This window comes from Mustela erminea, chromosome 7 (genome assembly GCF_009829155.1).
Source record: "Mustela erminea isolate mMusErm1 chromosome 7, mMusErm1.Pri, whole genome shotgun sequence".
NCBI lineage: Eukaryota > Metazoa > Chordata > Mammalia > Carnivora > Mustelidae > Mustela > Mustela erminea.
In genome coordinates this window covers 98,186,939-98,331,117 of record NC_045620.1, presented here as the reverse complement: position 1 = coordinate 98,331,117, position 144,179 = coordinate 98,186,939, and positions in this window count along the sequence as shown.

Genomic DNA, 144,179 nt, shown 5'->3' with positions numbered 1-144,179 from the left:
GGTTCAAAGACATTCACATTGTACTCATGTATGATAATAATTTTTTTTTTATTTTCTTAAATTCCAGTTATTAACATACAGTGTTATTAGTTTCAGGCATATAATACAATGATCCAACAATTATTTACATTACTCAGTGATCATGATAAATTTACTCTTTAATCCCTGTCACCTGTTTCACCCATCCCCCTACTCACTTCCCCTATGGTAACCATCAGTTTGTTCTCTATAGGATCTGCTTTTTGCCATTTGCTATGAAATGGGTGGAGCTAGAGTGTATTATACTAAGTGAAACAAGTCAGAGAAAGACAAATATCATATGATTTCACTCACATGTAGAATTTAAGAAACAAAACAGGTGGACATAAAGGAAGGAGAAAAAAGAGAAAGAGGCAAACTATGAGAGACTCAGAACTATAGATAACAAACTGCTGGAGGGGAGGCAGACAGGGGATGGGCTAAATAGGTGATGGTTATTAAGGACACTTGTGATGAGCACTGTGGGTTACACGAATCACTAAATTCTACTCATGAAACATTATATGTTAATTAACTAGAATTTAAATAAAAGCTTGAAGCAAAAGAAGAGCTATATTAAAAAAATTTAAAACATGCCATTATCTTTTTTTTAAAAAAGTCTATTTTTGTTTTGTCTCTTTTTTCTTTGTCCATTTGTTTTGTTTCTGAAATTCTACATATGAGTTAAATCATATCATACATGTCTTTCTCTGACTTACTTATTTCACTTAGCATTATACTCTCTAGTTCCATCCATGTAGTGGCAAATGGCAAGATTTCTTCTTTTTTGTGGCAGAGTAAGTTTCCATTGTATTATGTATTTATATATATAATATATAATATAACATATAATGAATATATTACATATATTTTATTAATATATAATGTTAATTATATATTATGCATTAAATATATTTATTATATGTTATATAATATATAATATATATAGTAGTGTGTCTATATATAGACACACTATAGACATATATAGAGAGAGAGTGTATATGTGTGTATATAGACCTATATACATAGTGTATATATATATATGTGTGTGTGTGTGTGTGTATAGATAGATATAGATATAGATGTAGATATATCTTCTTTATCCATTCATGAGTTGATGGACACTTGGGCTGCTTCCATTCTTTGGCTATTGAAATAATGCTGCAATAAACATAGGGATGCATATATCTTTTTAATTATTTGTATTTGAATTATTTGTTATGTATTTTGGGGGTAAATTCACAGCAGTGGAATTGCCATACCAGATGATAGTTCTATTTTTAATATTTTGAAGAACCTGCATACTGTTTTCCATAGTAGCTAGACCAGTTTGCATTCCCACCAAATGTGCATGAGGGTTTTTTCTTCATCTCCTCACCAACACTTGTTTCTTGGGTGTTGAATTAAGCCATTCTGACAGGTGTGAAGTGATACCTCATTGTAAAGGCTTTGATTTACATTTCCCTGATACGAGTGGTGTGGATCATCTTTTCATGTATCTGTTGCCCATCTTTATGACTTCATTGGAGAAATGTCTGTTCATGTTTTCTGTCCATTTTTAAAAAAAAATTTTATTAGAGAGAGTGCCAGAGAGAGCACAAATGGGGGCTGTAGGGAGCAGAGGGAGAGGGAGAAGCAGACTCCCCACCAAGCAGGGATCCTGATACGGGGCTCGATCCCAGGATGCTGAAACCACAACCGTAGCTGAATGTAGGCACCTAACCAGCTGAGCCATGCAGGTGCCCCTTCTGCCCAGTTTTTTAAATTGGATTATCTGTTTTTTGGATATTGGGTTGTATGTTTTTTACATATTTTGGGTACTAACCCTATATCAGAGATGTCATTTGCTAATATCTCCTCCCTGTCAATAGATTGTCTTCTAGTTTTGTTCATTATTTCATTTGTTGTGCAGAACTTTTTTATTTTAATGTGGTCCCAATAGTTTATTTTTGCTTTTGTTTAACTTGACTCAGGAATCATATCTAAAAAAGTATTGCTATGGCCTATGTTGGATAAATTACTGCCTGCTCTCTTCTAGGATTTCTATGGTTTCAGGTTTTACACATAGGTCTTTAATAGATTTTGAGTTAATTTTTGTGTATGCTGTAACCCTTGGTCCAGTTTCATTCTTTTGCATGTTGTTGTCCCATTTTCCCAACACCATTTGTCGAAGAGGCTGGTTTTTTCCCCTAATTGTATATTTTGCCTTCTTTGTCATAGATTAAATTACCATATAAACGTGGGTTTATTTCTGCAAATCTCTACTTTGTTCTGTTGATCTGTGGGTCTGTTTTTGTGCTGGTACCATACCATTTTGATTACTACTGCTTCATAGTATATTTGAAACTGGGAATGTGATACCTCTAGTCTTATTCTTCTTTTTCAAGATGGATTTGAGTATTTGGGGTCATCCGTGACTCCACACAAATTTTAAGATTCTTTGTTTTATTTCTGTGAAAAATGTTGCTGCTATTTTGATAGAGATAACATTAAATTTGTAGATTATTTTGGATATATGGACATTCTCACAATATTTGTTCTTCCAATAGGATAATAAGTTTTAATAATTCAAAATATTTTCCCTTAGTTAAAAAAAAAGATGCAAACTTTCCATCCCACATAATATGATGGCTGAATATATACATATAAACAAGATAATCTCTGATTTCTAGAAATTAGATAGGTTTCCTTAACATTAAAATACTCCTTTCCCACATGTTCATTGTTGTTTAATACCTGCTAACTTATTAAATTGTTCATTCCATAGTATACCAGGTTGCTAAAAACATCAGTTCCTCTGGAAGAGTGAAATGAGTGTGACCTATATCCCTTCTAAGTTGAGAATAATATAAGATGGTTATATTATAACCCATATAAGATGGTTTTTTGAAAGCATATCTCAAAGGGTAAGGAGGAAAGAGAGAGAAGGGATTTATTGCCGGACTACAAAGAAATGGAGAACATTCAGAGTAACAACAACAACAACAATAAAAACTAAATAAGCAGAAAAGGTACAGTAGGTCACCTGAGTGAAAAGAGCTCGAACTGTGTGGAATACAGTGTAGAGACTCCAATTCCAGGGTCCAGGAACCAGTAAATGATATGAGTGAATGCCAGACTAAGAGTCAAAGATGGAACTGCAAAAAGCTGCTAGTTGTCAGGTAGAATCTAGTTAAATGAAAGAACGTATTTGAATTAGACTTTTTAAACAAAGGGACACATTTGACTAAGATAGCCTGTATTCCAACATTGGCATTTAAATCTAGAGAGATATTTTAAATCGAGCTTTTGCAAATCAGAGCCCTGATGGAGGAGATTTGTCAAGATTGCCTGGTTCAGGAAAAGCTGCTTAAAAATTGGTTAAAAGTGGTGCTTCCCAAACTTGTATGCATGAGAACCACCTGGGGAGCTATTTTAAAAGTGGTTCTTAACCTTTGCTGCACATTATTATCATCCATGGACTGTTTAAAAAATCTCATGCCCAGCTCACACTCAAGACCAATTAAATCAGACTCTCTTGGGGTGGGACCCAGATATCACTATTTTTAAATCTCTACAGGTTATGCCATAGTACAGCCCAAGATGATATCTAGTATTTTCAAAGAGAATCCCTAGAGATTCTGATTTAGAAAAACTGTAGGAAGGCCAAGGACCTTGTCTTTTAACAAGTATAATAGATGTTTTTCATACAGATGGGTGTAGAGATCCACTTTTAGAAATCTGGTTTTAAAAACAGTATGATTTCAGGGGAGATTCTTAGAAACAAATAATCCTACACAGACTGTTTAAACCTATCCATCCCAGTAGTCCTGATGCAAGTCTTAAAGAGTTAAGGCATACAATTCAAGAAAGAAAGCATCATATATCAGCAGAAAAAAAGTTCATACTGCAAATTCTTAAAAAGCAGTCTTCTCTGCCTAGTATGAGTACCTATACCTGGTGAGCTTATGCTCTCAAGTACAGTTTAAAAATACACCATACCTAGTTTTCCCCTTTTCTAAGAAACATGTTACATCAGTATGATACATTTCTTAAAATGTTATTAAGTAAAGTCATAGTATTTAGGTTTTATTTATTTTTGGCTACTCTCCTTTTTTTGTCCTAGGACCCCATCCAGGACATCACATTGCAGTTAGTCATAACATCTCCTTAGACTCCTCTTGGCTAATAAAATTTCTCAGATTTTCCTTGTTTTTGATGAGTTTTAGGGAATAGTGGTGAGTGCATACCCCCACGGACAATAATTTTATCAGCTAAAGTATATTGCTTATGTACAGTTCCATCTGCTTTTATTCTCAGGCTCCTTCACTTCCAAAGTCACTTATTAATAAGTAAGTCATCACCTATTCCTGTAACCCTTTAGTGATGTTTCATACCCTGGTAACATATTTAGATTCTTCAGTTGCACTCTGCTGTAGATTATGGCATCCTCCAAATTCTTAACTCCTCTCAAACTCCAAAACTTATTTTGTCAAATACTTTATCTGTATTAATTGGCATTACCATATGATTTTTCTCCTTTAGCTTGTTAATATGGTAGATTACTGGGGCACCAGGGTGGCTCAGTGGGTTAAAGCCTCTGCTTTCAGCTCAGGTCATGATCCCAGGGTCCTGGGATCGAGCCCTGCATCCGGCTCTCTGCTCAGTGGGGAGCCTGCTTCCCCATGTCTCTCTCTGCCTGCCTTTCTGCCTCCTTGCGATCTCTCTCTTTCTCTGTCAAATAAATAAATAAAATATTAAAAAATATATGGTAGATTACTATAAATAATTGATTTTCAAAAGTTGAACTATTACATATATGGAATAAGTCCCACTGGGGCTGTGATGTGTATTATTTTTATACATAGGTGGATTTAGTTTGCTAATTTTTTAGAAATATTTGTATTTGTGGCCATGAAAGGTAGTGATCTTCCTTTCTTGTAATCTATTTATCTAATGGTTTGAGTGTAGAGTAATGCTGACCTCATAGACTAGACTATGAAGTATTCCCTCTGTTCATACTTTCTTGAAACTGTTGTAGAAAATTGATAACAGGCCTCTAATATATGCATTAATGCCAGAAATCTCCCTCTAAGCACTGAATTTGCTATATTCCACGAATTTTGATTGGTTGTATTTTCATATTCATTTCATTTAAACTTAGTTTAAATTTCAGTTGAGACTTCTTTAGCCCGTTTGTTATTCAGATGTTCATTGTTTAAGTTCCAAAAGTTTTTTAAGTTTTTCAGCAGCTTCCTATTATTATATCTAGTTTAATGACATTGTGGTCTGAGGACATATTTGTAGATTTCTATTCTTTTAAATCTATGAAAATATGTTTTATGATTAGGATGTGGTCTATTTTGGTGAATGTTCTATGTAAGCTTGAAAATATGTATTTGGCTATTGCTAGACACAATATTCTATAAATGTCAACTGGGTTGAGTTGATCAATAGTACTGTTTAGGTCAACTAAACTCTCCCTGATTTTTTGCTCTTTTGATCTATATGTTGTTGAAAGAAGAGTGTTGAATTTTCTAATTATAATATTGGATTTGTATTTTTCTTTTTGTTCTATCACTTTTTGTCTCTTATTCTGACACCTTGGTTTTAGATGCAAACATATTAATAATTGCTGTCTCCTAGAAAAATTACCGTTACCATTATATTTGGTCTCTTTTACTCATAGTTACTTTTCTTTTCTGAAGTCTGCTTTGTTTTTAATTTAGCCACCCCCACTGTTTTTTAATTATTAATATTTTGATAAGTATAATATGTTCTATCTTTCACCTTTCTTTATACTATATATGTCTATAGCTAGTTTTTTTGGTTTACAAGATATAGTTTGTTGTTGTTTTAATTCACTCTGAAAATCTCTTTTAATTGGTACATTTAGACAATTCAGAAGTTAAAAGTGATTATTCATATATATGAACTATATCTACCATGTTTGTAACTGTTTTCTTTTATTCACTGACTTGTTCTTTCTTTCTTTTTTTTTTTATCCTTTCTTTCCCACCTCCTCTGGTTTTAATTGAGAATTGTGTTTGATCCCATTTACTCTCATTTTATTGGTATATTGATTATGTCTTATTTATTTATTTATTTTAGTGATTAATCTGGACTTTGCAACATACATTTACAACTGACCTAACTCCACAAGTAACACTATTCTATCTCAAAATTACTGTAGATATTTTATAACAGAGTGTTCACAATTTTTCTTACCCATCACTTACAGCATTACTTTCATTTATTTCATCTATCCGTATGCTAAAATCACCTAATACATTGTAATTTCTGTTGCTTTGAATTAATATGTATTTGATCAATTCAGAATAAGAAAAATAAAAAGGTTTCATTTTACATTTATTCTTTCTTTGATGTTCTTTTCTTTATGTATAGATGGTGTTTTTTACTTACATAATTTTACTTCTCTTTAAAGAACTTCTTTTAACATTTCCAGGATGAGTCTGCTGGCAATGAATTAATTCAATTTTCATCTGACTGAAAAAGTTAGTTTCTCTTTCACTTGAAGGTTAATTTCATTAAATATAGAATTCTAGATTGATGAGTTTCTTTTTCTTTTGATATTTCACCCCATTCTTGCTTGTATGGTTTCTGCAGAGATGACAGCTCTAATTCTAATCCTTATTCACCCATATATCAGATGTCCCCTTTGTGAGCTTCTCTCAAGATTTGCTCTTTGTCTTGGGAATTCTGCATTGTATCTGTGAATGTGAAGGCCATATATACATACATACATACATGTATGTATGTATTTATCCTGTTTTGTGTTCTCTGTGCTTTTAGGACCTAGAGTTTTGTATTCATCATTAATTGGAAAATTCTTTGCCGTTATTACTTCAGATATTTCTCCATTCTCTCTTGTCTCTTTTTTTCCCTTTGTCTATTTCTTTTGTTTCTAAAATTCCACATATAAGACAAATCATATGGTGCTTATCTTTCTCTAATTGACTTATTTCATTTAGTATTATACTCTAGCTCCATCTGTGTGGTGGCAAATGACAAGATTCTATCTTGGCTCTTCCTAAGAGAATCTTGTGATATTTTTAGAAATAAAACACTAAAAAAGATATAGAATGCTCTAAAACAGTCTTGAATTTCTCACTCTCATGGTGATTCATATTCAGCCTCCAAAAATTTGCAGAAATTACTCATTATGTATTCCTACCAGTTGTAGCTCCTGTATTTTTTTTCATCCAGGTAAGATTATCTCAGCTGTAATTATTGTGTGTTTCTCTGTCTCTCCAGATTTTGGGGTGGTAGTTTTCATTGCAATTTCAGTCTCTGTTAAGGCTAAGGAATGTATCGATTTTCATTTTGCTTAGCTTTTTAAATTATTATTATTATAGAGACAGGAGTGATGACTTCCTACTCTTTTTCATGTCAGTCCTAAAGGCAGATATTCCATATATATATTAATTTTATAGGTAAAAATAGTGGTATTTAATAAGTTCCATGAAAGAGATATGTTACCATTTAGAAAATCTGATAAATTTCTATGTTATAAAAACGAAATTTAAAAACAAAAACCTGCTCTCAAATTGTTTAAAGGTAACTGGTATTATCCAAGGATAGATTAGCCTGTTATAGATCACCTTTCTCCTAAAACTGTTTTTTGTTTGTTTGTTTGTTTGTTTGCTTGTTTTTTTTTAATTAATTTTTTATTTTTTATAAACATATATTTTTATCCCCAGGGGTACAGGTCTGTGAATCACCAGGTTTACACACTTCACAGCACTCACCAAAGCACATACCCTCCCCAATGTCCACAATACCACCCCCTTCTCCCAAACCCCCTCCCCCCAGCAACCCTCAGTTTGTTTTGTGAGATTAAGAGTCACTTATGGTTTGTCTCCCTCCCAATCCCATCTTGTTTCATTTATTCTTCTCCTACCCACTTAAGCCCCCATGTTGCATCACCACTTCCTCATATCAGGGAGATCATATGATAGTTGTCTTTCTCTGCTTGACTTATTTCGCTAAGCATGATACGCTCTAGTTCCATCCATGTTGTCGCAAATGGCAAGATTTCATTTCTTTTGATGGCTGCATAGTATTCCACTGTGTATATATACCACATCTTCTTGATCCATTCATCTGCTGATGGACATTTAGGTTCTTTCCATAGTTTGGCTATTGTGGACATTGCTGCTATAAACATTCAGGTGCATGTGCCGCTTTGGATCACTACGTTTGTATCCTTAGGGTAAATACCCAATAGTGCAATTGCTGGGTCATAGGGCAGTTCTATTTTCAACATTTTGAGGAACCTCCATGCTGTTTTCCAGAGTGGCTGCACCAGCTTGCATTCCCACCAACAGTGTAGGAGGGTTCCCCTTTCTCCGCATCCTCGCCAGCATCTGTCATTTCCTGACTTGATGATTTTAGCCATTCTGACTGGTGTGAGGTGATATCTCATTGTGGTTTTGATCTGTATTTCCCTGATGCCGAGTGATATGGAGCACTTTTTCATGTGTCTGTTGGCCATCTGGATGTCTTCTTTGCAGAAATGTCTGTTCATGTCCTCTGCCCATTTCTTGATTGGATTATTTGTTCTTTGGGTGTTGAGTTTGCTAAGTTCTTTATAGATTCTGGACACTAGTCCTTTATCTGATATGTCGTTTGCAAATATCTTCTCCCATTCTGTCAGTTGTCTTTTGATTTTGTTAACTGTTTCCTTTGCTGTGCAAAAGCTTTTGATCTTGATGAAATCCCAATAGTTCATTTTTGCCCTTGCTTCCCTTGCCTTTTGCGTTGTTCCTAGGAAGATGTTGCTGTGGCTGAGGTCAAAGAGGTTGCTGCCTATGTTCTCCTCAAGGAATTTGATGGATTCCTTTCGCACATTGAGGTCCTTCATCCATTTTGAGTCTATTTTTTTGTGTGTGGTGTAAGGAAATGGTCCAATTTCATTTTTCTGCATGTGGCTGTCCAATTTTCCCAGCACCATTTATTGAAGAGGTTGTCTTTTTTCCATTGGATATTCTTTCCTGCTTTGTCGAAGATTAGTTGATCATAGAGTTGAGGGTCTATTTCTGAGCTCTCTATTCTGTTCCATTGATCTAGGTGTATGTTTTTGTGCCAGTACCATGCTGTCTTGATGACGACAGCTTTGTAATAGAGCTGGAAGTCCGGAATTGTGATGCCACCAACGTTGGCTTTCTTTTTCAATATCCCTTTGGCTATTCGAGGTCTTTTCTGGTTCCATATAAATTTTAGCATTATTTGTTCCATTTCTTTGAAAAAGATGGATGGTACTTTGATAGGAATTGCATTAAATGTGTAGATTGCTTTAGGTAGCATAGACATTTTCACAATATTTATTCTTCCAATCCAGGATCATGGAACATTTTTCCATTTCTTTGTGTCTTCCTCAATTTCTTTCATGAGAACTTTATAGTTTTCTGAGTATAGATTCTGTGTCTCTTTGGTTAGGTTTATTCCTAGGTATCTTATGGTTTTGGGTGCAATTGTAAATGGGATTGACTCCTTAATTTCTCTTTCTTCTGTCTTGCTGTTGGTGTAGAGAAATGCAACTGATTTCTGTGCATTGATTTTATATCCTGACACTTTACTGAATTCCTGTATAAGTTCTAGCAGTTTTGGAGTGGAGTCTTTTGGGTTTTCCACATATAGTATCATATCATCTGCGAAGAGTGATAATTTGACTTCTTCTTTGCCGATTTGGATGCCTTTAATTTCCTTTTGTTGTCTGATTGCTGAGGCTAGGACCTCTAGTACTATGTTGAATAGCAGTGGTGATAATGGACATCCCTGCCGTGTTCCTGACCTTAGCGGAAAAGCTTTCAGTTTTTCTCCATTGAGAATGATATTTGTGGTGGGTTTTTCATAGATGGCTTTGATGATATTGAGGTATGTGCCCTCTATCCCTACCCTTTGAAGAGTTTTGATCAGGAAGGGATGCTGTACTTTGTCAAATGCTTTTTCAGCATCTATTGAGAATATCATATGGTTCTTGTTCTTTCTTTTATTGATGTGTTGTATCACATTGACTGATTTGCGGATGTTGAACCAACCTTGCAGCCCTGGAATAAATCCCACTTGGTCGTGGTGAATAATCCTTTTAATGTACTATTGAATCCTATTGGCTTGTATTTTGTTGAGTATTTTCGCATCTGTGTTCATCAAGGATATCGGTCTATAGCTCTCTTTTTTGGTGGGATCCTTGTCTGGTTTTAGGATCAAGGTGATGCTGGCCTCATAAAATGAGTTTGGAAGTTTTCCTTCCATTTCTATTTTTTGGAACAGTTTCAGGAGAATAGGAATTAGTTCTTCTTTAAATGTTTGGTAGAATTCCCCCGGGAAGCCGTCTGGCCCTGGGCTTTTGTTTGTTTGGAGATTTTTAAGGACTGTTTCAATCTCCTTACTGGTTATGGGTCTGTTCAGGCTTTCTATTTCTTCCTGGTTCAGTTGTGGTAGTTTATATGTTTCTAGGAATGCATCCATTTCTTCCAGATTGTCAAATTTATTGGCGTAGAGTTGCTCATAGTATGTTCTTATAATAGTTTGTATTTCTTTGGTGTTAGTTGTGATCTCTCCTCTTTCATTCATGATTTTATTTATTTGGGTCCTTTCTCTTTTCTTTTTGATAAGTCGGGCCAGGGGTTTATCAATTTTATTAATTCTTTCAAAGAACCAGCTCCTAGTTTCGTTGATTTGTTCTATTGTTTTTTTGGTTTCTATTTCATTGATTTCTGCTCTGATCTTTGTGATTTCTCTTCTCCTGCTGGGCTTAGGGTTTCTTTCTTGTTCTTTCTCCAGCTCCTTTAGGTATAGGGTTAGGTTGTGTACCTGAGACCTTTCTTGTTTCTTGAGAAAGGCTTGAACCGCTATATATTTTCCTCTCAGGACTGCCTTTGTTGTGTCCCACAGATTTTGAACCGTTGTATTTTCATTATCATTTGTTTCCATGATTTTTTTGAATTCTTCTTTAATTTCCTGGTTGACCCATTCATTCTTTAGAAGGATGCTGTTTAGTCTCCATGTATTTGGGTTCTTTCCAAACTTCCTTTTGTGGTTGAGTTCTAGCTTTAGAGCATTGTGGTCTGAAAATATGCAGGGAATGTCCCAATCTTTTGATACCGGTTGAGTCCTGCTTTAGGACCGAGGATGTGATCTATTCTGGAGAATGTTCCATGTGCACTAGAGAAGAATGTGTATTCTGTTGCTTTGGGATGAAATATTCTGAATATATCTGTGATGTCCATCTGGTCCAGTTTGTCGTTTAAGGCCTTTATTTCCTTGCTGATCTTTTGCTGGGATGATCTGTCCATTTCAGTGAGGGGAGTGTTAAAGTCCCCTACTATTATTGTATTATTGTTGATGTGTTTCTTTGATTTTGTTATTAATTGGTTTATATAGTTGGCTGCTCCCACGTTGGGGGCATAGATATTTAAAATTGTTAAATCTTCTTGTTGGACAGACCCTTTGAGTATGATCTAGTATCCTTCCTCATCTCTTATTATAGTCTTTGGCTTAAAATCTAATTGATCTGATATAAGGATTGCCACTCCTACTTTCTTCTGATGTCCATTAGCATGGTAAATTCTTTTCCACCCCCTCACTTTAAATCTGGAGGTGTCTTCGGGCTTAAAATGAGTTTCTTGGAGGCAATATATAGATGGGTTTTGTTTTTTTATCCATTCTGATACCCTGTGTCATTTGACAGGGGCATTTAGCCCATTAACATTCAGACTAACTATTGAGAGATATGAATTTAGTGCCATTGTATTGCCTGTAAGGTGACTGTTACTGTATATGGTCTCTGTTCCTTTCTGATCTACCACTTGTAGGCTCTCTCTTTGCTTAGAGGACCCCTTTCAATATTTCCTGTAGAGCTGGTTTGGTATTTGCAATTTTTTTCAGTTTTTGTTTGTCCTGGAAGCTTTTAATCTCTCCTTCTATTTTTAATGATAGCCTAGCTGGATATAGTATTCTTGGCTGCATGTTTTTCTCTTTTAGTGCTCTGAAAATATCATGCCAGCTCTTTCTGGCCTACCAGGTCTCTGTGGATATGTCAGCTGCCAATCTAATATTTTTACCATTGTATGTTACAGACTTCTTTTCCCGGGCTGCTTTCAGGATTTTCTCTTTGTCACTGAGACTTGTAAATGTTACTATTAGGTGACGGGGTGTGGGCCTATTCTTATTGATTTTGAGGGGCGTTCTCTGAACCTCCTGAAATTTGATGCTCGTTCCCTTTGCCATATTGGGGAAATTCTCCCCAATAATTCTCTCCAGTATACCTTCTGCTCCCCTCTCTCTTTCTTCTTCTTCTGGAATCCCAATTATTCTAATGTTGTTTCGTCTTATGGTGTCACTTATCTCTCGAATTCTCCCCTCGTGGTCCAGTAGCTGTTTGTCCCTCTTTTGCTCAGCTTCTTTATTCTCTGTCATTTGGTCTTCTATATCACTAATTCTTTCTTCTGCCTCATTTATCCTAGCAGTGAGAGCCTCCATTTTTGATTGCACCTCATTAATAGCTTTTTTGATTTCAACTTGGTTAGATTTTAGTTCTTTTATTTCTCCAGAAAGGGCTTTTATATCTCTCGAGAGGGTTTCTCTAATATCTTCCATGCCTTTTTTGAGCCCGGCTAGAACCTTGAGAAATGTCATTCTGAACTCTAGATCTGACATATTACCAATGTCTGTACTGATTAGGTCCCTAGCTTTCGGTACTGCCTCTTGTTCTTTTTTTTGTGTTGAATTTTTCCGTCTTGTCATTTTGTCCAGATAAGAGTATATGAAGGGGCAAGTAAAATACTAAAAGGGTGGCTACAACCCCAGGAAAAAATGCTTTAACCAAATTAGAAGAGATCCAAAATCGTGAGGGGGGAGAAAGGGGATAAAAAGAGGTTCAAAAAGGAAGAAGGAAAAAAAAAGAAAAAAGAAAAAAAAAAAGAAAAGAAAAGAATTAAAAAAAAAAGAAAACCAATAAGAAAAATACAAAAAAGAAAAAATATATATATTAGATAAACTAGTAAAAAATTGTTAAAAAAGAAAAAGGTAACAGTCAAAAAAAAAAATTTTACCCGAAGGCAAGGAAAAAAAAACAAAAAGTGAAAAAGAAAAAAATTAAATTAACTGCAAGACTAAAAAAAAAATCACAGGGAAAAAGCCATGTGTTCCGTGCTTGGCTTTCTCCTCCTCTGGAATTCTGCTGCTCTCCTTGGTATTGAAACCGCACTCCTTGGTAGGTGAACTTGGTCTCGGCTGGATTTCTTGTTGATCTTCTGGGGGAGGGGCCTGTTGTAGTGATTCTCAAGTGTCTTTGCCCCAGGCGGAATTACACCGCCCTTACCCGGGGCCGGGGTGAGTAATCCGCCCAGGTTTGCTTTCAGGAGCTTTTGTTCCCTGAGCGCTTTCCGTAGAGTTCCGGAGGACGGGGAATACAACTGGCGGCCTCCTGGTCTCCGGCCTGGAGGAGCCGAGAGCCCAGGGCCCCACTCCTCAGTGCACCCTCAGAGAACAGCGCCCAGTTACTCCCGTCTGCCTGACCTCCGGCCGCGCTCCGAGCTCACGGAGCCTGCGATCAGTTCAAGGTAACACCGAGCTGTGAGCTTACTGTCGGCTCTGTCTCTGTAGCCAGCTTTCCCGTTCCAATACCCGCAAGGTCTGCGACACTCAGAAAGCCCCGATCCTTCTGTGACCCTGCGGGACCTGAGGCCACGCTGACCCCACGTGGGCTTCGCCCCGGTTTAGCCTCTGGAGCGATGTCCCTCAGCAGAACAGACTTTTAAAAGTCCTGATTTTGTGCGTGGTTGCTCCGCCGTTTGCCGGGAGCCGGCCCCTGCCCCCCCCGGGGTCTATCTTCCCGTCGCTTTGGATTCACTTCTCCGCCGGTCCTACCTTTCAGAAAGTGGTTGTTTTTCTGTTTCCAGAATTGCTGTTCTTCTTCTCTTCGATCTGCCGATGGATTTTCAGGTATTTGCAATCTTTAGATAAGCTATCTAGCTGATCTCCGGCTAGCTGAAGCAGTCTCAGCCTGCTACTTCTCTGCCATCTTGACTCCTCCTCCTTGTTTGCTTGTTTTAATTGTTTGAAGGCATAATGAGGTATAGAGGTAATGAAATTTAGGTGCTAAAATCTCAGAGAAAGAAGAAGGTTTACACAGGTGAGGCAGACTTTTGGGAATGCATTTCACATCGAAAGATTCGTCCATTATTAAATTGGTAGTTAGAGGCTACCAATAGTAAGAAGTAAGAAGGTAAGCAGATCTTTCAGGGATGATGGAAAATGTTAAAGGCCAGAGCCTCCTGCATAGCAGACACCCTAGTAAACATCTGGACTGTCAAATGAGACATCACAGGAATATAAAATTATAATAAGGATGAAGAGATACACTTAAATATAAGGATGTGGAAGTGTTAGAAGATTATGAAATATATCATGGAAACACTGTCCAAATATGAATCTAGTCAGTCTATACTAATATCAAGCAAGACATTTTTAGGTTAAAATCATCACTAAAGATGAAGAACAATTCATAAAGATATAATTTTTTAAATATAAAAGATACAAAAATACTAAATTAAACACAATAATATACCATTCAAATATATAAAGGAAAACTGACAAAATTAAAAGATAAATCGACAAATCAATGTTAATAAGGACAGATTTGAAACTTTTTCTTTAGTAACTGATCCATAAAAATTTGAAAAAGTAAAATAAAGATATTAAAACACTAATAAAGTACACCTAAATTAAATGGATGTAATACTGCATGCAATAACTTCAAAGTAAACTTTTTTTTTCAAGAGAGCATCTATCACTTGGAAAATTGGCCATTTCCTGGACTATAAGGGAATTCTTAGAAAATTTTAAAGGATTGAAATAATACAAAATATTAGCAAAAGATAACTATAAAATCCCCACATGATTGAAAATAAAATTGTCTAAATGTCACATAGATCAAACAAAAACTCATAATTTGAATTAGGTAATCTTTTTTCTTGATGTATGCATTTATCACTGTACTCTTAGAACTTTTGTTGCTGTATCCCATTAAGTTTTGGTTTCCATTGTGCTTCCATTTTTGTCTCAAGATTTTTTTTTCTCCTTTTGGTTTATCCTGTGATACATTGGTTGTTTTGGAGGATGGTGTTTTAACTTCCATGTAATTGTGAATTTTCCGGTTCTCCTCTTACTGTTGGTTTCTGATTTCACTCCATTGTGCTCAGTAATGATACTTCATGTAATTTCTGTCTTCTGAATTCTTGAGAAATATTTTGATGCCTAATATATGCTCTATCCTAGGAAGTTCTGTGTACACTTATATGTATGTATTCTGCTACTGTTCCATAATATGTTGTATGTATGTCTTTTATAACCATTTGATCTACAGTGTTGTTTACATCCACTGTTGCCTTTTTGATTCTCTGTCTGGATGATCTTTCCCTTGTTGAGAGTGGAGCATTATAGTTTCCAAATAGTAATTGTATTGTTGTTCATTTCTTCTTTTTTATTTCTCTTAGTATTTATTCTATATATTTATGTCCTCTGATGTTGATGTATAACCATTTGCAGTTTTTATCTTCTTGATAGATTGGCTGTTATATCATTATATAATGGCCTTCTCTGTTTCTTTTGACCTTTTTAACTTACAGTCTATTTTGTCTGATAGAAGCATAGCTAACCCTGTTTTATTTTTGTTACTATTTGATTGATTTATCTTTACCCTTTCCTGCACCATCACTCTAGAAGTGTTTTTAAAGCTAAATGAGTTTCTTGGATGGGGCATATTGTTGAATCCTCTTGTTGCTTCCCATTCAGCTACACTATGTCTTCTTATTGGAGAGTTTAATTCATTTCCATTTAAAGTTACTATTAATAGTTAAGGATTTACTTTTACCATTTCTTCATTGTCTTTTCTGACTTTTTTTGTTTCTTGATTCCTCTCTTGCTGCTTTCCTTTGCAATGTGATGAATTTTTGTAGTGTTATGTTTTGACCCCCTTATCATAATCTTTTTTTTTTCTGTCTACTACTCGTTTTTCCTTTGTGAAAGGAGGCTTACATAAAATGTATTTATAACATGCTATTTTAGGCTGGATACAAATTAATTTCAGTAGGATTGTGATACTTTATACTTTTAACTACCCCTACTCACATTTTAGGTTCTTGATGTTATAATTTACATTTTTTTAATGTAATATAACCAATAAAAAGTTATTCCAGTGATGGTGATTTTTAATATGATTCTTTACTTTTAAGCTAGAGTTGTAAGCGAATGCACCACCATTACAATATTGGAGAATCTAACATGGATTCTATATTTACTATTACCACTGAGTTTTACACATTCCTATATTTTGTGTTATTAACTAGAATCCTTTTATTTCTGTTTGCAAAATTCTTCTTATTATTTCTTGCCAGGAAGTCCTAGTTTTGGTGAACTCCCTCATTTTTTTGTGTGTATTTATCTGTTTGCAGATTTTAAAACTTTACTTATGGACAGCTTTACTGTGCATAATATTCTTGATTAAAATGTTGTTCTTGGTGGTGGTGTTTTTGGTTTTGGTTTTTGGTTTTGGTTTTTGTTCAGTATTACCTATATATTATCCTACCTTTTCCTGGCCTACAAAGTTTCTGTTGAGAAATTCACTATTATGGAGTTGTCCTTGTATGTGATGAGTTGCTCTTTTCTTACTGGTTTCAAAATTCTCTTTGTCAAAAAAAAAATTCTCTTTGTCTTTGACTTTTGAGAATTTAATTATAATGTGTCTCAATGCAACACTTTGAAGGTTTACCTGATGAGGTCCTTTGCTTCTCATGAACCAGCATATCTACAGGTCATTCCACATTTGAGAAAGTTTCAGCTTTTTCAATCCATTTATCTTTCTCTTCTCTTTCTGTGATGGTCATGATGTATATATTGTTCCTTTGAATGTGTCTCATTAGTCCATTATGCTTTTTTACTCTATATATTCTTTTTCTTTCTTTCTTTTTTGCTACTCTGACTGGATAATTTTATATGACATATCCTCTAATTTACTGGTTCTTTCTTCTGGTTGGTTCAGTCTGATTTTAAAGTCTTCTATATAATTTTTCACTCTGATTTTGAAGTATTCTGTAGAATTCTTCAGTCAGTCATTGTATTCTTCAGTTCTAAGATTTTTTTTTTTTCTTGTTAGTTTCACAGTCTCTGTTGAACTTCTTATTTGGCCCATGAACTCACCTTCTTTAGAGGATTATGCTGAATCACTTTTTAGACAATTTTTAGATGTTCATTTCTTTGGGGTCACTTACTAGAGCTTCATTATTTTCTTTTGGTAATATCATCTTTACCTAATTGTTCATGATCCTTATGTCTTTGTCAATGATATGTGTGCATTTGAATAAAAATTTTCCTTTTCCAGACTTTAAGATTTCTCTTTGGAAGACAGTCTTTCATTATTCACTTCAGCTTGGGGTTCAGAACAGGTTAACTGTTAGCATCCTTGAGGAGGTGGGACTTTCTATCGGGGTTTCCATTGGGGTGAGGTCACTGCCTGTGCTCTGAGGTGGGAATGGGTGTGACACTGGCTGAACTCTGTGGTTTGGTGGGTGTGCTGACTGGGATACATGTTCATTGGGACTATAGGGTATACTCCCTGATCAGATACAGCTTCTGGCTGTGCTCTGTGGTTATGTGAAACTACTGGCTGGGCTTTGCTATTACTTCTGGTTGGATGAGGTCATTGGTTGACTGGTTGGACTGGCAGAGCTATGGGCTTGGCTCTATAATCATTCATGGTTTGATAGAATCTCTGCATATGATTCTTGACCAAATGGTGATTCTGGCTGGACTCCCAAGTTTAGACAGGACTATAGGCAGGACTTTGCAGACTATACTTTGTGATCAGGCAGGTACTCAAGAAAGTGTCTTAAGTTCTACTTGTACACAGTCTGGGCTTCATGATCAGATAGACCACTGTTGCGCTCTGCTATTGGGAAAGGTCACTGGCTGGGTTTTGAGGTTGGGAGGATTCCCAGCTGTATCCTATAGTTGGGTAGGGCTAGAGACTAAGCACTGTGGGGTAACAGGCTTTGCTCCATGATCTGACTAGGTCATTGGTTGGTTCCCTTCTTGGGTGAGACTGTAGACTACATTCAACAATTGGGCAAGACCATAGTTGGACTCTATAGTGTGGTAGGGCTGTGGGCTAGGTTCCTTAGCTGGGTGGTTTTGTTGGCTGGATTCTAAGGCTTTCCAGTGTCACTGTAATGCCCCCTGCTTATGTGGGGCCAGAGGCTACATTTAACAGATAGGATTCCTGGCTTAGCTTTCTGTACAAGTATGACTGTAGAATGTCATCTGTGCCTGTCTATATTCTGATCAGGCATTTTGGTTGGAGGTCTGGAGGCTATAATCAACAACTGGGCAGGGCTTTAAATTTTCTTCCTGTCAAGGCAGGGCTCTAGGACATACTCATAGATAGTATGGCTTACTGGCTGGTGATTAAAATCAAGCAAAAGTAACACACCAGACTCCCTGGTGGTATAAGATCACCAGACTGGTTTTGCAGAGCCACTGGCTGGGTCCTCTGCTTGGGTGCCACTACAATCAAGGCTAAAAGATAGGCCACACAGCTACCTGGATTCACTGTTCAGGCTTCTGGTTGGGCAGTATGTGGCAGTATGTGGGCTATGTGTGACAGGAGTTGGGCTTGAAATTTGGTCCCCTGCCTGGGTGGGGCCATAGAATGCTCTCCATGGTCTACACAGCTTTCTTGCTGGTGAACCTACAGCAGACAGAACTGCCCATTAAACTTTACAACCAGCAAGTCTACTAGCTTGACTCTGAAAATGGTTAGAGCCTTTGGCTGACATCTCCATTGGGTGCAACTGTGTAGAGGAAAGCAGTCTGCCAAAATCTGAGTTCTATGGCTATAAGGTCCACTCCCCTTCTCCATCTCTATCTGATCCCAGTTGTTAAGCCCAGCAGATTTCCAATGTGATCCCTATGAGATAAGACCAAGTGAGCCTCTTAGGAAGTACCTTAAATTCTGGAGAATCTAGATGTACATTTTGTGGACATCTTATTCCATTTTATTTCACACTGGAGAAACTTTTAGGGTGATTCTCTTCTGGCCTAGGGGTATCAGAGTATAGGCACTCCTCTCAGCCTTCCACTTAGGTCCTTTTCAGTCTCTGTGGTCTAGGGAGGTTTTTGGCCTCATCCCCTGTTCCTAGGATTTTCTCACTGGTGTTTTTTTCTATGGATGGTACTAACCAGTCTTTCTGGGAGCAGGGCTGAAGTGGGATGACCTAGGCTGCTATCATGATAATATCTCAGCTGCTTTTTTTTTTTTTAAAGATTTTATTTATTTATTTGACAGAGAGAAATTACAATTACACTGAGAGGGAGGCAGAGAGAGAGAGAGAAGGAAGCAGGCTCCCTGCTGAGCAGAGAGCCCGATGCGGGACTCGATCCCAGGACCCTGAGATCATGACCTGAGCCGAAGGCAGCGGCCCAACCCACTGAGCCACCCAGGCGCCCCTCTCAGCTGCTTTTTAATATTACTCCTAAACTGTGTGATGCTTATGTAGTGCCCCTCCCCCCACTAGGCTTGCCTTCCAGGACAGTATTAACACTCTACTCTCAACAACCAGAGAACTGTGTATCTAGGAATTGTGAAAAGTCACAAGAGGCACTAGAATTTAATAGGGAGAAACCCTGTCCCTAAAAAAACCAAAAACCAAAAACCACAAACAACAACAACAAAAAACCCTACAGTCTTTGCTCTACTTTAGAGCATGATGTCATAGTGTAAAGAAAATTGTAAAGAAATCTTTGTTCTAGACACAAATCTTCTGTTAAGAACATATATACTTTTAAATTATATTGTGCCTTATATTTTATTTAATTCTTAGGAAAAACACATTTAATAATATATGTTGACTTATTGTCACTATACTGTATGTAGATGGGGGTTATTGTATATAGAGGAATAAATTTGGTGCCTAAGCCAAAGAATTGGTATGTAATCGATCTGGGAACTAGATTTTGAACTTCAGTTTTAAGGATCTTTTCAAAATTTTCTGAATCTTGGAGGAAGTGAAAGGTAGGGTCTAAGGAAAAGTAGCAGGAAAAGCCTTAAGAATTCTTAATCACAAAATTCCATGTTTGTTATCATAATTAGTAAGATAAATTTCCAACACAGAAACATTGAGGACAATATTTTGCCTATAAAATACTTAAGATCACCTGGTAAAGCAAGTAAAAATATCTCTTGGAGGTAAATAAAGCTATATGGGTTTTGTTTTGTTTTGTTGTTTTTTAAACAAAACAAAAACAAATAAATGCTGATGGAGATAAAACAAATTTCTCAGGATCTTCTTGCAGGTAAATATGGGAACCAGAATATGAGTCAGGTTATTCTAGGTATTAAACTTTAAAAAACTATACTGTCATATTTTTATTGTCCTCTAATTCCCGGGTTTAGTTTCCCCATCTGTAAAATGAAAGAATAATTTGGGTGACAGTTCTTGTTTGACATGTGACTGGGAGATATCACTGACATTTATTTCCCAGAAGCCACAGAAATTCTGTTTTAAGGGCCTTCCTAGGCTCTGGCTGTCTATGATTGAGTTGGTTTTTAATATAATACCTGAAATAGCAAACTGAGGGTTGCTGGGGGAAGGAGGGTAGGGAGAAGGTGGTTGGGTTATGGACCTTGGGGAAAGTATGTGCTATGGTGAGTTCTGTGAAGTGTAAACCTGGCGATTCACAGACCTGTACCCCTGGGGCTAATAATATATTATATGTTAATTAAAAAATTTAAAAACTAAAAAAATATATAATACCTGAAATATAATATCTGAAAACAGTATATATTCACAAAACATTTGTAAACTGGAAAATATGAAATATATTGAAATATCCACTAATAATGTTACAGTCATATTTTATAAAATTTCTTAGGTTTCAAGTTTTAAGGGATTGTGGGTACATTTCTGAATAATTTTTAGTTAAGTTCTTCTCTACTACAGACATGTTAGAACTGTTTCTTGTTCCACAAAACATCATTATACTCCCATTTAAAGAGCTAGTCGTGTTTCTTTTCTTGCTTGTTTGTTTGTTTGTTTTGTCCTTCTCTTCATTTTTCCTTTCAACCAGCAGGCCATGTGTGAATAAGAAGCTTAGAAGTCCTGAGGCTGCAAGCATCCTCAGATCTCTAGAAGTTGATGTAAGGTTTACAAATGACATTTAGCTACCTAGGCCAGGTAGGTGACATGAAAGCTAATGTCTCCCACTCTAAGATCATCTCCCTGTAACAATTTGCATCCCTGTTAAAGTCTAATGGAGTAGTTGGCATCTCCTCTTTGAAAGGGTCAACAGAATCTGAGCAATCCTGAACACAAAGATCTGCCAATAGGCAGTTAACTGGTACTGAGCATCACATGGGTCTTCCCAAATGACATTGAAGTGATTTCGTGGGAGTTTTCTCCTCTTTTACAGGTAACCAGATGGTGCATTATATATCTAGTAAACCCATTTCCACACTACATTAGGAATGTATCAAAGCAAACCAAATAGCTTGTGAACCAAAATGAAGAAATCTTGGGGAGATTTCATGGCTGTTCCTTGCTTTCTGTCTCACATAATGATATATATTAACTTGTCAGTATTTCCTTGCACTCATATTAAATTTATACTATATATATATATATTGCTCATTTTCTATCTCAAAAAACAATAACAAAATTCTTTCATCTCAGCAAAGCAATAACTACTGCCTCACTGGATATAGCACTGAATCAAACTATATCAGTACATTTTGGGGTTTTTAATTTTGGGTACCTTACTCTAGAAAAAAACATTGAAAATGCTAAAGTGCCACAGATTTAAATGTAATATTATTTATAGTAGTGTGTTTTCTACTGAAGAAATCTCATCTCCCATTCAGAGCAAAATTGACATAATTTCAGATATTGATTAAATACATTGCGAAGTTTGTCATTTACTTATGTCAGAGCCCTTACAAATAGCACCAATTTAACTTGACTAATTCTTTTGAGAGGGCCAATAGGAAGAAATCTACGGAACAAACATCTTAGTTGTTTTAATCTTTTATTAACATAAAATGTATTATTAACCCTAGGGGTACAGGTCTGTGAATCGCCAGGTTTACACACTTCACAGCATTCACTATAGCACATACCCTCCCCAGTGTCTATAACCCAACCACAGTCTCCCTACCTCCCTCCTCCCAGCAACCCTAAGTTTGTTTTGTGAGATTAAGAGTCTCTTAGGGTTTGTCTCCCTCCCAATCCCATCTTGTTTCATTTCTTCCTTCCCTATTCCCCTAACCCCCCACATTCAGCTAATACCTTGAGAATCGTCATTCTGAACTCTAGATCTGACATGTTACTAATGTTTGAATTGATTAGGTCCCTAGCCTTCGGTATTGCCTCTTGTTCTTTTGTTCGTGGTGAGTTTTTCCACCTTGTCATTTTATCCAGATAAGAATATATGAATGAGAGAATAAAATACTAAAAGGGTGGCAAAGACCCCAGAAAAATGTGTATTAACCAAATCAGAAGAGACCCCAAATTGTGGGGAGAAGGAAGGGGGTAAAAATTAGTCTGGGGGCACCTGGGTGGCTCAGTGGGTTAAAGCCTCTGCCTTCGGCTCAGGTCATGATCCCAGAGTCCTGGGATTGAGCCCCACATCAGGCTCTCTGCTCAGCAGGAGCCTGCACCCCCCCTGCCTGCCTCTCTGCCTACTTGTGATTTCTGTCTGTCAAATAAATAAAATCTTAAAAAAAAGTCCAAAAAATTTTTTTAAATTAAAATAGATAGATAGATAGATAGATAGATAGATAGATAGATATTAGACTGGTGAATAGAACAGAGCCACCCACTTGATTTTGGGTGTATTTTGGTCTCTTAGAAGAAACTACATCCCAAAATTTTAAAGAAAGAAAAACATATATATATATATATATATATATATATATATATATATATATATATACACACACACACACACACACACACACACACACACACACACAAAAATAAGACTAAACATGATGAAGGGATGGAATGTGACTATAAAGATGAAATTTAAAAAAAATTTTAAAGGGGTGCCTGGGTGGTTCAGTGGGTTAAAGCCTCTGCCTTCGGCTCAGGTCATGATCCCAGGGTCCTGGGATGGAGCCCCACATCGAGCCCCACATCGAGCTCTTTGCTTGACAGGGAGCCTGCTTCCTCCTCCCTCTCTGCCTGTTTCTCTGCCTATTTGTGATCTCTATCTGTCAAATAAATAAATAAAATCACTTTAAAAAAATTCTAAAAAAGGAGTTTGATTAGGTAAGTTGGTTGGGAAAAGAAAGAAAAAGGAAGTGGAGAGAATTTGCTCAGGCTGGAGACTAGAACAAAGCCCTGTGCTAGGTTTAGGGTATATTTTGATCTATTAGGAGAAGATGTATCCCAAATTTTTTTAGAAGAAAAAACCCTATATGTATGCAAAAAATAAAGTTAGATACAATGAAGGATAAAATATGACTATAATAATGAAGGTTTGAAAGATTTTTTTTTTAAAAGAAAGATATTGTTAAGATAAACTTTCAGAAAGTGGTCGATTTTCTGTTTGTACAATTGCTTCTCTTCTTTTCGATATCCTGTTGGATTTGCAGGTGTTCAGAATGTTTTGATAACTACCTAACTGAACTCCTGAGACCTGATGTCATCTCAGCCTGTTACTTCTCTGCCATCTTCCCTTTCCTATTTTTCCTCTTAGTTACTTGCTTGTATGAGAAGAGTGTCTTTGTGATCTCTCCCCTCCCTTTTGGAAAATTTTTTCTTTTTACAGATTTTGGTATCAATTGATAGTTTGTGTAGTTGCTAATGAAACAAGGTTACCATAAGATGGTATTTACCACAAGAGAAGTCACTAGAAACAGAGGAAGGGCGATGTGTTGTAGGCTCCCACTTCTCTCCTTCTTGGGCTTGACAACCGTCTCTCATGCCTCTCACTCTGCTTTACTCCTGCCAGCTTCATTTAGGAGTTCTCAGGTAATTACTCAAGTAAAATTATAATGAGTTCGATGAAAACATTGGGACTCTATGCTGGGTGTAGGAATAATGGCCCATGAGTCAAATCTAGCCCACTGTCTATTTTTGTATGACTTATGAGTAAGAATTGATTTTGCAAATGAACATCAGTAATTGATTTGATAATAGGAGTGCTGATTTTTAAGCCCAGTTGTGTAAAATGTCATCCCCTAAAAGAGAATTCCATTCTCATTTGTAAACCTATATTACCAAAAAATAAATAAAATTACTCAGGTGTTATTACATTTTTAATTCATTTAATACAAATTTTGTGTTTTGGGATGCCTGGCTGGCTCAGTTGGTTGAGTGGCAGCCTTTGGCTCAGGTCATGATTCCAGGGTCCAGGGATTGAGTTCTGCATTGGGCTCCTTGCTACATGGGGAGTCTGCTTCTTCCTTTTCTTGCAGCACCTGCTGCTTGTGCTCTCTGTCTCTTTCCTTCCTTTTCTCTCTGACAAATAAATAAAATCTTTTTAAAAAATTATGTTATAACTATGTTATAACCAACTACATAATATCCTCAGTTTTTCTTGTTGGCCTCAAAAACCCAAAATATTTACTATCTGGCCCTTTATAGAAAAAGTTAGTTGACTGCTGCTCTGAAGGTCAGACAAAAGTCTCTGTTTACCTTGCAGATGCACTATGTCAGACATTTTCTCCTCATGACTTTGCAAGATTTATCCTGGGCAAGTCACAGAATTTCTGTAGTCATTCAGATAATAAGCAGTCCTCTGGTTACTTTCAACCCAAGAATAGACTCATTTAGTATTTAAAATATTTCTTTCATAGAATAGCAGGAACTCAGAGCTTCATTTCAGGTTTAAATTTCTCTGACTTCTCCCTCAACTTAGGCCAGCATCAGGTTGAAAATTGAAAATTGACATTTGGGGATGGCTTATGATTACATCTTTTTCTGTTTCCCTACCTAGGAAGTCCTATTTCCATCCTCCCTGACTCACTAAATTCCCTGGCTCCTGTAAGTTTGAGAAAGGAAAGACAGAGATAATTACAGAAAATGTCATGTGAGACTGGCGTTCTTGGAACTACCTTTGTTTCCCCTATTTTTGGCCACTACTTAAAGCTGAATATGTCTCTTCTACTCCTTTCGTAGATGTCTTGGTGATCTGTTCCTGAACGCCTGCAGCTGGAACTACCTAGAAGTGGCCAAAGTTTATTTTGGTTTGCCATATGTTAGCTTCCCTCAGCCTTCAACTAACTAGTCTCACTGCTTATAGGAAACCCTCGTGGGATTTTAAAACTACCTTTAACTAACTGATACTTCTACCATATCTGGTCTGCTAGGAACATAAGACTATGGCCTGCTTTCAGTAAAAGCAGTTATTTTCCCCCAAACGGTCTTACAGCCTGCCTCCACAAACTTCTACTTGTATATCATTTTCTCTTTTTCTTTTATTTATTTGTTTAATGCTTAAATCAAATAGTATTCCACTCCAGGAAAGCATTATGTTCTCTAAAAGATCTCCTTGTAGCTCTTCTCACTGAGGGTGGTGATAGGAAAGAAAACAAATATCCACCTTTTCCATGAGAAGAGGGTATCTCACTGAATTCTAAGGATGGCTTCCCTCAAAAAATCCTCTTCCCCAATTTCTTAAATCTTAATAATTTTATGCCCTCAAGTTGGGAATTAGGCTGATTGTTATTAATATGATCTTAACGTAACTGCTTTCCAAAGCCTACATAGGCAACTATCACCTTAGGTCTATAAAAATACTTGCTCCTTTTTTGTGTCTGTGGAACTTACCTGAAACTGACAAAAAAGAAAATTACATTTTTAACATCTAGTTGCATTAGAACTGAATGATACTACACACTAGCAGTTCATATTTAAAAAGGAATTCTAATAAAAGACAAGAAAGAAATGGACTATTAATGATAGAAGTTGAAGCTTCAGATCATAAAATGGTTTCAATCAGTATGACATTTCTTATGTTTTTCCTTTCCCCATTTCCATCAAATATATTGAAAAATCAATTGCTTCATTTCTTACTCATTCAATTTGTAGATGCATAGATCTTTAAGGCAAAGAAAAATCTGGTGACAGAGATCTAAATGCAAACCTATAGTATGAGATAGCTGACATCCTGCAGCATTGCCAAATAAAATATAGAAGACTTAGTTTACTTTTAATTTCAGGTAAACAAAATCTAAATTTTTGGCTTTAAGGATGTTCCTTTCAGTATTTGGGACATAATTATACTAAAAAAAAACCCCACATTTTTCTGAAATTCAAATTTAATTGGGCATTCTGTATTTGTATTTGTTATATCTGGTAATCCTGCTTACATACTTATGTGCTAAATACTCCCCCACCCCCCGTGTTTGGGTTTCAGAGAAGTTAAAAAATTATAAATGTACCATCCTGTTTATAATCCTGCAAATCTGTAGAATCTCCATCCCTGAAAACCTTTAAGAGAAAATCCTCATCACATGGTTCATTAACAGCATAATTCCATTCTTAAATCAGTATAACCAATTAAGACAGTTTTTGCCATAATCTTATACAACTATTTGAGGGATTTGGGAATAAAGAGGATATATGCAGGATTCTGTTTTTTCCAAGTTAAATGACCTCATAAACCAGAATGAGTTACAGTGGTGAAGAAATTAAATGTATGGTCAATTGTTAATGGGAGAGACCCATTACTGGTTTCTTGAGCAGTCTCAAATAAGTGGGATCTGACCATGAAATAGTTTTATTATTCACTTTGTAATCACTGATTTTGGTGGTCCTCTCTGCTGGGGCTCTGAGGACACAGGGGAGAAAACAGGTTATACTTGCAGTTAACTCTAGGATGTTAGATACTTTGTATTTGGTTGTGGACCCCAGCACAAATTCTAGGCAGTAAGGCCAAGTCACTCAACATATGGGTACATATTAACTTTTGTTTTTTATTCCCCTCCATGCATCCTCTCTTTATATATATTTTCCTTTTTTATCTCATTTAACTAGGGAGTATGCTTAATTGTATCAGAGAAGGGTTAAAAGCAGAAGTAATAGGCTACCAACCAGGCTTTCATTTTAAAAAGTCTTTAGCAACAAAAGAAAGAATATGACAGAAGACAGAAAGATAATAACTTAAGAAAAATAAAATTAAGAGGGCAGGGTTATTCTGGGATTACAAAAGACTATGCCAAGCTGAGGTCACGATCTACTAGTCCAGAGCCTTGAGGCACTGATAGATCTTCCATTTATCTTACTGGTTTTTCTTCCTTACCTTGCTCTAACTGGCCTCTAACAGGCTCTGGAGCTCAGCACAGCTCAGGAAAGTTAAAAACCAGGTCCTCCTTCCTCCTGACTTTGTTCCTCCACTAACATCATTAACACCCATGACCCAGTCCCCTCCTCTCAAGACACCCTCTGGATCTCAATTTGGTTTTGCTATTAAATTTTCCAGTTGGAAAGATAATGAGTTGACTAGAACATAAAAGTTCCAGTATTTCATGGAATGTTACTTCACTTTCATCACCTATGAGTATCACGTTTTTGGACATGTGAAGTTGAGAAACCCCTGTACTTTTGGGAAGGATTTGCCCAGGAACCAGCTTACTTTAGCTTTTAGCCATGGACTGCATATTTTCTTACAGCAGGCAATTCCTAGGGAAGAACGCTTTTTTACAGCATATTTAAAGCACATTTTGAGCTTTTAACCACTTACTAGATTCTTTCTCTATGTAAACTATATATTAAAGTGAAAGGAGGAACTATTATGATTATCCAGTGGTAGAGGGGGAGGAGGCTGCAATTTGTCTGTAGAATCTTCATCTTATGTACATTCACCCCTACCTTTTTATGGTAGTCTCTGAGGGGTTTTCAGTGTGTTGTCCAAAAGGCTCTCTTGAAACTGTATGATTCTGCTTACTTTATTTTTTTTCTGGCTATAGTAAGTAATTCTGCTTACTTTTTATAGCAAATTCTCGTAGTACACTTTTTCAAATTAGAATGTGACATGTACATCTGATGATGTGTAATTAATTGTTCATTCATTCTTATGACTCTTTTAGCCCATTTTTAGTCACATAATTTTCTAACCATCTGATTGCCTTTATCAGCATAAACCTGGATGGATCTGTGGATGAAGGGATCAAGATTAGATAAAGATATGAAATCTTAATATTATAAATGAGGACATATTTTCTCTTAAAGGTTTTCAGGGATGGAGCATTTGCACTCACCTTTCCTCTTTTCTTTCTTCTTTGTATTTCTCTATTGCACATGGTATTTTCTCATGAAGGAAATTTTAAAGTCTGTGTTCTCTGTTTTCTTGTTAGGGATTTCCTTTCCAAGTGTAAATTTGTTGTTGAGCCCATATTTACATATAACTACATTTTTTGAATATTTCTTTCTTAGAAATATTCTAAGTATATATATATAAGAAATATTCTAGTATATATATCCAGTATTTCTTAGGATAGTATAAGAACTCTTCTGGCACGAACTCTGTGTATGTATTGGGATAAAGGGAGAGGACTCAAAATTGGGATATGATGCAAGTGAAGTACCTTTTCAATGTGCTTAATGCCCCTTTTAAGTGAATTTCTTTTTGTAAAACCTCTGTGAGATCCACATTTTTTCTTTTTTTTTTTTTAAGATTTTATTTATTTATTTGAGAGAGAGACAGTGAGAGAGAATATGAGCGAGGAGAAGGTCAGAGAGAGAAGCAGACTCCCCATGGAGCTGGGAGCCCGATGCAGGACTCGATCCCGGGACTCCGGGATCATGACCTGAGCCGAAGGCAGTCGTCCAACCAACTGAGCCACCCAGGCGTCCCGATCCACATTTTTTCAATATGTTCTGTCTCATCTCAGTATCCAACATTCAGTAGGTATTTGGTATTTGAGGTTTAACTGTTCATACTCAAAAAAGTAGTTCTGGTAAGTTACATTGGTCCAAAAGAATTAGTTTAATATTTGATCTTTAGAAGTATTCCTGTTTTAAAAGATCACAGAGATAAATTCTAAAGGAAAAAAGCACCTAAAGTAAGAATTTCAGCGGCTGGTGTTTGATAACTGGGGACAAGAGAAGATATTTAGAAGTCCATGAACTGTCTGATATCCTAAGTATCCTTAAATATCAAAAAAACTGTTTAGGTCTAGTTGTACTATACAGTGACAGAATTCTTCATTTCTGTGAGATATTTTTGCCTTGGTTATAGTTTTCCTTTTGCTTACATTTTGTACAATCACAAAATTGTTTAGACTGCCTAAAAAAAAACACTATATGGATTTTTGTGTTTATCATTTCCTTGTTTTAATTTGTAGTGGTAAATACCTATGTAAGCATCCGTAAAAATGTAACTTGACTTTGCATATTTTTGAAATTTATGCAAAGAGATTCACATTGTACCTATCCTTTCATATGTTTTTCTGTTCAATATTGTACAGTTATTCACATTTTCATAGCTGCAGATTATTTACTTTCATTGCAGAAGTAGTCCATTGAATAAATACGTCACAATTTAATTATTGATGGATGTGAGTTCCTATTTTATAGCTGTTAGGGGAATGTGGTTATGTTATTCATACACACACACATGCATGTGTATTTTTTTTCCAGTTATATACTTAGAGGTGAAATGGCTGGTATATTGGTTTTTTATTGCTGTTTAACCAGTTATCACAAATTTGACAGCTTAAATCAGCATAAATTCAGTAACCCACAGTTCTGTGGGTCAGAAGTCTGGGCATACTCAGCTAAATTTTCTGCTCAGAGTCTCACAAAGCCAATATTAAGGTATTTGTTGGTCTACACTCTTATCTGGAGTGTCTTAACAAGAATTCATTTCCTGTTGTTTTTGTTGTTACCCCAGGTTTTTGGCCAAAGTCAGTTGCTAGTGGTTGTAGGACTAAGTTCTCTAAGGTTTTTGCTGGCTGTCAGCCAGGAGTCTCTCTCAGGTCCTGGAGACCACTTGTACTGTTCTTTGTCATGGACTTTGTCCATTTTGGCAGCGAAGTACATCCCCTGTGCTAAATTACTGTCATGCCACAAATCTCTCTTTCTATTTTGCCCCAACTGGAAAAAAATCTCCGAATTCTAAGGGACCATGTGATTTCATATGTTTCACTCAGACAGTCTCCCTGTCTCAAGAGCAACTAATGAGTAACCTTAAATGCATTTCTAAAATCCTTTTTGCTGTGTAATTTAACATAATCATGGAAGTAAAACCAGGGAGAAAACGTTGTAAGGACCATGAAAATTCTCTCTACAGCTGGACTATAGAGCTTCTGTTATCTTTCAGATTTGCTTGATAATTTCAACTTGTTTTCTTATATGAATTAAACAATGTATACATCCACTAGTAGTGTATGAGATTTTCTACTGCTGTCATCAGTACTTGATACGATTATACTTTTTAATGATTGCCAATTTGGCAGTACATCTTATTTAATATTTCTGGCATTTCCTCAGTCTTTATTTTTATTTAAAATGGTTCCAGATTCCCAGAAAAGTTGGGAGACCAAGACAAAGATCTTTTTTGCTCTTGTTATTTATATGATGGCCCATCATATCCAAATACTTTAATTTTTCCTATAATGAGGAACATTTTTTACATTAAATAATGATCCAAATGAGAAAACCAACAATGATATATTACTGGCATGTAATCCATAGACTGTACATAAATTTTACATTGTCCCAATAATGTCCTTCACAGTAAAAATACCCCATGAAGGCTCCATGCTCAATGGGGAGTCTGCTTAAGATTCTCTCTCTGCCTTTTCCCTAGCTCATGCCTGTGCTCTCTCTGTCTCTAATAAATAAATAAAATCTATATTAAAAAAAAAAAAAGAAAAAAAAGCTGATCCAGGATTGAAAGTTACATTTACTCTTGCATTTATTTACTGTCCCTTAATTTGAAACTGTTTCAGTCTTTTTTTTTTAATTGAACTATAATGAATATACAGTGTTATATTCCTTTTAGGTTTACAATATTATGATTCAGCAATTCTGTACATTACTCAGTGCTCATCAAGATAAGTGTGCTCTTAATCCTCTTTATCTATTTTACCTATCCCAACACCCACCTCTCCTCTGGCAACCACTAGTTTGTCCTCTGCATTTGAGTGGTTTTTTGTCTTTTTTTCTTTGTTCATTTTTGTTTCTAAAATTCCATATATGAGTGAAGCATACAGAATTTGTCTTTCTCTGTCTTATTGTACTTAACACTATACCTTCTAGGAACACACATAATGCTGCAAAAGGCAATATCTCCTTCATTTTTACAGTTGAGTAATATCCTTGTGTGTGTGTGTGTGTGTGTGTGTGTGTGTGTGTGTATCACATCTTCTTTACCATTCATCTATGGGTATATGCTTTTCTATTATTATAATATCATATGGAGTATTTTTGTTGCCCTAAAACTCCTGTTTTCCGTCTGTTCATTCCTTTCTACCCTTAACCACTGATCTTTTTGCTATATCCACAAGTTTGCCTTTTCTGGAAAGTCATATGGTTGTAATCACACAGTATACAGGTAGCCTTTAAAGATTGGCTTTTTTCACTTGGTGGTATACATTTAAGGTTCATTCATGTCTCCTTGTAGCTTCATACCTTATTTATTTTTAGTGTTCAATTATATTACATTGTCTGGATATCACAATTTATTTATCCATTCATCTACTGGAGGATATCTTGGTTGCTAAAAAGTTTGGGTAATTAAGAATAAAGCTGCTGTAAACATCTATGTGCAAGTTTCAGCATAGGTAAAAATTTTCAACTCTTTTGAGTAAATACAGAGAATACTCATTTGTCTTCTCTCTCCACATAGGTGCACAGGAAGTTTAGAGTTGGCTGGAGTTGGGCATTTCCCTCTTCCCAAGTCACTTAGGCTCTGATAATACCTCAGATGGTTAGGCTCTGGTCAATTAGTTTCCCCCTGAGGGCAGGCCTTATTAAGGACAGTGTTCTGGCATATTTCAAAATGACTCTTTTTCTTCTTTTCCTGAAGAAAGTGTGAAGGACTGTTTCTCTGATGTTTTATTCTAGGAACCTGATAGAGCTCCTGGAGATTAAGTCTTAAGGTATTTTAGGGACCCTCTATGCCTGGGTCCTTGTGGGATTTTAATTCTCAGATTCATCTACACAAGCCTCTAATAGCAGTTCATCAATTCCAGCTCAGGTTTTCCTACCCTAGCACTCGGTCTTCCTGCAGTTTCTGCTTTGAGTCTGTGCTCCAGGAATCAGTTACTTACTCCATGAGTTTGTTTCCTCTCCAGTCTTGGGGGCAGTGGTTCTATGCCCACCCCTCTTTTACAGATCCAAGCAGAGTAGGTTAGTTTCCAGTCTATTAAGTTTTTACTTATTCTTAAATACAGAGTGGTGACTTCTAAGGTCCTTATATGTGGAACCAGAAATCTTTTATTTTTTAGCCTCAAAGTATGTTGAATTTTATCAACAGACAATTTTTTCTTATATAGTTGGAGTTTATCATGTTATATATACCCTTTTATCCTTTTGTATGGTAGATTACACTGACTCATTTTCTAGTAATGAGTCAAACTATATAGTAAACTCTTATATATGAAAATTTTTTTTCTATTTAGCTATTACTTGATTCAGTTACATTTTTGCTTAAGAATATACAACTATATTTATGATTATGTAAATTAGACTATTTTCCTTTCTTCTACCATTTTTAAATAATGTTTTCTAGTATACACTGGCTGTATAAAACAAGTTTTAAAATACATGCTTCTTTTTATTTACTGGAAAATTTATGGCAGATATCAAATTAATTTTTATATGAATGTTAAATACAACACGCTAATGGTGCCATCTAAACTTAAGTTTTTAAATTCTCTTAAGACAATTTTTGAAAAAGTTCATTTTCTAGAAATTTGTCCATATCATACTTTAAAACTCAAATATTATTGACATAAAGTAATTCAAACTAACTTTGTTTTATTTTAATATCTCCATTATATGCATACTTCATTTCATTCCTTACATTGAATAATTGTGTTTTATCTCTTTTTCTCTTGATCCATCAAAAAACAGACATCTATTAATTGAATAGCTTTTCCAAAGGATCAATTTCTGATTTTGTTGTTCTTTTTCATCACATTAGATGTGTTTTCTCTATTAATTTATTCTCTTTCATGTATATATAATTTGCTTAACTCATTGATTTTTTTAAACTTTCCTTCTCTTTCACAATTCATGAAAACAAGGTAATTGTACCCTTACTGTGGCAGAAAGAGAATGATTCCAGAAGTTTCATTCTCAATGTTTTTTTGTTCATCTAAGAACATGTATACTTCCCCATATTTTTTTCTATTGATAGTAATATTCATACTTAAAATGTTCAGTTCTAGCTGTTCTGGCAAAGTCATGTAGCCATCCTCAGTCAACATATAAAACAATTATATCAAACCCCAAGTTTTCCCCCATTCCTCTTCATGTTCATGACCTACCTCACTCCTAACCTCTGGCAACCACTAATCTATGTTGTGTCCCTAGAATTTTGCCATTTTATAACAACATATAAATGTGTCTTTTGAGTCTGGTTTCTTTCATTTAGCTTAATACCTGTGAGATTCATCCACGTTGTTGTAAATATCAATAGTCTGTTCCCTTTTTTTGCTTAGCAGTATGCCATTTTATGGTTGGATTCAGTTTTTGTTATTGTTTGTTTTAGAGAGAGAGGGAGAGAGAGCATGTGCAAGAGCAGGGTGGGAGAGAGGAGTAAAGGGAAAGGAAGAGAGAAAATCTTCAGCAGGCTCCACGCCCAGCCTACAGCCCAGTGCAGGGCTCCATCTTACCAACTTGACTGAGATCATGACATGAGCAGAAATCAAAAGTCAGTTGCTTACCTGATTGAGCCACCCAGGTGCCCCACATTCAATTTTTATTTCACTATACATTTCTCAAATGTTGAATAACATTTTAATTCTTTCAGGTTTAAGGTTTATGAATAATGTTTTTGTACAAATTCATGTTAGAAGGTTTTTTTTGAAATACATCTAATTTTTTATTTCGTTTTGGTAAACGCCTATGATTGGAATTCCAGTGTTGTATGTAAAGTGTACATTTCACTTGGTGTTGGCTAATTTTTTCTTTAATGTTGGCTGAAAGAGTACTCATTCTGAGAGACATGTAGTGATATTTTCTGTATCTTCTTGAGTAATCCATATTCAGTGTTGTTGCTATCTAGCAAGTTCAGAACATGTTTCTTCCATGAATCATCACAAGATCAGTTTAGTTAGACTGATGATGTGCTGAAAGTCTGATTTACAAAATAAATAATCTTGTCAAACCTACAATGACTTATTAATTTGATAATTTAAAGATTCTTTTTGGTAGCTAGCATTTTGAAAATCCATGATGATTTTGGTTTATTGTTACTTTATAAGCAAATTTAGCTACTAACCAGTTGCAAAAGAAGCAACTATATATACACATAAATCAAAATTTCAACTATTTTAATTGTCCTTCCACCTTATTTTATCTGTACACTTTAAACAACCAGTGAATTCATTGTGTTTTTATGAAACAATCACTACATACATATGATTACATACATACATCATTACATACATTACATACATATGAAACAATCAATACATACACTTTAGTATTCTTTTTTTATGGCAATAGAACTATAGAGTATTATTTTCACCTGTCTTTATGGGGACATCTTTATTTTTTGTTTTTTATTTTATTTAATTTTTTATAAGTGAATAGGTGACATGGAGGTGGGAGCTACTCTTTATTTTTTTGTAAAGATTTTATTTATTTATTTGACAGACAGAGATCACAAGTAGGCAGAGAGGCAGGCAGGGCAGTGGGGGGCAGGGAGCAGGCTCCCTGCTAAGCAGAAAGCCCCATGTGGGGCTCGATCCCAGGACCCTGGGATCATGACTTGAGCTGAAGGCAGAGGCTTTAACCCACTGAGCCACCCAGGTGCCCCAATTTTTATATTTTTAATTAAAATTTTATTTTAATTCCAGTATAGCTAACATATAGTGTTATTAATTTCAGATATACAGTATAGGGATTCAACACTTGCATATATCACCCAGTGCTCATCACAGTGAGTGTACTCCTTAATCCCCATCACCTATTTCACACATCCCGTTCCCCCACCTCCATTCTGGTAACCATAATTTTGTTCTCTATAATTAAGAATCTGTTTCCTGGTTTCTCTCTCTCTCTCAACCCTTTTTATTTTTATTTCTTTAATTTCACATATGAATGAAATCATATTGTATTTGTGTTTCTCTGACTGACTTAATTTAACTTAGCATTATACCCTCTAGCTCCATTCATGCTGTTCCAAACAGCAAGATCTGAGTTTTTTATGATACAATAATATTTTTTAGTATTTATAATACTATACAATATTTACTATATTATTTAATATTTAATACAATATTATATAAATGTATACAACCCTTCTTCTTGATCCATTCATCAATCAGTGGATACTTGTGCTGTTTCCATAAGTTGGTTATTGTAGATAATGCTTCTATAAACATAGAGGTGCATGCATCATTCTGAAATAGTGTTTTTGTATTCTTTGGGTAAATGCACAATGGTGTGATTTGCTGGATCATAGGGTAGGTCTATTTTTAACTTTTTGGGGGAACTGCCATACTGTTTTCCAGAGTAGCTGCACCAGTTTGCATTTGCACCACATCCTTGCCAGTGCTGTTGTTTCTTGTTTAGAGTTTAGCCATTCTGATAGGTGTAAGGTGATTTCTCACCATAGTTTTGATTTGCATTTCCCTGATGATCAGTAATATATTAGGTATCATTTCACCTGTTTATTGGCCATCTGTGTATCTTCTTTGGAAAATTTTTTGTTCATGTCTTCTGTCCAATTTTAATTGGATTGTTTTTTGGGTGTTGAACTGGGTAAGTTCTCTATATATTTTGAATACTAACCTTTTATCAGATATGTCATTTCCAAATGTCTTCTCCCATTCCATAGGTTGCCTTTTACTTTTGTTCATTGTTTACTTCACTGTGCATACCCTTTTATTTTGATAAAGTCTAAGAAATTTATTAATGCTTTTGTTTCCCTTGCCTCAGGAGACATGGAAAAACATTGCTACAGCCAATATCAAGGAGTTTGCTGCCTATATTCTTCCCTGGTATTTTTATGGTTTCAGATCTCATATTTATGACTTAGGTCCATTTTGAATTTATTTTTGAGTATGTGTTATGGAAGTGGTCCAGTTTCATTCTTTTGAATGTTGCTGTCCATTTTTCCCAACACTACAAAAGACTTTTCCCATGGAAATTTTTCCTGTTTTATTGAAAATTAATTGGCCAGGTACTTGTGGGTTCATTTCTGGGTTTTCTATTTTGTTCTAGTTATCTGTGTATCTATTTTTGTCCTGGTACCTTATTGTTTTGATGACTACAGCTTTGTCATATAACTTGAAGTTCAACATTGTGATGCCTCCATCTTTGCTTCTCTTTTTCAAGGTTGCTTTGACTATTTGGCATCTTTTGTAGTTTCATATAAATTTTAGGATTGTTTTTTCTATCTCTGTGAAAACTGCTTTTGGTATTTTGATAGAGATTGCATTAAACATATAGATTGCTTTGAGTAATACTGACATTTTTACAGTATTTGTTCTTCCAATCCATGAGTATGGAATATTTTCCATTTCTTTGTGTCCTCTTCAATTTCTTGTTCTTTAATGTTCTTAAAATATTATCTTACATATTATTTTTAATAATTACTATTAAAAAACTATTGTTTAACTTTGACTTATTTTGTCTGCTCAGGTCTAGATACAGCTAGCTGTGTTTGAGAGAAAATTCTAATTGTTGTTTAAATAAAACTTTTTTTCTCTCACACAGACCAAAAATAAGTGGGAACTTGATCATCATGGACTAAGACTCCTTTCAGTCTCAACTCAACAGTTGAGTAGGTCCTTCTAACTTAAAAGTTATCTCATGAGTGATCCATCATTTCTGCCAGAGCTCTAAATGTGATAAAAAGTGGAAACACTTTTAAAGAACTTTCCTAGAATAACCCTGCTTATATCTCATTGATTAGCTAGTCACATGGCCTCTCCCAACTATATGGGAGGCTGGAAAATTCATTATCATTATTTGTTTCAGTTGGGGAATTGTTGCCACAGTAATAAATGAGTTATATTAGTAAAAAGTGGGGACAGTCACCAGCTAGTTGGAGTCTAGCTGTGTTTGAACCATTCCAATCAGATCTGGTTTTTAAAAAGTGAGGTTGGAGAGAATCTGTAGTGAAAAGAATGAAGAGGCAGTTGTAATGCTCTCCACAGTAGATTATCAGTGTATTGATTATTTAATTGGCTTTGAAAATGGAGAATTTTCCTTTTAGTTCAATAATTATATTGAGCATCTATTGTTGCCATTTATAGTACTAAACATAAAGCACATACTTCTAGCATTAAGAAGCTCATAGTGTTCTTGGAGAAATAAAGAAACTAATAATTTCAATAGCAGAAAAGTCAAGAGATATGTCAAATGGATCTAGAGAAAGAGAACAATCTGTCATAGCACTAAGGATTTTCAGTCTTGTTGAGACCTTACTACCTAGTCACTGTTAAGTGAGAGAGAAAATTGACAAAATAAAATCACCTTGGGCAGGTGAGGTTTGATGGTAATGAGTTTGAGATATTTCTACACTTCAATTGTATCTCGCATATACAGACAGCCAAAAAATGTTTGGTGTGTAAATGAGTGAGAATGAATAGAGATGCTTATTATACAATATTTTAATGTTTGGTACATATTATAAAATTCTGAATATTCATAAGGTTCAGATTAAATGTTGATGAGGAGACCTTAGCAGCTATAATCTATTATGTCTTTATTAATCATTTTTCTTAATGGTATTTCTTAAAAATACCATTTATATTAGCTTCATGTTTACAACACAGTGATTCAACATCTGTATACAGTGACAACTGATCACTACAGTAAGCTGTTAACCATCTGACACCATACAAAGTTGACATATTATTGACTATATTCTTCATATTCTTCATCCCATTGACTTATTTGTTTAATAACTGGAAGTTTGTATCTCTTGATTCCCTAACCCATTTTCCTCCCCTCTAATACCTTTCCCCTCTGGCAAGCATGAGTCAATTTTCTGTATTTTCTCTAAGTTTTTTTTTTTATTTTGTTTGTTTGTTTTGATTTTTAGATTACTTATAAGTAAAATTATGCAGTATTTGTCTTTGTCTTGCTGACTTATTCCACTTAGCATAATACCCTCAGGTTTCATCCATGTTGTCACAAATGGCAAGATCTTATTATTTCTTTTGGCTGAGTAGTATTCCATTGTATATTGTATGCCACATCTGCTTTATCCATTCATCTGTTGATGGACGCTTAGGTTGCTTTCATATATTAGCTATTGTAAATAATGCTTCAGTGAACAATGGGAAGTATGTGTGTTTGTGTTTATGGATATGCATATATCTATATATCTATATCTATAACTATATATATCTCCTTGAAAACATGTATATATGTTTAATTAGAGTTTTTATTTTCTTCAGATACATAACCAGAAATAGAATTATAGAATTGCTGGATCATATGGTAATTCTATTTCTTTTTTCACAATTTTTTTAGGAACTTCCATACTGTTTTCCATAGTGGTTTTACCAGTTTACATTCTTACCAACACTGTATGAGTGTTCCAGTTTCTCCACATCTTTGCCAACACTTGTTATTTCTTGTCTCTTTTATACTAACCAATTTACTGTTGATGAACTCCTTTAGCTTTTGCTTATCTAGAAAGCTCTTTATCTTTTCTTCTATTTTGAAAAATAACCTTGCTGGGTAGAATATCTTGGTTAGAAGTTGTCTGTTATTTCATTTCAGTACTTTCTACTCCCATCTGGGGATACCCACATGGAGTTTCCTTTGTATGTAACAAGTTGTTTTTCTCTTGTTGCTTTTTAAGGTTCTCCCTTTATCTTTAATTTTTGACCTTGTAATCATAATGTGTCTTGATGTGGATCTCTTTGGATTTTTTGTATTTAATGTCATGGGATTCCTGGTCAGGGATATTTATTTCCATTTCCAGATTAGGGAATTTTCAGCCATTATTTCTTCAAATAAATTTTCTCCCCCTTTCTTTTCCTCTTCTCCTTTCGTGAACTCTATAATGCAGATGTTATTCTGCTTGATGTTGTCCTATAGATCTCCTAAAATAGCTTCAACTTTTTTTTTCCTTTTTTTTCTTTTTTGTGTTTTGTCTGGGTGAGTTCCATTGCTTTGTCTTCTGTCTTGTTGACCCATTCTTCTGCTTTATCCAGTCTGCTGTTGAATCCTTCTACTGTATTTTTCAGTTTCCTATATTCTTCAACACTCTGACTTCTGTTTCTTATTGTCTTACATTCTCTGTATTTTTTGATATTCTCACTGTGTTCATCTGGTCTTCTCCTGAGTTCAGTGAACATCTTAAGAACTATTAGTTTGAACTCTTTATCAGGTGCATTATTTTTCTCCATTTCATTAAAGTCTTCTTCTGAGGTTTTGTCTTGTTTTTTAATTTGGAAAATATTTATCATTTTATCCTCATTTTGTCTGATTTTCTTCTGGCTGTGGTGTGGCTCTGGTTCATTGGGTCAGCTCTAGTATTGGGGGGAATGGTTGGGATGTTTACCTTGCCAGCTGTGACACAGTTGTGTCTTGGAGTGTGGAATGCTTACCTATCCATCTGTGGTGTGACTGTAGCATCAGAATGTTCACATTATATTCCTTTAACTTAGCTAGCCATCACTCTCTCTGAAGGAAAAGCCTGAAATATTGGGATATTTGAACAGATCAAAAATCAATTAATAAATAGTCCAAGCAGAAACAAACAATTAACAAATAGTTCAAACAAAAACAAATAAAAGCAAATAAAAAAACAAATAAAATAATAAACAAATACAAAAACAAAAAAAAACAAGAACAAATAAAAAACAAAAAAAGGAGTGTTGATTAATGGCATGTCAATGTAAGAATGTTATATTATTACTTATTAATATAACCTAATCACGTAAGTTATATTATTATTATTTTAATGAGAATAATAAGTTGTTTTAATTATATCCTGGCAGCTTCACCAAATTAGACATTTGCATGTTTCAGAATTTATTTGTAGTAGATGTATAAGTACACCATTCCAGAAATATTCTGTTTTGTGGCTTTTTTGGTAATAACTCAAGACTGATGTTCAGCAATATATAATTCTTCACAGTTTTGCCAATCAAAGAGTGAATACAGGAACAGAAGCATGGAGAATCTGAAAAAGCACAAGGTTTGGATTCAGACAGAACAGGTATGGTTTGTTTATATGACCATTACATTATTTAATTTCTTGGAGTATAATTTTTATAATATGTAAAAACAGTTGATAGTAGGTAATATAGCAGTTTTGTGAGACAATGTAAGACATATACTGATACAGTATCAGATACATTATAAGAACTCAATGTATATTTACCTGTGTATGTTTTTTATTTTGGTTATCCTCTGGATAACTTAATAACACCTTTGTTCTCAGATGTTTCAAAATCTGAAGGGAATGCAGCTAGATCATGGACTACACATTTTAGAATGAGAGTAATAAAACTATTCTACTTTATTCTACTATTTTACTTTTTTCTACTATTCAATACCCAGAGAGGTTGATTGAGAAAAATAAGATCAGCCCTAGGGCAGTATTGTTTTACCCTCCATCATGCTGACTTTTAATAGGATAGGACCAGGAGAAAATAAGAATTAGTATAAAGATCTGAAGTTCAATACTGCATGAGGTTACACTGACACGTATTCTTTGGTAAATGATCTTGAAAGTTTCACTCCACAACAGCAAAGTACCAACTGTCTATGGAATACGTTAGACAGGTGCTTGCACTTTCTTTGTGATTATTTAGAAGTGCCAAGTGGCAAGATTTGGGCAGGTAGAGAGAAAAAAGGATAAAGTACTAAATAAAGTGCTGCAATCAAGTTTGCAGGAGCTGATGCACTACTGGTCTTATGAATACAGCATTTGTTTAAGCAAAAACGTGCTAATTAGAGTAAGCAAACTTTTCAGTAGGAATGCACCATTTCCATATATTGAATCTGAAGAACTGATAGGGATACAATGCTGCTAGCAAAACCCTTATGACCAGTTGAATACACAAATTTACGGCAGTGCTATTGGAAATGGGTGCAGTATAGTTATAGAAAAGGACTGTGAGAGAGGCAATAAATAGTTGGAGAGGCAAAGGAAAGCAAAGTTGCATGGAAATAGCTTATCAGGTGGGATTATGAAACATGATGTGGTTAGCATGTATGCTATGAAAGGCAAAAAGTGATCAGAGAGTCAGAGACTAATGAGTATCTTAGATCATGTGATATCAAAAAAATAAAAATGAAATGAGAGAGTCAAGTAAGAAGGGCACTTTCATAAAGAGCTGATTATAGAGGCCTGGAAAAGAAAAGGTTGTTAAAATCTAAAGTTTTCAACCCTTAGCAGAATCACATGCTATACAGCCATTGTTAATTCTACAGATGCAAAAATCAGCATGGATAGTATATTTTTACTACTTGGAAATACAGTAAGGAGTTCAAAAGTTTAATATATGTTTTATGGAATTGTTTCTTTTTATATTAGGATTTTTTAAAAGCAAAATATTGGTATTGATTTGTCGAATTTGGGATATAAACATAGAATTAAGTTGGCATCCTAACTTCAGTTTTCAGAGGTTATAGCAGTCTTCAATCAGAGTAGGTAATACCAAGAAATAGAATTCCTTAATAAAGTAATGAAAGCTCCCTAAAGTTGAACATAATATGATGGTGAGGAATCTAGGGGTCTAGGAACATTAGGTATAATGACAGAAAGGTAGTACATGATGTAAGTCAATCATTAGGTAATATGAGAGGAGCCACTGACACTGTGCCCAGGGAGGGGATCAGGCACTAGACAGGTTAGCAGGGAAGAACCATATTATTGTAGGGAATAACCAGAAATCCACTCTTGATATTTTTGGATCTGGAATTCTGGTGTAGTTAACCTCATATCAGTATAATAAAATCACCAAGCTTAAGGGAGCCTCTGGTTTCAGCATTAGAAAAACTAATATGGGCATATTTAATATTAAATCCCATCATATTTGAACTAAATGGACTAAGAAAGGCTACGATATCCTAAAGTTTTCTGCCATATTAAGAAATAGGTTGGAAAGCATATTGAAAATGAGAAGTATTAATGAATCCAGCTGACAGTGGTAGGGGAAATATGAAGATATTGGAGACTGACACAGATAATTATAAAGGCCAATAAGTTTATATGGCTTTCTTTGACAACTATAATCATAGCCTCACAGTCTAATATTATATTCCCTCTTGTTTGAAGCGGCCCAGTTGGTTGCAGTCTGACTCTTGATTTCATCTGCAGTCATGATCTCAGGGTCCTGAGATCAAGCTCTGTATCACATATGGTTCCATGCCCCTCTTGGGATTTTCTCTTTCTCTCTCCCTTAGCCCCTCCCCCTCCCTCTCTCTTACTAATTAAAATAAAATAAAATAAAATATCTTAAAAAAAAAGAAGAAAGTAATTAGGTTGCTTGATTGATTAGGGTTCTCATTTCTCAGCACAACATGTTCTTGCCCAAATTCCAATCTTTTCCTCTGATTGACTTTTCTATGTAATTTGATACATCATCAGTTGTCTATGACAACTGGCCCCAACATGTTTTTCTCTTTTACTCTCTTCTCTTACTAGGAAAATTGTCTCATAATTATAAATAGCCCAGGGGCGCCTGGGTGGCTCAGTGGTTTAAGCCTCTGCCTTCGGCTCAGATCATGATCTCAGGGTCCTGGGATTGAGCCCTGCATCAGGCTCTCTGCTCGGTGGGGAGCCTTCTTTCCCCTCTCTCTCTCTACCTGGTCTCTGTCTACCTGTGATCTCTTTGTCAAATAAATAAATAAAATCTTTTTAAAAAAATTAAATAGCCCAAAGGAACTTTTCCTGAAACTCTAAATATGACAAGATAAAACTGTTGATTTCTCTTCCATATTGGTTCCTCTTCCAGACTCTTCTCTATGCAGTCTGTCCTCACTATTCCATACTTGTGATTTTTCTTACCCACTACGATTTATTTGTAATCCCAAAATCAATACCTGTGGCATTTTTGCAATCATTTTCCCACATGCACAGAATGGGAAAATATTTGAATCACCTAGTACACATGTTCCCAGCTGAGGTTTAAAAAAAAAAAAAAAAAGACAATCCTCTGCCTTCTTTTTCTTTTTTTAATAGTTTTTTTTTAAATTTTTATTCATTTGACAGACAGAGATTACAAGTAGGCAGAGAGGCAGGCAGAGAGAGAGAGAGAGAGAAGAGGAAGCAGGCTCCCTGCTGAGCAGAAAGCCCGATGCAGGGCTCAATCCCAGGACCCTGAGATCATGACCAGAGCCGAAGGCGGAGGCTCTATCCACTGAGCCACCCAGGCGCCCCTGCCTTCTTTTTCTTGTTTTAGCTTTTATAATCTAAACAAGTATGATTTTCATGATCTATTTAGTGTAACATTTTTTAATATTTTTCTTCTGTTTTTTAGTGATTTTGCTACTTGAAATAGTCCCCAAGCATAGTGTTGTCTAGTGTTCCCAAGCACAAGAAGGTGGTGATGTGCCTTACAGAGAAAATATTTCTTATATATCCTTGTTCAGGTGTGCATTACAGTGTTGTTGGCTCTGAGTTCAGGGTCGATGAATCAAAAATGTATATTAAAAAATGTGTCTTTAAACAGAAATTACACACAAAATAAGGTTATATACTTTTTGGCCAATGAAAACATTGTGATCAGAAACTGAAAGGAACCTAATCCTGTGTTTCCTCTAGGAGTAAAGCTTCACTATTTGCTAATTCAGTCTTCATGGTGATTTTATAGGATATAATTACTGAAAAATATGAGAACCAGCTATATATTAGCAACTACAATATTGTTAACAGCATTTTAATTTTACTATCTTTGGTTTGGGTCTTCATTTTCATCATACCTTGGATGAATGGGTGGAGCAGAGGTGAATTCTGGTTTAGGGTAGGAAAAAAAAATATCTGGTGAGGAATATCTGGTGAGACCCAAGAGCAAAATGTACATAAAATAGATGATTGAGGGAACCTGGGTTGCTCAGTTGGTTAAGCAACTGCCTTTGGCTAAGGTCATGATCTCGGAGTCCAGGGATCAAGTTCCATGTCTGGGTCTCTGGTCAGCGGGGAGTCTGCTTCACCCTCTGTCTATGCCCCAACCCCCTGCTTGTGCTCTCTCTGTTGCTCTTTCTCTCTTGTTCTCAAACAAATAAATAACAACCTTTAAAATAAAAAATAAATAAATGACTGAGTTCTCCAAAGATGAACAGGCAAAAGTGAATTAAGAATTATACAAGAAAGATGTGGAAAATTAAAGTTAGATATAAATAACCTTTAAAATAAAAAATAAATAAATGACTGAGTTCTCCAAAGATGAACAGGCAAAAGTGAATTAAGAATTATACAAGAAAGATGTGGAAAATTAAAGTTAGATATAAATAACCTTTAAAATAAAAAATAAATAAATGACTGAGTTCTCCAAAGATGAACAGGCAAAAGTGAATTAAGAATTATACAAGAAAGATGTGGAAAATTAAAGTTAGATATAAATAGTTCTCCCAACACCTGCAAGGGTACCAAGTTATGAATGTACCAATTACCAAGTTATAAATGTGTGAGAGATAATCCTGCCACTCTTCACCATGAGTGCCATGTGTGTGACACATCATCATTTCTGCGAGTGAGTGCCCCTACATCACTTCTGATGTTCCTATACCTGTACCCTATGCCAGTATTAGAATACTGGCATTTGTTTGGGTATATATTCTGTTGTTTAATGCTTTCCATCCCACCAAGTCTTATCTTGTCTACTTTGTTTCTATTAAAATTTTTCACCTTAATGCACCTAACACAACCTTTGCAATTTCAGCCTTGAGCTCTCCCTGGATGAGGCCCACTCTAGTAAGAAATCATGATCATCATTTCCTTTGTCATAAGTAGAGATAATTGTACATACCACATGCCCACATTCAGCATGAGATGGCTGTGAAAATATTAATCTGCATTGCAGCTTAATGTCAACAAGTGTTTCTATTAATTTGTGTATTATCATAGTATTTCATTGCCCCTAACCATTTGGGGCTCTCCAGTTATGTTTTAACACCATTTTCCAGAGTATGGATATAAATCAAAGCTGATTATTGAGTACCTACAACAAAAAGTATCTCCCTATGACCTTACCCCTATGGGGTGAGTTTCCTTTTCTGTTCAAGGGAAATGGCTGTAGAAAGCCTGAATTGTTCCGTAAATTCCAGAATGTTCAGTAAAGCTAGAACCATGTGAACCAAAAGCTGCTGTGTACCAAAAGTTGCTGTGTTCCAAAAGCCTAAGGATCAGTGTTTTAAAGATCTTTTGAATTGTATGTTTCAGTACTAGGCTATTTCCCACCTACTGTGAATATGACAAACAAATAACAATTAACCTTAGAGCTGAAAGAAAATTTGAGGCTGAGTTTTAGTTGGTCTGCATACAAGTGCACATGGAATCTTCTTAGAGTTAGATTGTGATTAATATGTAAGTTACAATAGAACTTCAGCATCAGAAGGCTTGTACATTTGGCTTATAGGAACTGGTCTCATAGAATTGAGGAGCCTCTAGCTTGAATGAGTGGATATTAACTATATGAATGTGAGGGGGAAAGGTGATGTAGTTGGTTTACAATCAGTATGGACACAGGCAGAGTATGGGTGTAAAATTATTGTCTAAATGCTGCAGTGCGGCTTCCTGAGAGAAAATGGGGTTTAAGCGTGGGGGCAGATGCACAAGGTAACTATACAATTTATACTGGATTTAAGAGGCAATCAGTACTCTTCTGAGTAGATTAAAAAATGTGTTTGGCAAAATAAGCTGGATATATTAGAAAGTAAGGAGGAAGACTAAAAACAAAGTGACAAACTGAAGACCTATCTCAGATGCCTAGCTTAGAGGCAGTGGCATCCTGGCCCAATAGTGTCATTGACCAGAATATGATAGATCTTCTGGGACTTTTGCTGAAAAATACGTGGTGAGGACTGGGGCAGATATTTGGTTGTCCCTAGGTTCCAGGCCAGAAATATCACCTTGAAAGTATTTGTCAGATGGTGTCACTTCCCAAATTATTTATTACAATAGATAACTATCATTATTTTTACTGCAGCTTTGTGGCCCCTTAAATGAAGCTCATAACCCTCAGCATAGCCCATGAGATCCTTTTCTATCTTTCTTTTAATTTGTCTCCCATATTTTACTGTTAAAAAGTCTATGCTAGGGGCGCCTGGGTGGCTCAGTGGGTTGAGCCGCTGCCTTCGGCTCAGGTCATGATCTCAGGGTCCTGGGATCGAGTCCCGCATCGGGCTCTCTGCTCAGCAGGGAGCCTGCTTCCTCCTCCCTCTCTCTCTGCCTGCCTCTCTGCCTACTTGTGATCTCTGTCTGTCAAATAAAATAAATAAAATCTAAAAAAAAAAAAAAAAAAAAAAAAAAGTCTATGCTAAATATGCTAAACTTGTATCTTACCTGATTATATTATGCTTTTCATATATTTATGCCTTGCTAATTTTCATTATCTTTAGTCTTTAGTTCATTCTTTATCCTTTATCAATCTTTAAAGTTTCAGATCTAGGGGCACCTGGGTGGCTCTGTCAGTTAAGCATTGACTCTTGACTTTGGTTCTGGTCATGATCTCAGGGTCATTGGATCAAGTTCTATGTCGGGTTCTACACTCAGTGTGGAGTCTGCTTGTCCCTCTCCCTCTGCTCCTCCTCCCCCATAAACAAACAAGATCTTTAAGAAAAATAAAGTTTCAGATCTACTGTTGCCTTTTATGTAAAATCCTTTTTTAAGGTTTAATTTATTTATTCATGAGAGAAAGAGAGAGGCAGAGGGACAAGCAGGCTCCCCATGAAGCAGGAAACCTGAGGCAGGACTCAGTCCCAGGGCACTGGGATCCCAACCTGAGCAGAAACCAGACTCTTAGTTGAGCAACTCAAGAGCCCTTATTTGTAAAATCTTGACTCCCTTAAGTTGAGCCAGTTTCTACTTAAGGGAAGCAGACATAGTTAAGAAAACTGAATTTATATTTGGACAGCATTTCAATATATTCTACTTACTAACTGTGAGATTTGGTTTTACACATTGCAAGTATCTCATTATCTGTAAAGCACAGATAAAATCTATGCATCATGTAGTTGTTTGTGAGGATTAAATGAAATAAAGTATGAAATTCAGGGTAATAGGAAGACCTCACTAAATGTAATTACTATTACTAATTATAACTAAGCAATTGTTTCACTTTATTATGATCAGTTCTTAGTAGCTTTCCTGCCTATACTGTACTTACATTTCTATATTGTAAAATTCTAGAGAAGAGAGGGAATTTTCTTCATTTTCCCATATCTCCTAATAGGCATTGAATAATTTTGTTTATAACAATTTTTGTTTATATCAATATGTAAAATTCATGGAGTTACCCTAAAGATAATGTGAACAGTCTTGCTCATAAAGTTAGAAAGAAGAAAATTTAAAACTAGAAGAAAAAAACCCTCATCATCCCATTTTCTATTATTTCTTTAGAAAATTTTCCAATGTATAGATAGTGAAATCTGTGATTAAGTGACATGTTAGACTCAGTATACTGTCTTCTGTTTTAATTATTTACAGTTTCATATTAAAGTTTCAGAAGTTCATTTAGTAACTGTTTAACAGATTTTCCTAATACTCAATAACCTGGTCATTGTTTTTGAGTGAATGGATAATGACTAGTTCCAGCCATAGAAATGTTTCCAATGTCACTTTGATTCATAATTCTTCCCCAAAAGATTGTGGTTTTCTGTTGTTGTTGTTTTGTTTTGTTCCTGAATCAACCCCTTTGTGATTTATTCAACTTTATTTTACATCTAGACCTTATTTATTATTTTTTTTTCAATGACAAAAGCCCTTGCTACATCTGGATATAGGCACTTCTAGCTTATGCCACAGGGACACCCTGAGTACTCCTTCTTATCATTTGTAACTCCACAATTGTCACAAGTACGTTTCATAACTATTAATTCCAAGAAACTCCTGTGAAAATCTTTTGTTTAAAAGAAGACATCCAGATGGCCAAAAGACACATGAAAAAATGCTCCACGTCACTGGGCATCAGGGAAATACAAATCAAAACCACAATGAAATACCATCTCACACCAGTCAGAATGGCTAAAATTAACAAGTCAGGAAATGACAGATGCTGGCGAGGATTTGGAGAAAGCGGAACCCTCCTACACTGTAGGAATGCAAGCTGGTGCAACCACTCTGGAAAACAGCATGGAGGTTCCTCAAAAACTTGAAAATAGATCTACCTTACAACCCAGCAATTGCACTACTGGGTATTTACCCTAAAGATACAAACGTAGTGATCCAAAGGGGCATGTGCACCTGAATGTTTATAGCAGCAATGTCCACAATAGCCAAACTATGGAAAGAACCTAGATGTCCATCAACAGATGAATGGATAAGGAAGAGCTGGTATGTATGTATGTATATGTGTATGTATATGTATATATATATATAATGGAATACTATGCAGCTATCAAAAGAAATGAAATCTTGCCATTTGTGACACTGTGGATGGAAAGAGGATATTATGCTTAGTGAAATAAGTCAACTGGAGAAAGATAACTATCATATGATCTTCCTGATATGAGGAAGTGGAGATGCAATGGGGGTTGGGGGGGTAGGAAAAGAATAAATGAAACAAGATGGGATAGGGAGGGAGACAAACCAAAAGAGACTCTTAATGTCTCTTAATGGGGGATGGGGCAAGGGGTGTAGGGAGAGGGTGGTGGGGTTATACATTGGGGAGGGTATGTGCTATGGTGAATGCTGTGAAGTACACAAACCTGTACCCCTGGGGCTAATAATACACTATATTAAAAAAAATTTAAAAAAATTTTTTTTAAAAAGCACCTAAATAAGTAGATTATTTGAAAAGATCTAACAAAGATTCATGGTCTTTGACACAAAAACTAAAGACTGAGTGAATTGCTGACTGATATTATTCCTAGGAATTGATACAGAAAATGTTTTTCTTCTCTTAAAAAAAAAAGAATAAAAAATTTGAAAACCCCACCTTTCCCATTCGCTTTCATTTGTAATTCTTGGACATTTGCCGTATAGGAGAGTTATGTGTCAGAGAAGGCAATAGAGGAAAAATGGCAATGACCTTGGAGGAAGTAGTTTAAATTATCCAGATGTCCTTTTCTCTTTGATATCTTTTAAAGAAAGCACAGGAACAAGAATTCACTACTCTCTCTACCTATAGGAAAACAGTGGAAAGTTGTTTGAAACTTAATTTCTTCATAATACCATTAAGGAGATACTTGTTATGAGGAAATATACTTAGAGCCAACACAGCCTTCACATAAAGAAGTTGCTAATTCTTTGAAGGTAAATTCATGACTTGTCCTTTCAGATGCCAGGAGATGAAGAGCAAATTTTGCCAACATTTCTTGTTTGTACTGTGAGGGGCAGGATCTGAAGAGATGAATTTGGTAATTGAGGGAATGATCTCCATTTGAGAAGGTTTAAGAGCATTTGAAGTTTAATGACCTGAACTCTTGACAATGCAGTAGTTCTGAAACTACAGCTAAAGAGGGTCCAGACTGCCAAAAATTCATGATCCACGTGGTTGTTTTGGAACTTTCTGAGACTGTGAACTAGAATTCAAATGTGTTGTTGGAAACATGTGAAATTACCAAAAAAAAGAAAAAGTTAATTATGGTTGTATATGTTAATTACTGTTTACCAAACGATCATTTTCACAGTTGGTCATCTGTAGCATTATTTTGATGAGTAACAAATGCTTACAAAAATATTAGTGAAATAATTTCATGTATACATTTCTGACATGAATTATTACACTTATCATCAACATGGGAATTCTATTATGATAAATATGAAAAATAAATGTCAAAATATAGAATACACATTGGTAGTCTTCTTTTACCAATGATTGATTAACTGTGTGTCCTCAAGTAAATCCATTCAGCATAATGAGGACTGGCTTCTTACCTGTTACAAATCAGATTGCATTTGTTATGGTGACCACATTCAACTAAATTCAATAAAATATGTTGAGAATAGTATTTTAAAAAAGCTAATGTAGAGCCAGTACATGTAAAAAGCAAATGCTTTCAAGCTGCATAAAAGTGTAATTATATAAAATGTGTACAATTCAACATCATTAGCCTAGCACTCCTACCTCACTTTTTTCTTCACAGTAATGTCATATATATTTTTTCTTCAAAATCCATAATTAATTTCATGAATGCCATTATAGCAAATGATATAATTACTCATTAGAGTTGTGGGTAATCATTTAAAAATCCATTAAGAGTTTAGTCATTGTGTTTTATTTGATTTGTTAACTAGAAACATTATTAGGATTTTTTTCCCCAGAGGCAAGATAAAGGGGAAAAATATGCATTTTAGCATCTATTTTCAGCTTGTGAATAAAAATGATTTTTAAGGCTATATCTTTAAGACAGAGAGATTTCCCATCCTGTTCTTTTAAACCTGAAATGATTTAGCACTCAGAATTCTCCGAAATAATCTGGCACAGTGACAATCCTTGATTTCCTCCATGTTATATAGAATTTCCCTAAAACTTAGTCACACCTTTATACAATGACGAAAAAACAAAATATTTTATAGATTATACATTTTAACTCCCTTGCCATGCATATGAAGAAACTGAGGACTAGTGAAATAAACATCTTGGAGAATTACTTCTTTATCTGGATGGTCCCCAAGTCCCTCTCAACTCAGGAAGCAACTACCTTTCTCCTATTTTTCTATTTACATAGTTTCTATAATTCCTATAAAACCAAAGTGGTCTCTATCTGTTCTTTCACACTGCTATTTTTGTAACTTCACACTGTATGACAGTATTTATATACTTCCCCTTTTATACCCCTAACCTATCTAAATTATGAACATGCTTCTAGGCCTAGCACACATCCTACTTCTCCATACAGCTACCTTTAATCATTCCAGCAATGGTGATCTCTTCCTTCTTTAAAACATTTGTAAACTTTTATTTTTTCATAATAGATAATATTTATTTGCGTGCTTGTTCTGTCTTCACAAATGGCTTTATTATATAAGATGCCAAATGTTATTTCTGGTATTATTATTTCATACTGTTGTTTAAATTTTTTGTTTTATAACACTTGAAAGGACTATGCCATCTATAACTCTAGATTGTAAGCTCCTCAAGAAAGAAAAGGTCAGGTCTATGGAATACAGTGTTTTCAGGATATTGCATATTATTATATACATAGGTAAGTACTCAATGCAAAACTGTTCACTGACTGGCAGACTGTCAAATAAATGTCTACCTTATTTTTCTTATTTTTAACAAAGACCTGACCAGCATCATTTTAGTTTTCTATTATGTAAACATGTAGTTAGCTGAACTTCTTAAAATTTTAATAAAATTGTCAGAGGGGAAACTAAGTGACCATAGGACTCACTGCATCTTTCCTCAGTTCCTTGCTCAGTCTTCCATGGGCCCATTTTTGAGTTTTTCTCCATTTTCATCTATTTTTCATAAGATATGTTCAACACTCGTTACAAGAAAAACTAAAAACTTTGTTTATTTATTGATGTTATTTATCTTTTAGAACACTTCTTTATTATCATATATCATCTTACTCTCATTTATTTTGATACATTCTTATACCTTTTACATGTAAAGGAAATCCTGAATAATGGTGTTTTCTTACAACAAATCTAAAAGTGAATAATATTTATTACTTTCACTTAAGGACGTGTTTAACAAAATACATATTACTCAGTTGGGAATAATTAGCAGGTTCTATTTTACCATGCAGAGAAACACACAAAATAGGGTGAAAAATATTTAAAAACACATATATTTACATATCAGATGAACCACTGATGAGCTGTGCATCAAAAAAGGACTTTTCTTTTACAATTTTCTAATCATTTATACTGATATATATTAATGTCCATTTGTAATGAAGAAATTATTTTTATTTCTTATTTTTTTAAGTTTTTATTTAAAATACAGTTAGTTAACATGCAGTGTAGTGTTAGTTCCAGGTGTCAGATATACTGATTCAACACTTTCATACAACACTTGGGACTTATCACAAGAGCCCTCCTTAATCCACATCACTTATTTAGCCCATCCCTCTACCCCTCTCCCCTCTGGTAACCATCAGTATGTCCCACATAGTTAAAAATATGTTTCTTGGTTTGCCTGTTTCTTTTTTGGTCCCTTTACTTTTGAACACATTCTTTTTAGCTGAATGAGCAGGTTGAAACTTTGACACTGAAGGGTACCACTGGGCAAAGGAGAGATGGGTGTGGGATGAAAGAACCAGCTGTATGTGATGGGAAGATAGCCAGTTTAGGTCATTAGAACATGGACTTCAAGTTTCATGGTAGCCCACATATTGGAGACATACTTGGAGTGACAGTGTGGAAATGTACTTTCAGCCACAGGCAACAGATATATCGTACCAGATATAGAAGATTTGGTGGTGAGCATATACTGAACCAGGGGTAGGAATTATAAAAAAATCATTCAAAATCAAGATAAAGGGGAAAGCAAGTGGCCACCTGATCACATTAAAACAGAAAAAAATAAAAATAAAAAGGCTAACTATCTAGTAAGTAAAACTGGCACACAGGATCTTAAGAAAGCCATGTTAGCTTCAAGTTTAATGTGCAGTGAGATATTTTTAGCAATAAGAATGGTATCAGCAAACTAAGGAGATCATATTTTGGATTTTTGTTATGTCCTCTTGAAAGGGAAAATCGTAGGATATTAAAAACCTGGAATGTTCTTTCTTCTAAATGGCATTTTTTCATATTTCTTTTTAATCCTGAAAACACAGTTCCATTTCTTCATATGGCCATCTTTATTGTTCTTTTTTAAAGGGTGTGTTAGTCTTTTCAAATCTGTAGTGAAGAATGATTTGTTCAGTTTGGTGTTTTAGCCTAGAGCACTTTAATTTTAATCAGGAGTTTAATTTTTTTCAGGACTTTAATTTTTTGGAATCCCTTCAATGTTTATTTTAGTTATGTCAGATATTTGGGGAATTTTGTAGTGTTGTATATTTATGTTGTACTTTATGCTGTATGTATATATTTACATGGGGGTAGTCACTTATAGTTTTTGATACTCATATAAACTAAAAGCTAGAGCATTGATTTTGCTCATTACTAGTTTTTATTTCATGATTTAAAAAATTTATTTTAGTAATGTTTCTCAAAACAATCTCTCCTAAATGTATGAAACCAGAGTTATACTAGAGAGCAAGTTATTTTTTTATTACATATTATTTTCTAATATATTAAAATTAAAAACATATCTTCATATCTTATAAATATCAAACATTTATGAGGCACTTAATATTTAATGGACTGTATCTTATCTGTAAAATGTTATCACTATATGAATGTGTACAGTTTTATATTCTCTTCAATAATTTCATTAAGAATTTTTTGGAGCACTAGCATGACTCAGTCAGTTACACATTTGCCTTTAGCTCAGGTCATGATTGAAGGGTCCTGGGATTGAGCCCCACATCAGCCTGCTTCTCCCTCTCCCTCTGTCTGCTGCTTCTCCTGCTTATATACTCTCTCTCTTTTCATCTGTCAAATAAGTAAATAAAATATTTAAAATAATAATAATTTCATTAAGAATCCTCTTCTTTTATTAAATATTTCTTGATAAAGCAATCCTTTATTGCTTTCCAGTACTATTTCTGTAGATGTTTCATAATTTACTAATTTTTCCCAGTGGGGTGCTGGTAGACACTTAACTAGCCCCTATCAGTGGGAATGGGAAGTGATTTATAAACTTTACCAATTTTTGTTATATAAAAATTCCATCATAGCTGATTTCAGGACATCAGTGTGCCATCACTAAATGCAGAGTTGGGTATAGGTATATACAACTGGCACCAACACATCACTCAGTTACACATTTTTGTTATTATAAGCATCAGGATTCTTAGTATTGTGGGATATAAAAAGCTCTGAATATCTCTGATTATTTGGTGTATATTCATAAAAATGAGATTACTATATTAGGCGGTATAATGTTTTTAAGGTTTTTAATCACTACTTCCAAAAGTGTAGTATATACATTCTTTTCAAGTGTCCACTGAACATATGCCAAGATAGACTACATCCTGGGCCATAAGACAAAATTCTTTGGCCATAATGGCATCAAATTAGAGATCAGTAACAGAAAAAATAACAAGAAAAGACCCAAACACTTGGGAATCAAACACCACATTACTAATTCAATCATTGGTCAAAGAGTAAGTCTCAAGGGAAATAAAATAATATATATATATATTTATTACATATAAAAATATATTTATTAGATATATATTGAACTGAATGAAAGTGAAAATACAGCATTCAAAATTTACAGGACACAGCTAAAGCAGTATTGAGAAGGATATCTATAACATGAAATATTATACATTAGAAAAGAGGAACAACCTCAATAAAATATCACCTTAAGAACTGAGAAAAAGAAACAAAGTAAACCCAAAGCAAGCAAAAAGAAAGAAATCATAAAGATAAGAACAGATATCAATTAATTAATAACAGAAAAAGAAAACCAATGAAACAAAGAGCTTATTCTCTGAAAATATCAAGAAAATTGGCAAAACTCTAAAAAGACCAACCAAAAAAAAAAAAAAAAAAGAGAGAGAGAGAGAGAGAGAGAGAGAAGGGGAGACACAAATCACAAATATATGGGACAAAATAAGATACCACTCTAGATTTCACAGACATCATAAGGACTATAAAGGAGTGCTGCTACAAGCAACTCAACACCTATAAAACTGACAATGTAGATGAAAGGGATGAATTCCCTAAAAAAAGACAAGCTACCACAGCTCACCTAATAAGGAATCTGTACTTTGAATATACCATAGCTGTGGATGAAGCAGAATTCATAATTTAAAAAACTCTGTAAAAGAAATCTATAGATACTAGTATCACTGAAGAATTCTCTAAGCCAACTGAGGAAGAATTTTACCACCAAATTTGTGCAGTCTCTGCCAGAAAAAGAAGGATGACTGCCCAGGTTATTTTGTGAAGCTATTATTACCTTATTACAAAAACCAGGCAATAACAACACAAAACAATAACAAAAAACAAAACACTACAGACTGGGAGGTCCTGGGTGGCTCAGTGGGTTAAAGCCTCTGCCTTCAGCTCAGATCATGATCCCAGGGTTCCAGCCCTACATCTGGCTCTCTGCTCAGCAGGGATCCTGCTTCCTCCTCTCTCTGTGCCTGTGTCTCTGCCTACTGTGATCTCTGTCAAATAAATAAAATCTTTTAAAAAAATGCTACAGACTAATATTCTTCATGAATTACAATGTATAAATCCATAGCAAAACATTAGCAAACCACATTCAATGGTATATAAACATAAGAATACAATGTAACCAAATGAGCTCTATTCCAGGGATGCATGGCTAGTTCAATATTCATAATACACCAATGTAATCTGTCATATTAACTGACTAAAAAAGAAAAATCACATGATCACACAAATTATTTCAAAAACAGCATTTGATGAACTTCAATACCTATCCATGATAAAAACTCTCAGAATAGGATGTGAGGGCGCTCTGGCTGCAGCATGTCACCCCATTGATCGTCAGGGTTGATTCCCCTGATCTGGCTTGTTAAGGGGGTGTCCCCTTCTTCACTTACCATACCATGAGTGTCCCTCCAAAATGGGAAGGTTTGGTGGAAGAGGATGACATTACCTGATGGAGGAGGAGGACCATTCTTCAGTCAAGAGTATAGGAGTAGCTGTGCTCCCCTGCTGGAACCTCTAAACAAGCTCTCATGGTCAATTTGTGGGAGAACGTAGGATAGTCAAGCTTCCAAGACTCCAGACGTGGATCCAAAGGACGCACTGCTTTTTTGGCAGTCTGCCTTTCTTTAAAACAAAAAAAAAAGACTCTCAGAATTACTTGATAAAGAGTATCTATGAAAAACCTACACCTAATGCTTTCTCCCTAAGATCAGAACCAAGGGAATGAATGCTTTCTCCCTAAGATCAGAACCAAGGCAATAAAATTCACTGACCTCTTTTATTCGACAGTGCTGGAAATTCTAGTCAGTGCCATAAGGCCAAAAATATATGGTAAAAAAATTTTTTATAATGAAATGAAAATAGTAAAATGTAGTTTTACCTTTGCAAATATATTCTTAAGATTTTATTTATTTGACATACAGAAATCACAAGTAGGCAGAGAGGCAGGCGGGGGGGAATGGGAAGCAAGCTCCCTGCTGAGCAGAGAGCCCAACGCGGGGCTCCATCCCAGGACCCCAGGATCACGACCCACGCCAAAGGCAGAGGCTTTAACCCACTGAGCCACCCAGGCACCCTCCCATGCAAATATTTTTAAAAAAACAAAATAGCATGAGCAATAGTGTTGAGATGTAATTTCTAAACTTGACTACATTAAAAGACTGTAGGAGAACGTACAGAATGGATTTCCAGGATAATTTCAAGGCTAAAATGATAAATATGCATTAAAACTCTTTTACATTTGATATGTATATTTACACAATTACATAAAATACAAATATTAAATATAAATTATATATAATTATGTTATATATATGCTTCTGTGTTTTATATATTCTGTATATATAGCAAACAATATATATATCTCATATATATATACACAATTGCATTATATACATGTATATACACATGCACTTCTAGTTAAATTTTACTAGGAGAATAACAGATTTTAAAATTCAAGTATATTTTCTCAGTATCCCAATTAATATTATTATTTCCTTCTGTGCATTTGTTGATGTATACTCAGATAATCCAAACTGAAAAGGAAGAGGAAACATCTGTAAAACTATGAATCTCCTGAAAATGTCTAACCCATAGAATGAAAGCTTTGGAAAACTGTAGAACCTCACAGTGGTCAAGGTTCTTTGAAGCTTGTTCCTTGATAAAGCAAGCTGCACTAAACTAGATCACATATGTTTTCATCTCTCTCAAACACATTCAGTAATGATGATTTCACTAATTCACAGGCTTTCCAGAAACAACAAACCAACCTGAAGTCTAGGAATCTGAGAATTTTTTAAAAACTCGACATTTTCATGTGATTTTTGAAACCCTTTGGCAGAGAATGCTCCCTCAGTCCTTCTGGAAATGTGGCCAGGTAGATTGTTAATAACCACAGCTAAGCTGACTTGAGGAATTGACAATGACAGGCTTTATTTGAATGTTACCTTCTCCACATAAATACATTTTTCCTCTTCATATCCAACAACAAAGACTCGTATGATAAATAACTCTATGATGTACAGTAGTTCTTGAGCATTAAATTATGCCTTTTACCTCTGGACTTATCATTCATAGAACATATAACATACCTAAAAGGTCCTTCCAGTGAGCAATACTGCTTGCTAGTGCTGAACCAAATTTAAATCTCGCTAGACTCACAGTGAAATTGCTTGTTCGCCTGATTGTTTTATTCAACTAATGATTTTGCAATATCACATTCAATTGAATAATTATACAAGGAGAGATGCTGAATGCCCATCTTTACTAGATTAGAATAATTTATAAGTGCAGTTTTTCTATTCCATTAAACAGTACCACCTTTTAATGAGACATAAGCACAACAAGGCAGACACAATGATATGTTACAAATATGAGAAAGAAAATACAATTTGGGTAGGCAGAAATGTTAGTGGAATATATGTCAGGAAAAGGAGTTTTTATTTATCTTCACAGAACAAAGTACTCATAAGAGAGCCCAGAATAGACTTAATACACAGAGACATATACATACACACATATGTGTGTGTATTTATATTTATATATTTAACAACAAATAAATAGAAAACTAGACAGTTGGTATGTTTTTCATTTATATGGATGATTAGTAGCAGAGCCACGTCCAGAAATTTTATCTCAGGGCTTGTTTTCCTCCTAAAATAGTCTGAGCCCTATGCTCAGAGTGTGGCTAATATGTGTACTTCTCTCTTGAGAATTTAAGGGAAAAGTTATTCTGTCTACTTTTTCCCCCCCTTATGCTCATGCCCTCAGTGTGTTCTCCTGTTTTTACCTTGCTGTCCCTCTTTAAACTCAGTTTAATTCAGACAGTCTGGTGCTATTTATGAAGGCCCCATTGGGATGCCAGATGGCAGAACTGTTCATCTCTCCTGTGGGTGCCTGGCCATGGGCCATAGGTTATTCATTTCTGGCTTTTAGTTCAGCTGTGAAATGAGAATTGGCTATAACATGCTACTTTTGGAAGTAGCAGAACCTAATTTTAAAATGCTCTTACTATAAGTGTATCTGTATAATTGACTGGGGAAAAATAAAATATTTTACTTTATTTACTTATTTTACTGTAACCCAGTGTTTACATTTTTAATTGTTCTTATTCACAAAAATCTGGGCTTTTGTTTTTTGTCTTAAAATGTTTTAGTTTGTTGATCAAAATAAAAAATTAAAAAAAAATGTTTTAGTTTGTGTATGTATTAGGACTTTAAACAGGAAGCCATTCCAGCATACATTTAAGTATACATTTAAATAAAATAATGAGGTACATAATTGTCTTTTTATATCCAGGGCTTTGTATCATGAGTCAGTTACAAGAATCATGTGCTTAATTTAGGAGATTAACATTTAATTGCATATAGAGATATACAACTTTGTAAAAAGCAATCAGTTGTTGTTATAGACCAGTGGTGTACAATTTGTGTCTTGTGTGTGACTTGGGTGCTTCTGTAGGGAACCAGTTTGGGAGGTTCCTTACAGCTAGGGTTCTCTAATCCCACTTCATCTAGAGTAGCTATATTTTTATTTGGTTGATGTATAAGACAAGACTAAGCACTGGAGGTAATAAATAGTTTTAAGTAAATTCCAGTAATTTTTATTAAAACTTTGTAATCCAGTCCCTCTGGTAGTTTCTGCACTTCCTACAGGAAGAATTATGTATACATAATGCCAAAAGATTTAATTATCTCAGGACCCAAATGTCTTTGGGAGACATTAAAGAGATATCCTTAAAAGAGTCTAGCAGGAAGAGTTAGCAATTTCACATTGGAACAAAAATCAGGATTGTCAGAAAGGCAGTGGTATATCAGGGTTGTGGGCATTTCCTCAGTTTCCATAATGATGAGATGCAGAGGACAGCTTGAAACATCATGCCAGAGAAGGTGTTCCACCTGGGCACAGATCACAGTGATTGTAGAGAAGGGTGGTACTGTGTTGAGCTATGCCATGAACAGTGGCAGAGAAGAGAAGACAGTGGTAAGAGCCAGCCTGGGCAAAGAAATAGAGATGTTCAGTTGGCGTTTATAAGCAAGCAGAGTTCTTCCCAAAATGAAGAATGAAACATTTTATTAATGCTATCTTATTTTTCCCCCACGGTCTGTGAGATGTGGAAACTTCCCAGTTTTACTCAATAATCAGAACTATTTATTGCCCTGTGACTTTATGTAATTTTTAAGGCTAGAAAAAGTGGATTCCTTCTAAAATAGTGACAGTTACCTATTTGTTTCTAATAATGATAGGAGAAAGTATTTGGAAAAAGTGAAATTTCATAAAATATAGCTTTATCAACATTTTTAATTTATTATTTTCTTGAGTAAGCCTCATTTCCTTCTAATCATAAGCTATAATACATCATTATAATAATTATATATTTTATTCTATATTCTATACCAAAATCCCAAAACTGTAAAATTGGTTAAAAGCCTAAAATTTTGGCCTCAGGTTCATCTGTATTTTAACCCTAGTTGCAAACTTTGTTAAATATTTTATTTGGAACAAGTTTTATTTAAACTCTCCATATAATGGGGTAGCTGTTGTGAGGCAGATTCAAAATCATACTTACCTCTGAAGAATATTCAGTTAGCACAACATAAATCATCGCAAATGCTATTTGGTACTGAAAAAGGAAAACAAATCGTCACAGAGGCAATCTAGGGAAGACAATTTTGGAAAGGAATTGCCACTTTGAAATTCTACCACAAAGAGAGGTATCAACTATGCATAATCGGTACCCAGTTTCTCCTTTACAGTTAGAAGAGCAAGGAATTATTAATTGGTTAAAAATTTTTCCTGATGTGTCCATTTACACTTACACATGCATAATTTAGGATGCTTCTTGGATTATTTTTTGTCATTGAAATTATGTATTTTCTGATATTTAGAATTTATGCAATAGCTTAATGAATTTCTGTAACATTCATTTCCAAAACATGGAATTCGTGAAATGTTAAATATGTCTCATTTATTTCAGAAAATGAACCACCCTGGTGTTGAAATTGTATAGTCATATCAGAAATGTCACAAAGGGGGCCATTTTCCTATAATAGATCACTTTTCTGTTTAGATTGAAAATGATAAAGAGGGCAAGGCAAAATAATAGATGATATGTCTCATTCTGCATGTTTTTTTACTTTAAAAAATAACTCAGCCATCTGTTATCTGCATGTCAAGTTGTTGCAAGTAAATGACATTTTTCTTTTTTATTTGAGAAGAAATTTATGGAAATGCTGAACAAAGTTAATTTAAAAACATATGGTGATATTAATAAAGCACCTATGTAAATACTAAGTCCTTATTATCCTTTGCATTTATGGGCTTGGATTAGGTTTTTAGCTGTATTGTGTAACTCCAGAACAATTCTTACTGCTCCAACTAAGTGAGACTTGGACTGTGTCTGTATGGGTAAAATGTGATAAAATGTATTAATTGTTTGAATAATTCTAGAGCATTAAACATATTCTCCTGGAAAGTTAAATAATTGTGATTAAAATGTAATTATTATTTCTACTTTTAGCCATGTATTTGCCTCATGTCTATTTCTTGTGTTTGTTTATTATCAAAATCACTCTAAAATTGATACAAGTTCATAAATATCTATTGGGGAGGGGAATACATGTGTAGTTAGAGAAATAGAAGGATTCCTGTCTATTCAAATTAGACCTAAACTATTCCAAGAGGATTGATTTGACAAGTAGATGCTTCAGAGATCAGGAAAGACAATCTGTTCCTTGCCAGCATCACTATGGTATGAACATATATTATTTTATTATAGTTTCTCATTAGAGAGCAGAGGGGCTGGTTCAACTTAAAAGTATAAGAATAGGAAATTAATGATTCATCTTAGGTAAAATATTATATATAAAAATAATGTAATACTACTAATATTGCTATGGTTACATTTACAAGAAGGGGTAAGTGACTGCTAAAATTAGATCTTGGGGTGCCTGGCTGACTTGGTTGGAAGAGTGTGTGACTTTTGATCTCAAAGTCATGAGTTTAAGCCTCATGTTGGGTGCAGAGATTACTTAAACAAACAAACAAACAAACATAAATAAATAAGATTCTATCTGAGCTCACATTTTGTAGAGGGTATGGAAAAAAAGCCTCGGGGCTCATTAGAACTCTGGAAAGGGGAAAGGAAAGGATGGGCATATAGAAGGAAACAGCTACAGAATAGGAGCATAAATGACATCCTAGTATATTTTGCTTAGTCTGATCTTGGCTATAAAGTTCTTAAGAGGGATAAAAACCGAAAATGTGAACTAGGACTATATTCGCTGCAAAATCCCATATTGAGCGGGTTTAGTTTTGTATTATATAATTGTCATCACCATTGAATGATTTGAGAAGTGGTCAAAAATGTTTTTGTCAACTATATCCTACCATTTTGTCAACCAAATGTCTCCATCTCTACAGGACAGTGTCTCCACTGTGATAAGCATTTTGCCAAATTGGAGATTTCATTCAAATACAATTGTCTCTTTGGAAATTAAAGTGATAATAGTCATACTACTAAGCCATTACTAGGAGTTAAATGACTCATGGGCAATAGCAGGGCACATCATGTCAGGAAAGGAGATGGAAGCATAGAAAGTTGGAAGTAATCTTCTCAAACGTGGCCATTCTCTTCTGGATTTGCCTTTTCCAGAACTTACTTAAAGATAACATTCTTGATATATACAAGATTGAACTTGCCATTGAATGATAATATTTTAACAAATGAAAACAGCATGTACAAAATCCAGAATCCCAACATTTAATGTATACTTTCTCTCTGATTTACCACTTTTATCTCATATGATGATGGAAATATTTCTATATAATTGGGCTCTTTTGAGATTTAATTATATAGGTATTAGCCCCAGTGCATGTCATTTAGCATGCATCTAGTCACTAGTTCTTACTATACCTTGAATTTACTTTCAGATAAATTTTGTTTACTATTTTCCACTTATGCTATTATTATTATTACTAAAGACAGAGAAAAAGGCATCTACTAAGTTATGGTTTCAAACGCAATTGATGGCACTCTGTAATTAGGTGGTGCAAAACTGAGCCGTGAAAGACATCTGGATAGACTCAGTTTGGTTATATAAGTGCCATTGTTTTAAAAGTCAGAAAGAATAAGCTTTTAACTTTCAATTCTACCACTTTCCCTGTGACTTTGGGTGAAATGTTTATTTCCTCTGAGTTACTAGATCATCTTTAAACTGAAGAAATGATAACTTTACCTACATATAGAGATATTGATAAAGATTAATTATGATTCTAAAAACTTAGCATGCTGCCTGACATTAAGCTCTGTCCTTTTATTCACTTAAGAAATTGGGGAAGTGGAGTTATGGAGCTTTTTAAAACACAATGCTTGATTTCCAGCAAATCACATAATCCTTTTTACTTATTTTTCTCTACTATTACTATTACTACTAAAAACATAATACAAAAGTGACTATTTTCCCCATCATGGAATTAAGGTCGGATCTGTGAAATAGTAGATGCATATGATTTTTGAAAAGCACAGTATTCTGTTCATATAGAAAGTGTCTGATAAAATTTTATTTTTTGCTGTGCTTTGTCTCAAATTTAATCACAAAATCTACTGACTTCATAAAAATAACCATACTCATGCCTTAAAAACTTAAATAATATTTCTTAAGAAATGCATGCTGAAGTATTTAGTTTTGAAATATCATGATGTCTGCAACTTTTATTTTTTTACAGCTTCACTAAGATACATTTGATAAATAACATTGTATAACTTTAAGATGTACAACATGATGATTTAATATATGTGTATAGTGTGAAATGACTACCTCATTAAGGTTAGTTAACACATCCATCATTTCATATAATTACTTTTTTGTGGTGAAACAGTTCAGACTTACTCTCTTAGCAAAATTCCAGCATCCAGTAGAGTGTGATTAACTATATTCACCATGCTGTGCATTAGATCCCTAGAACTGATTGATCTTATAACTGGAATTTTGTACCTTTAGATCAGCACTTTACCATTTCACCTATTCTAGATCGCACCAATGTACTCTCTGTTCCTATGAGTTCAGCTTCTTAAAAGTTCCACACATCAGTGAAAGTATGCAGTATGTTTTGTTGCTTTTCATTCATGTGATAACAAATAACAGTAGTTGCTTCTTCTTTAAAGCTAAATAATACACCATTGCGTGTGTGTATATCTATGTACATTTACATTTCTTTATTTATTCATCTATCTGTGATCAGTTAGGTTGTTTCTATATTTTGACTGTAGGGAATAGTGCAATGAATTTGAAGATGCAGAGATCTCTTTAAGATACAGGTTTCATTTCCTTCTGACATATACCCAGAAGTAAGATTGCAAGATCATATGGTAGTTCTATTTTAATTTTTAAAGAAACTTCCAAGTATTTTCTGTAATGGCTATACCAATTTACATTCCTACCAACAGTGCAGAAAGGCTTTCCACATCTTTACCAGTACTTGTTATCTCTTATCTTTTTGATAATAGTCATGCCAACAGGTGTGATTTGTATGTGGGTTTTGATTTGTATTTTCCTGATGATTGGTGATGTTGAGCACCTTCTCGCGTACTTGGTGGTTATTTGTATGTTGTCTCTGTAACAAAACAAAACAAAACAAAACAAAATATGTTCCAGTCCTTTTCCCATTTTCAAAAGATTATTTGGGTTTTTTTTTAATTTTTTAATTTTTTATAAACATATATTTTTATCCCCAGGGGTACAGGTCTGTGAATCACCAGGTTTACACACTTCACAGCACTCACCAAAGCACATACCCTCCCCAATGTCCATAACCCCACCCCTCTTCTCCCAACCCCCCTCCCCCCAGCAACCCTCAGTTTGTTTTGTGAGATTAAGAGTCACTTATGGTTTGTCTCCCTCCCAATCCCATCTTGTTTCATTGATTCTTCTCCTACCCACTTAAGCCCCCATGTTGCATCACCACTTCCTCATATCAGGGAGATCATATGATAGTTGTCTTTCTCTGCTTAACTTATTTCGCTAAGCATGATACGCTCTAGTTCCATCCATGTTGTCGCAAATGGCAAGATTTCATTTCTTTTGATGGCTGCATAGTATTCCATTGTGTATATATACCACATCTTCTTGATCCATTCATCTGTTGATGGACATCTAGGTTCTTTCCATAGTTTGGCTATTGTGGACATTGCTGCTAGAAACATTCGGGTGCACGTGCCCCTTTGGATCACTACGTTTGTATCTTTAGGGTAAATACCCAGTAGTGCAATTGCTGGGTCATAGGGCAGTTCTATTTTCAACATTTTGAGGAACCTCCATGCTGTTTTCCAGAGTGGTTGCACCAGCTTGCATTCCCACCAACAGTGTAGGAGGGTCCCCCTTTCTCCCCATCCTCGCCAGCATCTGTCATTTCCTGACTTGTTGATTTTAGCCATTCTGACTGGTGTGAGGTGATATCTCATTGTGGTTTTGATCTGTATTTCCCTGATGCCGAGTGATATGGAGCACTTTTTCATGTGTCTGTTGGCCATCTGGATGTCTTCTTTGCAGAAATGTCTGTCCATGTCCTCTGTCCATTTCTTGATTGGATTATTTGTTCTTTGGGCGTTGAGTTTGCTAAGTTCTTTATAGATTTTGGACACTAGTCCTTTATCTGATATGTCGTTTGCAAATATCTTCTCCCATTCTGTCGGTTGTCTTTTGATTTTGTTAACTGTTTCCTTTGCTGTGCAAAAGCTTTTGATCTTGATGAAATATCAATAGTTCATTTTTGCCCTTGCTTCCCTTGCCTTGGCGATGTTCCTAGGAAGATGTTGCTGCAGCTGAGGTCGAAGAGGTTGCTGCCTGTGTTCTCCTCAAGGATTTTGATGGATTCCTTTCTCACATTGAGGTCCTCCATCCATTTTGAGTCTATTTTCATGTGTGGTGTAAGGAAATGGTCCAATTTCATTTTTCTGCATGTGACTGTCCAATTTTCCCAACACCATTTATTGAAGAGGCTGTCTTTTTTCCATTGGACATTCTTTCCTGCTTTGTCGAAGATTAGTTGACCATAGAGTTGAGGGTCTATTTCTGGGCTCTCTATTCTGTTCCATTGATCTATGTGTCTGTTTTTGTGCCAATACCATACTGTCTTGATGATGACAGCTTTGTAATAGAGCTTGAAGTCCGGAATTGTGATGCCACCAACTTTGGCTTTCTTTTGGCTATTCGAGGTCTTTTCTGGTTCCATATAAATTTTAGAATTATTTGTTCCATTTCTTTGAAAAAGATGGATGGTACTTTGATAGTAATTGCTTAAATGTGTAGATTGCTTTATGTAGCATAGACATTTTCACAATATTTATTCTTCCAATCCAGGAGCATGGAACATTTTTCTATTTCTTTGTGTCTTCCTCAATTTCTTTCATGAGTACTTTATAGTTTTCTAAGTATAGATTCTATGCCTCTTTGGTTAGGTTTATTCCTAGGTATCTTATGGTTTGCAGTGCAATTGTAAATGGGATTGACTCCTAATTTCTCTTTCTTCTGTCTTGTTGTTGGTGTAGAGAAATGCAACTGATTTCGGTGCATTGATTTTATATCCTGACACTTTACTGAATTCCTGTACAAGTTCTAGCAGTTTTGGAGTGGAGTCTTTTGGGTTTTCCACATATAGTATCATATCATCTGCAAAGAGTGATAATTTGACTTCTTCTTTGCCAATTTGGATGCCTTTAATTTCCTTTTGTTGTCTGATTGCTGAGGCTAGGACTTCTAGTACTATGTTGAATAGCAATGGTGATAATGGACATCCCTGCCGTGTTCCTGACCTTAACAGAAAAGCTTTTAGTTTTTCTCCATTGAGAATGATGTTTGCGGTGGGTTTTTCATAAATGGCTTTGTTAATATTGAGGTATGTGACCTCTATCCCTACACTTTGAAGAGTTTTGATCAGGAAGGATTGCTGTACTTTGTCAAATGCTCTTTCAGCATCTATTGAGAGTATCATATGGTTATTTGGGTTTTTTTGCTATTGAATTGTATGAGTTCATTATATATTTGGTTATTAACTGTTTTTAGATACATGATTTGCAAATATTTTCTCTCCTTCTGTAGTTTGCCTTTTCATTGCTTTCTTTCTTTAGCTTTGCAGAAGCTTTTTAGTTTGATGTTCCCACGTATTTATTTTTGCTTTTGTTGCTGTGCTTTTGGTGGTTTTCGGTGCCAGTAGAGCTCTTTCTCTTTATTTTCTTCCAGGAATTTGTAGTTTCAGGTCTTATATTTAAGTTTTTAAGCATTAATATGTAGATCACTTTAGTAGTATGGGCATTTTAACAATATGAAATTTTCTGATCCATGTACATGTGATATCTTTTCATTTACTGTGTCTTCAATTTCTTTCAGTGGTGTTTTAAAGTTTTAAATGTACAGATCTTTCACCTCCTTAGTTAAATATGTTCCTAAATATTTTATTACTTTAAATACTATGAAAAATGGGATTATTTCCTTTACATCTTTTTAAAGAGTTCACTGTTGGTATATAGAAACACAACTGACTCCTACATGTAGCTTTTGTATCATGCAATTTTACTGAATTTATTTATTGGGTTTACTGAATTTATTTATTATGGGTTCTAACCATTTTTTGATGGAATCTTTAGGATGTTCTATATAAAAAGGATCATGTTATCTGCAGAGACAATTTTACTTTTTCCTTTCCCATATGGATGCCTTTCATTTCTTTTTCTTGGCTAATTGTTCTAGCTAGGACTTCCAGTACTATGTTGAAAAGGAATAATGAGAGTTGGCACTCTATCTTGTTCCTGATCTTAAAGGAAACACTTTCAGCCTTTCACTATTGAGCATGGTGTTAGTCGTGGCCTTATCCTATATGGCAATTAATATTTTGTGATATGTTCCTTCTGTACCCAATTTGTTGAGTATTTTTGTCATGAAGTAGTATTATGTTTTGTCAAACGTAATATTGTTTTTGCTGCATCCATTGAACAATCATTTGATTTTATTTTTCATTCTATTAATGTGGTATATCACATTAATTGATTTGCATATATTGAACCATCCTTGCATCCCAGGGATAAATCTTACTTGATCATCATGAATGATTCTTTTAATGTGTTGCTGAATTTGGCTTGCTAGTATTTTGTTTAAGATTTTTGCATTTATATTTATCATGGATATTGGTCTATACTTTTGGGTGGGAACATAGATTGAGCTTCATGTTTGAGTGAGCTACTGGTTGTGTTCCACTCTTGGAAGGGTCACTTGCCAAGCTCTCTAGTCTCAAGGGGCTGAAAGCTGAGCTTTACAATTAGATAGGGTTATTGGTTGGGCTCTCTGCCTGGGTGAGATGCACCCAGCAACCTAGCAGTGTTATAGGCTAGGCTCCATAGATGAACAGTATTACAGGTTGTACTCTGAGATGTCCCTGGCTTTCTGGAATACTGCTTAGGCTCTCTGGTCAGGTGGGGCCAGAAGTTATGCTTAGTAATTAGGCAGGAATACTGGCTTGGCTCCCTGACAGAACAGGATTTTAGAATGAGTTCCATAGGAGCCCAGATTCTCTGGCAAGGTTTCTTGGTCAGATGGGGCTGCTAACTTGGTTTCCCACCTGGGCAGGTTGTTGAGTGGGCTCCATAGGCAGGATAGCTCACTGGATAGGGACCCAAACTGGGCAGAACTGACAACTGAGCTCCCTGGCCAAATGAGGATGCTGGCTGTGTTCTGCAAATAGATACAGCCACTGGCTGGGATCTCTACTAGGGTGCTGCCACTAGCAGGAATGCCCTGTGAGCCACACCTCCTTTCTATCTCTAGCTGATTTTCCCAGTGATTCCTGTGAGTTAGTACTTAAGTAGGCCTCCCATGAAACATCCTGGAATGCTGGTGGATCTAGATGTCTACCTTGGGATTTCATTTTCCCACTGGAGAAACAGTAGGTTCAGGGGATGCACCAAATATGGTTCAGTGCTAGTTTTAGGGGAGGACCAATGTGGTCAAAGTGAAACTTCTTTTATCCTTCTGGGTTTTTGTTTTGGTGGTGGGTTTTTGTTTTGTTTGGTTTTGGTTTTGGTTTTAGTTTCTATGGTCTAAGGTGGGGGGGGGCGAGATGCTTTAGCCTCATTCCTACGTTTTGAGATCTTCAGAAATCAATCTTTCTATGCATATGGCTAATTGCTGTTTTGTGACAGGAGGTCAACCAAAGCCAGGAGCTACATATTTTGCCATTACTGACATTAGCTAGACCCTGCAACTTATTTTTAAATAGTTCAGCCAAAATAGTCAGTCTGCCTATCTGTCTATCTGTCCATTCACCATCTGTCAAGAAATGAGGCCCGTATGAGCAAATAATAATGAATCAGTTGAAGAGTATGCAAATGTTCATTGTACTACTCTTTCAACTTCTCTGTATGATGGAAAATATTTTATTTTATTTATTATTTTTTTAAGATTTTATTTATTTATTTATTTGACACAGAGAGATCACAGTAGGAGAGAGGAAGGGAAGAAATCACAGAGAGAGGAAGGGAAGCAGGCCCCCTGCCGAGCAGAGAGCCCGATATGGGACTCGATCCCAGGACCCTGAGATCATGACCTGAGCCGAAGGCAGCGGCTTAACCACCTGAGCCACCCAGGCGCCCCTGATGGAAAATATTTTAAATAAAAATATTGGGGAAACATGAATAAAAATCATTTGTCTTTATTTAGTTGGTAATTTTTAGATAACTAGCTACGTACTCTTCAATAATCATTATACTTAACTATGTACCTGATATGGAGCTAAGCATCTGCATTCATCACTGTATTTAACTCTTACAGTCCTGAGTGGCAGGCTTTACTATCACATTTCCCAGACATGAATACTGAGATCTAGAGATGGAAGTAAGCAATGTGTCTCATAAGTAACAAAGCCATGTTCTATTGAGAGAGAGCCCACTTTGCAAGGATATAGTCTATGTCAACCATCTTTGGAATTTCTGAAAATTGTTACCAAGTTTAAAGGTTTTTTTTTTTTTTAATTTCAGACTGTATACCATACCTCAGTAAATATCATTATGAAAAATAAAAGTCCGTCACAGCTCACATGAAAACATAACATTACAGTTTCTAGATCACTGTGTTCATTCTCTTCTTATCTGTATTTCTCTCTTTAACAAATATTTAAGTGTGAGCTCTTCTCAGGGATGTAGTTGAACTGAATTATAGCTGAATTCCTTATAAAATCTGTCTTATCTCCTACTAGTGATAACTCACATCTCACTTTCTTTACTTCAGGCATCTCAACCATCTTTAGTGGAAGTAAAGCAGAAGGAAATTAAGGCTGAAAAGTAGATATAAAACTCCAAACAATAAGCAAACAAAAACATTGAATGCACTCACTTGCCCATTTTCTCCTTTCTTTCTCTCTCTCTTCCTCTTTCTCTCTCTCTCTCTCTCTCTCTCACACACACAAACACACACACACACACAGGCATGTACCATGTGAGAGAAAGAAACCTACTTCCTGATCTGGGTTATAAAGTACTTCTTTCTACAAAATTCTGCAAAATTTCCTTTCTAATTATAAAAGACTAAGAATATGCTCCCAGAAATGAAAAAGTTTAATTTTAAATATACCTATTTATGGTATTCTAAAGGATACATACAGTAATCCTGCCAAACTAAGGATTCTTTTTCTTCCCCCCAGTGCTTTGATTTTTAGTTTAACTTTTCTATTTATTTCTTGCAAAAAAAAAGACTGAGAAGGAAATGATTGAAAGTAGAAGAATAATAAAGCATTCTAGTCTCCAAGAATTATTAACTTAAATTTTTCACGTTTTATTTCTCATTTATTTATGAATTGCCACAGATATTTGGATTAATTGGAAATCTAAACACATTTCAACTCAAATTAGGTCATTCTGGTACACTTGATTTTTAATATGACTTGCTATTTGTATTCCCACCTCATTTGTTAAAAATGGAAAATTTAACTTATGCCAGTAATTAAGAGTATTATTAGGATAGAAACAACTTGAATTATGTGACTGAAATAATTAATATGAAATAATTACATGCAGATATGTTTAGTATGATTCCTAAAATAACAAGACGGAAATCATTTTGTATTCTACAATGGAAATAATGACTGGGCTGTTTTGGAAATCTCTTGACTTTGGGAACTTCTTTATTCTATCTAGTATATACCCATATCAAACCTCCCTTTTACCCCATGCTACAATTCAACGGTGTGGCAATTTCTAAAATAACACAGAAAGAAAAAACTCAAATTCTATCCCATACTTCAATGTAGTTTCAATATTGCTGGGATATGTAATTTTTTTTTTTTTTTTTACATTTTGTAGTATAAGGTGCTATTTTTTAACAAGTATTAACTTCAATGACTGTGTGCTCCTGGATAGCATACATTGGAAGCAGACTTGCAAGGAAGAACTCATTAGTAAGTCCATGTTTTCAGAAACAGAAGAAAAGCCAAGGACTGAGAGATGGTGCTATAATCTTAAAAATAAGAATTTTTGCAACAAGGCTCCAAATTTGGAGCAGCAATGGATCACATGAAATATCAAATTTGGAGCAGCAATGGATCACATGAAATATTAAGTAGATGAATCTATAGCCAGCTAAGAGACAACCAGAAATGAAACTTAGGTACACTGGATTTCAGGTGTCATGTGTCTTATGTCTATAATTTAGAGTATAGTTATGAAGTGAGAGTTTACATTAAGGTCATAGGGAGGCTTACTTACATAAAAAGACCAGATGGAATAAGTTAAGTGTTTCATACTCTCTGAAAATAATATGTTGTATACTATTCATTAAATAAAGGCATTTTGGTTTATGGCAAGTCTTTTGTGTACTTTCAATAATTTTATTTGCTGATAATAATAGTCACTTGCCCAAGTAAGAACAGTTCACAAGTCAAAGTGCCTTCATACTTGCATGAGCCTGCAGTGAGAGAAACAAGTCTTAAAAAAAAAAGTTTGCTTTCCAAATTGAGCCTCTGAGTAATAAACCAATCATCATGATGATGATAAAACGGTTATGATTATAATGGTGATGATGATGGTGGTAATCAAAATGATGTTAGGATTTTATTGAGTTTTTACTATATTCAAGTACTATATTAAGTACTATACTCAGTCTCATTTAATTCTTACAAAAATGCTAGGAAGACCATTATAACTGTTCCTAGTTCAGGAGAAAACTGAAGCTCTGACAGTTGAGATAACTTGTGCAGAGTTAAGTAGCTATTAATTGTCAAAGATAAGATATACACTTTGATCTGTTTGCTTTCAAACGTCATGCTTTTTTTTTATTAGCATACACTCAAGACACTGCTTAAAGCTACCAGTATTCACAATTAAACCCAGTTATAATATTTTGCTTTAAAACACAGAGTAATAACTAGAAGGGAGATACGTCTCTGTTGCTTTCCAGTCCTACCTGCACACAGGTACTGGGGCTCTTCCTTCTCTTCCATCTCTCCGAGTAACAGGGACTGTACATTTGTTTTAGGGGAGAATGGGCTAATGAGTATTCTAAACCATTGCCAGGAAAGGGAGCACACTAGTTAAGATGGAGCTTAGAAACTCCTGAGACATAAACAGAGCAGACTTCAGTAAATTAACCTTTAAGGTCTGGGGGTATATAAACACATGTAACCACCGATCTGCCCGGTGGAAATGGCTCCTTTGTGGAGATGACATATGATTCATGCTTAAATACTGATGGACAGGTTATCTGAGGTGTTGGATCAGCCTGAATGAGTTTCTCTTGTGATACTGATGTATGATCTGCCCATGGTTACCTCTGCCTCTCTTTAGCTGATTCCATCTAGGACAGTTTTGCTTTACCAGATTTCCTCTCATGGCCTAGGCTAAGTGACTCTTACTTATGTCTCAGATATTGGTTACTCTGGGCCTTTGGTTTTTTTCTTATTCTTCTGTTTACCATAGAGTCTCAAACACATGTCTTTCATGTTTTCTTACTTCTGAAATTAACATGTACCTTTGAATCTGTGAGATCTTAGTCAGACAATAGTGATGACTTAGTGGCAATTATCAGTGCACATGTGAGTTTTTTTCAGAGTTGTACATACTATAGTATATGATACAAATTTAGGTATAAATTAATTTAAAAGTACTTCTAAAATAAATATTAAAAATTATAAGATAAACACTGGTATAGTATAACTTTCCAGTCTTACCTGAGCACAGGTACTGGACTCTTCCTTCTTTTCCGTCTTTCCAAATGACAGAGACTTGCACATTTTGTTTTAGGGATGAATGACCTAATGAAAATTCTAAACCATTGCCAGGAAGGGGAGCACACTAGTTAATACAGAGCTTAGAAACTCTTGAGACATAAGCAGATGAGACTTCTGCTGCTTTAGGTATATGTGAAAGTTATACCTGAGTACTTTAGGTATCTGTGAAGAGCTGTCTCAAGATTTATTTGGTCTAATATTAATGAGAAGAGATTATAGCATAGTACTCTTCATCCCAATATTATGGAAAAAGTACTTTGTAGCATTTAAAATGTATATCTCCTTTCATAACCAAATTGCTCTCTAACAATCAAGAGATGTCCAAAACCAGACTAGTTTGTCTTAAAGTACAATGGACTCACCATCACTGGACGTTAGGTGTAAAGAGTGGCTAACCATTAGAAAGATGGTATTCTTTTAATGGTATGGGAGGTAATGATTGTGCAGTTCCCTTCCCAGTTATGGTCCCTTCCACTTATTAAATATCAATTATGTGGGGCTTTTTGTAAGGGCTTTTAATGGCTTATACCATGAAGTTACAAATGATAGAATCTCAGAATAACAGGAAAAATATTTTAAAGCATAAATAGTTCCAACCAACTGCTCCTTTTTATTTTTTTTTCTTGGCAAAACTATCAAAATATGACACCTGCACCCCTGGAGATATGTTTATGTTGTAGTTAACAAAATGGAAGGCAACTGTTTCTGAAACTGACATTTTTCTTCAAGAATCTGAATCTAAATGTATGTATCTCAAGAGAAATGAGTAAAAGCTATATGGTATGGACATCTGTTTTATTTTATTACATTTTTATGTTCATCATACCTTGCCTCTTTTCAAAATAAGACACTTATCTCTTTGAGGACTTTGCCATTCCAATTTCTATATAGCTCTTGAAGGCTATAGGTGGAGTACTCTGGCTATAGAAATAGGCATGTGACCCAGTATTGGTTAATCATTATAACCCACCCTCCTGCTCCTTCTTTGATAGTGACTGGTCAAAGGATGGACTCATTATCTGTGGAATCCCCCTAAGAGTCTTTCTCTTTGTTTTTGGTTTATAAATTTCAGATACTTCAAGCTTTTATTTCTGTGTATTTCTTTTACCCATAAGGAAATAGGGTAAAACTATTTTTAAAAAAGACTTTATTTATCTTAGAGAAAGAAAGTAAGAGTAAGTGGTGGGGAGTGGCAGAAGAAGAGGGAGAGAGAATCTCAAGCAGACTCCACACTGAGTGCAGAGCCCAGTATGGAGCTCAGTCTCACAACCTTGAGATTGTATCACAACCCTGAGCCAAAATCAAGATTCTTCTTGAGCCACTCAGGTGCCTGGTTAAGGGCAAAACTCTTAAAAAGATCTTGGAGAGGGGGTGCCTGGGTGGCTCAGTTGTTGAGTGTCTGCCTCAGCTCAGCGTATGATCCCAGGGTCCTGGGTTTGAGCCCCATATCAGGCTCCCCTCTTGGTGGAAAGCCTGCTTCTCCCTTTCCCTCTTCCTGGCTTGTATTCTCTATCTCACTGTCTCTCGCTCTCTGTGTCAAATAAATGAATAAAATCTTTAAAAAAAAAAAACTTTTTTTGGAGAGAGAAGAAAGGACAGAGACTGAAAAGTCAAGTATTTTGCATTTCTGTTGTTTCAGACACCAACTCCATCTCTGAGTTCCCACAGTAAGTGAGCTAATATATTTTCATTATTTTTTTCTTACATTTGTTTGAAATGGATCTCTGTATTTTGCAACATGAACCTTGAGTAATAGTGACAAGACTACTAGTGGTGAATGTTTTAAGTGATGTTTTAAGTGACAAGTTCTAATAAACAGGATTGGTGGGATGATAAGTAGTGAAGTTTCCTTAATACCTAATTAGGAAATTATGATGGTAATAATAATGCCAGTCATTGAATCATGGGTGAACTATCGGCCCCTGGGTCCTCAACAGCATTCTTAGACTTGTGTAAGTTTTGGAAGTTTTAATAAAAAGATAGGTCAGAAACTTCAATTATGTGTAGGCTGCTTCCAACATCCTTTTAAAAGATTCCACATATTGCAATGAGTACAAACAGTGAGTCATGGAACACTACATCAAAAACCTAATGAAGTACTGTATGGGACTAACATGACATAACAAAAACATAATAAAAAATAAAAGATTCCTCATAAAAGAGAAAGATGTTTGTAAGCTAACATATTTGGTAACAAGAAGGAGAAGCAAAGAGTTTTAACAAGAGATAGACACTTGAGGAGCTAGCGTGAGAAGACTGATACATCAGGATCCCCCCAAATAGCTGTTGCTGAGTACCAAATGATCTGAAAAGGTAGTGATTATATCATAAAGTACTCTTCACTGAGGACAGCCAAGTGGCAGAGAGGCAATTTGCCATGACTTATTGTTCTAGCCAAATATTTCACTTTGCTTAGACACAAAGTACAAGCACAGGAACGTTTAGTTTAGGTCTGATACTGCCAAGAGACTCAAAATAGCAAAAAATAAGTTATATGTTACAGGACAATTTGTCAATAGTATTTCTGGTTATTGACTACTAGAGGACACTAGGATTGATACAGAATGTAGCTGACAGTGTTTTCAAGGTTGTTGACAGAGAAAATCCAAGCTTGCCAATGGTAACAACACTCTAGATCAGAGAAAGGAGAGCTATCTGTACCACATGCCATGAAAATGGCAATAGAAAAGATTTATGTAGGTTATCTTTTTTCCCCTCTATCATTACACGGTGAGAATTTTATAATGATGGCAGTGATCATTGATCCACTGGTATCAGGTTCACATATAGTACACCTGGGTTCAGGCCTTTTTGCTGGATGCAGTAAGTGGGTATAAACCTGGGAGCATATTTTGTTGTATCCAGAAAAGTTGCATTATAGTAGGAGAGGAAATTCTTGAAAATATACTTCTGTGAACACTGACAAAATTGCTCTTATTGACCAAATTCTACTGAAGATCTTCTGAGCTCTTTTTCAAGTAGACCTTGACTTTTGGATTTCCATGTTTGTGTCTGCATTGTCCAGTTTTAGCAGGAATTCTGCTAAGTCAGGTTAGTCACCCTCAATCTCTGATTAAGTGCCACATCCTCTATTAACTCCCAGGTGATACCTGATCCCCTTGCCTTCCCTTAGTTTAGCTAGAATCTCCCCTTATCCCTGATGTTTCCTCTTAGTAATTTTCCATTCACTGACCTTCACCTTGCTCCTTGATATAAATTCCCACTTTTCCTTTCTGTATTCAAACTTCAGCCCTATCTCTCTCCCCTACTACAAAACCCTATTCTCATAGCCCTCTTGTATACTTATGGTCATAGTCCTTTTTGAGTAAAGTCTGTCTTACTACTTTTTTAGCAAGAGTCTTTGGATAATTTTCTCTTTAATTAAATAAACAGAAAGCCCATCCTAAGTTCAGATTTTATTTAATATCCATGAAGAGAGACACCTGGGTGGCTCAGTTGGTTGAGCCGCTTCCTTTGGCTCAAGTCATGATCCCAAGGTCCTGGGATCAAGTCCCGAATCGGGCTCCTTGCTCGGCAGGGAGCCTGCTTCTCTCGCTGCCTCTGCCTGCCTCTCTGCCTGCTTGTGTGTACTCTTTCTCTCTATCTCTGGCAAATAAATAAAGTCTTAAAAAAAAATAATAATATCCATGAAGAGACATTTGCATTTCTGAAAAGTTTTCACTGTTTAATGAGTTAATCTTTGTTTAGGGAATTTCAGGCATCAGTTGAAAAGGTATTTCGTACAGAAAAAAATTTTTATCACTTTTAAAATCACACAATTTTAGCAACTATTACTGCATCAACAAGTAAAACATCAAGTTGTGTTTTCTAACAAAATGGCAAGAAGTTGTAGCTTTAAACATATGGACTCTATGTTTGCCAACATTGTTTTGGAAAATGTATACACTTTCTAAGCAATATATGATTAAAGGGAAAAAAGTAAGACCTATAAGAAAAGGCCAGAAGAGTCTGAGGAAAAAAAGTGCCAATAATTTTCCAGTGTGTGAGGGGGGAAAAAAAACTTTCTGAAAACCAAGATGGGACAATTGCATGCTAATTGCCTACCAATTAGACACAGTAAAATGATGTCAGTGAGCTCCCCAAATTGCTGTTATTTTCTGTTTTCATGAGGTTTTAAAATTATCCTTTTATTCCATTCACCATCCCTTCCCAGCTATAGAATTTCATTACCCCCTTTTTTTGTCTGAAATTATAGCTCAAATTCAAAGGCCTAATTAAGAAAGAGGAATTCGAGCAATTCTGACAACTTCTTTTCAATAGAAATCTTCTCACTGAGCAATTCAGTCCATTCAAGAACAACTACAGCAAAGCTTTCCCTTAATGATCGATATTGTTCTCCACTAAGGCTCTGACCTCATCAGAGCAGTTAGTCCTGCTAGGTTTGGTAACTTTCTCCCAAATAATTCTTTGCATTTAAAATTATTTGCAGCCTGAAGGCATAGCAATATAGCAAAACTAGACCAATGGCTGAGATTTGAATGGAACATAGAAATTTTTAAAAGGAAAGGGAAGAAGGACAGAAAGGAAGTGAAAATCAGAGGCAGTAAGTTCTCTATACAAGATTTCTGGGATGTCATCCTATTTGCCATTTACATCTGTCACTGCTACCATTTCTTCCCACGCCCTACTTTCATATGGACATAGACCCATTTTGACTGACCCTTCGTCAGGCTCCTCTGAGCCCCCTTCTTAATTAGGTCATGATGTCTTTGCACCTTTCAGTTTTAGCAAGAATCCTGCTAAGTCAGTTTACCCAGACTCTCCCATCCTTGATCTCTAATCTCCCTTGATGCCTGATGAAATTTCCTCTTTCCTACTCTTGGTATCTGATCCGCTTGCCTGCCTTCAGAAACTCCTGTTAAGGCAGTCTAAACAGAATCCTCCCACCTCGTATTTCTCTGTAATTTTATATCTGTTGACCCCACTCTGCATCTTGGTTAAATCTCCATTTGTGCTTGTTATATTTGGAATTGAGCCCAGTTCTATGCTGAGCTGTCATTTCCCCTATTGGAATAGTTTCTGAATAAAATCTGTGTTTACTAGGGGCACCTGGGTGGCTCAGTGGGTTAAGCCGCTGCCTTCGGCTCAGGTCATGATCTCGGGGTCCCGGGATCGAGTCCCGCATCAGGCTCTCTGCTCGGCGGAGAGCCTGCTTCCTCCTCTCTCTCTCTCTGCCTGCCTCTCTGCCTACTTGTGATTTCTCTCTGTCAAATAAATAAATAAATAAAATCTTTAAAAAAAAAAAAATCTGTGTTTACCAGGCACCTGGGTGGCTCAGTGGGTTAAAATCTCTGCCTTCGGCTCAGTTCATGATCCCAGGGTCCTGGGATCGAGCCCCACATTGAGCTCTCTGCTCAGCAGCGAGCCTACTTCCTCCTCTCTCTCTCTGCCTGCCTCTTTGCCTACTTGTGATCTCTCTCTCTATCAAATAAATAAATAAAAATTTAAAAAAAAATCTGTGTTTACCACTCTAATGTCCAGCTCTCATTTAACAGTACCTAGGACTCTTTCTTCATCCCCTGGTCAGTAAAACTAAACTGACCCTAGCATCGTGCATTATCTGTTTATAATCTTTCCCTCCACCTCTGAATTCAATTTTCAAATCTCTGTTCTTAAAGATAGTGAACAAGTGGTCCAAAATAATCGAGTATGGCATAAAAAATATTTTTGAGTAGAAAACATCTGAGTTCCTAAAATCCTGTATCTGCCTAAAAGCAGTATCTCCTTGCAGAACTCAGTGTCATATATACTTCTAGGGAGCAATTCGAATCTCAGAGAAAAGAAGTTAGCACGACATCCAAACAGACATTATCACAAAGCTATCATTTGACCCATCTGTTACCATAAGGGCTCATTTATCTTTGCAAAAACTCATTTATTTTCCATAAGTGCCCTTTCTCCCCCTTTCTAAGAAGCCATTTGTTTTTCCCAGAAGTGTCCCTAAACCTTGTCCTGTTCTGTATTAAGATTTTATAAGCCTCAAATTTTGATTCCTTGAGTCACATTTCTTTGTGAACTTTTGCTTACATACATAATTAAACCTGTTTTATTCTCCATTTGTCAGTTTAATTTGCAGGCCCCTAAACAAAAATCTGAGAGGGTAGAAGAAAAGTTTTTCCTCCCAGACAATAAAATTTCAAGGTCAGATCCCTCCAGGATAAATACCTACAGAGCTACAACCAGGCTCCCATTATATGATGGATATATCTTTATTTTATTAGATTTACATTATACACAACTATGTTTGTTTCTTTTTTTTAATAAACTATAAGTTCTTTTAAAGTATAAAGGTTTTTCTATTCATCTGTAAAACTTCTTAATGCCTTAACAACATGTAAAACAAAGTATCCTTAATAAATGCATCTTGAATGAATGTGTGGAATATACAAGTGAATGTATTAGTTATCCCATAGAGGAATTGTCAGCATAGTCAGAACATTGTCTCAAGAATCTTCTAAGTTCTCTGATTATATCTCAGATATTCAATAACTCTATATCATCAGTAAAGTACAATATGTGAAACTTGCAACAATCCCAACATCCTTTCAAGGATTTGTAGATTAAAGAGATATGTGAGCTAGCTTATTTCATTATTATCTAGGGAGTGGGTCTAAGAACATAATTATATAGTTGATGATTTAACACATATTAGGGAAATAGCAAACATATATTTAGGGCCTGTTAGTTTTCAGTTATATTGCTTGAAGTAGTTTATTTAATTTCACAGGAATCCTGTAGGGAAGGGATCCCTAATTTCATAGGAGGAAAATAAAGGTTATAGAGTGCAAGTAACTTGTTTATGGACATGCATCCAGTGAGTCTTACAATGGTAATTCAGAGTTTTTAATTACAGTGTACATTTTTAAAGCAGTTTAACCTGAGTTTCCTTCTGATAGATTGTGATTTTTGATTCTCTAATAACAATGGGAAAGTAAAGAGATTTCTTCTTCCTCTAGAAATGGGGAAGTTGAGAAAAACTGCTAGGATGCAGCTTAAACTCAAGTTATTTTGCTAGCTATATTTCCTACTGAGAGTACAATTCAGCAAAATAAGGGAACTTAGTTTCAAGATAAGAGCATCCCAGTGTGATTAAACTTGAAAAAACCATTTCAGGGAAATAACTAAGTATTTTACATGAGTATATCTTCCAAAGGAAATATCAGTCAGACTCACTGCAGCCTAAGCAGTTCTATCCTCCTGAGGAAATATAAATCACTGATGAAGGAAATAGTGTAAACAAGGTTCTCATGAATTAAGTAGCTATTTGGAGGCTGTCCTAGTTTGTTATCTCTACTAGAGTGCAATGAAAGGACAGAGAAAGGAATTAAAGTAAAAGCAAGCAGAAGCATTACTTACTAAAGAATCATACAAGAGAATTCCAGACAGGTTAGAAATAACTGAAGTGTTATGTGCTCTAGAAGGATCTTCACTACAGGAAAGGAATAACCCAAAGGAGGGGACTATACTGGTCCCACAAACACATTGTACTACCCAGCAGTAGGTTTGTTCCAGACAAGGGATTGTGGGCTAGCCCACAGGAAATCATAAATTGGAAGGAAAAAAACAAAATGAGACTCATTAAAATCTTACTTAAAGATGTTCCTAAATTTTCTGTTTATGTCCTGTTTTAAAAGTTATTTTCTCAAACATCCATCAGAAAAAAAAAAAAATCTTATTTCACTAGAACTAAAGAATTAAAAAATGACCTTCATGTTTTTTCCTAAATATTAAAGTAATGAAAGCTTGGGAAAAGGTAGTATCATCAGTTAGAAATTTTTCTATACATGATTTTTGACACATAAATTCTTGCCAATACATGTCTAATTAAAATCATGTTTTTATCAGTATATTACATATTTTCTCTTAACATCACGTAATGTTTCTTTCAAACTATTTATATTTTTATATATATATAAACACAACTTTTAAAATGTTTTATTTCAATATATTAATGTATTTAACTTCTATAAATATTTGCCTCTTAATAGGTATTTCAGTTTTTCTGACAGATATATTTTGTAAAAATCTGCATGTGTATCAAAGATGTTTTTTAGATCTGGCTAAGTTTTTCAGAATTACTAGGTCCAAAAGATGAACATTTAAACATCTTACAAACATTGCCTACTGCTCTTACTAATAAAGCTTGTCTTATCAGTGGCTGGGCTGGGCTCTCTTCAGACTGACCCATGCAGGCTATATGATTCCTTTGTTTCCATTTGATAAGGTTAAGACAAAATTAAAAGTAAACCCTAAAACCATGGGTGCTGAAACATAGGTGGATCCAACCATTCCTACCTTCCTGCCCACCCACCTAATCCTGGCTTCATGTGTTTCTGGTACCAGCTCCTGTTCTGTGGCCAGTCTCTGGGTGGTACAATTTTATTCTGAAGTCTGGGCAGAGAGGATGTGAGAGAAGAGCTGAGGCCTAAAGAGAGTCTGGAATGATTTAAGATTGGAAGTGGGGACAGCTGTGTAAATTTCTCTTCTGTGTTTGAGGAGATGCTCTGCCATAGAAGGGCTATCAAGTTAATAGGAAAACAGTTGGAAAAGTTTGAAATTATTTCTTTGTCCAGCCAAGGCTCTGAAAGGACGTGGTTTAGCAAGTGACAGCTTCTGTAACATGTCTTCATATCAGAAATTTGGTAGTGCAAGAGGATCCTTGCCAGGCATTCAACTATTTTAAAGAATTTTCCTGGACTTCTAGCACTTTCACTGCTGCTCCCTTCATTCTGCTCACCTCTACCTGTATAAGAAACTGTGAACATCAGTATTTTGGGTGTTTTTAAAATTTTAGTTGTTGTTTTTCTTTTTTTTTTCTTTTTTTCTTCAAAATTCAGGTACTTTGGGATTTCCAGGAAGAGGGGAAGAATGAATATTGGGTAGGTGACCAGTTTAACAAATTTATCAAAGGACTTGGCAGTAGTCAATAAATTAGTGCTAATATTGTCTCATTTTATACATCAAAGCAAGATAGATAGATGGCATTTTGTAGAAAAAAGAGAAAATTATGATATTTCTTATTTTCTCCTGAGTGCTCTGTGCGTGTGAGTAGGCTTCTTCTTACCTTTAGCCATAAGACCTTGTTCCAAGTTCCTACTTATAGAACACATTTGGGTGTAGGAATTGTATCTCATCTCCAAATCCACACATGCCTATTGTCTCTAACTGGAGCATTTTCATTCTGCACTACAATGATAGAAATATTTAATGTAAAGGGACCATCTCCCAGATAAGAGTTCTACCTGAATTTCCCTCAAAGAATTGCACTAGGTATTGAGCCCTCCCCAAACTCCTCCAGATGTAGAAGTTAATGGCTAGAATTTCCCATGTGAGTCCTGGTTGTTCTTTATAGAATTAATCAGTATAATTCTGAGACTCTCCTTCTAGTGCATAGGTTCCCTTATAGATAGAAATTCTCTTTTGTTTTTAACACTTGGCAATACTATACAGCAACTTTCACAAAATATAGGCTAAATATATGTGAAATGAATTAGCTATTTATGTAAAAATATTAAATTGTTTTGGATAAGAGAATAAAGTGTATGTGTGTGTGTATTCTTTATTGAAAATATTTCAGTCATAGCAGTGTTTCAAGCCTGGATTTTTCATATTTTTGGGTTTTGATGATAAAAAGCAAGCATTCCTGTAACTACATCTTTTTCATGGAAATGTCTTTGTATTTTAGTTTGTGTTGACAGTAGAATTAAAGAGTCAGTTTGGGGTTCAATTGTCTTATTTAAAACAGTTTGCAAATCATCTGAGTCCTACACAAAATGAGTGAAAATAATTGAGAATAAATAAACCTATATTCCAAGATTAAAGGCTAATAAATGAAAGCAACGTGTCATAATTTTAATAAGATAAAGTCTTTTTTATTTTGTAGCATACTAATTCAGCCTATGTACTGCATCTCAATTAAGAGGTTGTTTTCATTGAAGTGGGAAGTACATTTCATCCAGGTATCTGTTCATTATACCTTCATTATCATAAACATTATAAAGTGGCCAATGATTTAGACCTCAGTAGAATTTATATACTTCTGCTTATTCTGGCTAAGGCATTTGTTTTATCTACTTTGAATTTATATACTTCTGCTTATTCTGGGCTAAGGCAGTTGCTTTATCTGCCTTAGCCATGACAAACATGAATACATAAGAGAGTATAAAGAACATTAGAAGTTCTGTTCTAGTTTTCATATGAAAGCTTAAAAGTATTTTTATAGTAATAAAAACCACAAGAAATAAGAGATCAGAATTAAAATGTTGCCTTGCAAGTCTCTTTTTTATTAAAAATACCATTACTAACATATAGATTACATTTTTTATATACTGGCCAAATAGATAGGTTTAATTATTTGGACCTCATATAAAAGGAAGTAAAGATTTGGAAAGCACCCTGGGTTCCTCTTTTTTCCCTTCCTCTTCCCACATTCAGCCAATTCCATATGCTTAATTAATCTCTTTACATGTACCATTACATCTCTGTTAGACTATTGCAAAATTAATTTTTTTTAGTTCCTTTCTCTGACTAAATTTGTTCCACATTTGGGAATTTTGCACTAGTTGTTTCTAGGTTTAGAGTACTTTCAGTGGGGAACTTTGAATAATGAGGTCCTCTTCGACCTTCAAGTCACAAAACTGCCCTTCAAATGTGAGGCTTCCTAATCAATGAATCTACAAGGAAATTTCCCACTCAAGTCATTATCTATCACCCTATTTTTTTTTTAATAATTTATTTTTTTTTTATTTCCAGCATAACAGTATTCATTATTTTTGCACCACACCCCGTGCTCCATGCAATCCGTGCCCTCTATAATACCCACCACCTGGTACCCCAACCTCCCACCCCCCGTCCCTTCAAAACCCTCAGATTGTTTTTCAGAGTCCATAGTCTCTCATGGTTCACCTCCCCTTCCAATTTCCCCCAACTCCCTTCTCCACTCTAAGTCCCCATGTCCTCCATGCTATTTGTTATGCTCCACAAATAAGTGAAACCATATGATAATTGACTCTCTCTGCTTGACTTATTTCACTCAGCATAATCTCTTCCAGTCCTGTCCATGTTGCTACAAAAGTTGGGTATTCATCCTTTCTGATGGAGGCATAATACTCTATCCCCAGGGGTACAGGTCTGTGAATCACCAGGTTTACACACTTCACAGCACTCACCAAAGCACATACCCTCCCCAATGTCCATAATCCCACCCCCTTCTCCCAAACCCCCTCCCCCCAGCAACCCTCAGTTTGTTTTGTGAGATTAAAAGTCACTTATGGTTTGTCTCCCTCCCAATCCATCTTCTATCACCCTATTTTATGTCTTTGTAGAAAAAGATAGTTCAAAGGTATCATGTTCAATTAATTGTACTGTGAGTTTGAAAATACAATCATACAACAAAAAATATGCAAAGGTAGTATAGATTTTTTTTATTTTATAAAATGTATGAAATCCTTTTCATGAGTTCCCCAACCTTTCCCTACTAGGCAGCATTACAACTTAGATTGGTCACTTAATATCTCCTTTATGTTAAGTTTTCTTAACAAATTTGGTATTTTGTCCATTCATATCAGATCTCAGTTTTGAGTCACCTACTTTGGTTAGTAAATAGTCATTTCCCAGCTCTGCACCCCAGTTCCTTTCAACTCTCAAGATGAAGTCTTTGTGCACAAGTGAGTTTATTCTGTCATTGTAGGATTTGAGACAAGTTTTGTTCCGTGGAGCAAAATAGCTGATGACATTTGGTTCCAGGCATACATTGACATGTGACTGATCTTTCTGGACATTCAGAATGAGCATTGGAAACAAGCACTGGAAGCTGGTTCTCACTTTGGTCTTAAATACTTCTGCACATGGTTGCATCTCTGTCTTATCTTCAGGTGTATGATGGGTTATATTTCCTGTCAGAATTGTCACATATTCTTACCAAATGTACAGGATTTCTGTGCACCTGTATTCATGGGAGGTAGGTGCACTAACATATTCATCTATCTTATTTATTCCATCAGCCACCTCTCCTGCTCGGTGTTGGGTATAGAATGCAATCTGCCCCCATGCATCTCCTCCTAAGATTTAGGAGTTTCTGATGCATTCAGGCTCACACTTTTCTATTATACACTCTGTCTAGATATCTGTGTCTGAGGGTGTGCAGGAAAATGGTTAACTTAACAAACAGAGATTGTGATCTTACAAAAGCAGTTTGCAAGGTGATCCTTCAGTTAACGGTTAGCTGGTAAAAATGGTTCACTGTTTCTAGACTTTTTGTGCAAGTAGTATGATTTATGCTGAACATTTGCTTTCCTTCTGGGAACCTGAGATTTTGGCACATGTTAAACAGAAGGTGACTATGTGACTCCCTACAATACATACTTTGGGCACTGAATCTCTAATGGGTTTCCCTGGGTAAAAACATCGCACCCATGTTGTATTTAGTTGCTGCGGAAGAAGAATATACTTCGTGAGGCCACTATGGGAAGAAAAGAGCATAAGGAAGCCTGCACATGGATTTCTCCAGACTCCACTTATATATTTTCTCCTTGTTATGTGATTTATATCCTTATAACATCACTGTACTAAGTCTTACCCATGAGGTAACTACATGATGACTCCTGTAATTCCTTCAAGTGAATATACAAATATGAGGGTCTTAAGGGCCCCAACACATATCAGTTAGGTGAGAAACAAACAGCAGTGTAACAACAAAATCCTGTCTTAACTCCTTGCTTTCACTACTATGATGTATATTTTTTTTCTGTCCCACAACCTTCTGGGATTTATTTCCTACTGTATGTATTTTATAGTTGCATTTTGAAAGCATTCACCAACTATCCAGGTATTTTGGGATCATTTTTGAGGGGATGTGTGCCCATTAAATGTTACTTGCATTTTTTTTTTCCAGTTAGAAAAAAATGTCTTGTGAAAGAGTTCAGTCAATGGGACCACATGGAGCTCTGATGGGAAATTGTATAGTGGATTGCATTCAGTAATTAGGGAAGTATTTAGGAGACTTCTCTGAGACAATAGTTCAAGGTAAAAGTGGCTTTAACAAGGTAGTTGGGAGTCAAGCAAATAGGGGAAAAAGTTAAAAGGGTTGAATTTATATACCTGCACAACAAACAGAACATAGCAGTTGTACTTTGAGATGACTCTCCTAACTGTCCTTCTATGTACCTGCCTTACACTGGGAATAATAAAATTTATATCCCTAGAAGAAAGAAAAGAAAATTTGACTCACTATATAGCTTTATGTTGGTCGTTGAATGTAACACAAGTCAATGGTTTCTTTCTGAGTTTTCTTCTTGTTTAGATTTTATCCATTGAGTACTGCCAGAACCCTATCTATTTTAATTGTGTAACTCTCTTTAACTTTACTATTTTTCATAAATGCAGTTTTGAACTTCTGAATACCATTATGGACATTAATAAATTGTATATCTGGGTATCATTATTGCTGAGGTATGGAGTAGAGGAGAATGCTGAAGCATCTTCTTCAATGTCTAAGGCTTATTTCCACCCTTCTTTCCTGAACTTCCCTCCAGCCATGCACTGTGTTACATGTTCCAGTTTCACTTAGCTAAAATAAATAAGGATGAGAGAAAACATTCTATGATAACATAGGAACAGGCAATCAAGTAACGACATGGATCAAGGGACCTATTCAATGTTTATTGAACAAATAAACATTTTGAACTTTTATTTTGAGCCAGGCTGTATGTCAGGTGGCACAGAGTTTGCAAAAGTGAATAATGTATGAACCTCTCCTTAAAAGAATTTATGGTGTGTTTGTGATTAGAGAAAGTGAAAAACAGGCCTATGGAAGTCATTTTCTTTCTTCTACTGAAATAGATGTTAAGGCAACCTCTCCATGACCTTTTCTAAAATATATGTTTAGGAATATCAGTCTGTTAACAGTCAGAAGCATGCAGTGTCTAGGGCAGAGACTGTGGCAGAAATATTTAGTAGGATTATGTTGCAGCAAAGGGGTGATTAAAAATAAAGATAAAAGATGGAGGGGTTAAGAATCACATTGTCATGTGGGAAAAAGTAAATAGGACTTGGACAATCAGGAGAATGGAGAAGACATGATTCTTGGGTTAACTTATGATTCAAAATAGTCTTATTTCTTTCTTGGAAAAATTAAAAATTATAAGGAGATATTAAATGGAGACATATGGAATTGAGAGGATGGGGAAAGTTTCTGAGACTATATTTGATTTTAAATACATTCAGTTTAGTACACTAAAAAGACACCATATTATAAACAGTCAATATTTATTTGAAAGTTTGACCCTGAAACAGTGAAGTTAGTGTCAGGTAACACCATTTACATAGTTCCAGTGATGGTGTGTAAAGAGAACCAGAGCAGAACTAATTGTGTGTGTGTGTGTGTGTGTGTACTTTTATCTTCACTCATCTTCTAAGAGCTTCTTCCTTGTCATCTAATATTAGCATGTATTTTTTGTTTCAAAATAACCAAAAGAATAAGGTCTCTTCTGAATGTAATCATTTTCGTATCCAGTATTACTGGAATATATTTGTAATCTGTTGACATGAGCTCATTCTCTGTGGCTTTAAAAATATCATTTATTGGGCACTCACTGTGTTCCATATATATGCTATATATGCTTTGTATGCAATCTCATTTTAACTATGAGAATGGTGTCAGGAGGTATTATATGCACGTATAGAATCCTGACAATTCAATAGAATTGGCTTATGTGGCTAACCTAAATGTTAACAGCTGATAAGTGGCAGAATCAGATTTGTGTACCTCATGTATAGCTTTAGGTAATGCATCCATAACAAATAGTTATTCTTAATTCCTCATTCTTAACTGATTATATGGATGTCCTTAAATTTTATTCAAATGCAGTGGCAATTGAAGATGTGGCTTCTTCTGTGTCCTGCCATTAATCATTATGTATATAGAAACAGGACTTTCTATCCCAAACATGGTATAGCTGGCCATTTCTCTTATTCCCTATTACTGAACATTCCCTACTATGGTTTCTGTGTTGAATCCATGATATCTGCTGATTTGGAGGCAATATTGTAGCTTTTTTCTACTAATTTTGGAAGAAATGATTTAAATTTCCATTTGGCTGGAGCCCCAGGGAACCATACCAAAGGTTGTATTCCAAAACCTGAGGTGTACAAGAGTATGGGGGCCAAAATTAGGCACAGGCTACATACTGATGAAGAAAGTAAAATCCAAAAACTATATCTTAATGGAAATCAGTAAAGAAAATTGAAGAAAGTTTGAGAACTTCTGGAAGAGAACTTAAGTAGTTTTCAATAACAACTTTAAAGAATATTATATAGCACTAAAGCTCTAGCTGATATTAAAGAGCACAAATGATTAATGGAACAATTCTGCACTCTTTTCTGATTGTCTGCAGAAGTCCTTCAAATATAATGTGAGAAGAGGAAACAAATACTGGTACATTACCAAAGTATCAGCATGGCAGTATGGGTACAGAGGAAGATCAAAAATTGAAGTACATGAGCGATTAGTGAGGCACAGTTGATATGACAAGTGGGGAATTTCTCTGTTTAATGAAATGACAAAATGAGTGTGGGTTGATGGTACATGTGGAAGAATGGAGGCCAAAATATGAGTCAAGAACAACTTCAGTAAAGCAGGAAAACCATAACTAATGACACTGGCAGAGGAAGAATTTCAGAATCACTATGAAGGACCCTAACTGTGGTCATTCATGTGGATAGGTAAGAGAGTGAAGTAGATTTGGGCATTATCAAAGAAGAGGAGCTTGAGGAATTAAGAGATCATAACATTGCTAAGGAATTGAATAGAGAGAAAATATCGATAAAATATCAAAGTTGAAAGATTGTTGAAAAGGTTGGAAAGCCATGATCATAAAACATAGTAGATTCATTCTCTTTGATCGTCCTCAATAATTCCCCCTAATATAGTGTTCAGTCTTTTCAGCTCTCATATGTGTATCAGTTCCCACACCAGAATGGAAGCTCTGCAAGAGCAGAGCATATATGTTATTTTTCTTCTTGTCTAGCATGTACCTAATACACATTTGTGGAATGAATGGATGGATGGTTAGAAGGCTGAATGGAGGAATAAATTAATAAGAGTACAATATATGGCAGAGGTATAGAGTCTACAGGGAAAAATGTTATTGGCATATAGAGAGTATAATTTTATAAAAATATCATTGGGAACTTCAGTGGTAGAATATTTTCTTTCTCAGAAAAATGGGAAAATTAGTGTCTTCTATTGAGAACAGATGCTTTTCCTAGGGAAAGGTGTTCACGGAGGAAAAGCAGAGGAGAAAAGAGTAAAAGTCATCATACATGGAAGAATTGGCATAGGATAAGGAATGTAGTTGAGCTATACTCTAATAAGTTTGTGAGTGAAATAGCAGAGGGGACCAATTAATGCACAAGAAACCCAGTGTGGGTAAGGGGGATGAGAAACAGGAACTCAAGAATAGCAAAGGGAGCAATGCATAGGTACAGTTAGTATTTGTTTTATATAGAGACTGGCAGATCTTCTCAGTAATGGGTCAGATGATAAGTATTTTAAGATTTTTGGGCCATACTCAGCTTCTTGTTATAGTATTAGATCTGTCATGAACAATTCATAAACAAATGAGCATGGCTGTGTACTAATAAAACTGTTTTATTGATACTAAAATTTGAATTTCATATCATTTTAATGTGTAATATTCTTTTGATTTATGTTCAACTATTTATGATTATAAAAATAATTTCTGTAGGGAATAAAAAAATCAAGGATGTATTGGATTTTTCCCATTTGCCTTAATAGGTATATGCGTATGTAACTTTCTATATCATTCCCTCCTATAAAGTATACATATTACTTTATGCATTTTTATCTCTTTTTAAAGTTTTTTTTAACCTTTTTTAAGGAAAAAAAGTAACTTAGTAACAGCCTTTAAGAGTTTAATGATGAGCTTGACTAAAAGGGAAGAATTCTGCTCTAATGGTTATAATTGGCACTTATCCAGGGTTTTCTTTTTAAGTGGATGAGGAAAGATGGTTGTTCAGGGACACCAGTGCTGCTTCAGTTAACAGAATAAAAGGGGAAATGGAATGTTCAAACTTAAATATATTGGAAAACCAGTCAAATAATTTTAGTTAGAAAATGAAAGGTGTTTACCTTAAAATTATTATGTGTTACATTATAGATTGTTTCTCAGTACAGAGACATGAACCACAGTTTAGGGAGCTGGTGGAAGAAGAAAACAGTGGTATAAAGGACAAGTATTTATCATTCACAGTGGCCAATGGCACATGTGAGGTTGCTGAGAAAATATAAATCTCTGATTAAGGAGGATGCTAGGGAGGAAGTACAGACAAAATGGAAGAAAAGAGTTCCTAAGTATAAACAGGGATTTAGGATTTCACAGGTGTCTGCATAAAACATACTTTTGGAGAGGTAGAGGAATGATTAGATAATCTAGGTTTGGGGAAAGTATAGATCACAAGAAGAAAATTGTATATTCATGTCAGGGTCCCTTTAGTATATCCTTGGCTGTTTTTGAAACAACTTTATCTCTTTTCTTCTTCACATTTCACATTTCTTGCATTATTTTCCATATCACCTTTGATTCATTGATTCCTCCACTCTCTTTCTTATGAAATTTCCCTCTTTTCTCTAGGTCATCTGATTATAGCTAAAGAATATACTGGGGACTTTATTTCCACTTTCTATTACTAGTATATCTTATAACCTGGAACAGACTTGAGCACTTCATAGGAGTGCTTGAGTATCAGAGCTGAAAGGAAACTTTAAGATCATTTACTCTAATATTTTCTCATTTTACTAAATGAGAAAAAATGAAATTAAAGTTTATAGAGGTGAAAAGAATTTCCTGATCTCAAGAAGTTTATCCCAACAACTATTTCAGAACACATATCAGTAAGCCATTCAATCTTAAGTGACATGAAAACCATTGGGAAAATACGGTGTGTGTGTGTGTGTGTGTGTGTGTTTAACACAGAATGTTTTAAAGGCTTAACTTAGTAAAGGGAGACTTCTGTGGGAAATCAAATAATAAGCAAACATCTATATGGTGATGATATTATTAATTGAAAGAGATCAAATAAATTCAAATGCTAAATGAATTCAGGTCAGTCTACCCTTACCAGTATAATAATAAAAACAACCTGTACTTTAAAAAAATGTTATGTATTTACATGCTGCCTTACTGTGAAATGGCTCACAGAGACATATTAAATCAAAAAATTAAATATCAAAATGAATGGGGAATGTTCTAGTGGGAAAAAGATATATATCATTTACCTCTTCACCATCCAACTTTTATAAGACAAAAAGAGATGGATTTGCCAATGGAAATAGAAATTAAAATTTGGGTTCAATAACCCCCTAGCCACTCAAGGGAATTCTGATTAATCAAAATTAGAATAAATCCCTGAAGTAATGAATGAGGTGTGTTCTGTACAAATAACCCTGCTGTGTGTCTCTAAGAGAAAAAATGGGCTCCCCACTGACCGGGAGTTGGGGACTCCTACCCCTGTAACCACAGGAGCACTCTTCTCAGCCTGGTAGCACTGCTTCTCCCCTTTCCTCACTTGTTATAATCCATGTGTTCTTTACTTTAATTTTGGAGCTACTGTTACCAAAAATTGCCATTTCACTAATGTATACAAGGGATAGATGGAAATCCTTTAAGTTGGGTGATACAAAGGTAAACACAATAATAAATAAGAGAGAACTGGCCCTTTCTCTCATGGACACCTCAGATTTTAAAAATGTCAGCTTTCAATCACAATTTAAGATTTAAACAGAATAGTTATATTTATAACAAGAATGACAGGTTAAATGCATAATTCTGGGCATTAGCATAAATCAGGACTGCACATTCAATAGTAATTAAACAGAAAGGAAGAAAATCTCAACATTGAGATATTGAAAAGAATCTGTATTTTAAAAATAGAACAAAGCGTTCCACATGTAAAGGTACAGTTTGTGTGTGTTCTCAAAAGAAAATTCACAGCTTTACTTGATATGAGTGCTTTATTGAGCAAGAAACAAACTGTTCGGAACAGGGAGACTTCAACCTGAACCTGGTACAAAGTTGATGTTCTGGGATGGCTTATAAAGTGAAGAGAAAGTAGCTTACCTTCATAATTATTGATTATTACAGAGGGGCTACCTGGACAGTAGGAGATTGGATAAAAGTGATTATCCTGTACCTTTCAGGAACTTAAGTTTTACAGGAAGTAACCTAAGTTTGCCTACATTTATGAAATACAGTAGACCAAGTTTTGGTCTAAATGGTTTTGTTTGCATAAGGGATCTTCAAGATGGATTTCATCTTAACAGTGTATAATTAGGTTCATCTGCATGGCTCTGTTGGTTAAGCATCCGACTCTTGATTTTTTTTTTTCATCTTTATTTTTTATTTTTTTATAAACATATAATGTATTTTTATCCCCAGGAGTGCAGGTCTGTGAATTGCCAGTGTTTTGAAGAGGGGAAGCAGGCTCCCTGCTGAGCAGAGAGCCCAATGTGGGGCTCGATCCCAGGACACTGAGATCATGACCTGAGCTGAAGGCAGAGGCTTAATCCAGTAAACAACCCAGTTGTCCCAATACCCTGTGTTTTTTGATTGGGGCATTTAGCCCAATAACATTCAGGGTAACTATTGAGAGATAAGAATTTAGTGCCATTGTGTTGCCTGTAATGTGACTGTTACTGTATATAGTCTCTGTTCCTTTCTGATCTCCTACTTTTAGGCTCTCTCTTTGCTTAGAGGACCCCTTTCAATATTTCCTGTAGAGCTGGTTTGGTGTTTGCAAATTCTTTCAGTTTTTGTTTGTCCTGGAAGCTTTTTATCTCTCCTTTTCAATGATAGCCTAGCTGGATATAGTATTCTTGGCTGCATGTTTTTCTTTTAGTGCTCTGAATATATCATGCCAGTTCTTTCTGGCCTGCCAGGTCTCTGTGGATAAGTCTCTGCCAATCTAATATTTTTACCATTGTATGTTACAGACTTTTTTTCCTGGGCTGCTTTCAGGATTTTCTCTTTGTCACTAAGACTTGTAAATTTTACTATTAGGTGACAGGGTGTGGACCTATTCTTGTTGATTTTGAGGGGAGTTCTCTACACCTCCTGGATTTTGATGCTTGTTCCCTTTGCCATATTAGGGAAATTCTCTATAATAATTCTCTCCAATATACCTTCTGCTCCCCTCTCTCTTTCTTCTTCTTCTGGAATCCCAATTATTCTAATGTTGTTTCATCTTATGGTGTCACTTATCTCTCGAATTCTCCCCTTGTGGTCCAATAGCTGTTTGTCCCTCTTTTGCTCAGCTTCTTTATTCTCTGTCATTTGGTCTTCCATATTACTAATTCTTTCTTCTGCCTCATTTATCCTAGCAGTAAGAGCCTCCATTTTTATTGCACCTCATTAATAGCTTTTTTTTCCAACTTGGTTAGATTTTAGTTCTTTCATTTCTCCAGAGAGGGTTTCTCTAATATCTTCCATGCCTTTTTTGAGCCCAGCTAGAACCTTGAGAATCATCATTCTGAACTCTAGATCTGACATATTACCAATGTCTGTATTGATTAGGTCCCTAGCCTTCGGTATTGCCTCTTGTTCTTTTCTTTGTGGTGACTTTTCCACCTTGTCATTTTGTCCAGATAAGAGTATATGAAGGAGCAAATAAAATACTGACAGGGTGGCAAAGACCCCAGGAAAATGTGCTTTTACCAAATCAGAAGAGACCCCAAATCGTGGGAGGGAGAAAGGGGATAAAAAGAAGTTCAGAAAAAAATAAAAGAAAAAAGAAAACAAATAACACAGGATAATTAAATTAACATCTCTTTATATAATTGAACAATGTATAACAGAAAAAAGGAATAAACTACTGTTATATATGTCATTTGTAAAAGAGAGATTAGTATGTGAGAAATGGATATAAAAATTTTAAACAATACTTTTAATACTTTTAAAATACTTCTGCTCGAGAGAGAGGCAGAGCTGTAGTTGAAAGGAAATATTGGAACAAACAGGTTTCACTGTTTTTGTTCTTATTTGTAATAGGAGCTGCTGTATAATGTTTGGTGTTAGAAGTGATCTAGTACAAAGGGGAATAGGAAAGAAAGTTATAATTTTAGTAGTGAAGCTGTTACGGAACCTGGACTGGATTCTGGCCAAAGAACAAGAGGCACTCGGAGACCTTGCTGGAGGACTCAAAGTAGAGTAATCTTCCAAGGTCCGATCCCCGAGCACAAACAAAGGGAGTAGTTTATACACTTTTACTTCCGTATCTGTGGCACTCTTGTGCCCACAGTATGGCCCTGAGGCCAGGACTGGGATTCCCCTGCTGGATTGGTCAGCCACCTTAGAACACAGATTTCCTTTATCATTCCCTGGTTTTATGCCCTTTTAAATACCTAGTTTAGAGCGCATCATCTTTATTTTTTAAGGGGTGATAGTGAGTAAGGAGCAACTGGAGTCTAATCTTGACAATTTGAGCATCGATAAACCTTGTAAGGGCTTTAAGAATTCAAAGAGGGAACCGATGAAGTGGCGAACCAAGGGAACCATTGTGAGAGGGAATCCCACCAAGTCACCCGCTGGAGTGCCTCCTATCAGGGATTTACATGTTCCTGTAATTGGGTCAGAGTTTCTTGGATCACCCCTCACTTATTAGCATAGAAACAACATTCCTCCTGCAAGAAGAGACAGAGTCCCCCTTGTGCAGCCATAAGCAAGTTGAGCCAGCACCTGTTTTAAAGGACCACTGAGGCCCACATATTCAGTTGATGCTGTAGAGCTAGAGGTGACTGAGTAAGGGCAGAAAAACCAACTGTGAGTTGTTGAGTTAGCCCCCTGTGACATCCCGACACAGGTGGTGCTGAGGGCAACTCCTGACATGGCCAGCAGGCTTATGAGAAGAGAAATGGTTGTGGGGGAGCATCAGGAGTGGTTAGGTGGTCTCCATATAAGTGGAGCATCGCTCCTGGGGTGCACCGAAAGATCCCGTAAGAGACTGACAAGCATGTGTGATTGATTGTGCAGAGTGTTTGCCCCCCACTGAGGTCAGGCAAGCTAAAGGCGGTGAGTAGGAACAACATACCAGGGAGCAGAAGAGGGGGACTGACTGGGGTCAGGAAAACCATAGTGAAATGCGTTTAATAGTAGACAACAGAGGGCTAATAAAAGTGGGTTCCACAACCTTAGTTAGAGGGAGCCATCATGCCTAGCCTGAGAGCAGATAAAACCTGTGGACAAGTAAGTGCAGTAATACACAGTAATACACCCTAGGGTTACTCAATAAACAACAATGACAAGTCTCTGGGGGAAAGTCCAGTCAGAAGGGGCAACAGTGTAGAGTCTCACCCCTAGAATGAGGGATATCACGCTGATGAGAGCTAGGGACCATGGCAAGCAGGTGTCTATCATTTAGTGGGGTTGCAACAAAGGCAAAGCCAGAGCAGGTTTGTGGGGTTTGGCTGGACTTTCCATTGGCATGGCTCCTTGTCCAGGTGATGGGCTCTTTTACTTTGGAGTGGTGGACCCATGGAGTGACATCAGAGACCTTAAGGGCAGTAGGGCTGGTTAGAACAACAGTGTGAGGCCCTGTCCACTGTGGTTTGAGGGGGTCCCTTTTTAAAATTTTTGATCCAGACTGAGTCTCCTGCCTGGAAGGAGTATACCTGAGGCCCTCTCAGTGGTGTACCTTTGCAATTTATTTAAGGTGGCCCCCAGGGCCTGAACTTGTTTTTTAATTTATCCCCAATCTGATCTAAGTTTTCTGGAAGGCTCCCCAGGCATTAGGGAGGCTGTCCATATACTATTTCGAAAGGTGAGTAACCTAGCATTCTGGGTGTGCAGTGGGCACATAGGAGGGCCAGGGGTAGCAGATCTGGCCATGAAAGGTTAGTCTTCTGACGAAACTTTTCTAAGGTTTCCTTGGGGTTGCGATTTATTCACTCTGCTTTCCCTGAGCTTTGGGGCCGGTAGGCAGTGTGGAGTCTCCAGGTGACGTTGAAAGACTTGGTCAAGACCTGTACAATGTCTGCTACAAATGCAGGCCCACTGTTACTATGGATTGTTAATGGCAGGCTGAACCAGGGCATTATCTCCCACAAGAGGACTTCGGTTACATCCTGGCTTTGCTCCATCCTGGTGGGGAAGGTCCTGCACATTTTCACTAGGAGATATCTGAATGCTCTGCTTGGCTGCCTGTGTGAGAAATCTATTTCTCGATCTTCAAAAGGGATTACTCCCATCCTATGGACACCTAGTGGGGGCCATTGTGCAGGCCGAGCATTATTTTTAGCACATGTTATCCATTGCTCACTAGTGCTCGGCACAGTGCTCGCAGCTGGCTAATGTAGTAGTGCTTCTTGAGGAGGGCCTCTAAATGCAGATTTTTCCAGGTGGGTGAGTTGGTGGTATTCCTTTACTAGATGCCCTTCTGTTGCTGTTAGGATGAAGGCACACCCATCTGATATCACCTATCAACTCTTTTCAGTCAGGATGGCCCCCTCAGCCATCGCCCATTTTCTTTCCTTTTTAGTGTAACTGGCTGGAGGGACTTTTTCTGGGGGTGTCAGGGCCATGGTGAGGGAAGGGGTTTTGTCCATGTCCTTATTGGCTGCAGTCTTAGCAACCCCATCTGCCAGATGATTTCCCTGCGCTATGGCTCTTCTCCTTTTTGGAGTCCCTTATAGTTCAGGATTGCTACTTCTCTTGGAAGCCAGATGGCTTCAAGGAGTTTTAGTATCTCTTTCTTGTTTTTGATAACTTTTTATGTGGCAGTAAGGGAACCCCTTGTAAATGGCCCCATGCACGGTAGCAAAGGCATACAGAGAGTCAGTGTAGATATTTACTCTCTTGCCTGAGGATGAGGGCTCAGACTAAGGCATACAGTTTAGCCCATTGCGCTCACCAACCAGCTGGTAATGCCTTAGCTTCCAGGACTTCAATGGTTGTGGTCACTGCATAACCTGCTTTCTAGGCACCCTCTTATAGGTAACTGCTGCTGTCGCTGAACAGTGTGAGCTCTGGATATTTTATGGCTTGATCTTGTAGATCTGGATAGCTCATGTAGACTTCATCAGTTACTTTGGTGCAGTCATGGTCTGGTTCCCCTTCCTCCATGAGGATGAAGGGTTGCTGGTTTAATGTCCTTACTGTCTCGAGGGTGACCCACAGATTTTCACAGAGGAGTCCTTGGTATTGTGCTAGCCAAGAGTTGGAAAGGAAATGGTGTCCCTGTGTGTTCAGGAGGTCGCAACTGCATGAGGGAACTTGTTAAGTTCTTGTCCCAGGGTGAGCTTGTCTGCCTCCTTAATGTGTAGGACTATGGCTACTAGTGCCCTGAGGCACAGTGCCCATCCTGCTGCCACAGGGTCCAGCTTCTTTGACAGATATGCAATTGGCCATTACCAGGGCCTGACAGCCTGGGTGAGTACCCTGAGTGCTATCTTTTTTTTTCATGTACAAAGAGACTGAAGGGTTTTTCTATATTTGATAGTCCCAGGACTGGAGCCCACCCCAGGGCAGCCTTTATCTCTGTGAAGGCAGCTTTTGCTTCCTCAATCCAGGCAAGGGGTTCTCTATTTGGTCCCCCTAAGAGATCATAGAGGGGTCTTGCTATTGTCAAGAACCCAGGAATCCAGATGTGGCAGAATCCTGCAGCCCCCAGGAATTCTTGCAGGCCCCTTTTTGTCTGGGGTTATGTCAAGTAGATGATGACTTTCTATCCAGCCCTAGTTCTCTCTTTTCTTGGGTGAGGAGGAAACCAAGGTAACGGACCTATTGTTGGCAGATTTGTACCTTCTTATGTGAGACTCAGTATCCCGAGTCGGACAGGAGCTATAGGAGCGCCTTTGTGCATTTTGTGAAGTCTTCTTATGTGTCACTGGCGAGGAGGAGGTCATCTACATACTGGAAGAGAGTACATCTTGCAGCCTTTCTTGGGAAGCTGGCAAGTCCTATAACCAGCGTTTCCCCAAAGAGGGTTGGTGAATTTTTAAAACACTGCGGGAGGCATGTCCAGGTCAGTTGCATCTGGTGCCTATATCAAGTTTAGTCCATTCAAAGGCAAACAATGGGTGGCTCTGGGGAGCTTAACAGAGGCAAAAGGCATCCTTTAAATCTAGGCAAGTGAACTATCTGGCCAACCCAGGGATTTGGCCTAGGAGGGTGTACAGATTTGGGACCACTGGTGCAGGGAGATGGCTATCTTGTTGATGGCCTGCAGGTCTTGGACTGGGTTGATATTGCCCTTCTGGCTTCTTAACTGGAAGGAGTGGGGTATTCCAGGCTGACTGGAACTCGATTAGGATACCTGCTTCTTTAATTCTGGATAGATGTTCTTGAATGCCAATCTTAGTTTCTCCCCCTTGTGGGAGGGGGTTATTGTCTTTGCTTCTGGGGTTAGGATCCTGGGATCAGTTTAACAATAATAGGGGCCAGATTCTGGGTGAGTCCAGGTGAGCTGTATTCAGCCCATACTGAAGGTGAGCCTGAACTCCAGCGGGCCATTTGGCTGGGTCTAAGCACAGAATAGCCTTCATATTTCTTCCCTTGGTGTGGTTATTGTTACTACCAAAGACCCAGTCTCCTCTTGCCCTGGGTTCAATCAGAGGCTGGTGTGCCCAGTGGGCTCAAAGGTTATCTGAGCCCCAAACTTGGAGAGTATGTCTTGACCCAGGAGGGGGATGGGGCAATGAGGTAGATAAAGGAATTTATGTCAGACCTTGGAGCCCCTGAGTTCATACTGACTAGCCTAGCAAAATGGGTGTTGTATTGTCCATGTCCTGGTATCCCCAAGGATGGTCGCAGTCCTCTTGCTGAAAGGGGTCACTGGGGAGATGACAACAGAGTGCTCAGCACCAGTATTAACCATAAAAGTCACTGGTTGGTGCCCCATTTTTATTTTGACCGTGGGCTCATGGGGCCAAGGAGAAGAGCCTGGTCCCCCTCAGTCTGAGGCTATTTCTGCAAGGCCTATGAGGTCCCCTTCTGGGGGTTCTTCCTCGTAGTGGTTGGGTTTTTGAGCCTTTCCCCTGGTGGGACATACATTCTTTTAATGCCCCTTTTCTTTACAGCAGATATATTTGGTCCCTGGCCAAGGGTGGTCAGGGTTTTCTGCCTTTCAGTGGTTGGGGCCACTCCACCTTATAGACCTGCCAACAGGGTCACTTTGAAAACCCTTTTCCAGAATGAACAGGTGGGCTCGTGTGTCTAGTTGAGGGGGTCAGTGGTGGAGAAAGGTTAATAATACATCATGGAATGGCTGAGTTGAACTGTTATGTCTATTGTGCCTTTTGGGTTCTTGTTTTTCTTGTACCAGCATTTGGAGTGTGCTTGCCTGGCCTGGGGCACAGCCTGGCTGCTCGTCCTGGAAGAAGTGGATCCTCTAGGCCTGGAGCACTGGGAAGACTGATGGCAGTGGAATGTCTGGAACTAGAGGGGCTCAGGTGTAGATGGCCTTGGGAGTGTGTACAGAGGGGGCAGGATCAATTTATCCTTGGGCTCTTTGCCTAGGATCTGTGGAGGCTGGGGCTTCTGTTAGTCTTTTGGGGCCATTTGGATGAGGCAATTAAGACCCTGGCCTGTCCTTGCCTATTGCAAGTAAATTATACCCAAGGGGGGAGGGTCTGGTCTCCTAGCCAGGAGTTAATGTACGGAAACTGGTTGGAGTGTCCTGGTTCCCCTATTACAACTTGCCACACCTGACAAACTATTGGGACATCCAATGTCCCTTCTGAAGACCATCTGACATTAAAGGTGGTCCATTATAACTCACATAGGGTTCTCAGTTTGCAGGGATGCATCTTAACTCCATAGTCTTCTGAAAACCCCTTCCTGAAATTTTGATCATTGTGTCAAGAACTGTAGGTTTCCTCTGCCCTGATCCCATAGTGATGTCCCTGTGTGTGGTGGCATAGAGACAGGTAAAGTGTGGGTGCATCTCCAAAGGGGAGACCAATCACATGCCCACCTTTCTGCCCTCTCAGAAGACTTGGGTGCCTCTTAGCTGTGGCAAGTCTGCATAAACCTCGGACTGGTGCCCCAAAGGGGCTTGACTTAGACCTTATGAGGTCACCACAGAAACAGGTTAGGGCCCACTTGGACTCTGTAGGTTTCTGGGACCCCTAAGGGTGCCCACCTGTGGGGCCACAGAATCAGTCCACCTGATAAGCCAGGTCAAACTGCACATTCCCTCATACATTCATTCCAGAAGTAATTACAGTTCCTCTACCCTGGGAGGCCCTGAACTGCAGAATTCCTTTCCTTTCGGAAATTCCTTCCTGTCCCCTCTTTCAGGGGGTTCCTGACCTGAAGGACCTCCCTCCTTGGGAATCCCTACGTGTGAAACCTCTAAGAGGTCTCTGGGAGGTAATCAGTCTCTCTTTCCACCCTGACAGGCGAGCCTAACTTGGTCCTGGAGCCCCAGGCCTTACTGGAATCCAGTGTTGGGATCTGGTCCTCACCTGCCAAGTCTCCTTGAGTCCAGTGGGAACAGTGGAGCTGGGCTGGTCCAAATCGACTGGGTGGGAGACTGCTGAAGATTAGGCAGGGTGCACCTTCTCCATTACAACCCTTCATTCTGTCACCACTCCACCATTGCCCCCAAACCAGTGGCAACAGTGGGCCAACATGTTTGGTTTTCCTGGTCAGGGAACCAAATGTTACAGAACCTGGACTGGATCCTAGCCAAAGAACCAAGTGGCACTTGGAGACCTTGGAGGATCAAAGGTTTATTTAACACCGGTGGGCTCAGAGAAGAGTAATCTCCCAGGGTCTGAGCCCTGAGCACTAACAAAGGGGGTAGTTTATATAATTTCATTTCCATATCTGTGGCATTCTTGTGCCTGTGGCACGCGGGGCAAGGGGGGAAAACCAGGAATGGTGCTGGGGCCAGGACTGGGATCCCCTGTTGGATAGGCCAGCCATCTCAGAACACAGATTTCCCTTATCAAAGGAGCACAGTATGTGAGAAATTATGGGTTTCAGAAGATATGCTGAGATTACACAGTTTTTCTATCTAGTAAATGGCAAGCCTAGGTATTAGTTCTCCCTTTTTTTTAGATTGCAGGATTCATTTCCACCATCTGCTTATTGTTGGTCTAAATATTAATGGTAATAATGGTCTCCTTAATCTTTCTATTACTCTATAATACCGAGAGATTTTAAGTAGAGTTTCACACACAGGGTTCTAAGCCTCTGGCTACTTTTCACATTTCTCTGCCATTTAGCTCTGTATTCTTGAATTAAATCAGATATACCTTCTGTGTAAACGGCTATAGCTTAGTCCTCATTCATAATTAGAGAATGAATAATACAGTGGTGAAGAGTTAGGCTTTTATAGTCAGACCTACCTGAATCTGAATCTAACTCTGTCGCTTCCTATCTGTACATAATAAGCAAGTTAATGTTCACACGCCTCATTTTCTTGACCTGTAAAATGAAAGCATCTACTGAAAAACTATGAAAACTAATAAGCTCCTATCTCATAAGAATGTTGTAGAGAAATGCCATTATGTAGGTAGTGCTTAAAATAGTAGTACATAGTGAGCTTATAATACATCTTAGTTATTATTTCATAACATTCTAGGTGTCCACTGACCTTAATGAGAATAAGGTATCTGGAAGCCCTTGATTTTAGCTAGAATGAAAAACAGGCATTTGTGTCACATTGGCCAACCCATTTACCATCTCTAGGCACTAATTTTTGACAGTCAAATGGGGAGATGGAGCTACAAACTTAGGGTATGTTGAAATTTAAGAGAAGCAAGCCTTGACATTCAAGCAGAGTATTCACTATCTCTAAGAGATGAATTATAGTGATTGGATAACAAATAGTATAATTTATTGACATTATACATGTCTCTTTAACATGTAAGTTTAACAATAAAACCTTTGGATTTTTATTACTTTTAAGCTACAAACACCTGGTAAAGCTTTCCTTAGCCTTCTCCTTAATTTTCACAGCTCGCATTTCTTAAGTTTCTGCTGAAAGCTATTGGAATCTCTCCCCAAATGGGGTGAGGGAGGATACACAATTTGCAAATAATTTCAAATGTGTCGTTGTCTCCCCATCATGTCCTGAGACCTTCCTACAGATCCATGAACCCAGCGTTAAGTATTTCTGCCTTGATTATCTTAGCCTATTTTTTCATGTGGCAAAATACATATAAAATCAACTATCATAAACATTTTTAAGGGTACATTTCAGTGATATTAAGTGCATTTATATTATAGAGCCATTATCATTACCCTCCATTCACAGAACTCTTTTTGTGTTGCAAAACTAAACCTTTTCACTTGTTAAATAACTTCCTGTGACTCCCTTCTCCCAGCACCTGGCAACCACAATTCTAATTTCTTCCAGTTTTATTTTAAACTAACCTTTTCCTACATGCCCCCCAGGCAATGATAACCATGATTCTGTTCTTTGTTACAATGAATTTGGCTTTTTCCCCCCTAGATGATACATATAAGGGAGTTCATGCAATATTAGTCTTTTTGTATCTGTCTTATTTCAGAGCATAATGTCTTTCAGGTTTATCTGTGTTGTCACAAATTGAAGGATTTTCTTCTTTTTAAGACTGAATACTATAATATTGTGCATATATATGTGTGTGTGATATATATACCTATCACATTTTCTTTATCCATTCATCTACTATCAGCACTTATTTAGTTTACATATCTTGATTTCTATGAATAGTGCTGCAGTGAATATGGGAATGCAGATATATCTTTGAGCTTGTAATTTTATTTCCTTTGGCTATATACCCATATGTGAGATTACTGGATCATAGGTAGTTTTATATGTATTTTTTCAGATAACATCATACTGCTTAGTATAATGGCTTTACTAGTTTCTATCCCACCAATAATATATAAGAGTTCCTTTATCTCTGCATCCCACCAACATCTGTTATCTTTTGTTCCTTTAATAATAGCAATTTGAACATGCGTGGAATGGTATCTCATTGTGGTTTTGATGTGCATTTTCTCTGTTATTGGTAATGCTGAGTGTCTTTTCATTACCTGATGGCCTTTTGCATGTGTTTTTCAGAAACAAAAGTCTATTTAGGTACTTTGGCCATTTTTTAATTGGGATTTTTGTTTGTTTTCTTGTTGTTGTTGTTGGGGTTCTTTTTTATTTATTTATTATTATTATTATTTTTTTTTGTTTTGTTTTGGTGGGGATTTTTTGGGGGGGTTGGTTTTTGTTTTTTGTTTTGTTTTGTTTTTTTGCTCTTGAGTTGTAAGAGTTGTTACATATTTTGGATACTAACCCCTTAGAGACATAAGGTTTTCAAGTATTTTCTCCCATCCCAAAGCTTGCTTTTACGTTATATTAACCATTTCCTTTGCTATTTAGAAACTTTTTAGTTTGATATAGCTCTACTTACAAATATTTGCTCTTGTCTATGATTTTAGTGTCATCTCCCAAAAAATCACTGCTAAGACCAATGTCAAGCTTTTCCTGTATGTTTTTGTCTAGGAGTTTTATGGTTTCTGATCTAATGTTTAAGTCTTTAATTGATTTTGAGTTGATTTTTTTGTATGGTGTTAGATAGGGGCCACTTTCATTATTTTGCATATAGATATCCTGTTTTCTCAACATATTTATTGAGGAGACTATACTTTTCCCATTGTATATTCTCAGCCCCTTTGTTTAAAATTAGGTTACTGTATATGTATGAGTTTACTTCTGGGTTCTCTGTTCTGTTCTGTTGATCTGTGTGTCTGTTTGTATGCCAGTACCATACTGTTTTGATTACTATAGTGTTTTGCTATATATTTTGAAATTAGGAAATATGATGTCTCCAGCTTTGTTCTTGCTCAAAATAGGTTGGCCTATTTGGGGTATTTTATGGTTCCATATGAACTTTAGCATTTTCTTTTTAAATTTCTTTAGGGGATGCCATTGGAATTTTGATAAGATTTCATTGAATCTATAGATTGATTTGGGTAGTAAGAGCATTTTAACACTATTTATTCACCAAATCCATGAACATGGGATACCTTTCCATTTATTTGTGTCTTCTTCAACAATGCTTCATAGTTTTCAGTGCACAGGACTTTTGGCTTCTTGGTTAATTTCTATCGAACCATAGGTCTTTCACCTTCTTGGTTAAATTTCTATTGAACCTAAGTATTGTACTATTTTTGATAGTACTATAAATGGGGTTATTTTCTTAATATCTTTTTGGTAGTTCGCTATTCGTTTATAAAAATGCAACTAATTTTTTGTATGTTGATATTGTAACCTGAAACTTCACTGAATTTATTTATTAGGTAAAACTTTTTTTGATAGAGTTTTTAAGATTTTCTGTATATAAGATTATGTTATCTGCAAGCAGATACAATTTTACTTCTTTTTTCCCATTTAGATGCCTTCTATTCTAATTGGTTCAGGAAGGAAAAAAAAAAAGACACAAGATGCTGCAATTTAACTTCATGCCTCTACAAAAGGGAAAGGCTGATCTGAGTCCTGCACTGAATTGAAATATTGTTCTAGACCTGGTAGATGAAACCCAACAATCCCACTTTTGTGTGAAGTTATCTCACCTGCCTTCTTTTAAAACTATGTAAAATGGGAATAAGCTCAGTTTTTCTGCCTACTCTATGTGGTTGGTATGAGGATCTAAAAAGATAATGTGTATAAAACAACAATATAAATCATGAAGTGTTTTCCCCATATGTATCTATGCTGCTTTATTATTCTCTGTTATGTTTTCAAATGCTTACCCACTTCCTGTGGGCAGGATTTAGAAGAAAGAAATGAAACAGAGGCTTATTAACTATGTCCATTGACTTGTCCGTCTGAATAGTTCATCTTCTCCTAGAATTCATATTCAGAAATGAGGCCAAGATAAGAATATTCCATAGTTCATAAAAACAGCACTCAACTAAAGTAAAGAATGTAGTATATGAGTCAGAGGAGTAGATGTCTATCTGGTTCACTGTAAATGAAATCAAGAGCAGAGAGCTGGTCAAGGGCTAGAAGGGTCCTGATAAAGGTAGGGTGAAGCAGTAGTCTTGGAAAGTCTGCTTTCATTTCCGTATTTTGATTTCTAGCATGATACAAACCATAGGTCATAATTTGTCTCAATACTTTTAAGTATAATGTTCTTGGAATGCATATTGGAAGGTAGAATGTTTGTCAGTAACTTTCTAATCCATATTGTTTTATGTAGTCTCTTGGAACACTTTGTCTTTTAAAGGTAAAGTCCTTCCTTGACTATGCTATTTTTCTAAGAGCTAAGCGCTCCAACTCAACACTTGATGGGAAAGAAAGCATTTTATGTGCCAAAGCACTGGATAAAAGGATTGAAAAAGAGAAAAGAGGACTCTTTCCCTAATAATCTTGTGATAAATCTGCATCTGAAATGCTTTGTGATTTTGTTATAGAAATGAAGAACTTCTAAATGGATTGCACTATGCCCTACATTACTGTTTTCATTTCCTTACTTTGCACATATATAAATGTCCAATTATAATTGATGGGAACTTACTTAATGTTGACATGAATGTGTTTTTAACGAACATTGTTGATATGGTTTTGTCAGTTCTTAAAATTTTTTTCCCCCATAGTCAGTGGGAGGGAGAATAAAAAGCCTTTATGTTAAGCAGAATTCCTAGGGCCTTTTCTCCTACAAGATATTTTTGCCTTTGGATAGTTTTTCCTGTCATTTTAGACATTCTAACAACCCAGAAACTGCTACAAAGCTGAGTGAAGTAAGATTGTAATAAAAGCAAGGAAATGGATTTCTGTCAGTCACCCTGAGACTGCTTTCAGAAGGAAAATAGTATTTTTTTTTAATTGAAAAGACCATCTTAATGACTACTTAGTTCAATAGGGTTTTAATCCTTCTTAAAAATTCAGAGAAAATATACTAAATCTGGACTAAGATTTGAACTTAATGAATTGAAGGCAAAAATGCATTTTCTCTTTCCCTGAAGATTTCATTATGGTGGCAGTAAAGGGGAAAAAGATATATAAACCAATGAAGATTGAGAAAATGAGAGTTTAGTCAGCAATGGGCCCAATATACCAACAGAGTCCTAGAAGGTGGAAATGGGCAGTAGAGGATTATTGACTGGCTTATCAGATAAAAGGAGCCTTATGTGACTTAACAGACTAGAGTGACTGCCTACAGAAAGGGATGGCAAGGAGAAGCAGAGTTTACTGAAAAGAAATTTCAAAAACATGGGGTTTGATGGTACAGACTATCAAAGAAGATGGGAATGAGGCTTCAAGCAAAAACCAGAGAGATTAGTTTAAAATTTGTCAAAATTGTGAGAACTACGGGCATACTCCTTTATCCATTTGCCTCACCCTGAACCCCAAAGTCATGTAACTAATCCAGCCCAACTTGTCAGAAGATGTGGTTCTCTAAAAATATTCTACATGAGAGCCTTTGGATTTCTGAATAGAGTGGCCAGAGATGGGGTCACAGAGAACTAAAGTGACAAAATAAAAACACAGAAATAAAATGAGAGCTGAAAATTGAATAATGAGATATCTCAATACCTTCTATCACCCTGCAGTTCTTCCCTGTCCTCCCTAAGTTGGATCCTGGAAGGCAGTTTTGTTTTTGACTTTTGTTTGTTTCCAAAACACTGAATTTCTTCAGAATCTATCTTTTAAAAAAATCTGAAATGTGGCATCTTCCTCCAAAAGATCTCCCTCTCCACTCAAACACCTTAAGTTCAGGACCTCTAGTGAACATGTCCCCTCTATTAACTTGAGCTTATAGCCTGATTAACATTGTCTTATTCTTAATTATAAACAGATAGTCAATGATTACCACCTGTTTGAGAGTGCTTATATGAATGGGAAGGGCATTTAAAAGTGAAGTTAAATAAAATAATACAGGAAGCAGTTGAAAAAAAAAAATCTGTGCAATTATTAGCCTCAGTTATCACATCAATTACCCTGAAGGAGAACAACATTAAAATATCGAGGATGAAGAGATCATATGAAATTTTAAAAATAAGAATTAAAGTAACAGAACAATGGTAAAGGGCTTTGACTATAAGTGCAAGGAAATCTTTTAGAAGATAGAACAAAAAAAAAATGAAAAAAGGAACAATAAGAAGACTGGATTACTGAAGTCCAACTACCAGAGATAACAGGTATATTAGAGAAATAAAAAGGGGAAATGAAGTTATAGAAATTTCAGATTAATATACAAAAGTAAATTATGATAATAAAATAAATTTCCCAAATTGAATTTTATATATTTTCAAGCCAATATAGCAATAAATAGGCTTTATTTTTAATAATACAAAGCCCAGAACAAGCCAAATCCTTATGAAATTACAGAATGTCAAACATAAAGAGAATCATCCTAAAGCATTTTAGAGGGGTAAGAGAAGCATCATACACAAAAAGAATGAGAGAATAAAGAACTTTATTTTTTTTCAACAAACACCCAGGATGTGGGGATGAAATGGAATAAGGTCTTTGCAACCTGAAGAACATTTAATTCAACCAAGAAATACATTGGCAACTATCAATCAATAAGATAAATATAGAGGAAGGAAAGCAAGATGGCAGAAGAGTAAGCGATCTCGTTTCATCTGGTCCCTTGAATTTAGCTAGATAACTTTCAAGTCATTCTGAACACCTATGAATTCAACCTGAGAGGGAAGAAAAGAATTGCTGGAATTCTACAAATAGAAAAATGACCACTTTTTGCAAGGCAGGAGGTGTGGAGAAGTGAATCTGAAGCGATATATTGGAAGGTAAATGGTGAGGGGAAGGAGCCTCTGTAAGCCAACTGCCTGCCGGAAAGTGGTATAGCCCTGGAGGTGAAATTGGAACCTTTAAAAATCTGCTCCAGGGAGACATGTCTCTGCCTGAAAGGTACTCAGGTGGTGAAGTGGGACAGAATTCTAGGTGGTACATTGTGGTCTCAGGATCCCCAAGGTCACAGAAGGAATGGGGGTGCCTGAGCTAGCAGAGTTCCCAACCATTCAAGCTGGGAAACCGGGTATGGTCAGCAAGGCTGAGGGGGGATCTCAGCTTGATTTGCCATAAACCCTGAACCGAGACATGACGGGATGACAGCTTTCCCTGTGGGGGCCTGCGAAGGGCAGAAATGCAGCAAATCTCCATCTTCCCCCTGAAGGTTTGGTGTTGGTACACACTGCAGGAGTCTTCAGAGTTTGGCATACACAAAAGTGAAGATCACTTATCCCTGAGGGTTTACTTAAGAGAGAGGACCATGATCTTTCAGCCCTGGGGCTGGTGATAGGATGCAGCCATTCTTATCTTCATCCTCTAAAGAGGTATGGAAAGTCTTCTGGGAACAAAAGCCACATAGAGCAACCATAAGCAGCTTACACTGAGCCTGCCCCTGGCAAGGAGCAGTGCAACTCCAGGCAAAGACACCTGAAAATCAGCACAGCAGGCCCCTCACCCCAGAAGACCAGCTGGAACAACAGGTGAACACCAAGTTTATGTGTACACAGGACTGTAAAACTCCAGCAATAGGAAAAAATAGTATATAGAATTCAAGGTTTTTTTTACTCATGACTCATCTATTTTTCAGTTTAAAATTTTCCTTTTTTTTTCTTTTTTTCCTTCCCACTAGTTTCTTATTTTTATCAACTCATTGTTTTTAAGTCTTTTTTAACTTTCATTTTTTACATTTATATTTTATAGATGTAGTCTTCATTTTTTGCTTCCTTTCATTGCATTCAATTTTAACTTTGTATATATATGTTTTGATTTCTTTACCATTTTTGGATTTAGTGTCTTCTAACAGACCAAAATACACCTAGGACCAAGTGGATCACCCTGTTTTGTCCACTTGGGAGATTATATTCTCCACCTCCCGCCCCACACACACACATACTTTTTTTTTCCTTTTTTTTTTTTTCTTTTTTGGTTTCTGACCTCTTCATATTTGCCCAGAGTATATTTCACTTGGGTCATGGTTGATATTTTTTATTTTGTTCTCTTGTTCATCTATTCTTCTCTGGGCAAAATGACTAGAAGTAAGAATTCACAAGAAAAGAACCTGGGATATCTGGGTGGCTCAGTCCATTTAAGCAGCTGCCTTTGGCTCAGTTCATTATCCCAGAGTCCTGGAATTGAGTCCCGCATGAGGTTACTTGCTTGGTGGGGAGACTGGTCCTCTCTCCACCTACTCAGCCTGCTGCTCCCCTGCTTGTGCTCTCTCTCTTTCTGACAAATAAAATTTTAAAAATCTTTTAAAAAAAGTTTAAAAACAACAGCAATAACAAAAAAGAACAGTGGTAATGCTCTCTGTCACAGATCTAATCAATATGGATATAGGTAAAATGTCAGATCTGGCAATTCAGGATAACAGCTATAAAGCTACTAGCTGGGCTTGAAAAAAGCATAAAAGACACTAGAAAATTTCTTAGTGCAGAAAGAAAATCTAATCAGTATGAAATAAAAATTGCTTTAACTGAGATGCAGTCTAAATTGGATGCTCTAACAGCTAGGGTAAATGAGGCAAAAGAGTCAGTGACATAGAAGACAAGATGAAGGAGAGGAAGGAAGCTGAGGAAAAGAAAAACAGCTAATGGACCATGAGGGGAGGCTTCAAGAAATCAGTGAAACGATATTAGAATTATTGGGGTCCTTGAGGATTAAGAAAGAGAGAGAGGGCCAGAAGGTATATTTGAGTAAATCATAGATGAGAACTTCCCTAATCTTGGAAAGGAAATGGGCACTCAAGTCCAAGAGGTAGAAAAAGGACCCCTCTCAAAATCAATAAACATAGATCAGTACCCCAACATATAATAGTGAAGCTTGCAAATTTCAGAGATAAAGAGAAAATCCTGAAAGCATGAGACAAGAGATTCTTAACCAACAAGGGTAGAAATATGAGGTAGGCAGCAGAACTATCTACAGAGACCTGGCAGGCCAGAAAGGACTGACATGATATATTCAGGATATGAGAAAAACATGCAGCCAAGAATACTTTATTCAGCAAAGCTATCATTCAGAATGGAAGGACAGAGAGAGAGCTTCCAGGACAAAGAAAAACTAAAAGAATCTGTGACCACTAAACCAGCCCTTCAAGAAATACTAAAGAGCAAGCTGTAAGTGAAGAGAGAGCCCAAAAGTAACATAGACCAGAAAGAAAGACTACCTACAGGGAATTTAGAGGTAACAAAATGGCACTAAACTCATATCTTTCAGTACTTAATTTGAATGTAAATGGACTAAATGCACCAATCAAAAGGCACAGGTATCAGGTTGGATTAAAAAAGTAAGAATCGGGACGCCTGGGTGGCTCAGTAGGTTAAGCAGCTGCCTTCAGCTCAGGTCATGATCTTAGCGTCCTGGGATTGAGTTCCGTATCAGGCTCCTTGCTCGGCAAGGGTGCCTGCTTCTCCCTCTGCCTCTGCCTGCTATTCTGTCTGCCTGTGCTTGTGCTCTCTCTCTCTCTCTGACAAATAAATAAATCTCAAAAAAAAATAAATAAAAAGTAAGAACCACCCATATGCTGTCTATAAGAAACTTATTTTAGACCTAAATTCACCTCCAGACTGAAAGTGAGGTGATAGAGAATCATTTGCCACACTAATGGACTACTAAAGAATGAATGGGCCAACCAGAAGATTAGAGAAGAATTTTAAAAAATTCAAGGAAACAAATGAAAATGAAAACACAACTGTTCAAAACCTTTGCAATACAGCAAAGTCAGTCCTTAAGAGGGAGGTACAGAGCAATACGAGATTTTTTCAAAAAATTATAAAAGTCTCAAATACACAACCTAAACTTACACCTAAAAGGACCTGGAGAAAGAACAGCAAATAAAGCCTAAACCAAGCAGGAGAAGAAAAATAAATAAGCAGAAATCAATAAAACAGAAACCAGAAGAACAAGTTCAATGAAATTAAAAGCCGGTTCTTTGAAAGAATTAATAAAATTGATAAACCCTTAGCCAGACTTATCAAAAAGAAAAAAGAAAGGCCCCAAATTAATAAAATCATGAATGAAAGTGGAGAAAACATGACCAATACCAAGGAAATACAAACAATTTTAAGAACATATGAGCAGCTATATGCCAACAAATTGGGTAATCTGGAAGAAATGGATGCATTCCCCAAAACATAAAAACTACCAAAAGTGAAACAGAAAGAAATAGAAAAGCTGAACAAACCCATAATTAGCAAGGAAATTGAAGCAGTCATCAAAAATCTTCCAACAAGGGGTACCTAGGTGGCTCAGTTGTTAAGTGGCTTGGGTCATGATCCCAGGGTCCTGGAATCAAGCCCTGCATAGGCCTCCCTGCTCAGCAGGAAGCCTGCTTCTACCTCTTTCACTCCTCCACCTTGTGTTTCCTCTCTCACTGTCTCTCTCTCTCTTCCACATAAATAAATAAAATTTAAAAACAAAACAAAACAAAACAAAACAAAAAAAACTGCTTCTTCTGAAGCTGTTTCTAAAAATTGAAGGAAAACTTCCAAACTCATTCTATAGACCAGCATTACCCTGATCCCAAAACCAGGAAAAGACCTCATCAAAAAGGAGAATTATAGACCATTATCCTTGATGACCATGGATGCCAAAATTCTCACCAAGATACTAGCCAATACCATCCAATAGTACATTAAAAGGATTATTCACCAAGACAAGTGGAATTTATTCTGGGCTACAAGGGTGATTCAGCATTTGAAAATCAACCAACATGATATGTCACATTAATAAAAGAAAGGGCAAGAACCATATGATCCTCACAATTGATGCAAAAAAAGCATTTGATAAAATATAGCATCCTTTCTTGATTAAAATTCTCCATAGTGTAGGATTAGAGGGAACATAACTCAATATCATAGAAGTCATACACAAAAAGGCCATAGCAAATATCATTCTCAATGGGGAAAACTGAGAGCTTTTCCCCTAAGACCAGGAACTTGGGAGGGCTGTCCACTATCACCCCTGCTATTCAATATAGTACTAGAAATCCTAGCCTCAGCAATTAGACAACAAAAAGAAATCAAAAGCATTCATATTGGCAAAGAAGTCATATTCTCACTCTTCATGGATGACATGATACTTTATGTGGAAAACCCAAAAGAATCCACCCCAAAATTGCTAGAACTCATACTGAAATTCAGCAACAAGGCAGGATACAAAATCAATGCACAGAAATTGGTTGCATTTTTATATGCTAACAATGAAACAGAAGAAAGAGAAATTAAGGAATAAATTCCATAATAGCACCAAAAACCGTAAAATACCTAGGAATAAACCTACCCAAAGAAGTAAAGGATCTGTATTTTTAAAATTACAGAACACTTGTGAAAGAATTTGAGGAAGACACAAAGAAATAAGAAAACATTCCTTGCTCATGGATTGGAAGAATAAATATTGTTAAAATGCCTGTGCTACCGGAGCAATCTATACCTTTAAAGCAATCCCTACCAAAATATCATCAACTTTTTTCACAGAGATGGAACAAATAATCCTAAAGTGTGTGTGGAACTAGAAAAGATCCTGACTAGCCAGAGGAATGTTGAAAAAGAAAACCAAAGCTTGTGGCATCACAATGCCAGACTTCAAATTATATTACAGAACTGTAATCATCAAGAAAGTATGGTACTGGAACAAAAACAGACATACAAATCAATGGAACAGAATGGAGAACCCAGAAATGGACCCTTAACTATAGGAAATGAACTGAAGGCTGCTGGCGGGGAGACGTGTCAGGGGATGGGGGAGTTGAGTGATGGGCATTAAGGCGAGCATGTGATATGATGAGCACTGGGTGGTATATGCAACTGATAAATTATTGAACACTACATCTGAAACTAATTATGTACTATATGTTGGCTAGCTGAATTTAAATAAATAAAGTAGGCACACCTGGGTGGCTCAGTGGGTTAAACCTCTGCCTTCAGTTCAGGTCACGATCTCAGAGTCCTGGGATCCAGCCCCGCATCGGGCTCTCTTCTCAGCAGAGAGCCTTCTTCCCCCTCTCTCTCTGCTTGCCTCTCTGCCTACTTGTGACATCTCTCTCTATCAAATAAGTGAATTAAAATCTTAATAAATAAATAAATAAATAAAGTAAAACAAATAAATAAAAAATAACGAATAAATAAATAAATAAATCCATCCATGCACCCATCCATCCTTAGGCCTTTGGAGAATAACATATATTTGCTTATAATACAGTAGCACATACTAAGTTTCCCAGGTCTACACAGAGTAGGAAGAACAGAGTGAGAGGTCTCCAGAAAAGTAGTAGAAATGAGAAGACTGGGACTATGTTTGACCACTGAGAAGAATATTAATGTATTTATGACACATTTGTTTGTAAAGATTTGATAAGAGGAAGAAGTTTTATCAGAGAACACTACTAGGCTGATCAGTGAGAGCTATTTATAGATTTATGGTCATGTAAATAAAAACTATTTACATAAAAATTTGGACATACTTAGCTTAAGGATGGGGGAATCCAGTGTTGTGTGGAGGTATTAGAAAGCTTAGTTTTCAACAACAATAAATGTCAATAAATAGGATCTAAACATATTAATTGAAAAATACTGAGCTTTTTTCAATTAGACTTGAATGGGAACAATACCTATAATCATCAAGAAAGAAGAGGTTAAAAAGAGTATTTACAAGAAATAAGAATGAAATGAAGGGAAAGTGCCAAAAGTTTTCATAGTTTTGTATATACTTAATTTTGTATTCTGTCTGGAGTCCTGTGTGGAGAAATAGAAGCAAGTGTAGATTTAACCTAGATATTTACCATACCTGTAGTTATCATCATAGTCACTTTCCCTTTCAAAACCAGGTACACAGAGTTCCCTATGAAGATGGGAAGATTAATAAATTTGCCCACAACTGTTTGGGAAGGAATGTTACCTGAGTTTGTACTACATGAATTCAACCAAAATATATTCAGTATTATTCATAAGGAAAAATGCCTTGTGGGTGATTTCTGAACACTAGATGAAAAATTGCAAAATCCCAAATGAACAGGTGTTTTTTCATGTTTATGATTTGTCTTCCCTTCCACAATAGCCAAATGAACATTGTTTTAGAGTCTGATAATTTGAGTGTCACAGTGTTGAAATGGCTTCACCTAGATTTATCCTATTTAGCCTGACTATAAAGATTCATAAAAATATCTATGCTGACTCTCAGCAACCTTCTTTTCTATCTCATGTATTCTAGACACACAATTACACATATACATAGACATCACTTTTAAAATGCTACAGTTTTAGGATGCCTTGATAGCAGTCAGTTAAGTGTCTGCCTTTTGCTCAGGTGGAATCAAGTCTCACATTGGACTCCTTGCTAAGCAGGGAGCCTGCTTCTCCCTCTGCTTGCCACTCCCCCTGCTTGTGCTTTCTCTCTCTCTAAGAAATAAAAAAACAAACAAATAAATAATAAAATCTTTAAAAATGCTGCAGTTTTTTCTGTTTCTTTAAACTAAATGTGATTATTTTAATTATTTTAATATCTCCCTAGGTTTCAGTTTATTGGTGGAAGAGGGAGGGATTAATGACATCTTTTTCAGTCAAAATACTTTGGCTCTCTATTCCAGGCAGGAAAATTGTTTAATTTTTATAGAAAGAGACATATGGTTTAGTGTATCATTATACTTTTTATCACAGGCTACTATGAATAGGTCAAAGCTTGACTGTATCCTGACATGAGTGCACCAGGTCAGCTTTGTTGGCAAATGGCCCTATATCTTTTATTGTAATCAGTAAATTAGAAATAATAGAAATGAGGCTGAGGTGAGAAGCAAAAGACTAGGTTCCTTTTGTGTGCTTAGGTACTGGAATTAATGACACGCGCGTGCGTGCGCACACACACACGGTTGCAGAAGAAATGTGCAGATAGATTTATTCCCATTGTCAGAACAAAGGCCAATTTGTTGGATTATTAAGGGACACTAGTGATTTACTGTAAATATTTAAAGTGAGATTTCTGTGTTAATTCCTCCTCCTAAGAGATTTTTTCAAAATGGGGTGCAGGGGCTAAAAATATTTTTTCCAAGATACTGTAAAGGCTTCATGTGATCCAATACAAAGTTTCTAAAGTGGCTGTATGTCTGTCTAATGTGATTTATAATTTCTGGACTCCCTCTCAGTCTTCCTGAATCAACATTTTTATTAATAGGACCCAGACTTCAATATTTCACAGTTTCCCCAGCTGATTGGGATACTTCCAACTTAGCACTTGCTTATATACCAGCATTTGGGAACCATGTATTTACATGATTCAGGACTCTTTCTGCTCTAAAGTTCTATAATCCAAGCCTGGGAAAAGACCAAACTCATCTAAAGGGTATAAAGTGTACTTCACTGTTTCCCAATAAAACAAAAGTAACTTTAAAAAAAAAATACTAAAAACTAGGGCACCTCGGTGGCTCAGTCAGTGAACATCTGACTCTTGATTACTGCTCAGATCATGATCTCAGGATTGTGAGATTGAGCCCCGTGCTGGGCTTCACACTCAGCCTGGGGTCTGCTTGAGATTCTCCCTCTCTGACTCTGCCCTTTCTCCCCTTCACATGCATTTGCTCTCTCTCTCTTTCAAAATAAAGAAAATTTAAAAAAAGAATACCAAAAATAATCTCAAAATTTCAGGGCACACTTCTGAACCATCTTTCTTAAACTATTAGATCCTGGGATAATAATATTCAAAGGAGAATAGCAATCTTGTGATTTATTAAATGAATAGAAATACATACTCCTTTGGCCACCACTTTTATATGGTCTCAAGATTTACAAGCTGTTTATCTGCACATTTTCTGCCTTTTTTCCTGTCTTTCTCCACTGATATTAGCAGACTATTACAATTGGAAAATATGTGTACCTTTAACTGAATCATCTTGTTTGGATCAAGCAGTTCTGGAAAATCCTTTCTTAGCTGATAAAGTTATTGCTATTCAAGGATATTTCATCCCTGACTTGGATTATGTTTCATTATTCTGCAATTATGGGGTTAGTCTTTGCATCCAGTTAGAGCAAACTACCAGCAAATGCTTCCATAAAACCTATTAACTCCACTAATTCTTTGTACCTTTTGAATGCAAGGGAATTTGCTTCCTAATTTTATTTCCAAGAAGCTCAATGTGCCAGTCTATTAGCAAATTACACCTTACAGTGGACTTCATGTCAGTTGAATTTTTTATTGGCTCTGTCAGCTCTTCCAGATTGTCATACCATTTTTTTTCCTTCTGCCGTTTTTTGAGTATTTGCACAAAGACAAGATACTATGCATCCTGGCTTATCTCCTAATTAAGCTGAATGTAATGCTGTGTATATGAGGCTAATTCTTCTGGCTTTATTTTAAATTGATCACTCTGTCCCATCTAAAGAAATCACATTTTCATCATGCTAATGGTTTGCCCAGGAAAATAGAAGCACAGGTGTTTCCTGTGGACTATTTGGACCTTGGGACCTATGGCTTTTGCCAATTTGAAGCTCAATAAATTTTCATTCTTATTAGCCAGGTTAATACAATATGTTTTCTATTATTAGAAGAGACAATGTTAACTAGCTGACTTCCAACCCAGCACTCAGGGGATCTGAGTTCAAATGCATTATAATACTGATTTACTGCAGATTTCATTTGAAATCTAAGAAATTTGACTAGGTCAGTGGTCCTTATATGCCAAAAGAATGCAGCAGTTCATGAGGAACAGGTGTTAAATTATGAAATCTGAGATTCCATTAAATAAAAATATAGGGTAGGTGTGAAAAAACATGTTAATATGGAACTTAGCAGTTTATTCTATGAGACATCTCAAAGACTTATAATACATCCAGTGTTGAAAATTACTGATATTAGATAATATCTCTGACTCCATAAAATTATGTAATCTAGTGACTTGACCAGATAAATGAGAAAAATTACCTGAAAAGAGCTCCTCTGTTTACCTTGATTGCTCAGTTTTATTGATCATCCCCTGCTAAAACTGGAAAAGGAACATATAATCCAGAATATCTAAAAAAAAAATGAGTGTTCAGAAAATAAAAACTGAGATCATTTTACAATGTCATAAGAAAATTTGACAGAACACTCAGAATGTTGTTTTCCCTTAAACAAATGATTGTTCAAAATTTCCCTTTGAGAAACAAATAGCATAGATTCTTCTCTATTTTGAGGAAGCTAGAGTTACTATTTAAGGGTCCTAGACTTAATAGAACAAAATTGTATAGAAAAGGTACTATCACTACCCTGTTCAAGTGCATGAACTTTTTATTCTTCGTGGGTACAAAACCCTGAATTTATATATTTTTCTGAACAAAACAGAAGCAGTATACTCAATCTATTTTCTCTGGTTTTGTTTCTATTTGTTCATTTTTAACTTTCCCATATACCAGGAGTGGGGTTAATTACTGTAATGTACAGAGTTTCTTCCTTCAGTCAATCATGGTGATACATAGATAGATTAAAACAGGTGTGTACATGTATGCACACAAACAAACACATATGTACCAAAAGTGCTATAAGCTTAATTATAAAAATTAATTATACATGGTACAATGCACAATTGAAAGAGAGGGGGTTTCTAAATATAGCAATGATATAGAATGATTTAAAGAAAGAAGTAGGATTTGAGAACATTTTTGATAGTTGAACAGAGTTTTACTTCTCACTGTTGATAGGAAACTGGGAGGGATTCTGAAGATTGGAAAATGTGAACAAAGGCAAAGAGGAAAAGGAATACAAATTGTAGCTTATTTTTATATTCTTCATTGTGTCTAACACCAAGTAGATACTTAATAAATATATATTCCAATAAATAGAGGAAAAGAAGAGATGTTCAGTATATCTAGAACGTAGGGCATATAGCAGGCAAAATGAAGGTTATAGTAAATCTGATCAGCTAGACTGAAGTTCTAAAGGGTGTAATGATTCATTTTATGTGTCAACATTGAGAGTTCTTTTGGAAGAGATTAATATTTGGTGAAATTTGGGAAAAGCTAATTTTCCTTTCTAATGGTTGGGCCTCATCCAATAGTTGAAAGCCTGAATAGAACAAAAGACTGGCCTCCCTGAGCAAGGCTGCCCTCAAACTGGGACTGCACCATTTGCTCTCCTGGGTCTTCAGCCTGCTGAAGATTTTGTTCTCTAATTTACATAATTTCATAAGCCAATTCCTAGTTACTAACATATGTATGTATGTATAATATATATATATATGTATTTGTGTATATATATCCACACACATGTATATATGTATACGTATATACACATATATATACATACAGATACTGTGACTGTGCCTTTCTAATAAAGAGAATGTGGTGATTGTATAAATTCTTTGAATAATATCTAATAGTCATTTGGTCTCTAGGAAGAGGACTGAAGATTGATTCTTGAGGGTGAGGAAAAAGGGATGATTTAAGCAAAAATATCCTTTTAGATGAGAGGTGACTGGGTTTTCCTGCAAACACTGCAGAATGACTGGGAGGGAAAGAGATGATTTAAGCATTTTTGAAGAAATTACACCTTGGATTTGCCACCTGATTAAATGTGGGGGTTGAGAGAAAGGCAACAGATAAAGATAAGAAATTTTGAGGTTGAGTCCCCACAATTAAGTGAAGCGATTTGCCAAAATAAAATGTAGGTGAAAGGAGAAATTTACACCAAGTGTTGATCAGAGATGCCAATCTCTGATAGTATTTCTTAGTTAAGGTAGTGCATCAAGATTCTTGCATGTATTAAATGCAGACATCAGGGCAGATACAATGAATCAGAAATTTTGTGGGTAATTTGGATTTTAAACAAACACAAAAGGGCTCCAATACCTTATTAAGAATCATTTCAAGGAGTTCAATATTTTTTCACATCAGTTTCTGAGTCCCAAGTTGGTGAAGAAAATCTAATACAGCTGTGGCAGTAGGGAGGGATTTAAAGGACAACATTGCTTGCACAAAGCTTCCAGAAGGAGAAATAAAAGTATTACAAATAGAAGTGGCATAAAAATGTATTTGCTAATAATTTATGATCTTTCCTTTCTCTTAAGATTTATGCAAATAGTGTGTTAAAACTGACAGGTGCTCCCTTCTATTCCTAAAATGGCAAATGTACTGTATACATCTGGGATCAACTGAGGTCTTTAAAGATATATGGAATGGGTGAATCAGGTATGCTCTATTATAAGCCTTAGAGAAAATGCATTATATATTTCTTTGAGTTTATTTTCTTTAATGTGTCCTTTTACCATTAGATTGTGAAGTTCTTAAGGAAAAGCTAAGAAGAGAGAGGCCAGGAAGGATATTGATAGTCTAGCCAAGGGAAAAAAAAAAAAAGTCTGCTTAGAGAAAATATGGCCCATCCCACTATATAAGATAAATCGTATTTTAGAACTTATATTATGGCTATGAACACAGTAGAAATTTCCTAAAATGTACTCTATAGGCCACATTCTATTCTAAACACTGTACACACACACACACACACACACACACACACACACAGGCATTTGCATTTCTGAAAGTCATCTTGTTCCTCAAACTTGTGCCCCCAAATAGCACAGTTAGAAAATATAATACAGAATTGATTACTTAAAAACCTTTGCAAATTTGTAAACATTGCACCACCCAAAATTATAATGATCCTGATAAATAGCAAGAATGACTTAAAAGAGACTTTGAATTCCTAATAAAAACATACCATACCAAACATAGAATTTTATATTTTAAAAAAGCCAAATGTAGAACAAATATTAACAGACCTAAAGGGAGGAAATAGCAGCAATATAATAGTAGGGATCATTAATACCCCACTTACATCAATAGATAGATCATCCAGACAGAAAATCAGTAAAGAAACATCATCCTTAAATGACACATTAGACCAGATGGACATAATAGATATATAGAGAACATTCCACCCAAAAACATCTGAATGCACATTTTTAAGTGTACAAAGAATATTCTCCAGGCCTCAAAGCAAGTCTCAATAAACTTAAGAAGATTGAAACCATATCAAGTAATATATGATTAATATCAAACTAGAAATCAATCACAAGAAGAAAACTGGAAAAATCATAAGTACGTAGATATTAAAGAATATGCTACTGAACAACCAATGGGTCAATGAAATCAAAGGGTAGGTAGAAATAAAAATACAACATACCCAAATCTATAGGATGCTTTATAAAAACAGTTCTAAGAGGGAAGTTCATAGCAATACAGGCTTACTTCAAGAAACAAGAAACATTTCAATCTAACTTTACACCTAAAGGAACTATAAAGAGAAGAACAAATAAAGCCCAGAGTTAGTTGAAGGAAAGAAATAATAATGATTAAACTGGAAAAGAAATAAATGAGATAGCAACCAAAAAGATAATAGAGGAGATCAATGAAAGTAAGAGCTGGTTCTTTGAAAAGATAAAATTGACAAACATTTAGCTGGATTCACTAAGAAAAAAGAGAGGGCTCAAATAAATAAAATAAGAAATTAAAGAGGGTAAGTTACAAATGGAAACACTGATACTAAAGACCATTAGAGACTAATGTGAACAGTATGTGCAAACAAATTAGGCAATGTAGAAGAAATACACTCCTAGAAATATACATGAAGAAATAGAAGAATATATTAAAAAATGAAGAAATAGAAAATCTGAGCTGACCTATTACTAGTAAAGAGATTTTATCAATAATGTAAAACTGCCCAATAAATGAAAGTCCAAGACCAATTTCATTGGCATATTCTACCAGACTGGCAAAGATGATTTAATACATATCCTCATCAAACTCTTCCAGAAAATTGAAGAGAAAGGAATGTTTCCAAATTACTTTTATGAAGCCAAAATTACCCTGATACACAAACCAGAAGAGCATACACACACACACACACACACACACACACACACACGCAAAGAAAAAAGAGGAAAATTATAGGCCAATATTTCTGATTAACATATATAGAAAAATCTTTCACAAAATATTATTGGAATGAATACATTACATTACAAGGATCATAAATTATAGTCAAGTGGGATTTATTCCAGAATCATCTCAATAGATACAGAAAATGCATTTGATAAAATTCAACATCCATTTATAGTAAACACTTAACAAAGTAGGTATAGGGAGAATATACCTTAATTTAATAAAAGCCATATATGACAGGTCATAGCTAACATTTTATTCAATGATGAAATGCTGAAAGCTTTTCTTATAAGAGCAGGAACAAGACAAGGATGCCCACTTTTGTTACTTTTATCCTACATATTACTGAAGTTCTAGCCAGAACAATTAGGCAAGAAAAACAAAAAGCATCTGAATTGGAAAGGACTAAGTGAAACTCTCCCTATTTTCAAGCAATATGATTTACGTGAAGAAAACCTAAAGTCTCCACCAAAAACCTCTAAGAACTAATAAATAAATCCAGTAAAGTTGCAAAACCAATGTACAAAAACCAGTTGTGTTTCTATATACTAACAATGAACTATATGAGAAATTAAGGAATAAGAATTATTATTCTTAATAAAATTAAGAAAATTAATTCTATTAAGAGAATTAAGAGAATTAATCTTATTCTAAGTAATATGAGAAATTAAGAAAACAGTTCCACTTACAATTGCATTAGAAAGAATAAAATATCTAGGAATAAATTTAACTAAGGAGATGAAAGACCTGTACACTGAAAAACTATGAGAAATCAAAGAAGACACAAATAAATGAAAAGGTATTCCATGCTCATGAGCTAAGAATTAATATTATTAAAATGTCTGTATTATTCAAAGTAATCTACAGAGTCATTGCAATTCTTACCTAAATTCCAATGACACTTTTTGCAGAAATAGAACAAACAATGTGAAGATTTGCATGAATCCACAAAAAACCCAAAGCAATCTTGAGAAAGAAGAATGAAACTGGAAGCATTATGGTCCTCAATTTCAAACTATATTACAAATATGTAGTAATCAAACATTATGGTATTGGCATAAAAGACAGATGCATAGGTCATTGGAACAGAACAGAGAGTTCAGAAACAAACCCTTATGTACATGGTCAAGTAATTTAGAACAAAAGAAGCAAGAATATACAAGAGAAAAGGACAATTTCTTCAGTAAATGGTGCTGGGAAAACTGGACAGCCACATACAGAAGAATGAAACTCGACCACTTTCTTGTACCATATACAAAAATTAACTCAAGCATGGATTAAAGCCTTTAATGTAAGACTTGAAACCATAAAACTCCTAGAAGAAAATATAGGAGATAAACTCCTTGCATCAGTCTTGACTCCTAAAGCAAAGACAATAAAAGCAAAAAATAAACAAACAAATAATTGGGACTACATAAAACTATACGGTTTCTGCACAGGAAAGGAAATCATCAACAAATACAACAAAATCATCAACAAATACAAAAAGACAACCTACTCAGTGAGAGAAGATATTTGCATATCATATATCCGATAAGGAGTTAATATGTAAAATATCTAGAAACTCATACAACTCAACAGCAAAGAAAAACAAATGATTCAATTAAAAAATGTAAAGTGTTCTTTCTTCCAAAGAATATCTGCAGATGGCCAAGAAACACATGAAAAGATGTTCAGCATCACTAATCATCAGGGAAATACAGCTCAAAACCATAATGAGCTATCTTCTCACACCTGTTATAATGGCTATTATCAAAAAGAAATAACAAGTGTTGGAGAGGGTGTGGAGAAAAGGGAGTCCTCATGTAGTGTTGGTGGAAATGTACACTGGTGTAGCCACTGTAGAAAACAGTATGGAGGTTCTTCAAAGAATTAAAAAGCAGAATTCTCATATAATCCAGCAATTCCAATTCTGGGAATTTACCAGAAGAAAATGAAAACACTAATTTGAAAAGATATTTGTGTCCTTGTGTTCATAATGGGGTTATTTATAATACTAAGATATGGAAACAACCCATCAATTGATGAATGGATAAAGTAGGTATGATCTGTATATGCATATGCAACAGAATACTACTTAGCCATAACAAAGAATGATATCTTACCATTTGTGACAACATGAATGGGCCTAGAGGGTATTATGCTAAGTGAAATAAGTCATACAGAGAAAGACAAATTTGTCTAATTTGACCATTTGTCTAATTTCATTTATATGTGGAATCTAAAAAATAAATGAACAAATAATATAAAACAAAACTCTAGTTCCTGAGAACAGATTTGTGTTTACTAGAGGGGAGGAAGGTAGAAGGTAGGTGAAATGGATGAAAGGGATCAAGAGGTACAAACATCTAATTATAAAATGAGTAAGTGTTGGGGATACAATGGGCAATGGGATACAATACAATGGGATACAACGGTGACTATAGTCAATAATATTTTATTGCATATATGAAAGTGGCTAAGAGTAAATTTTAAAATTTCTCATCATAAGAAAATAATATAACTTTGTGTGGTGATGGAATGTAACTAGATTCACTGTTGTGGTCATTTCAATATGCAAGTGTCAAATAATTATGTTGTACATCTGAAACTAATACAAAGTTATATATCAATTATACCTCAATAAAAAAATAATAGAATAATATCATTTTAAAAAGCTCAATGTACACTAATTAATGAAGTTGAAAGAAAAGGTTGAATCTACTGAATTATGAAAACAAAAGAATAATGTAAAGAGATGGTGAGAATGAAGAACTTCTAAGACAAAGCATATGGCCAAATTGATTCAGAAGGAAGAATTAGAGTGAATTTGTTTTATCTTGAATACTTGTACAGCTTACATGTTTCATTAAGCTGCTATTGCATGCTAATAGAAAATATGAACAGACTATGAAAAATCATATATGACAACATAACATCTTTATTAACCAATCCAAAGAATTCATATGACATCAGTAGGAACTTCAGCTGATCACATCCTATATCTTGACCAATCCTCACGATAACTCTATAAAGTAGTTCCTGTCATTACCCCTGTTTTACTGAAGAGAAAATTTAGGAACTGAAACATTGTATTTTTCCTTTGAGAATTCAACAAGTGAAAGAGTTGAAATTAGAATCACAAATGTTTTGCTCTGGCGTCTAGACATTTAGCTATTATACTCAGCCACACATAAAAGCAATCTATAACATCTTTGGGAAATTGTTTTAAGGTCTAAGGACTCAGATCCCTGCCTCTATCTCCTTCAATAAGAAATAAAGCTAAACAGTTGGAGGTAATGTGTGCAGATTTTGATTTAATAGGGCTGAATTGTCTGAGAAACATTCAGAACTTGTGCAATGGTATTTTGCTTTGGATAAATGGGCAATCAGTTTGTATGTTAGATGAGATTTAAGGGTTGGAGTAGAGGTGAAATCATCACCCATAAAGAAGTAGCAATTAAAACTGAGAAGGTGGAATAGCTTGAGAAACAAGAAAACAAAGCTCAGGGTAGAACCATGGAAGTATCTGTAAGTTAAAACTTAAAGTATTTCTCTTTAGACAGTGACAGTAAAGTAGAAGAAAAATAAATGTCCAGAAAGTCAAGTGGAAAATTGAGGAGGGGCATTGTTAAAAATACTTTTAAAATATTCAGTTTTATATCAGTTACTAATCATATCAGTTATATAAATATAAACATACCATTTATACTATGTATATATATATATATATATACTATATATATAATATACTATTTATATCAGTTAAAATATCCAGTTTATATATCAGTTACTATTCACATGTTAGGGATATAAAAGAATAAATAATTCTAAATTGAGGACGAGGTGGGAAAGGGGATTAAAACTTAACTTTTGCGATGCCTGGTGCCTGGTATCTCCGTCAGGTAAGCATCTGTCTTCAACTCAGGTCATGATCCCAGGGTATTAGGATCAAATCCCACATCTGGCTCCCTGCTCAGCTGGGAGTCTGCTTCTCCCTCTCCCACTTCCCCTGTTTGTGTTTTTTCTCTCTCATTCTTTCTCAAATAAATAAATAAAATCTTTTAAAAAATTATTAACTTTATGAATAGTTTTGGAAGAATAAAGAATGAAATGAACTTAATGACTTTGATAACTGAATGACCTAAGTTAGTATGCCTACACAGTTTGCATTTCCTTCTTTGAAACTTTTTGTTTCAACACAGTCTAAGAATATTAATGCAGGATGAAACAACCCTTTGACCATAATAGTTTAGACATGGTATGACACCTGACCTAGGGGAAACATTTTATTTGCCTGTGTGTGTGTGTGTGTGTGTGTGTGTGTGTGTGTGTGTGTATGGTGGTGGTCAGGACAAAACCAATTAAATCTTCTCTCCAGGAAATTTAGATATGGATCCCTGAACAGTTTTAACCATTGAATTATTAGATCTAGGAACTAAGTCTCAAATTAATTAGGGTTAAGTCCAGTATGGACAATATGAAGACTTTAAGCCATGTGCAAACTGAGAGTCCCACAGCGGAAGAAACCAGAGTGTAAGTACTCTGGTATCTGGAAAATATACTAGAGTAAAAATAAATAAATAAATAAATGAGTAAGGGATACCAAAGTAAATAGAAAAATTTTGTACTTCAAAACACAGAGAGAACAGTTCCCTGATGATTCTCCATTTTCCATGACAAATGGACTTAGTACAGTTGGATACCATAACATACCATAACATTGCAATACTACTACTACTTGAGTTAGTTTGAACATACTTTGGCTTCTTGTCATAGATATTTATTTGATGAAACTGATTCAGATGTGTACAATTACTGTGCTACACACAGACACTGAATCCAAGATTTTTAGTGTTCTCCTCCGATCTTACTACTTTCTGTAAACAATTAACTTTCCTATCTCAAACTTTTCATTTTGCATATGATATCTTTTCTCCTTTTCCTCCAGTAGTGTTTCTGCTGACCTCTGTCCTTCTCAGTCATTGTAGTATGACTCAATATTGATTTCTATCAGAAAGTATCTGTGTTTTTGTTACAATCATGCAGTGCAGAGTAGTGCACTTTGTCAATTTTAGTCATAAATGGCTCATTAACTCACATCCAATACGATCTCATTTTTACCTTGGTAAAATGATATGATATTGATCATGTAGAACTTAGTTGGAATAAGTTACCAAAGTGAACTCACATACTGTCTTTATGTAAAGACATCCTATCTATGCTTTTTTACAGGTCTTTAGTTCCATAAAACTCTCTCAATAAACAAATAGAGATGAAAAAATCAGTAAGCAGGCACCTCATTTTTTTTTTTTTTTTCAAGATCATAAGGATAGGGTTGTCAGTCTCAGACTAGCCATTCCAGTGGCCTCCTTACTAGAGGGAAAGAGCAGTTCCTTCAGTGAGATTGCTCACACTGGGAAGTTTTTTTTGTTTGTTTTGTTTGTTTGTTTTGTTTTTTTATCCCTGACTATTCACCTACAGATTGATTCCCTACAACCAATAAATGTATCAAATATTCTGATTGAGGTCAGTAGGATCATATTCTTATAATTTCAGAGTTCCCTCATATTTTCCCCTGACATCATTTCTCTGGCTTTGAGACTGCTTAGCTTTTGATTTTATCTCCTTAAAACTACTGCTGAGTTGAGTTTTATAGCTTTTAGAGACCTCTCATTATTCTCCCCTTGGTTCCTCAGTTCTAATGATTTTGGTGCATTGCTTCTGGTAATAGACAATCTCTCCTCCTGTTTTAATCCCCAAACCCATGCAGCTCTACTCAGTATTCCTAGTTTCTTCAGTAAGAGAGAGGCATCAAATAGTGGCCAGTTTTCCTACAATGCAAACTTAACTTTTCTCTTTTGACCTCATCTCTTTCAGCTCTATCTGTTTCTCAATAAGCCTCAAGAACATGTGAATAGTAAAAGTAGAGAGAATGGTTATTTCAAGAAGCAGGCCCATGCTACATTAACCTTGGTCTTATACTGAACTTTACTTGAAAGCAAATGGACTGTTCAATCAGTATTCACAGGATGTTAGCTACTTTTAACCAAGATGATCCTTGTAGATTGAAATATTAATAGTACTAGGTAGCATTCACTGTGTGTTTCACATATTGTAACTCATGAAATCCTCACAACAGCCCTAACACTTAGATATTATAACAATTTCCATTGTGCAAATGAGGAAACAGAGGCATAGTGAAATTTAGTAAGGCATCAAAGACTAACTTGTTAGTCAATGTAGATATAGCTTGAGCAGTAGAGCTTCAGCCACTGCAGATTTACTTACTTTGCTTCCAGTTTCTCCTCAAATTGACCAACAAGAGAGCCTCCAGATCATGTAGAACATGGTAGAAAGGTACAGTAATATGCAGTGACAAACTCACTGTTCAAGAAATGGGGATAAGGTTATTAATAATTGTTTCCTTTTCTACTTAACAAATGGATTGATGGAGTGCAGCTTAAAAGCTCCAGCAGCATTTTGATCACAGATATTTAGGCATGAAAATCCCTCAGCTACTGCTTGTAGAAGCTCATTGAGAAGGTCAGCCTCATGGACTGTTACTCTCACCAAGCTGAATAACAAAGCTTCAGAATTGAAGACATCCCTATAGAAAATATTAGAGCATTTCAGAGGATTCAGAAATTTTCCTAATAATCAAAAGATTCAGAAAAATAGAACAGTATACTAATTAATGAGAAACATAACAAGTCTATTCCCAGCTATTAGTGCTGAGATACAAGAAAGAAAACCAAACCCTAGAAGAAGAAGAGGTTCAAAGACAGGTGAGACAGGCAAGCAAGATACCAGAACTTAAATACCAGAACAAAAGCAGGGTCATGTCTAGGCACAGATATCAGTTTTCCCAACAGTACACTCCAAGTCCAAAGCAGTCAGTGTCATACTTAGGATTTGTAAGGACATCTGAGGTCAAAGTTTGTAGGAATAAATAAAAGGTAGGTTTCATAGTAGGTAAATGTTTAATGAAAATAATATGGTATGAATTATTTTAAAGAACTAAGACCTTATTCTCAGATAAGAACCTCTTAAAATATAGAATTACCTCAACTTTAACATTTTAACAGCCAAATACTGACACTTCAGAGAGTGAAAAGGGAGTGTTATTAGTAATTAAACAATGACACAAATTGTAATGTCCCAGGTAAACTGAGACACATGTTCACCTTACCTAAGGGCATAGTAATATGAGTAAATTTATATTCCAGTTCATTCCTAAAATGATGGAAAACACTTGAAATAATTAAAATAAGTTTGGGCTAGAGGCTACAATGTCTGAAATTCCAGTCTCAGCTTAGTCACTAGCTAGATATAGAGACCCTGACAAGTCCCATAATTTTTCCAAGCTTTTCCGTGTTTTCCTTCAACATACATGCCTAAGTTTAGAGCTCTGCAGAGGCTCAAATGTGGAAATGCTCTGAATGATAAACAGGATCCCATAAACCTACCAACTTGGGAAGTTTTAAAGGTAGGGGAGACCAGCTGCTGTCTGGATGGATGATTTCAGGGGTACCAGACAGACTTCTTTATGCTCTGAAATATCTCTTCCACTCTGGTATCTGAGGCATAATGTTAAAAGTTAAGGCATTTATTGAAACACATCAGGCAGAATTCATACCAAGGAATTGCACACATATTAGTGTGCACCTTAATATAATTTTGACTTCTTTTTTATAAGGTGGATAATATTGAAATCAGATTTTAAAGGAAATCTAGAATAGAAGCCCCAGGTATCCTCACAGAAGTCTAAAAAGGTATAGAATATGAAGTGATATAAGCTGAAGTCGAATTGTCCACACACCAGCATAGCTGGAAGAAGTCTTCCATCAGGAGATATTCACCAAGACATAATCAATGCCTTTGTCCTCATGACACCAATGATGTTTCTGAAGAGTGAAATATTAATTAATTCACCAAGTTTTCTTGTCTCCACAACTTGGAGTGATTGGTTTGACTGACATTTTCATCTGCTTGATGAAGCTGACCGGTTGATCTGGCATTGCATAGAAGTAGCTTAACATCAGTGATGGGTATGTGGCAGGAAAAACTGGAGTCGATTAATGGTATTTACAAAGTGTAAAGCTTTGGTGGTTGAATTCCAAAATATTAAATCTCAGAATCTTCCCCTTTGGTCCCAGTTCCTTAAGGTTACTGTGTTTGTTGGGTCCTGGAACAGAGGTTATCTGTGAAAGTAGAATGCCAAGAACAGTTTGGAAGAATTCTTTAGTAATATGTTATCAGTTTTACTTAAAATACAGAAGTGTGCAAATGGCTTACCATTATATAATTAAATCTGGTTCAAGTTATTCCTTGTAAAGGATCCTTTCTTCTCTTTTATTCTTCCTTTTTATCTTGTGAGGGAAGCTCACAATCTTGTCAAATCCATATAACATGTCTAATGTGTAGACATGTTAAGACTTTCCACTCTAGATCTGAGAATTTACCTGAGTTGAGCGAAGGCAGAGGCTTTAACTCACTGAGCCACCCAGGTGCCCCAAGCAAGTATTATTAATATTAATTGATTTCCAACTGAATTCTTTAATATAAAAGATATTGAAATTTAGAGAATTTTTTTCACAAATTCTTCTAATAAAAATGTAAATGGAAGGAGTTAATTCACGCAATGACTAACTCTTATAATACAAAATCTAAACTCATAGCTCATGAACTCTAACATGATCTGAACCAGTGGACCGTGGAAACAAGTAGGGGAAAGGATGTAAAATGTGATACTGAACCAGGAAACAAGTGCAGGTAGAGGGCAAGAAGAGACTTACTTGTTTCTACAAGAATGAAAGAGATGCCCATTACAGTAATGGACTTTATTGTGCTTGTATAGACACACACACACACACACACACACACGCACACACACACACACACAGCCTTTCTTTATTAGAATGCAAGCTGGTTAGTGTGTGTTCTCTATTGAGAGGAAGAAAGAAAACTATGAGATACAGAGAGAATTAAAGAAGAAAGAAATGTGAAAGATTTGGGTAGACTACATTTTATCTGTCAAATTCCCTCTTCTTTGTGGTGAGATTGTTCTTTCAGGTATTCTGCTTTCTTAACATAGATTAGCTCTCACCTAAATCCTTCACAGTGCATTTAGAACTAAATAAAGCATTAATATGTTCATCTATGTGAAATGCTCCCTTAACTGTTACCTCCAGCAGTCATTTAACTGAATTTGATATGGAGAACACATTGACATTGTAAAGGTTAATGATCCAATGATTAACAATACTCATTTTCAGAAAATGGCTTTAGTCATTGTTTCATAGAATAAGGGGAACAACAGTTTGTTCAGTAGTCTCCAACGTCCAGGGAGAGTATCTTTCTTTTTATGCTAAAGGTAGAATATTACCATTGTCCTCAAGCACATAACAGTTCTCACAAATAATATGCAAAGTGTCTCCTGTTCTGTCTTCTATAGCTCAGCACAGAGGGGTTAAATGAAGCAAGAAGGGTTTCCCTGGCATAGGAGCAGCCCAGCGGCATATAACTGGAAAGAGTCCAATCAGGTAGACAGAGCTTGGTATCAAGTGTGTGGTAAAAAGTGCATGAGGAGTCCAGAGTCTGGATTTTCAAAGTGAAGTCCATCAGGGAGATGGAGCAGGGCAAGACAAGAACTAGAAGAACTAGAAGCAAAAAGAAGCAATATTTGGGAGTTCCTTATGTGAGGCAAATGTTGCATTACAATCACAAGTAAAAAGAAGTGTAAAAAATTTGAATCCCAGACAAATATTAGAAGACTTCAATTTTTAAAAAGTGAGTGCTCATTTTTAGGAAAGAAGGAATCATTCTTTAGTAATCCTTGAGTTCAAGATAAAATATTAGTCTTATTGCCACTATTTATTAAGCACTTCCTATATGCCAAATTATCAGGTTTTTTTCTGTGTATCTTATTTAATATTCCCCCCAATCCATAAAGTATCTGTTATAATCCTCACATTATAGACAAAGAAAAACCAAGACAGAGCAGTGAAATGGCTTATCGAAGCTTACAGCTACAAGGTGGCAGATTGCTTACTCATACTCCTGGTTTTGATGACAAAGGCTAAGTGTAAAACTTCCATTCAATAGTAATGTACTAGTTCTATGATTCTTCCTTCACTCTGGATATTGTTGTCATTGCCATAACAAGTGACAACAGCAGCAGCATTATCATCATCAACTTCATCTTTATCATGTCATACAGGACTATTCCCTAATTTTTTTCCTTTTCCATGAGTCTTTTTCTGGTAGTATCCAAAAGGTAATATTCCTCACCAAGAACCATGGCTGTTATAACTAAAGTTCCCTAAGAAATAACGTACTCTTTGGAAAATTATTATTCATCACAGTTTCCAGTTATAAAGACAAAAGTTGTCTGGGTGTATGAAGTGGAATTTAATCAAAAGATTTGGAAAGCTGAGGAGACTTATTAGGTGAGAACAAGGTTCTTCAATGATGAGCAACAGTTGAAAGGACTAAAGAATCATGGATACAATTCTAAGAACCTGAGATCATCTAGAGGGACATCCATGCAAGATGGGACCACAGAAAGGGTAGATCAAGCTGCCAAGCATCCCCCTATAATTTTACCTGAAGCACAAATAATACCTGAATCACCTCCAAAGATACTAACTGAAGCAGAATGAGGTGACCAGAGAGGCCCTCACTAGCAAACTCTCATTACTGCCTCTTTGGGTCAGCTTGGATGGAAAGCAGCTCACCCAGGAACATGGGAGACTAAATGTGCAGGGTTACCACCTTGCCCTGCTGAATGGGGCAGAGAGAGGTTGAGGAGTAGGATCTGAGCACAAACAGAATAATAATGGCACGGCACTCTTCAAATGATGGTTGCATATCCCTTTTGAAGGATCCATCATCAAGTCTCCCAAAGTGATTTTGTTTAAATATTTTATTTATTTATTTGACATTCAGAGATCACAAGTAGGTAGAGAGGCAGGCGGGGCGGGGGTGGGGGGAGGATGGGAAGCAGGCTCACTGCCAAAGCAGAGAACCAATGCGGGGCTTGATCCCAGGACCCTGGGATCATGACCTGAGCTGAAGGTAGAGGCTTTAACCCACTGAACCACCAAGGTGCCCCCCAAAGTGAATTTTATGAACCAAATAATCTATATTAATTTCTTATCATAGCTAGAAATTACCTCAAGTTTTTTAACTCACAGATCTAAAGGTCAGAAGTCTAAAATGGATCTCACTGGATTGAAAAACAAATAAAACCTGTTAGCAGGTCGGCATTTCTTTTTGGAGTCTCTAGGGGAGAATTTCTTTCCATTCCTACCTTATAGAGACTGTCCACACTCATAGTTCATAGCCCCCTTCCATTTTCAAAGACAGGAAATCTCCTTCTTGATCTCTGACTTGTTGGCTCTCCTCTCAGGTCTTCCTCTTAGGGACCTACCCACCTAAAGTCTCTAGTGACTACATTAGGCCCACCTGGATAACTCATGATTAGCTAATTAGCAACCTTAATTCCATTGTCTATTTAATTAGACTTTTCTAAGTACTATTTTTTTTAAGATTATTTATTTATTTATTTGACAGAGAGAGATCACAAGTAGATAGAGAAGCAGGCAGAGAGAGAGAGAGAGAGGGAAGCAGGCTCCATGCTGAGCAGAGATCCTGGTGTGGGACTCGATCCCAGGACCCCGAGATCATGACCTGAGCTGAAGACAGCAGCTCAACCCACTGAGCCACCCAGGAGCCCTTAATTAGACTTTTCCAGGTGAAGTAATATAGTCACAGTTTCTGGGGATGATAAGAGCATGGATATCTTGGTGAGGGGGTGCAAAATTTTGTTTATCACAAAACTTTTCAAATGTACCATTTCAAACATAATCTCTGGTTTTGTTAAAAATCCACTGTGATTTTAGTAACAGGGAGAAAACTCATTTTACTAGTGTTGGTGAAATTTTGTTGAAATTGATCAAAGTCCTTACCAAATCTTCAATGGCATTTTAGTACCTACATATCATTTTAGCTGCTTGGAAGATTATGTTCCTTTTTTGCCCCCCAGAATTTTCATTGTTCGTGACAGCCAGACACGCTCATGATTGACTTCTGTTTAAGCAAGGTGTCACTATTTCAAGCACCAGAATTGAATAAAATGAATACCTGCTTTACTAGTAAATTTAGATAGCTGCATATTAGTATAACAAATTAGTTCAGCGCAAATGGATTTTATTTTGTTTGTTAATCACTGTTGCTCAATTGTTTTGGCAAGTATCCTGGAACTGACAGTGGCTGCTTCTGAAAACTCACCTATGCTCTGGAGTCTAATCTAGAGTCCTTTCCTTAGAAGTAGGTTCCAGGTTCTAATTCTCACATTGAAATCCTGGTCTCTCTCCCAAATTTCCTGCGTGGCAATGTAATCTGTGAAGCTCTGAGGAATACCATTTGTCTCTTTCTCCAAATTCTCTTTTGAACGTACACTTTTTCTGATAATTAGATCAGTAGCTAGAAAGACACTTAGACAGTGGATACACCAATGTAAAGGCATGCAGTGTGACATTTTTATTCAACTTATCAAAAATTTTTCATATATATGACAACCCTACTATAAGACAATATATTTTAAATGCCTTGCTTTGATTTTAATCAAAGCTAAAGGAATTCATATCCTTAGAATTTAATTTGACTTAATTATGTAACATGCTTGACACATTATGATTTTATCTATGTATTCAAACACATATAATTTATTGGAATTGGATAAAATCATACCTGTTTGTAAAAAGCACGGATTCCAGTACCAATTTTAAAATACTACTTTTCCCACTTTCTAGCCCTGGGCTTTGGGCAAAGCACGTAACCTCCTTTTTTTAATGTTTCCTCATATATAAAATAAGTAGAAATGCCACAATTCATTTTATGAAATCAATGCCAAGATAAATTAATATATACAAAGCATTTAGAGCAATATCTTGTGTTATTAGAATATTTATTAGAATAATTGGCTGAAAGCTTTTTCAGTTGGAGTTATTCTTCACCAAACTGATTGACTATTAAGGATTACAAAGCTCTTATATGTATAGTTGGACAAAGAAAGTGTGTGCATGAGACTTTCTACAGACAGAGAACTTTGGAATTGGCCCATGATCTGTATTCAAGACTCTCTTTAGAGACATAGTCTTCCTTAATTTAACTCTTTAAAAACATTCCATTTTCCTGAAAACCTCTCCATCGTCAAGTAGATCTGCAAGGCTTCAGTCTAAGTTTTCCTTTTCACATGGCTAGATACATTCTGTAGTAATGAACACCAAGATACAAAGAAAGAAATTAATTTTAGGATTGATCAGGAGAACTAAAAACAGAATAAAATGGTCAGCAGTAGCACCGTAGAAGAAACATGAACTGCTTTTATGAGTGTACTTTAGAATTACACAGTAAGCTTCTAGTTCTCCAAATATTTCCCTCAGCATACTCAGCACCTAAGCATTAACCATTAAAACTAGTGTGTGGCTCAGTGGGTTAGGGCACCTGTGTGGCTCAGTGGGTTAGGCCGCTGCCTTCAGCTCAGGTCATGATCTCAGGGTCCTGGGATCGAGCCCCGCACTGGGCTCTTTGCTCAGCAGGGAGCCTGCTTTCTCCTCTCTCTCTGCCTGCCTCTCTGCCTGCTTGTCATCTCTCTGTGTCAAATAAATAAATAAAATCTTAAAAAAAAAAAACTAGTGATTAACTATAATTTCTAATCTAGGAAATTTTTTAGAGTACTTCACAAACATTGAAATATTAAAGAATACAGACTTTCTTATCTCAACTAGTAGCTCTCTGGGACTTATACTACAGCAGCTTGAGGACAGCCTTGTGGCAGATGGGCGCACTGAAAGAATTAGGGGTATTATCAAGGCAAAGATGTAGAGTGGGTGAACAAATTTTGAGAAAAACTTAAAAGACCAACTAGGCTTACTTTCCATTAATTGTTAGGACAAGCATCAAAGGAAAGGAAAACAAAAACAAAAACTTTATTTCCCTGATAGAATTAGGGGCCACACTCATCGAATCATGGACCTAACATTGTGACATTTGGAGGTCTCCACACAAAATTCTAACTTTCTTGTTAGGAAAAAAAGTTACTTGTTTAGCTGAGCGAAGAGTTACCTTTTACTGTTTCTCTGGATACCTCATCAATAAAATATACTACAAAGATGGAATTAAACAAGTAATATCTTAAAAAGTGACAAATTTTATGAAGAAAATTACATATTAAAGGGCTAAAAGTGATCAAAACCTGCTTTGTAAGTAGCTTTTATTCAGTAATTAAAAATATTCACATGGTTTTGATTTAGTGCTATGTGCTCTGTGCACATGTGCTATGTGCTATTGCTATGTGCTACCTCAGGCAGAACAATTCCGCTTCATATCTCTTGTTTCTTTCAACAACACAATGAACTATTAATTAATACCTGTACTTTATAGATAACAAAAATAAAAACAAGGACAGTTAAATAATTGCCTAAGTTCATATTGGTAAAGTGGTGGACTTAAGACATACATTCAGGTTTAAAAGTTTCTGTTTTAGATATGTGTGTATGTGTGTGTGTGTGTGTGTGTGTGTGTGTGTGTGCATATGAACAAAAGTTCTAGACCCCTTTGTCTAATTTATTACTTTTTCAAAATGAAGAAATGGTTTTACTCATGAATGGCCAGCAGGTTCTCTTCTTCCATCTTTCCTCACAGCCTCCCTAGGTCTTAAAATTTTTCATACGCAAAGATATGTAAAAGAATAATAACAGTTGAAGGCACTAGACAATAAGTGAGAATATCATAACTGACTAATTTAACGGAATTACCTTCTTATTCTGTTAAAAAGTTCCAGCTTTATGACCATGTATTGTAATATTATAATTTATCATTGTTGAGTAATTGTTTTTAAGAACCATCTTATATCATTAAGAGTTTCTGGCTCATGTGCACATTTTAGTTAGTTGATAAATTAAAAGTCAAAGTACTATTAGTCCAAAGCTATCTGTGGTGAATGCTTTGTGGACATAATGCAACAGAAAGTGAGGAAACCACCTTGGCTTTTACAACTGCAGGAGCTGGTGCAAACCAGAAGGAATTTGCCACATCCAAGACAGATGCTGCAATAAAATGACTAAATATTCTGAGTTAAGAAAATATGCAAACATTTGTATAGTCTGGCTTTGCGGACCTCAACAACAACAAGATCACCATTTTAGTTAAGGGATACATAACTTCAAGCCTACAAAAGCAAACAGAGTGTGGACCAAGAGAGAAAAACAACACAGAGGCACACAAAAAGACTTGCCCGGATCCGGGTTTATACCTCTTTAAAGGAGGCAGATTGTAAAGCATGTCAAGCTCTCCAGACATTGATGTCCAAGATGGCTTTCCTCCCCCAAAAGAAAAAAGGGTTCATTCGATTTAAGATAGCACTTTAAGGAGCTATGGTCATCCCAAAGCAATTTCAGACATTTGACATGTCAGACTGTGCTAAATTCTAATCGATGTACTCTGTATGAGGTTTAATATCCAAAATTTGTATTAGTCTGAGCTCATTGATTCAAATCACAAATATTTATTAGGCATTACTCACTATGTGCTAGATAAGGATGTATCTACTAGATAAGGATATATGTAACACAGGAAAATAAAGGTGAATAACACATCATTCTGTGCAAAAGTTGTGTTCAATACAGGGGAGATTAGCACCAGCCCAAATATAGTGAAAAACATAAGTAAAACTTAATAGAAGAAAGATGTCTGTATAAAATATAGGCATTAGTATAGAGACCTCAAAGTTTATATCAGAAAAATACTGAGAAATCTTTCAATCTACATGTTTCTTATGCCTTAGTCTTCACTGTGGAGGATGTGGATATGGGTAAGACAGATATTTTTCAAAATGTTTCAGGAAGATTCTGAAATGTAGACTACTATCACTCAAGTAAAGAAAGGAAAGAGGAATCTTTTCCCTCAGGGATGATCATAGAAAGCCTTTCAGAAAAGGTAATATAGAAATAATCCCTTCAAGTATCAAAAACAAGCAAAAACTTTAGTAGAAAAAGTAATTTCAGAGAAGGAAGAATCATTTCTATCAATGGTATGGGGCAGAATGTATGATTCATGATTTTGAAAGAACATCTATGTTAAAAGCCTTTAGATTTACCTCCCATATGGTGATACTTTAGTCTGATAAACATAAAAAAGTGAAGGATATCTATGTAAAGGCCACTTCTGCACTGGGGCATCTCTGAGGGAGTCTGTGATGGTTACCCCAGTGTAGTGTATGCAGGGCAAGCTTCATGGGCATGTGATCAGTGTAGTTGCACAGGGATTATACTTAGAAGAAAGCTGAATGCTCTGTAGTTGTTGTCTTGAAACTTAATAATTTTACCTTTGAATTTGCTGTTTGTAAGTGAAGTCCAGGGGAGCAATGGAACAGCTGCTGATGGCTTGGGGGCAGTATAGTTTCCCATCATCTCCCTGCTCCCCCAGCAAGGGGTTCTCACCCACTGTCTCCCAGCCTCCCAGAGTCTGGGCTTGCTCAGCCTTCCCTTTTACCTCCTCTGCTCCAGAACTGCTACAACTTTCCAGCTGGAATAATGACCATGTGCTTCTTTCACGGGGAGACCTGCATTCCTCCATCACCCTCTGCAGCTAGCAGGGACCTGGTCATAGGGAGACTAAGGGTTTGGTCTTCACATTCCACAGGACCTCAGGGCAGAGCATGCTAAAAACTTCTCTGTTCCAGGCTGGTGGCTCCATGCCCATGGAGCAGGTGAATCGGTAGGAGTGAAGCTCTGACCCACCCAAGATCCAAGTACTAGCATGTTCTAGGTTGTAATCTCTTGAGAGTCACCTGTCTTCCAGAGTTGAAGTGGAAAGCTAAGGGATGGGGAATTGATTTCCCCACTCATGGCCAAGGAGACAGGTCAGTTCAGTGACTGGCAAGGGGGGAAACTCAGCAGCTGGTGAATCATATACAAACACTGATTTCTAGGCCAGAACTCTGGAAACACGTGATACTCTACTCATGCCTTGCAAGTGTCTTCATGCCTCACGAAGGATGACGTTAAATAACAATACCCACCATGCTGTGTCAAGAGAGAGTCTGTGGAAGAACAGAAAATGTTTTATATTTAAGTACCCTTTATGCTTTTAGCATAAAAATGTACTATAAATACCTTATGATGAAATTACGATTATCCCCATTTTCCTGCTTTTAGAAAAAGGAACCCTTCCTTTTCAATTCATTCTAAGTCACTTTGATTGCACAGTTGGCCCTAGGTCTACGATTGCTTTTGTCTAATTGGCCTGAGTCTACTAAGGCCATTTGCCAAGATGTGAGTACTCACCAATCTTCTTGGGGTGTATGGACTATATTCCAGCCCCTTGTGAGTAGATGAGTCATTTGATTAATTCTCCCAACAGAATATGAAGTGAGGTGAGTTATCTTTAGGCCAAAGCAGTAGAAAGCAGATGTGCCTTCCCTTTTTTTGGTCTACCAATCTGATTAGACAAGATGTAACCTCCAGATTGATGGGCTCTAAGATTGCAGGATTCCTTCCTAGCATCTCTCAGTCAACATGGATTTACTGGTTCTAAGTTCAGTGAAAAGCAAACTTTAATGTGTTGAGCTGCTTAAAGTTGGGAGTTGTCTTATTTGATCACCCTACCTTGACTTTAAATAAGTCATGCAATCACCAAATAATACTTGTCTGGTCTACTCAAAACTTAGGAACTCTGTTAAATTGTCTCTGAGTTCCTTTTGGAAGTCATACGGTATCAGTCACATAAATTCCTTAGATTAATACTATTTAAAAATCATGTGGATTTAACCTCTTAGATAATACTATTTAAAAATCATGTGGATTTAACCTCTTCCTCTTCTCTATTTTTGCCATGACTTTAAAAAAGAAAGATAAGTGCATTGCATTGAGCCTCGGGACCTAGGCACCAGAGAAAATCCAGAAAGCCAGAATGGGAACAGGTAGTCAAGAAATGGAGAGAGGGGGCACCTGGGTGGCTCAATGAGTTAAAGCCTCTGCCTTCGGCTCAGGTCATGATCCCAGCGTCCTGGGATCGAGCCTCGCATCGGGCTCTCTGCTCTCTGGAGAGCCTGCTTCCTCCTCTCTCTGCCTGCCTCCCTGCCTGCTTGTGATCTCTCTCTCTGTCAAATAAATAAAATCTTTAAAAAAAAAAATGGAGGGAGCAGGGAAAGTGCCATCTCTACATATGACCCAGAAAGTCAAAGCAGACCACAAAGACATAGAAGAATGTGATATTTCACTTCTATTATTTTTGTAGTATTCAAGGAAAATATTAAACCAATGGACATGGAGTAAACAGAAGAAAATATTCCAGATTAGCCTTATTTATCTAGGCTTTCCATTTTCTTACATATTCAGCTTCCCTCATGGACACATGTGCTGATAAAACATTAAACTCTAGCTGCCAGAAGCATTGAAATAGAAATGGCCATATTCACAAATAGAAGACTTGTTTACTATTCTATTTCTAAACTCCATAATTATTTTAAATAGAAAGAAAAAAAAAAGAACATTTGAATTCCTGCCTCTATTAAATCACTTGATAATCAGGAGAAAAGGAAAACATGTGAAAATGCCCAAGCCTGCATTTAGATTTCTCATGACCCCTATCCCAGAAAAAAACAAAAAAACAAACAAAAACAAAAAACAGAGTTCCCCAGATTTAGTCATCTTTTTATTTAAAAAGTGAAGCCAATGGGGCGTCTAGATGGCTCTGTTAGTTAGGCATCAGACTTCTGATTTCAGCTTAGGTCATGATCTCAGGATTGTAAGATCAAGCCCCGCATCAGACTCCAAGCTGGGTGTGGAGCCTCTTTAAGATTCTCCCTGTCCCTATCCCTCTGCCCCCTACCCTCCCTCTTTTTCTGTTTCTCTCCAAATAAATAAATAAAAACAAACGGTGAAACCAAGGCACAGCTTTATTTTTATACTTTTGAATGTTTTAATTTGCTGAAGTTCTCAGTTGGCCCAGTAATTTAGAACCATAAAATGGGCCATGTAACCTGAAATCACACAAAGGGATTATAAAAATCAATGGAGTTCTTTTTAACATTGCTTTTATAACTAATGATAGCACACATCTCGAATATCTATGGCAAATTGTCATACTCTCTTCTAAGTTTGAGTCCGCTTCTAATTTTAACCCCCTTATATTTTTAGTGTCATGAAATATTTCTCAATAATCTTTTCTTTAAGATACTACTTATTTATCAATTTGAGAGGGAGAGGGAGAGCAAGAGAGAGAGCACAAGCCAAGAGGAAAGGCAGAGGGAGAAACAGACTTCTTCCAAGCAGGGAGCCCAAAGTGGGGCTTGATCCCAGGACCCTATGATCATGACCCAAGCTGAAGGCAGATGCTTAACGACTGAGCCACCCAGGATCCCCTATTTCTCAATCATCTTCCTTCCTGCCTTCCTTTTTTCTTGCCTTCCTTCCTTCCTTCTCTCCTTCCTTCCTTCTTTCCTTCCTTCCTTCCCTCCTTCCATTTTTCTCTCTCTCTTTCTTTCTTACATTATCACTTTTTCAGTTTCCCTGGGTTGCCCCCTTTCTTGTCACAACCACTTTGTTCATTTACATGGATAAGCTGGCACTAATTCAGGTCTTCTAGCTGCATATGTAAAGTCTTTGAATGTCAGCAGTGTCAGCTTTCCTACAATCATCTATTTCTTCTCTACATTCCATATATATTCAATTCAGATTTTGCTTCCCTCATTATCCCTTTTCATTTTCGCCTTTGTTTACCAAAGCCCTCTTTCATCAGTAGAATGTGACATGGGCTTATCCTTCAAAACAAGAAGGCAACATAACTCTACACTTTCCTGTCACCATGTAAACTAACAGATGTGCATGACCAATACCAACAGGCTTTAAAAGAGATGATGGGATTGGTCTCTCATCACAATCTACATCTGTTGTTTATAAAATAGCAATTTTTGAACTAAGAGTTATATCAGTGAAGTTTGCACTATGTCCAGTTATTCACTGCTAATATGCCATGGTGACTGAAATTTGAACTGTGTTGCTAAGGATTGGCATTATTTAAACTATTGTTAACTGACAAGCATGCATATTAGAACCATGGAGAGAACAGACTTCCTGAGTTTTCCAGTATTCTCAAATATTTAAACTGAGCTCATCATTTCAGATACTATTTCAGATATTGCTTGGTATTTTTGCCTTTTTTCCAAGACAAATACATTTTAACGTATTGTATAAACATAACTATTATTCTTTATCATTTATGTCCAAATATCAGACCTCAATGAGTAAAAGTTATTATAAAATTTCTGATTGTTTCCAATAAAGTCAGCTGAACTGGGCACAATTGACATATTTGCTTTATTAAAATTTAACTAATTGTTGAATTAGATTAGACAGTATCAAAAATACTGACCCACTGCCTTCATGAGAAGAAAGCAGATCTAGATGAGTTATCACAATGAAATGCTTCATTATAGTTCCATACAGGCTTATATAAAGTTATAGGATTATATACTGTGCAAACAGTGTATGTTTTTTGCAATTCATTTGGAATATTGTTATTTAAATGATGTAAATGATATTTTTAGCCCTGTACTACAAAGTTTCTCCCTGAAATTTGAACTGTTTTGGATTTTCCATGTTTAACAGTTGTGTAATTTGTTTAGTGTGATATGGGGAGAAATGCTAGATGTGTACTTAGAATGCCATGTGAGTTTCACCCCTGCTGCTTTCAAGAGTGCAGAGATGAGAGGGAAAGAACATTTCTTAACCTGGTGTTTGTCACTTTATACATGCTATTTCATTTTATTTTCATAACCAGCCTAGGATAAAAGCATCACTGTCGGCATTTTAAGAATGAAGAAATGGAATCTCAGAGAGAGGAGGCAACTTTTTCAAGAACACAATCTTAGTTGAGTGATATTATGGAGGCTTATATCCAGATTTGTCTAGTCCCAGAAGTTACACTCTTTTCATAACACCAACAAGTACAACATTTCTGCATTCATTGCAGACTTTTTTACTTAATGTATACTTGAAAAAATGAAAGATACAAAAGGCAAACAATTAACAATAATCACAAATCCATCAATACCATGGCATAAAATTGTGTTATGCATCATAAAATCACTTACCCTGATTTTAGTATTCACATTACCCCCAGAGGACTGTGTCAGCGCTTTAAAAGAACTGTTTACTGGCAGATTTTACTCGATCTCAAACATATATAGTGATAATGGTTAATATCTGTGGTTGTACCCTACTATATATTCAAATTATTTTAAGGGAGTCTTTTGAAAGGAAGCACAATTCCAACCTAACTCAAAAACTTGTTTTGAGACTTTAAGGAGTTATTGTATATGAAAGAGCCTTATAAACTTCAAATATTCTATAGGATTCATTAATATGTAGTTATATGTGTATTTTTCTTTACATATAAGAACACACCACTATTCCCAAAGGGTAACTCAAAGCAAAATTTGATTTCATGTTCCTAGATCAGTTGAGACAAATTCCATTTGATTATGCACAAGTATGGGTTATCTGGAAAAATCATTTTCATAGGTATCTTAAAAATTTACTATAGGGCAGTGAGTAAGAAAGGCAGCCAGAGAGGCAAGCATTTCTGGCACTACAAGAATTAAGGCATGTCGCCTCTAGCTGGGTCTCCATACAGTATTTCCATTGCTCTCCATTCTGCGTGCTATAAATGAATAATACCTCAGAAAATTAGAGAGCTAACTTTTTCCTAAAGGCATCAGATGTCTTAAGAAAAAAAAAAAAAGCCTACAGCAAGTCCAACATTAATGTGAACTACTGTGAATTTAAAAGTTCTGGAGTGAGGAATATCAAAAATTCCAGTTTCTAGAGACTATAGAATGAACACAGATATTATTGATTTGTACTTACAAATACACCATGCTATGTAAATGGAAAAAGAAATTTATGCTTCTAGATCTAAAGCATATAAACCAGAGGTATGAATTTTATGTGACTGTAAAAAAGGATTAATGAATGAGTGTGTGTCCTTGTAATAAATCATAAAAAAACAGACATATACTTATTTTTTGGCCATTCAAACTTATGTTCATTGTTCATTTCTCATAATGTCTCTTATGATTTTTTAAAGTCCTTAAAGTATTCCACTGAATTTCAACAAAAGCTCTTGATACATAAGGTAGCATTATAGACCTTTAATATACAATGTAAATGAGGTAAGCAGTCTGTGATTTATCCAAAGCCAAAAAGAAAGAAGAAAGAAGAATAATTAGGTGGATCCTTATATTAGAAAATTTTTAGCCCCTGTATTTTTTTTTATACTGTTTTATAATCAGACAACACTGACAACTGTCGTTTGCCTGGAATGTGTCAGCCACTTCCTAAGTATAGATAGATAACTTGCCTACTCTTTGGGATTTTATTTTCTGATAGGAAGATCTCAATTTAAATTCAAAATTCAAAAATTTACAGAATACAAATACAAAAAAAAGAATTACATCAAAAGGATTGGAGAATGCTGCTTTTAGAATCCTATCGGATGTCAGATGCTGATCTGTAGGTAAAATGGAATAAGCAGAGATCATATAAATTATTGAACACTATAAACTGAGAGTTTTTAGTGAGGTCAGAGATGTTAGAAGTGGCAAACTTTAGCACATTAGCAACAATCAGAATGTGGCTATAGAGGTAGTTGCTGAAATGGAGTAGAAACAAAAACCACTGGAGTGGAGAAGACCAGGAAATCTGATGCTATGGTGTAGAAAAGGTCCCCTGGACCATTCTTCAATCATTGAGGGAACTGTGGCATGTCAAAGTTTCTTTTCTTCTTGACTTGTTCTGTCTTTATCTTTTGCAAAGAATGGTTATAAAACTGACAAGGGTGATCAAGCCAGGTATTTAAAAATAATTCCTGACTTTTCCTCTTCACTTGATAGTCAGTCCCAGATTTCAGTTATCTTGTATTTAAAAATCTCAATTATATTCCTCTTCATCCCTTTTCCCCACTACTCTTGATGTTTTTCAGACTTTCATCATTCCCAGTTGAATTATTTCTAAAGTCTTATAACACCATCCTCAATTTCAAGCCATCTAAGAATTGTCAGAGTCATCTTTCAAAAATGCACTTTTCCCGTATCCCATAGCTACTTACTGCCTCAGAGCCTTCTGAAAACTCTAGTATCATCATAAATATTCCTCTCCACACCTGTATCTTACTCATTATATTATTCTTCTACTAGGTTTTCTAAATTGAATCCTCTTCCTCTTTTTTGGTCTTTTATGTGGAAGTTGCTGATTTTTCCACCATGCATTAAACTCAAGTTAGATGTAGTTAGTGCTATTTCAAAAAATTTTCACTTTCATTCTTAAACACAAATTATTCCTTTAAAGTCCCTGTCACCTTATACTTGGTCCTTTGGCCCTTCTTCAGTGGCTATCCTGGGCTGAAGGTAGAGCTTCTAGAAGTTGACTTGGCAGTAGATGAATGAATACT